Consider the following 144,179-nt stretch of genomic DNA (forward strand, 5'->3'; position numbering starts at 1 on the left):
AGATAGTCCCTCCTTTATAGGCTTCGGGCAAAAATTATGTCTTTCTGATTGGTGGGCCCTAGTGCCTAAAGAAGGAAACAGAGTCTCGAAACTTATATTAGAAATCATCCTTATAAGAAAAACTAGAAGAGCACCAGGGACAGGGAGTGGTTTTTAGAAGCAGGACTAGCCTCGGAGAAGAGGGATGGGAGGAATTTGTTTGACAGGCATTAGGACCCAGGAGGCAAGGGTCAGGATAGATAGGATGGATGGATGAGTCTCACTTGGGTGACATAACTTTGAGAGCTCTGCTCATGGCTGCAGGGTCAACCAACTTTCTGTCGGGACCCCGGAGCTGAATGTCTTTCCTCTCTGTCAAGACTTGGCTCAACCCAGAAGTGCAGGAAAACTGAAGTTGGTTCCAGGCAAACCAACGCTTCTGACTCTGAAGAGTCGGGGGTTGTTGGAGAGCCCTCTTCCAGAAAGCCTGACACCTGTGTCTTTAGTCCAGCAGCCATGCTAGTCGCTTTCAACTTGCCGACAGGTGCCCGGTGTTTAGCCCCTGAATTCTAAGGAAAAACAGAACAGAATAGCAAATGAAAGGGGTCTGATGGTACCATGTGGCGAGATCCCAGATGAGCACCCAAGATGTGTCCAGAGATGGTTCCTGCTGGTGGGTTCGTGGTCTCGCCGACTTCAAGAATGAAACCGCAGACCTTTGTGGTGAGTGTTACAGCTCTTAAAGATGGCGTGGACCCAAAGAGTGAGTGGTAGCAAGGTTTATTGTGAAGAGTGAAAGGACGAAGCTTCCACAGAGTGGAAGTGGACCCGAGCAGTGTGCCACTGCTGGCTGGGGTGGCCAGCTTTTATTCCCTTATTGCCCCCTCCCATGTTCCGTTTCTGTTCTGTCAGAGTGCCCTTTTTTCAATCCTCCTCGCAATTGGCTACTTTTAGAATCCTGCTGACTGATGTGTTTTACAGAGCACTGATTTGTGTGTTTTACAAACCTCTTGTAAGACAGGGAAGTTCCCCAAGTCCCCACTCCACCCAGGAAGTCCAGCTGGCCTCACTTCTCACTTGCAATGTCAAGATCCCTGTTTCCCTGTCTGTAAGCAAGAGCGTGGCATCTCCATTCACTCATCTACTAAGCTGGTATTTGTAGATGGCCTGCTGTGCCCCAGGCTTTGTGTTGAGTGTTGGGGATACAATGATAAACAAGACAGGCATGGAATCTGGCCACCAGGAGCAGACAGTGAAAAGTGAAAAAAGTGAAAGGAGATGGTGATTACAGAGGTCTGACTCTTCACTGCCTCCCTCAGGAGTTATTAGCAGGAATGTGGGTGGGAATGGGGAGTGTCTCACTCACCTGGCCAGCTCCAGAGTGGATGTTGCTCTTCCGTCCCCAGACTGACCCTTGTCCTCCTCCTTGTGTCTCACTTTCCTTCACCTTGTTTCCTCTCAGTGTCCTGGTGATGGGCTGATGCTCTGGAGGAAAGAGTCTGAGAAAAGAGAAAACAGCCTACACTACTGTGAGCCAGGATGGCAGGGAGGGTGGCTGTGGGAATGAGTGTAGCCATCAAGAGGCAGTTGGGACAGGGAAAGAGGAGGACAGAGTTGGAGAGGAGGAAGAGACTTGAAGAGACAGGAAGTATAGTGAGAAGGGAAGAGGGTGAGACTGCAGCCACCCATGTCAATGAGGCAGTTTGCAAAGAGAGCGAGAGAGAAGAGAGCCAGGCCCACTGGAATTGGGGGTGGAGGGGCTTCAGGGAGCTCCAAGGGGGATGGGGCTGGAGAGGTGAGGATGAGAAGAATATGCTAATGTTGAGCCATGGGCAATGACCTGAGAAAGGGAAAGCAAAAGTGTTTCACAGAGAGGAACATGAGTAGCCAAGAAGAATGAACAGCAGGGAGAATCATTAACTTTGGTGAGGACCTTAGCATCGAGTCCACTGGAGTTTTCAGCTTGTGCGGTTGTTAGGTAAAGTGGATGTGCTTTGTCTCTGGATGGAATGTGAGAATGAAGTAAATCATAGGTCTAGGATGACTCCAGGTAACTGAGTCAGGATCCCTGCAGCCTGTCCACTCAACAGCTTTCTGTAGTATTAAACAGTCAGTAGAACTTCATCAGTCACCTCAGAAGAGGGGGAAAAAAGAGTTGGGAATTATGATACCCATTTAAGAATTCTGATGTTATCTTCTAGAATTTTTGTAGTTTCAGGTCTTAGATTTAAGTCCTTGATCCATCTTTAGTTAATTTTTGTGTAAGATGAGAGATGAGGATCCAGTTTCATTCTCCTACCTGTGGCTAGCCAATTATCCCAGCACCATTTGTGAAATAGGGTGTCCTTTTCCCACTTTATGTTTTCATTTACTTTGTTGAAGGTCAATTGGATGCAAGTATTTAGTTTTATTTCTGGGTTCTCTATTCCATTCCATTAGTCTATGTGTCTACTTTTATACCAGTACCATGCTGTTTTGGTGACTACGGCCTTATAGTATAGCTCAAAGTCAGGTAATGTGAGGCCTCCAGATTTGTCCTTTTTGCTTAGTCCTGCTTCAGCTATTTGGGCTCTGTTTTGTTTCCATAGGAATTTTAGGATTCATTTTCTAGTTCTGTGAAGAATGATGGTGGTATTTTGATGGGATTTGCATTGAATTTGTAGATTGCTTTAGAGAGTATGGTCATTTTCACAATACCGAGTCTACCCATCCATGAGCATGGGATGTGTTTCCATTTGATTGTATTGTCTGTGATTTGTTTCAGCAGTGTTTTGTAGTTTTCCTTGTTGAGGTCTGCCACCTCCTTGGAAAAACCCTGCTAGACATTGGCTTAGGCGAAAACTTCGTGACCAAGAACCCCAAAGCAAATGCAACAAAAACAATGATAAATAGGTAGGACTTCATTAAGCTAAAAAGTTTCTGCACAGCAAAAGAAACCATCAGCAGAGTAAACAGACAACCCACAGAGTGGGAGAAAATTTTCACCATCTATGCATCTGACAAAGGACTAATATCCAGAATCTGCAAGGAAATCAAACAAAATATCAAGAAAAGAAAAAAATCCCATCAAAAAATGGGCTAAGGACGTGACTAGACAATTCTCAAAAGAAGATATACAAATTGCCAATGAATATATGAAAAAATGCTCAACATCACTAATGATCAGGGAAATGCAAATCAAAACCATAATTCTATACCACCTTACTCATGCAAGAATGGCCATAATCAAAAAGTCAAAAAATAACAGATGTTGGTGGGGGGGTGGTAAAAAGGGAACATACATATATACCACAGAACACTATTCAGCTGTAAGAAGGAACAACGTAATGGCATTCACAGCAACCTGAATGGAATTGGAGACCATTATTCTATGTGAATTAACTCAGGAATGGAAAAATCAAACATCGAATGTTCTTACTCATAAGTGGGAGCTAAGCTGTATGGATGCGAAGGCATAAGAATGACACAATGGACTTTGGGGACTTGGGAGAAAGGGTGGGACGGGGGGTAAAGGATAGAAGACTACAAATTGGGTACAGTGTATACTGTTTGGGTGATAGGTGCACCAAAATCTTACATATCACCACTAAAGAACTTACTCATGTAACCAAATACCCACCATTCCCCAAAAATCTATGGAAATAAAAAGAAAAATTAAAAAAAGAATTCTACATGTTTTTATTCAACTAGAAGAAATTGAGGTTTCTAACAGTAAATGAGAAGCTGAAAAATTAATGTCAAATGCAGATTACCAGACCCCCTATTTTCACAGTATTTCCCAGCTGGAATATATTTGCTCTTTGAAATGTTCTCTGCTTGTTCTCAGTAAGTTTCAACTCTGAAGAACTGGGGGATTTCATCCAAAAATCTGAAAAACAGGACTTTTTAAGAAATAAAAAACATTTCAAAACTATGGCTTGCAAACCTATTTGTAATATCAGATATTATATAACAAAATGCCAACTTCTGTATGAAAGTGATAGTGAATGAACACTCAGTAGTGAAGCAGATGCGTATTTAGACTTATTTGATTCAATAACATTTCAGTAAAGACTTCCTATGGGAAGAATATCTCCTCAAGTTTTACTCTATAAGTTGTCTACACTTCATTACAAACCTTTAAAATCACATCAGTTCTTGTACTATTAAAACAAAATGTGAAAAATAAGTGATTTTATGAGCAGCATTTTAAACTAATCCATTTAAACTAAACGTGACCTGTTTGCAACTAAGGTGGCAAAATAGGATTTTACAGATTTATCTGTGAAAGAGTGAAACAGATTTAAATGAACACGTAACTGCATGACTTTAAAAGTAACTAGAAAGTGCCAGAAACATAACCACACTGAGTAGGGGGAAGAAAAGAGCTTTGTTCAGTCTAATGACAGTAAGCTTAAAAACAAGTTATGTGGGACAGTGAAACTACTCTGTGTGATACACTACAGTGGTGGATGCATGTCAGTATGCATTTGTGCAAGCCCAGAGAACTTAAACCAAGAGTGAACTCTAACATGTACTGCAACTTTGGGTGATAATGATGTGTCAATGTGGGTTCATCCATTGTAACAAATGGACCACTCTGGTGGCTGATGTTGATATGCTGGAGGCTGATGTATGTGTCAGGGTGGAGGTATATAGGAAATCTCGGTACCTTCTTCTCAATTTTGCAATAAACTTAAAACTGCTCTAAACATAAAATTTACTAAAAAAGAATAGCAAATGAAAGATGAAGAGAGAAGGGAAAAGAAAAGAAAAAAGAAAGGAGAAAAGAGAAAAGAAAAGAAAAGGATTAGGATTCTTTGATAAAATATTACTGTGTATTCCAGAGTCAGCTAATGGATAGTTTTCAGATTGAATTTGTTCTACAGTGGGTTTTTTCTTATGGTGCTCAGTGTTTAAATTTATATTTAATTGGTTACCCCATAGAAATTCTGTGTGGTGCTCTAATGGTGGATACATGTCGGTATATATTTGTGCAACCTCTTCTGACTTCCACATGAGCATCTCTGTTTCAGTCCTCAGCCCTGCCCCTTGGCCCATGTTCTCACAGGGCAAGATCAGTGGGAGCACAGTCTCAACCTTCCTCCCCTACAGGGACTCCCAGTTCTCCACAGGCCTAAATAGTTTCCCTGATTCTTCACTGTATTAGTCTGTTCTCATGTTGCTAATAAAGATGTGCCCCAAACTGGGTAATTATAAAGGAAAGAGGTTGAATGGACTCACACTCCCACATAGCTGCGGAGGCCTCACCGTCATGGCAAAAGGCCAAGGAGGAGCAAAGTCACATCTTAAATGGTTGCAGGCAAGAAAGAGCTTGTGCAGGGGAACTCCCATGTATAAAACAATCAGATCTCATGAGACTTAGTCATTATCAGGACAACTGCATGGAAAAACCCACCCCCATGATTCAATTACCTCCCACTGGGTCCCTCCCATGACATGTGGGGATTATGGGAGCTACAATTCAAGATGAGATTTGGGTGGGGACACAAAGCCTAACCATATCACTCACCTTGCTCACTTCCTCAGGCATTGGAGTGGGCCACTCTTAAAAGGATTTTAAGTTACTTGTGCTAGTATCGGCTTTGCCCAGTTGATGCAGAATTTGCTTGCAAATAAAATGAAAGCTTGGTTGAATTTACAACAAAAAAAATATCTACAATGTGTACTTTTAGTACCTGCTAAAATGGAGTGGAAACAGAGTCAGAGGAGAAGAATACTATCAAGTTACAAGTGGAATAAGAGCCACAGGATATTTCCCTGCAGGGAAAGCCAATGATCCTACATCAGGATGGAGGACCGGAGCCTGGCCACGGTGTTGGAGGGATAGAAATTATTAAACCATCAGGAAATATGCATTTTCTAAAAGGACCAGGACTTTTTTTTTTTTTACCACCAGGAGTCTTTTCAGAAATGGTCTCACCCCTAAGGGGACTGATATTTACACAAAGTGCTGTTTTAAAACACAAGTATAAAATCATCAGGCTGATGGGCCAATTTATTCAGCAGAGTTTATCCTATGTAGGAGATATTTGTTAGACTTTGTGGCCACACAATTTTTATTTTTTTGCATTTTTTATTGAGTGAAATTTACATAACAAAATTAATCTTTTAAAGCATACCACTCAGTGGCATGAAAAACATTTACAGTGTTATGCAATCATCACCTCTATCGAGTTGTAGAATATTTTTATCATCCCCAAGGGAAACCTCTTGCTCTTTTAGAAGTCACTATTTCCTCTCATGTCCTGACAATCACTAATTTACTTTCTATGTATTTGCCTAATCTCAGCTTTTCCTATAAACAGTATCATACAATAGATGGCCTCTTGTAATGGCTTCTTTCACTGAGCAGTGTTTACAAGGTTCATCCCCATTGTGAAATGTAGCATGCTTCATTCCTTTTTGTGGCTAAATAATATTCCATTTTATGGATATGCCACTTTTCTATACCCACTCACCAATTGATGGATATTTATGCTTTTCCTTTTTTTAAAAAATTGTGAATCATGCTGCTATGCACATGCAAGTTCACTTTTTCCTGAACATCTGTTTTTATTTTTGGGGTATATACCTAGGAGTGAAACTGATGGGTCACATGATAATTCTATGTTTAACGTCCAATATATGTTAACATAGTTGTTAAGTTTGGAAAATTTCCTACTTCATGGACATTTTTGTTCTTCAAGGTATTGTCAGAAAAAGATTCCAGATTTTACTCTTAAGACAACCCGTGGAAGTCATTGATAGGGAAGATGGTGATATGAAGTGGGATGTGCTGATTGGAATCCATTTGGCAGGAGTGGGGTGAGAGATCCCTGACTTTCAGGGGCTGCAGCAGCAGCAGGTGTACTTGGGTGAGTGTCTTGTGCTCTCCGGTGGCAGTAGGAACCACCGTACCAGTGCTAATGATGGCAATAGGAGTGTCTGCCTTTCAACAGCTTGGATGTAATTTGGGTATTTTCCAGCTGTGGATCTCTACCCCTGTTTCCTTAGCCTTTGTAGAGTCTATAATGAATTCATTTTTTTAAACACATTATCATTCAGTGCCAAACACATGATGCCAGGCACTATACTAGATAAAATAGCCCACAATAGTGAATGCATAAATCAATACCTGCCACCTTGTAAGTTGCATTCTACTGTGTGTGGCAGAGGCAAACAATAAACAAAAACACAAATGAAATATCTGGCACATCATTTTTGTTCCTGAGTAGTTGCCATTGTATGCATGAACTTTTATTTTTTTTTAATCATTTATCAGTTGAAGAGTATTTGGTTTGCTTCCAGTTTGGGATGGTTATAAAGAAATATCCACACAACCATTAATGTACAGGTTTTTGTGTGAACATAAGTTTTTATTGCATTTGAATAAATACTAAAAAGTGGAATTGCTTGGTCACATGGTAAGTGCATGTTTAACACTGTAAGAAATTTTTGGACATTTTTCCAAAGTGGCTCTTTCAATTGCTGTTCCCACAGGCGTTGTATAAGTGTTCTAACTGCTCTGTTTCTTCTTCCATTCTTCGTAATGTGGGTTGTTTTAATGTGCTATCTCATTGTAGTTTTAATCAGCATTTCAATAATGGCTAGTTATGCTGAACACATTTTCTGGTGTTTACCATACATCAAAGGAATGAATGACGAATAACATATAAAAAATAGATATATCTTAAATTCATTATAATAAGTAAAAGCAGGCTCCACACCATATGTTTTCATTTCTATGGCCTTCTGGAGGGGCCATAATTATAGGAGAGGAGATTTGACCCCTGTGTAAGACCTGGGACTCAGGAGAGTGAATGACTCCCGCAGATGCAGCAGACAAAGAAGTGTGCAGTATTTCTTAGGGTAATGAGATGATTCTGTGTTTTGAGTGTAGCAGTAATTACATAACTATGTGCATCTGTCAAAACTCAGAAATGCACACTAAAAAGATAGATTTTATTGCATATACATTATGCCTCAATAAAAAAGAAATTTTTTTTTTTGAGTGGCTAAGGATAGAAATAGATAAAACATCACAAGCGTAGAGACTTATCACATGGTTAACATCCTTACTCACAGAGTGGTATTTGAGTCAGGGTGAGGATGTTGTCAAAGAGAAATTTAGGCATGTTGCCCCATTTAAAATAAATGTCTTATTTTTAAAAGGGCTAAGGTATATGTGCTTATCTCCCAATCAAGAACCTTTACTACCAGCAGTCTCAATGAGAAAGGAGAAGTACAGACAACTTCCTGCCTTTGAAACATCAGGTGTAAAGGAGGAAAAAAAAAACCTGTGATGTGATAATACAAAGGAATTGATTTAATATTGAAATAGGCATATAATGGCAGACACAGATGAAATGGGCTTTTTAAAAATAATCAACTTTTAATACATGTTATTAATGTGTTTTACAATATTTGCATCTCTTCCTTATAATAGTTAACATTTTTAATCCCAGTTTACAGAAGGAAGCTGAGGTACAGAGAGTTTGAATAAATCACCCAAGACTAAACAGCTAATGTCAGAGCTGGAATTAGAACTAAGCTGGTCTGCCTACAAAGCCCGTACTTTTAAGACCTAAGTCTGTTCCCTTTACATTTTGCCTGAAATTAAATATTCAAGTAGCCATCTTGAATCATACATTAAAATAAGATTGGCGATGTGACTAAGATCATATACCTTCGCTATGTTAATGAAGTTAGAGTTGGTTGTTGTCTTCTGCTGGAGTCCACATCATGTATGCATTTCCACACACCAGAGAAAGCCATAAGCTCTTCAGGGAGTTTGCACCAGTTATTCTGTGGCGAATTTTCTTATCAACATAAACATTTTCTCACCCGAGTAGCTGTTTATTGTGATATTTGGTGTTAAAGTATGGACAACTTCTATAAATAAGAACAAATTTTCAAAATAGTAAAAGGTAGTTTATCTAAAATGAACTTCTATAAAACAACATTGCTGTATATTTTCATGTGCAACAATGTAATTTCACTCACCAGTTAATTGATTGTCTACAGTGCTTCCCACTGTGCTGGATAAAGGTAAAATATGATCATGTGGAATGTAGGGATTGGTTGTGCTTCTTGGATTGGTGGGTTTTTAGTTTTCATTAAGTTGGAAGAGCATTTGGCCATTATTTCTTCAAATAGTTACTTTTCGTCTCTCTTCTTATACTAAGTTGCTTTAAGTTGTTCCACAGCTCACTAACGCTCTTTCCATTTTGGGTGGGTAGGGGGAGGGATTTTTTTCCTCTCAATGTTCCATTTTGGGTATTTTATATTGTTATGCATTAAAATTCAGTGATCTTTTCTTTTGCAATGTCTAATCACCATTAACCCCTTCCAGCATATGTGTGTGTGTGTGTGTGTATGTGTGTGTGTGTATGTGTGTATATGTGTCTGCATGTATATGTGTGTGTGTGTATTTTATCTCAGTATCTCAGGCACTTGGAGTTTCCATCTTGGAAAGTCCAATTTGTCTTTTTAAATATATTTCATGTCTCTATTTAACTTTTTGAACATATAGGTTTATAATATATGTTTTAATGCTCTTCCCTGCTAATCCTAACTCTGTGTCAGTTGAAGCCTGTGTTGACTGATTATTTTCCTCATGATGCATGGTGAGTTTCTGTCTTTTTTTCATGCCTAGTAGTCTTTGTTTGAATGCCAGCTGTTAAACATTTTGCTTTGCTTGAGTGCTGTTTTTATATTCTGGCACATTTTGAATATTGTTCTGGGATTCAATTAAGTTTTTTAGAAAAAATTTGATTCCTTTGGGTCTTGCCTTTATGGTTTTTTAGGTGGGACCAAAGCAATACTCAGTGATATGGTTTGGCTGTGTTCTGTTATGCCCAGACCGTTTGTTCCCCGAAAAAAAGACCACCAGAGTCCAGAGTCAAAGCCAAGCGCAAGGATCTTTAATGCAAGTTCGAACTTGGTCCCTCCGTTCCACAACATACAGGAGGGCCCAGAACAATGCGTGCGCTTGCCTTTTATAGCCTAATGTAAACAGGACTTGTAAAGTTGCAGAGGAACGAGGGAATTCTCTAGGTTACAGCATTACAATTGGTTAACATTTTAAGTTTATACATTTAGCAGTTTTTTTATTGGTTCCCGTGCTCTCACAAATGGCTGTTTTCTTATCAGGGATTTTCCAGGTGGTGTCCTTCTAAAGTTGAGATATATGGTAGTCTTGAATTGAAAGATATATGGTAGGGAGACATATGGTGGGATGAGCCCAGGAAGTTGAGGATATATGGAGGGGAGACATATGGTGGGATATGTTATACTGGGCTCAGGAAGTTGAGAGATATATGGCAAGCACTAGTAATTAGAACAGAAAAAGAACAAGACAGGGACTTTCACATTGCTTGTCTATACAACATCTGAAATCTATAGATAACATTATCGGTTAGGTCCGGCATCAACTTTTAACTAGGCTCAAGGCGCCGCCCGGGCTGTCTGCCTGTAGGGTCAACTTCTAACTAGGCTCAAGGCGCCGCCCGGGCTGCCTGCCTGTAGATTTCATTTGGTCTCTTTCATTCCTGCTCAGATCTCATCTAGAATTCCCATGTGTTGTGGGAGGGACCCAGTGGGAGGCATATGAATCATGGGCGCAGGTCTTTCCCATGCTGTTCTCACGATAGTGAATAAGTCTCATGAGATCTGATGGTGTTATAAGGGGGAGTTTCCCTACCCAATCTCCCTCTTTGCCTGCCACCTTCTATGTAAGACATGACTTGTTCCTCTTTGCCTTCTGCCATGATCGTGAGGCTTCTGCAGCCACATGGAACTGTAAGTCTAGTTAAACCTCTTTCTTTTGTAAATTGCCCAGTCTCAGGTATGTCTTTATCAGCACTATGAAAATGGACTCATACAGTAGATTGGTACCAGGAGTGAGGCACTGCTGAAAAGATACCTGAAAATGTGGAAGTGACTTTGGAACTGGGTAATAGGCAGAGGTTGGAACAATTTGAAAGGCTCAGAAGAAGACAGAAAAATGTGGGAAAATGTGAAACTCCCTAGAGAATGGCTTTAACCTAAAACTTGATAGTGATATGGACAATAAAGTCCAGGCTGAGGTGGTCTCAGATAAAGAGGAGGAACTTGTTGGGAACTGAAGCAAAGGTGACTCCTATTATGTTTTAGCCAAGAGACTGGTGGAATTTTGCCCTCACCCTAGAGATTTGTGGAACTTTGAACTTGAGAGAGATGATTTAGGGTATCTGGCGGAAGAAATTTCTAAGCAGCAAAGCATTCAAGAAGTGACTTGGGCGCTGTTAAAGGCATTCAGTTTTATAAGGGAAATAGAGCATAAAATGTGGAATATTTGCAGCCTGACAATGTGATAGAAAAGAAAAACTGCCCATTTTCTGAGGAGAAATTCAAGTCAGCTGCAGAAATTTGCATAAGTAACGAGGAGCCAAATGTTAATACCCAAGACAATGGCAAAAATGTCTCCAGGGCATGCCAGAGGTCTTCACGGTAGCCCCTCCCATCACAGGCCCAGAGGCTTAAGAGAAAATGGTTTCATGGGCCCAGGTCCTCATGCTATGTGCAGCATAGGGACTTGGTGTCCTGCATCCCAGCCACTCTAGTAATGACTGGAAGGGGCCAATGTAGAACTTGAGCTGTGGCTTCAGAGGGTGCAGGCCCCAGGCCTTAGCAGCTTCTACATGGAGTTGAGCCTACAAGTATACAGAAGTCAAGAATTGGGGTTTGGGAACCTCTGCCTAGATTTCAGAGGATGTATGGAAATGCCTGGATGTACAGGAATAAGTTTGCTGCAGGGGTGGGGCCCTCATGGAGAACCTCTGCTACGGCAGTGCATAAGGGAAATGTGGGGTCGGAGTTCTCACACAGAGTCTCTAGCGGGACATTGCCTAGTGTAATTGTGAGATGAGGGCCACCATCCTCAAGATCCCAGAGTGGTGGATCCACCCACAGCTTGCACCATTTGCCTAGAAAAGTCACAAACACTCAATGTCAGCCCATGAAAGCAGCCAGGGGGCAGGCTGTAGCCTGCAAAACCACAGGGGCAGAGCTTCCTGACTATGGAAACCTACTTCTTGCATCAGCATGACCTGGATGTGAGATATGGAGTCAAAGGAGGTCATTTTGGAACTTTAATATTTGATTGCCCCACTGGATTTCAGACTTGCATGAGGCTCTAGCCCCTTTGTTTTGACCATATTGAATGGCTGTCTTTATCCAATGCTTGTACCCCCGTTGTATCTAAGAAGTAACTAATTTGCTTTTGATTTTACAGGCCCATAGACAGAAGGGAGTTACTTTATCTCAGATGAAACTTTGGACTGTGGACTTTTGAGTTAATGCTGAAATGAGTTAAGACTTTGGAGCACTGTTGGGAAGCCATGATTGGTTTTGAAATGTGAGGACATGAGATTTCGGAGGGACCAGGGGCAGAATGATATGATTTGGCTGTGTCCCCACCCAAATCTCATCTTAAATTCTCATGTGTTGTATGAGGGACCTGATGGCAGGTCATTGAATCATGGGGGCAGGTCTTTCCCATGCTGTTCTCATGATAGCAAATAAGTCTCACGAGATCTGACGGTATTACAAGGGGGAGTTTCCCTGCCCAATCTCTCTCTTTGTCTTCTGCCATCCACATAGGATGTGACTTGCTCCTCCTGCCTTCCGCCATGATTGTGAGGCCTCCCCAGCCATGTGGAACTGTAAATGCCTAGTAAATGGCCCAGTCTTGGGTATATCTTTATCAGCAGCATGAAAACAGACTAATACACTCAGTCTAGAGCTAATTCTTTCCTACTATCGAAGCAAGACCTTCTTTAGCACTCTACTCAATGCCCCATGGATTATGAAGTTTTCTGGTCTGAGTGTTGGGAACAGGTACTGTTTTCACCCTTGAGTGAACACCAGGCACTGCTCCCCATCATCCTTTTGAATGGTTCTTTCTTCAGATACAGGAAGGTTCTCCACACACGTGCAGACCAGCAATCCACTCAACATTCCTGGAGGCCCTTTCCAGATCTTCAGGGTCCTCTCCTCGCTTCGTATCCTTCCCCATCAGCTCCAGATTCCTCACGCTTCCTCAGCCACCAGCTCTGTCTCTTCAGCTCAGAGACTTTTCCAGGTTCTACCTCAGTTTCCCCTCACATGCTGCAAACTGGGGACATTCTAAGGGCAGCAAGCTGGGGCAATCACAGGGCTCATATGCTTGTTTCCATATCTCTGGGATCACTGTTTATACCTGATGCGCAGTGTCTTTCCAGCTGTTATTTCATATTTTTTTTTAACAGTGGATCCCTCTTAGTCCATGTTGGTCAGAAGCAGAACTTCTTCATTTATTTTCAAATGATGCTGAAATGGCCAATACTCACTGAGACTAGCAGTTCCTCTTATGCATCTTTCTTTCTTACCTTACTTTATTACCTTTGGGAAGCTGACTGGTATTTGCCAACATTTATTCAACCCTGTCTTCTAATTATCATATGCTTATTTCAATGAATATATGCATTCAGTATTAACCCCATGTGTTTTTATTTTTATTTTTTCAATCAGATACTCAAACATTTATTAAATACCTGCTCCAGGACAGCCACTATGGTCATGATAAATTTTTTTAGTGGATGAAAAGTTGTATAATACAACACTCTTTCTTTCCTAGATCATGCAATGCATTTGTGAAATAAATAAGTATAAAACGACAGTAGGAAGTAGAGTAGATAAAGGAACATTTTAAAAAACACTCTCATTTATTAAAATCAGTATTTGAGATAGTGTCTAAACTTACTTGAAATCAAATTCAATCTGTACAAAAATTAAGAATTTTAATTCACTATCTCAAGATCCTAGAAGCATCTCTAATTTCATGATTGAAGACTTATGGAAGACAATTTGGATTGAGCACACCAGAATCATTATTCATTTTTTCTTTCCACTTTTCTTCTATTATAGAGGCTGAAGAGCCAAAACCAAAAACAGCATAAGCAACAACAAAATACTTCACAGGTTTTCTTGTAACTCTGAGTCACCATGTGATTCACTTTGAACCAATGATCCCCAGTGACCACAAAGTGGAAATACTTTGAAGAGATATCTGTCCTCTCTGACCCCTGCAAAACAACAACAACAACATAGCCCAAAAACCCTTTTGAGTAAAGTTTTTTTTTTGTTTTTTTTAAATATACCACCCTTCTTCTTTCTTGAGATATAGCTGTGATGCCTGGAGACAGAGGAGCCATTTTGTGGCCATGAAGACAAAACATCACATGCTGATATTGATTGAGGCTAAAGAGAGTTGAATACTGGCCTCTTGATGGCGACATTGAGCCACATCAATAGCCAGACACTGCCTCATTTGACGAGAAGATGGAACTCCTCCACATATTTATGCCACTAATGTAGAGATTGATGTTATTTTCAACCAAACACAGTACCTCATACTATTATGTATTCACTTACAAACTATTTTCTTTGTCTTAATTCTCAGTAAAGCAACTCTTAAAACTCACACTTTTTTTTCCCCCTACATACATTTCCATACATTTCACATCTTTAAGGAAATGATTCTACTTCCTACTGGTAAAAATAGAGGCAGTGGGGTATAATGGGAAAACGATGGGTTTTAGAGTCCGATAAATGCAGGGGGCTCCTGGATCAGTGACTGTTAGTTGAAGCAGAGCTTCTTCTTTGGTTTCCTTGGAGCATCTGTCAACCTCATGTGGGTTACTTCATTTTTCTTTTGATTTCTGTCTCTGAAATCACATTTGTTATGGAAATCAAGAATAATTAAAAAGCCTGGTTCACAAAACATGCAATTGTGGTCTCCAGTCCTCAGAAATTTGCATAAGAGAATCTTCATACCTTGTGATCCTCTTACGTGATTCTGCTCAGGTGAGATGAGCGTAAAGGTGAAAGAGACACATGTTCAGGTAGACTCTGTGTGTATCGTCCATTGCTGGGGCTCTTTGTTCTTGTTCTTGGAGCATGTACTGGAAATTGGAGGAAGGAGGATTCTTAGGTGGAAGCCAGTAACACTGTGCAGCTGCATGTGAAACGCTGGTATGTGGATACTGGTCACAGAGATGGTCTATGATTAAGAAGTTAAGAAAACAACCATGCAAATTGCGCTCATCTGAGCCCCAGCAAAATTATGGCTTTGCAAAATAACATTAAACTGTCATAGCCCAATCGTTCCCATGATTATGTAAAATACTTGAGTTATGTTTGTCCAAACCAGTAAGATAAACTTCTTATGCAAAAATGTATTGATTAATGAAAGACGAGCATTTTTAATTCGGCTGTCTTTGCCCATCTACATCCCAGTAACTTTTATTTTTCTTCTTCATACAAAGCATTTTTAAAATTTTAGCTTTTCAAATACAATTATGATGTAGTGCAGTCATAGATAGCTATTGAAGGGAGATGCTGATCATGTTTTTGTTCCAGTTATGATTTTCAAAAGGCATTTCATTAAAATGAGTTTTGCACCAGGGTTCGTCCAGTGAATTGAATCTTTGAGAATAGAATAATGTGCCACCTGCTCATAACATAGTTCTGTAAACTCCTTGTACATAGTATCAATTACTGTTTCTGGAAAACATCCTTGTTTTCCCAGGAATGAGAACTGGAGGTCAAGGTGGTATAAATGCAGAAACAACTTCAGCACAGAAAGTGCACATAGTTCTTTTTAAGAGCTCTTTAAACCTTCTGATTTATATTGAGAAAAATAATGAAACCCTCACCAACCCAGCAACAGCTTGGGTGAAAGAAAATGGCTTCTGAAGAACTATTGTGAGGTCTTTTGTTGAATCTTCAGTCATTTGGCCTGATGCAATGTACCAAAACAGCCATCTTCACCAGCTTCTCCTCGTGAACCTGGTGGGAGGAAGTATTGGGAAGCCCCTGGGTAGAGGGCACTGTGAGTTATGAAACAAACATTGTTTACAATGAATAAAAGTCCTTGTGGAGGCAGGTGGTTTATCTGTGGCATCTTACAATGTGCACCGTATACACTTAAATGGAGTGAGGGAGCCATAACAGAACATTCAATTTCCCTCTGGTTAAAAAATCACTTGCAGTAAATTCTTTCTATAGACTCTCTTTGACTTTATATTCCCAGTACAACATTTTATGCAAAAAGCTCAACAAACAGGTTGTACTCTTGCACACTCTTTTCTGTGGTTCACATTTGAAGTTTTCTCCCAAGTATTATTGCATCCCTGCAGCTAGCAGCCCCTGGTGAATGGAAAGTGACGACGGGAACTGCAAGATGCAGGATAGTATTGTCTTCTCTGTGTAGAGAGAATCATGGAGAAAACACACTTGTATTGCTTTTTGGAAATGCGTGGGCTGGGTTTGCAAGGGACTTACCTGTGAGCTACAGAGGGAAGTCACGACAGTGAGTTGTGTGGCTTCCTGCCTTGTAAGTGAAGTCAGATAACTTCTGCAATATTGGAGTTGCAGAACAAACTCGGGGAGGTCACAGGCTGCCAGTTAATGATCACAATGTTGAAGGTTAAGCTAGTTTCTCACGGAGCATGCATTATTTCATAAGGGATCAGATGTATTTTTTAATAGAAGGCATCTTCACAAACACTTATGGTCTCAATATTATAAGGCAGTGATCCTGCAGCTATTAAAACAAATCTTTTCATATCCAGGAAACCTCTTTGCCCTTCTCCATCAATGATATACATTAATCTCAATTTTATGATGTATATGTATGATATATACATCAGGTCAAGATTCAACTTAAATGTCATGATAGCTGGTATATAAATATTCACTAGCATACTCCTTATCTCTATACCACGATGGAAAGTATTTTCCCCGCCAAGCACTTGAGTCCACAGGACCCTTAACAAAACGATTACCTGAAGTGTCTTGCTGTTGGCTTCTGTGCTATTTTCTAGCCAACATTGAATTTAAGGAAATGGAGCAAGGCTTGTAATTTTCAGTTTTCCCAAAACTCCTTTATGGTATCACTGAACAAAATTTTATAGACGTATCTCTCTGAAAATGTCACTTTCATTTTTGCATAATGCCTGGGATTTCTTCCCTCATTGAACAGATGCCTCTGTCTTCATATTAGAGCATTGAAAACATAGATGTGTGTGTCACAAAAACCCTTTTCCCAACCAGTCCCCACCATGTGGCTCTGGTCAGTCATTAAACATCTTTAACACCTATTTTCCCATCAATAAAATTATAGTAATAACTATCTGGTAGGGTGAGAAGATTAAATAAGGAGACATGTGAAAATCCTTAGCAGAAGGCCTGGTAATTGGTCATGTTTAATATATGCAAGTTGTGTATGGAAGTTTTTGTCTTACCCTCACATTCCACAGAAAACACTTGATGGGTCAGGTGCGGTGGCTCTTGCTTGTAATGCCAATGTTTTGGGAGGCTGAGGCAAGAGAATTGCTTGAGGTCAAGAGTTCGAGACCAGCCTGGGCAACATAGGGAGATGCTGTCTCTACAAAAAATAAGAAAATAAAGAAAATTAGCTGGGTGTTGCAGCTCTACCTGGAATTCTGGCTATTTAGGGGCTGAGGCGGAATTGCCTGAGCCCAGGGGTTTGAGGCTGCAGTGAGCTATGATCCCGTGGCTGCACTCCAGCCTAAGTGACAGAATGGCACCCTGTATTTTCAAATAAAGTAAAGAAAATGCTTGACCAAGTTTAACAACCTGGATGACCTGAAGTACAGGTGCCTTGGCCTTCTCAGACACGTGGGTTGAACATAAGACAAAGGAGCTGCTTTTGAACAACCAGAAATAGATTAAATGTGACTGTTTAGATATAGATTTTTAAAAAATACTATTTCCTCTTTTAATGTGGCAAGAACACTTAAAATGAGATCTACCCTCTTCATAGATTTTAGGTGTAAAATACAGCATCGTTATCTATAGGTACAATGCTGTGTATCAGAGTCTGGGACGGATTCTTCCCACGAACTGAATTGGAACCTCAAAGAGACGCTAGCATCCCCATGTTATTGCAACCTTATTCACAGTAGGCATGATGTGGGAACAACCTGGATCCTGAATCCACAGATGAGTAGGTGTGTGTGTGTGTGTGTGTGTGTGTGTGCGTGTGTATAGCTTTCCAACTTTTGAAATGACAGACCTATTCAGGAAAATGGGTTTTCAGGGACACTCTTGAACCTGAGCTTGGTAATGAGTTGGAGCATGACTGGCGGTCACATGAACACAGTCCACTGCCGGGACAGGTCTCCTTTGCAGAGCAGTTTGAGGACAGGTGCCACAAGAACCAACTCCAACACTAGAAGGAGGCAGATGATATCCTCAGTCAAACCTGGTCCCTCGTTACCAATATCGTGAAGAGAACCTAATCTCTGCTGCTAAAACGACCTCAATTCGTACTTTGGCCTCACAACTCACTACATGTATGACTGACAAATGCATTCAGCTCTCAGCCTCTGATTCCTCATTTGTAAAATGGGTTGACCCTACCTAATCCTTAGAGGTGGTTGTGTGGACTAAACTTAACTGTCACACATTGGAGCAAGAGTTTGATCATTTTCTCTCACCCTTTGCTCTTTTAACTATCATCTCCCCCACCCCTGAGTGATCCTGTCTCTGCCTCAATTGGTCTCAAACATAGGGTGATGTTACCACCTCCTAGACTTGGGTCCTTAAAACCCAGTGACCTCCTGCTTGTCCTCATTCCAGCTCCACTCTCCTGTCCCATCCTAGTCTACGGCTGTCCTGGCCCTTGCATGTGGCTTCTTTCCCATCCACTTCCCAGCAGCAAAGCCAAGGAAGCACTGACAAATGCCAGGAACCTTAGACTCTTAATGTGAACAGACTTTAGTTTTAATTTTTTAAATTTGTCTTCTAAGCAGATTCTCCAGAAGTAACAGCTGCCCATAGGACCACAATAAATCAGATGTAAGTACAGATATTTTCACTCATTTAGATAGCTAGCTAATGAAACAATGTCTTAGGACATACATTTGACAAAAATTGGCACAAAATGTCACTCCATTACTAATTTGAATCCTCATGCACAGTAGTTTTATTCCTAAATGTGTGCTTCATTTGGAATACTCCAGGAAAGATGAATTACTGTGACCTATCTTGCTAAGTGAAAATGACTGGCCAATGAAGGTGGGTTTCTTAGAATTCTGTTCTCTTTCTTGTATCAGATAGGATGAGTTTGGCTTCCTATTAATAGACAGATTTAAAACAAAGAGTGGTTTAAATAAGATAAAGCTGTATTTGGTTCTAATATAATAAAAGTCCTGATGGATGCTACACGGGTCCGGTATGACAGCCTAAAGGACGTCAGGGATCAGACTCCTTCAGACATCCTCCCTCCCTGACACTAGGCAGAGCTCTGCCTTGCCCTGGTCCACGACAGTGGCTGGAAGTAACCATCACACCTGCTTCAGGTTAGCTAGATGAGAAAGGTAGGAGAAAGAAGGCAGAAAGGGGAGATGTCAAAGGCTTTTAAGAAAATTTCCTTGCAGCTCTCATACGTATATTTTAGTAGAAGTGGAAGGAGACATTTATTTGGTTTCCCTGAAATATATAGTTGGAATTCTTCTGGAGACACAGTGGGCAGATTTGCATGAGGACCAAGGAGCATCCAGGAGTGAAGAAATAAAAAATTTAGTCCCTTTCCTTTGGAGTTCTTGGAGGAAGTCAGACACCATGAGGGATAAGACAATCTATAGAGAGGATGGGGTAGGCAGAATAGTAGTCCCTCAAACTTGCCTGGATCTAACTCTGCAGAAAATGAATACATTGTCTTACCTGTCAAAAGGAACTCTGCAGATGTGATTAAGGTTCAGAACCTTAAGATAGGGAAATGATCCTACTTATTGAGGGGAGTGCAATCTAATCACATGAGTTTTTTGTTGTTGTTATTTGTTTGTTTTTTCTTGACGGAGTCTTGCTCTGTCACCCAGGCTTGAGTGCAATGGCGAGATCTCGATCTCTGCTCACTGCAACCTCCATCTAGTGGGTTCAAGCAATTATCCTGCCTCAGCCTCCTGAGTAGCTGCAATTACAGATGCCCACCACCATGCCCGGCTAATTTTTTGTATTTTTAGTAGAGACGGGGTTTCACCGTGTTGGCCAGGCTGATCTTAAACTCCTGACCTCGTGATCTGCCCACCTCGGCCACCCAACACCCAAAGTGATGAGTTTTTAAAGTGAAGAACATTTCAGCTGTGCATGGAGGCACTTTGAGTGCAGAAGGCCGATTTGAGAGATGGCCGCATAAGGAGCCCTCATGTTCCTTCTCCACTTCCACTGCTTCACTTGACCAGCCAAAAAAAAAAAGCAGTACTTATGTTAATTTACAGTTGCTGGCTTTGAAGATGGAGGAGGAGGGCCAGAGGCCAATGAATGTGGGTGACCTCTAGATGCTAGAAAAGGCAAGGAATTGGATTCTGTCCTAGAATCCACAAGTTAAACTGCATCCCTGCCAGCTCCTTGATTTTAGCCCAGTGGGACCTATGTTGGACTTCTAACCTACTGTGAGATAGTAAGTATGCAATATCATTTGGGATAATTTGGTATAGTAGCAATAGAAAATTATTACAGGCACTGATGCCCCTCAGAGATGTAAGCTGTCGTATGGAGTTCATATTAGTGTCCTAGGGTCATCTCAGCAAAGTGCAACCAACACGGTGGCTTAAAACAGCATAAGGTCATTCTCTTATAGTTCTGGAGACCAGAAGTCTGAAATCAGGGTATCAGCAGGGCTGTGTACCCTCTGCATGATCTAAGGCAGAATCTGTTTCATGCCCTTCTCTTAGCTTCTGGTGCTGTTGATAGTGCTTGGCATTTCTTGCCTAGTGGATGTATCACTCAAATCTCTGCCTCTGTCATCACTCGGCCTTGTCCCCATGTGTCTCCATTCACATCATTTTCCTCCTGTGCATGGTCTGTCTCTGTGTCTTCTTGTTCTCAAGAGGACACCAGACGTATTAGACCAAGGGCTCACCTTATTGCAATATAACACGTTTTAACTAATCATATCTGTAATGACCTAATGACCCTATTTCCAAATAAAGTCACATCCTCAGGTTCCAGGAGGAATGTGAATTCTTAGGGGACACTCTTCAACTCTGCCTAGGTGGGTGATATGCTTCTAAGCACATCATCATACAGCTGTCCCTTGAGAAGTTCTTGCTATGTGGACAAATTGAAAGAAACATATCACCAAAGAGCAGCAATGAACGAGTGATTTTTTTTTTCAACTACCTGATACTCTAAGAAAATCCTGCCAGGCTGGCATCTGTGGGGTATGGCTCTATCCACACAGTACTTCCTCCCGGGGACAAAGATGTGTGGGACTTCTAGGCCCACTGGTTTTAGTAGAAATACACTTGCCCGTCATGATGCTATTCAGCCAGAATTGTTACTTATCCACTCACTTTGTAGGAATTTATTTAGGAATAAAAATGTGACATTCATTTGCTGTGCATCAATGCTCATACATGTGTGAGCTAGGGGTCAGCCTACGTCTTTGGTAAAGGACCTAATAGTAAATATTGTAGGTTTGCAGGCCATGTGGTCTCTGATGCAAACGCTAAGCTTTGCTACTGCATCGCAGAGTCATAGATGATATGTAAACGAGTGTGTCTGTGTTCCAAGAAAAACTGAATTAACAAAAATAGGTAGCGGGCAAGGTTTAGCCTAGGCACTGTAATTTACTGAGCACTGAAGTAGGCTGATGACTAAACTTTGAAGCTGTCCAGATCATTCTTCAGGGAGCAAATTCTAACCCACATCCTTTGTGCCAGAGTATGGTTTTAATCCTGTTTGTCTCTTGGGAAGGCTAAAAAAGTCTATTAAACAGATGCTGCATTAAAAAGTACAGTGTTAATTAAGATACAAAAAAGGATTATTTATTTCCTTTTGATATGAAAAGAGGTTATTTCAGTCTTTTTGCCTCTTAAACCTGTCTACTTTGCTGGGTGGTTTGTTTTACTTGTACTCATATAGGTACACACAGAACCCAGGTGCTCCTTGTCCCTGTCTGGACACTCCCTGCTGTTCTGTTAGTTCCGTTTGGAAGGAAAAGGCCATTTTAACTGCAGACTCAGCACCTGCAGCAGGAAAGGGTCAAGACTGCCGTCAGCAAGAGCATGAAGGGGCTCCAACCTTTAGAAAAACCCCTGAAAAAGGACCCAGCTCTCGTCCACTCTTGCTGTATTTCACAGCCTTTGTTTCTTATAGTCTTCTCTCATCCAACATGGTTCTTCAACACTTCCAGGACAAATCTAGTGAATATTCAGATGATTCTTCTGTTTGTTTTTGTTTTTGTTTTTGAGACAGGGTCTCACTCTGTCGCCCAGGCTGGAGTGCAGTGGCGTGATCAGGGCTGACTACAGCTTTTGACTTTCTGGGCTCAAGTGATCCTCCCACCTCAGCCTCCCGAGTAGCTGGGACTACAGTTGCACAGCACTACAACACCCAGCTAATTTTTGCATTTTAAAAAAATAGAGACAGGGTCTTGCCTTGTTGCTCAGGCTGGTCTCAAACACCTGGGTTCAAGTGATTCTCCCACCTCAGCCTCCCAAAGTGCTGAGGGCTCTATTTTTTTCAGAGACTACTTTATCTTCTATATTCAAGTTTTAGGTTTAAAAAAATGAACTTCAATCCAGGGATTGATCCATAGCAACATAATATCTAAAGTTTAGGATATACCAAAGTTTCTCCACATGTCAAATAAAATTAATTGTGAGAAATTATAGAAAATTACTATGGAGTTGCATAAATAAATATAAATTCAAGCTCAGAACACATTCCAAATGATTCACTTGAAACCATAAAATTGCACAATTAACCCAAAAGAAACTAAAAGTTGATCTATATCAGCCCACACATACTCTCCTTTTATGGGTAACAGGACTGAGAATCAGAGAGGACAGTAATTGGCTTAGGGTCCCACATCCAGATAATGGCAAGATTTTCCTTTTGCTTTATTATCATGACATTGCTTTTATCACTGTAGGCTTCTAGTATATGCGAATCAGCAGGTGATGGTGAAATGGGAAGGTTCATGTAATCTAATTAAAGGAAATAGTGGAGAAGGTTGCCTATTGTCTTATTCGTCTCTATGGTAACCAATTTAGAGGCATCTGATCATGTCCAGCCCTTTAAGGACTTCAACGTTTACAGTGTTTTTTTCTTCTTTGGCAGGGATATAAGAAGAAGACTCAACTTAAATTTCTTTGGTCCTGTAGAGGTACAAATGTCAATCTACAAACTCAAGTATAGAGAAAAGATACATTTCTTTTTTTTATTTTAGTTACTTATATTACTTTTTATAAGTATCCTTGCTATTAGATACCTGAATGTTATCTTCCATCAATTCAGAAATCCCACCCACAGTGACTTCCAAAGTCAAGGCTGAGACAAACGTTACGAGGTAACCAACCCTTCCCACCAGAGTCTCAGTTTCCTTCAGGTCCTCTTTTTTTTCTATATCTTGCCTGGTCTTGAAGACAGAAAACCTTCCTCAACTTTATCCATTTTTAAATTATATGTTCTGAGTTACTTTAGAATTCAGAATTTTAATACCCAGGAGGTTTCTCTTTGGCATATCATCTCTTCTCCAATGCCATGAATGCTAGCTGAGTTGACCTCACAAGTGTGAAAAAGAGTGAAGACTAAGAAGAAATACCAAGGAAAAAATCAGTTGATGATTCAAAACACAAATTCCCCACAAATCCATTTTTCATGTCATGCTTTTATCTGGATCAGAAATACAAGTAACAGGCATAGGTGGAAAGGCATTGTTATAATCTCTTCCTCCCAGTGGAAGGAAGAAAACCTCCCAGCAGTTTTCTTCCAGTTTGCAGTGGACATCCATGTACTCAGGCCACTTAGAATGAGACTGGAGTCTCCTCTGACCCATTCACTCCTGTTAAGCTGGGCCTCAGTTTTTGCCTTTAAAAATGTGATGGCTGAAGAATGTGATTTTTAAGTAACAGGTGCTGGTGAGTTTGCAGAGACAGAAGAACGCTTACACACTGTTGGTGGGAGTGTAAATTACTTCAACCATTGTGGAAAACAGTGTGGCACCTCCTCAAAGACCTAAAAGCAGAACCACCATTCTAGCTGGCAGTCCCATTCCTGAGTAGATACCCAAAAGAATATAAATTATTCTAATCTTAAAGACACACACACGCTAATGTTCATTGCAGCACTGCTCACAACAGCAAAGACATGGAATCAACCAAGATGCCCATCGATGGTAGACTAGATAAAGAAATGTACATATATACCATGCAGTACTTTGCAGTCATAAAAAGGAGCAGGATTGTGTCCTTTGCAGGAACACGGATGGATCTGGAGGCCATTATCCTTAGCAAACTAACACAGAAACTGAAAACCAAATACAATATGTTCTCACTTATAAATGGGAGCTAAATAATGAGAACACATGGACACGTAGAGGGAAACAACAGCCGCAGGGTCCTACCAGAGGGTGGAGGGTGGAAGGAGGGAGAGGACCAGGAAGAAAAACTAATGGGTGCTAGGCTTCATACCTAGGTGAAACAGGCATACCAAATGAAATAATCTGTACAGCTAACTCCTGTGACACAGGTTTACCTATATGATAAACTTGCACATGTACCACTGAACTTAAAATAAAAGTTAAAAGTCAGAGTGAAAAAAAATTAAAAATACTTTATTTTTAGGGCCATTTTAAATTCAGAGCCCAATGAGGGAATGGACGGAAAGCTCCTGCATACCTCCTGCCCCAACCCATGCACGGATACCGCCTCCTGGACTATCAACGTCCCTATAACCATTTGTTACGATTGTGGTACATTTGCTAAAATTGATGAACCAGCATTGATACATCTTTATCACCCAACGTCGACAGCTTACGTCAGTAACCACTGGTGGTGTCCATTCTAGGGGTTTTGACAAGTATATAATGACTTGTACCCTCCATTATATTACCACACAGAGTAGTTTCACTGCTCTGAAAATCTTCTGTGCTCCATACACTTACCTCTGCATTTTCCCAGTCCCTGGAAACCACTTATCTTTTTAATTTGCCTTTTCTAGAAAGTTACATAGTTGGAATCAAATGGATTGTAGCCTTTTGTGATTGGCTTCTTTTGGTAATACACATTTAAATTTCTTTGGTAGTTTTTCAGGGTTTGATAGCTCATGTCTTTGTAAAGCTGAATAATATCCTATTGTTCAGATATATCTGTTTACTTATCCATTACTTATTGAAAGACATCCCAAATTTTGTTAATTATGAATAAAGCTGCTATAAGCATTCATGAGTAAGTTTTGGTGTGGACACAGGTTTTCAATTTCTTTGGGTAAATTCTAAGGATCGTGAATGCTAGATTGTATGGTAAGCATGTGTTTAGTTTTTTGAGACTGCAAGACTGTCTTCCAAGGTGAATGTACTATTTTGCATCCCATCAACAATGAATGAGACTTCCTGTTTCTCCACCTCCTCAGCAGCATTTGGTGTTGTCAGCATTTTGGATTTTTGCAAGGCTTATTTTTCGGTACTTTTCTTTTATGTTGCTGTTGTTTGTCTTCAAGTAGAATCTCTAGGTTGTCTTGTTTTGAGTGAAATCAAGAAACAAGAATGAGCTGGCATAGTCAATCTGGTTGGCTTGTAAAAACTGGAAAATAGGAGACTAGAAGATAGAACCCAAAATTGTGATAATAATCCTATGCACACTTTGGTTACCTATCCACCAACTGTTGTCCTGAATTATGATTTGGTTAAGACATCTACTCTTTCTACATACAGCATTTAGCCCAGGAGAATCTGAATTCGCTCCAACTTGAGGGATGGGCTAATTCTATCCTCATTTCCAGTGAGGGTGGAAAGGGTTATGTGACCCAATTTTGGCCAATGACAAGGAAGTTCTGTTTGTGGGTACCTGGGAGAGAAAGGTCCAGATTCCTAAGAAAGAGACACAGGATGAAATAGTCATTTCTTGTGCCTGCTATTATGTCTGAATGAGATACTTAGGATTGCTACAGCCATCTGCAGCCCTTGTGAGGACAAACTCATCACCAAGAATGAAGGATTGGGGAGATGGAAAGAACTTGGGGCCTTGGGTACAATATTTAGCGCTTGGATCAACTTCCCCCAAAGTCATTCCTACTTGACTTCTTGTTAGGTGAAAAAAGACGTATCTTTATGGTTAAGTTGAGTTACAGTTTTGTCATTTATATTTGCAGTTGTCTTCACTTATAAATACTAATGCTATTTTCTTTGTATGGAGAGTAAAATAATTGAGAAGACTTGAATACTTAATATGGGTCATGAGTAGCAGTGCCAGGGAGAAGTAATTGACTTTCATGGTTCTGGATTTATGTTTAGTGAAGGGCAGAGAGGAAGAAAATTAGGAGAAATATTCTTATATTGGAAGGTTGGTGATAACTAAGAATGGCATTATTTTCTGGTAACAATTAAAATTGGATTAATAACATTCTAACTTTTATTAGCTTTAACTCATTCTCTATTCCAGCTATTAGACTCACTTCAAAGACGGAAGGTACATTGAAAGATGGGATCTCATCTCTTTGTCTTTTTTATTCTTCTGATACCAGAAGTCAACTTCCACTTGTACCCAGCCTGTTCTTTCCTGACATCTCTGATAATTCACTAGTCTTAAGGGACTGAGGTCACCGAGTCCTGTACAGACACACAGATTGGATATAGGTCACAGAAGTGTATTTTATGTTGCTGTTATGACAGAGTTTAAAAAACAAGATTTTTTTTCACTCTTCCCTACATATTGAAAGATGTCACAAAAAAAGAAGCCTCTGAAGTTGTGTCCCAGGTGCCCTACATTAGGCAGAGCAGAAGCTCCCTTGTTTGCCACAGTCCTCACCACTCCCTATTGCTTTATGATCAACCCTCCAAACCCACTCACACTCCTTTCCTCAACACCTATTAACATTTGAGTTTGTTGCCTCTGTAATCATTCTAAGCTGGCATCCTGCTTGCTCCCTCATTGGAAGGATTTCCACCACCAAATGTTCTACAGGGTAATGTTCTCATTCCAGGCACATAAACATTTGTAAGAAAGAACAGAACACTGGTGACTGGAAAAATCAAACTTTAATGAGGAAACGAGCCAAAACATTCACTTTATTTTTACAACTATAAGGAAAAATTTAAAAAGAAGAAATAATCGGAGCTAATTTTTTATTTTAGAGTGGACATTTTGATTTAATTTATTTAACATTTTTAAAAAGTTGACATTTATCTCTGAGCATTTTCTCACAGTTAAATATATGATATCTGAATGGGATCAAAATGATTATAATTTTTAATCATTTTTAATTTCCTGAAAAGAATTACTCTGTATGTTGCAAACATCCATTTTTTAATAACTGAACTTGCTTATCCTAAAAGTTTGTAAAGAAAGGTTCATTTGTAATTTTTATTCTTAATATATTCATTTACAAAAGCAGTAATAAATTGATATAACATGTCAAAACCCATCAGATATAGCTAAGGCACATCCAGCTCGATCTATAACCAAATCCATACTCATGGAATACTATGCAGCCATAAAAAATAGTGAGTTTGTGTCCTTTGCAGGGACATGGGTGAAGCTGGAAGCCATCATTCTCAGCAAACTAACACAGGAACAGAATATGCAACACTGCATGTTCTCACTCATGAGTGGGAGTTGAACAATGAGAACACGTGGACACAGGGAGGGGAACATCACACACTGGGCCCTCTCAGGGGTTTGGGGGCAAGATGAGGGAGAGCATTAGGTCAAATACCTAGTGCATGTGGGGCTTAAAACCTAGGTGACGGTTTGATGGGTGCAGCAAACCATGATGGCACATGTATACCTATGTAACAAACCTGCATGTTCTACACATGTATACCAGAACTTAAAGTAAAATAAAATAACCCTGAACTTTTCCTCTGTTACATTGTAATATGGAGCTTGAATCACAAGTCATTTAAACCCTATCAACCACCATGAACGTCCACCAAAGATGCTGGAAATTTAAAATGTGTTTGGACAGAAGTATCTTCAAATCTCTCTCTTGTGATGAGTGGATATTCAATCTATGATTTGGGGGCTTGCTCCAGAATCTGCCTTAGTAATAAAGTAAACTATAGTAAACTCTTTACTAAAGAGTTAGGAGGCCGTTTGAGTGAATGGATGTGAACAGAATAATGGGTAAAGGCTAAGTATGCCTTACACATAGAAATTAAGGAAGGTTTGGAGCACATAGGATGTGCCAACTAGGCATTCCATTCAGTTGCAGGTAACATAGATCTCTTTCTTCTAAAATAGGAGTTTATTTCTCCCTCACATATCATAAAGTCCAGAGGTTAGTGGTAGAACTTGTGTAATAGAAATTTAGTTCCATCAATATCCACCTACATCCTATCTTTCTCTCTCTCCTCTGCCATCTGTAATCACTGACTTTTATTCTCATGTTTATCTCAACATCACAAGAGGGCATCTGTATACCAGCCATCCCTTCAGCATCCCAGACAGGGCAAGAAGGAAGGTGAGAAAGACAAAAGAACAATTGCCACCAGAGTCACCTCCTTATCTAAGTATTCCTTGTAGATGCCGTCCGGTAACTTCATAGCTTTTATTTCCATCTTATTGGCTGCTGTTGAGTCACATGGTGATGTCTACCTGCAAGAGAAATTGATCCATGCAGTTTTTGTGTGTGTGTGTGTGTGTGTTTAGGTATATTTATTTTTCCACTTCCAAGAAAACTACAGCACTTTTCGAAAGAAAGCTGAATACACAATAGACAGAGAGGTCCAATTTTAAGATGACAAGGGTCCTGGCACACCAGCCTGCAGGATCCCATGAATATCGCTGACCTATGCACTACTAGCAAATGTTGCCACTCCTAAGTTCTACCTATTCTGTTTCTCAATATTTATCTATAAATTGGCACACTGTTGCGTTTAAATTCATCTATTTAAAAATGAACCTTTTCTTGAACTCTAAGTGAAAAAAATGACTACATCTTGCCACAAAAATAAATATAATGAAGATGAGCAATTTCATAGAGCTCTACCTGCGTAATCATATCTCCAAAATTCTGAACATGGATTTGCTCTTTTAAATAGGAGCTCAAAAAGTGTAAAAAAAATGCTATTACAAAAAAAAGATGATCCTTTTGTATCACCAGAAGGAAAAAAGAAGATGTTAATGGGAAATTATTCCTCATAATATTATTTAACTTTTTTTTTTTTTTTGAGACAGAGTCTCACTTTGTCACCAGGCTGGAGTGCAATGGTGCGACCTCGGCTCACTGCAACCTCTGCCTCCCGGGTTCAAGCAATTCTCCTGTCTCAGCCTCCCAAGTAGCTGGAATTACAGGCGTGCTCTAATTTTTGTATTTTTAGTACAGATGAGGTTTCACCATGTTAGCCAGGAAGGTCTGGATCTCTTGACCTCGTGATCCATCCACCTCAGCCTACCAAAGTGCTGGGATTACGGGCATGAACCACTATACCCAGCCATATTATTTAACATTAATATTGATGACACCTAAAATTATCTCACATTCCAGCCAAAGCACGTGTCCTCTGTACTGACGTTGTCTAACAGTTTCATTTACAGATGAGATAATGAAACCCAAGAAGGGCATGTTTTCCTGAGATTTACTGCAGACAAGGGGCTAGGACCTCTAGTTTACGGTCGTTCTACTTCACCTCATCACCTTTTATCAACACTAGTACATTCAGGAATTCTGAAGTCCCTGGAACACAAACTTCACTGCCTCAACACTACATGGATTGGAGCACCCGTGTCTGGTATTCTGCAAAGCAATGGGTAGACACCGGTTTATAAAACAGGTGTGCTGCCTGCCCCTGGGGTGCGCAAAACTGAATGTCTGATTTGTTAGCAAAACAGATAAAAACAAAATGAATTCCAATGCAAAGCAAATGGCTGAGATTATCTTCAAATACAATAAAAGCCAACTGATTGCTAAAAATGGTTTTTTGTGGGTTTTGATTCACTGTTTTCATTCACTAAAACGACACTGGCTGGAGATCGAGACCATCCTGGCTAACACAGTGAAACCCTGTCTCTACTAAAAATAGAAAAAATAGCCAGGCATGGTAGCACTTGCCTGTAGTCCCAGCTACTCGGGAGGCTGAGGCAGGAGAATCGCTTGAACCCAGGAGGCAGAGGTTGCGGTGAGCCGAGATCACACCACCACTGCACTCCAGCCTGGGCGACAGAGTGAGACTCTGTCTCAAAAAAAAAAAAAAAAAAAAAAGACACTGGCTGTGAATTTGACTCAGTTCCTTCATCATCAGAGTGCATTTTTTCTTTTTTGTATACATGTTAGAATTTAATTTAACATAAAGTGCAAAGAAATGTTCGATTGCTTTATTTCCTCATATAGAAAAAAAAAGAGACTCATCTTTAAGTTAAGCTTGATTTTTATTCTGTTATATCATTTAACACATTTCCATGAGTCTATTTAAAGATATGGGCTAGCACATGAAATACTAGCACGTGGCCAGACTGTGAACATTTAGTCTGGACCCCAGGACTTCATTTACAAGTGTAGATTTCATTAGGTTAATGGGAACAGTGACCACGCAACAGCAAGGGAGCCTGTCTCCAGTGGGGAGGACGTCCAGAGGAACTATTACAATCACAGTTTCTTACTTTTTTTTTTCCTTCTTGAATTCATAAGTCAAAGTTAAGATTTGCTTAAAATGTCACAGAGTTGAGACATTTGTTGAGGGTGAAAATAACTCCATTGTCTTAGATAGACAATTCCTGAATGTGTGGAGATGCTCACCAGACAGGTTCTTTTTGCCCATTGCACAGACAAAACCAATTCGCTGAGACCATGGTATTGCAGTAAAGAAACAGTTTAATTGACACTAGGCCAGCCATGCAGGGAACAGAGTTATTACTCAAATCAGTCTTCCCGAAGGCTTAGAGGTTAGGATTTTTCAAAGATGCTTTGGTGAACAGGAGGCTAGAAAATGGGTGCCATTGATTGGATATGAAATCATAGAAGTGTGGAAAATGATCCTTGTGTGCTGAGTTTATCGCCACGTGGGGCCACAGGATGAGTTCAGTCATGACTCACGAGTCCAAGTGAAGTCAGTTGATTGCCAGAATGCAAAGGTCTGAAAAAGCATCTTGAGAGACCAATCTTAGGCTCTACAGTAGTGAAGTTATCCATAGGAGCAATTGGGGGAGGCTCAAATCTTGTGACCTCTGACCACATGACTCCTGAGTAGTAAGAATGATAGAAATGATGCCTACATTTTAGCAGAATTCAGACTCCTCCCATGATCCTCATCTTCAGGCCTTTCATCAGTTTTTGGTCCCTGAGCAAGGAGGAATTAGTTTTAGGAAGGCACTATTAATCATCCTTGCTCTCAGTTAAACTATAAATTCCTCCCATGTTTAGCTTGGCCTGTGCTCCGGAATGAGTGAAGATAAATGGCCTGCCAGGCTTGAGGCAAGATGGAGTCAGCCATACAAGACTTCCCTCACTGCTCTAATTTTTGCAAAGGCAGTTTCAGTGTTTTGTGTGATGTGCCTTCTACTCAACTATCCAGGTTCATTCTTCCACACTTCTAGGCTGAGACACAGGTCCACATCTTAAGTAGCAAAAGATGCTCCCGCTGGACGTGGTGGCTCACACCTGTAATCCCAGCATTCTGGGAGGCCGAGGCAGGTGGATCACAAGGTCAGGAGATTGAGACCATCCTGGCTAACACAGTGAAACCCTGTCTCTAATAAAAATACAAAAAGAATTAGCCGGGCATGTTGGCGGGTGCCTGTAGTCCCAGCTACTCAGCAGGCTTAGGCAGGAGAATGGCGTGAACCCAGGAGGCCAAACTTGCAGTGAGCCGAGATTGCACCACTGCACTCCAGCCTGGGCGACAGAGCAAGACTCTGTCTCAAGAAAAAAAAAAAAAAGATGCTCCCTCTGACCTTGAATTAGGAGGACAGTAAACATATTCAGGACCAACAACTGTCACCCCATCAGGCAGAAGTCACTGCTCACCTGGAACAATTCAATGTAGCTCAAATTCGAAATCAAGTCTAGGTTCTTAATGTGGTACTTGGAGCCTGTGCTTGCCCCCGGAGACTTGTTTCTTACCTGCTTTGCCCCTTACATGCTGGCCTGGAAAGAACTGAGGAAAAAACATCAGTTGTTTGCTGACATTTAAAAATAAAAAAATCTAAGGCCAGGTGTGAGGGCCCAAGTCTGTAACCCAGCACTTTGGAAGGCTGAAGTAAGTGGGTTGCTGAGCTCAGGAGTTCAAGACCAGCCTGGGCAACATAGTGAAATCCCCTCTCTACCCAAAATACAAAAAATTAGCCTGTCATGGTGGGGAGTGCTTGTGGTCTCAGCCACTCAGGAGGTTGAGGTGGGAACATCACTTGAACCTAGGAGGCAGAGACTGCAGTGAGCTGAGGTCCTGCCACTGCACTCCAGCCTGGTTGACAGAGTGAGACTTTGTCTCAAAATAAATAAATAAATAATAAAATATAAAAAGTAAACATTAAGAATTAAAAAAAAATTAAAAATTAAAGGATCTGACAGCAAATGACAGACTTCTGGCACTTTTTGGCAAATCTAAGGGATCTACTAACACATTTCTTCAGAGTAACAACCATGGAGCTTTTAGATGGGTGCCTTCATTTCCTGAGGCAGATGCAGCAAACGTAACAGCCTGAAACAATACAGGTTGATTCTCTCACAGTACAGAAAGCCGGAAGTTTGGCCGGCAGAGTCACACTCTCTATGAAGGCTCTAGGGGATGATCCTCCCTTGCCTGTGCTGCCTCCAGGGCTTCTTGCCTCGGCTGGTGGCAGCTGCACTCTCGTCTCCACCTCTGTCTTCACAGGCCTCCTTCCCTGTGTCTCAAATCTTCCCCTGCTTTATTTTATAAGGACACTAATATTTAGATTTAGGGCCCACCCTAAATCAAGGATGGTTTGATCTCAAGATCTTTAGCTCAATTACACCTGCAAAAATCCTAGTTCCAAAATAAGGCTCATAGGTGCCAGGGTGTCAGAAGTAATTTTGGGGGGACGCTATTCACTCATCTAGTGGGGTCTCCACCTTCCAGCATCTTCCCCATTCCATCTCGTATATGGCCAAATTCTCCTTGCCTATCTCATTCACCTATGCATTAGAGTTTCTAAACCTGATTCCAGTGTATCTTCCAGCCCATGATTTTGAACAGAACTGTCAAAACTAAATTGCACCGGGCAGAGTTGTGGAAGGCTTCGTTCAAAGCTACTGCAATACGGTAAAGAGACCAGAACTCAGTTTGAGCACAGCTCCTCTGAAGAAAGTGCATGTGTGTGTGTTTGTGTGTGTGTGTGAAGACCTGGGGTCAGGGAAATGTAGGCCATCCTTCTTGGTGAATTGGCTTTCCCCAAAGGAAAAGTGAACTTTCTCGTATCTTTTTATTTATTTATTTATTTATTTATTTATTTATTTATTTTTATTATACTTCAAGTTCTAGGGTACATGTGCATAACGTGCAGGTTTGTTACATATGTATACTTGTGCTATGTTGGTGTGCTGCACCCATCAACTCGTCAGCACCCATCAATTCATCATTTATATCATGTATAACTCCCCAGTGCAATCCCTCCCCCCTCCCCCCTCCCCATGATAGGCCCCAGTGTGTGATGTTCCCCTTCCCGAGTCCAAGTGATCTCATTGTTCAGTTCCCACCTATGAGTGAGAACATGCGGTGTTTGGTTTTCTGTTCTTGTGATAGTTTGCTAAGAATGATGGTTTCCAGCTGCATCCATGTCCCTACAAAGGACGCAAACTCATCCTTTTTTATGGCTGCATAGTATTCCATGGTGTATATGTGCCACATTTTCTTAATCCAGTCTGTCACAGATGGACATTTGGGTTGATTCCAAGTCTTTGCTATTGTGAATAGTGCCGCAATAAACATACGTGTGCATGTGTCTTTGTAGTAGAATAATTTATAATCCTTTGGGTATATACCCAGTAGTGGGATGGCTGGGTCATATGGTACATCTAGTTCTAGATCCTTGAGGAATTGCCATACTGTTTTCCATAATGGTTGAACTAGTTTACAATCCCACCAACAGTGTAAAAGTGTTCCTATTTCTCCACATCCTCTCCAATACCTGTTGTTTCCTGATTTTTTAATGATTGCCGTTCTAACTGGTGTGAGATGGTATCTCATTGTGGTTTTGATTTGCATTTCTCTGATGGCGAGTGATGATGAGCATTTTTTCATGTGTCTGTTGGCTGTATGAATGTCTTCTTTAGAGAAATGTCTGTTCATATCCTTTGCCCACTTTTTGATGGCCATCTGATCTTTGACAAACCTGAGAGAAACAAGAAATGGGGAAAGGGTTCCCTATTTAATAAATGGTGCTGGGAAAATTGGCTAGCCATAAGTAGAAAGCTGAAACTGGATCCTTTCCTTACTCCTTATACGAAGATTAATTCAAGATGGATTAGAGACTTAAATGTTAGACCTAATACCATAAAAACCCTAGAAGAAAATCTAGGTAGTACCATTCAGGACATAGGCATGGGCAAGGACTTCATGTCTAAAACACCAAAAGCAACGGCAGCAAAAGCCAAAATTGACAAATGGGATCTAATTAAACTAAAGAGCTTCTGCACAGCAAAAGAAACTTTCTCGTATCTTTACGACAAGAGGGAGTTTTAACACTTGGAGCAAGACTCCTGCTGAAGTTAGGCTCCTTCCCTCCCAACAGAGACAGAGATAGGGCAGCCCATGTTCCTGGATGACTACATTTCAAAGGAATGGCTCCCAGGTCCTTGAGAAAGATGGGCCAGGTTTTTAACTCTGGCAGGAGGATTTGGAACGGATTTGCATCTCCAAGGGGCAGAGAAAGAGCCCCAGTGGCAAGTCCTCTAAAGTAAATGCTCTAAGAATAGGGAAACCAGGGACCCGGAGGCAGCAAGAAGAGTTAAACCAAGAGGGACATTAGGGCTGTTTTGGTCTGTACCCATGCCTCTTACCTGAGTCCTTACGTTTATTCAAGCGATTGATTTTCACTTCCCAATGGCAAGCTCAAGGACTATTCTGAGTCTGTTTCTTCACCTGTCGAAGAGGAAAATAAAGTCACTGCTTTGTAGGGCTGATATGAAGAGCAAACGAGATGAAGTATTTAAAATACCACGGTGACAGGGGCATGTGGATCTGAGACTGCCTGATCCCATACGTGCAGCTCAGCTTTAGGTCACAAATGACCAGAAGACAGCCCTCAAATCTCGCCTGCATTGTTGCCAATGAAGAAAATCTTTCCCACCAAGGTCATGCCCTTTTAGGGGTGGCTCCCAGTCAATAATAGTAATAATTGTGAAACCGCCTTTGCAAAATTATGACTGAGACAGTGAAAGAGAACTTAACCGACTCCATCTTGCTTCTAACCTCCAAGCTGTCCTTGTTCATTCCTAGGCTTAGGCTGAACTAACTTTGGGAGAAACTTGGTTTACAGTTTAAACAAGGACATAGTTTTATATAGTTTAAACAAAGTTTATAGTTTAAACAAAGATAGAAACAGCCCTTTCCCAAAGCAGACCTCCTTCTTGCCTGGAGACTACATTGCCTTTGTAGGACTCACATTAGCCACAAGATTAGAAATTATGGTTTAGGAGTCATGCAACTGGAGGCTACAAGATTCGGACCCTCCCTAAGCTGCCCCTAATGTCAGTGCTCGAGACATTTTGCAGACCCTGCACCTGATAGATCAGCCGGCACCACCCAGATTGATAAACTGGCTCATCTGATCTTGTGACCTCCACCGAGGAACTGACTCAGTGCAAGAAGACAGCTCCGACTCCCTGTGATTTCATCCCTGACCAGTCAGGACTCCTGGCTCACTGGCTTCCTCCAAACCACCAAGTTGTCCTTAAAAACTCTACTCCCTAAATGCTCAGGGATACTGATTTGAGTAATAATAAAACTCAGGTCTTCCATACAGCTGGCCCTGTGTGAATTACTCTTTCTGTATTGCAATTCCCCTGTCTTGATGAATCCACTGTGTTTAGGCAGTGGGCAAGGTGGACCCCTTGGGTAGTTACCATTGCTGAGGAGTAAATACCTGACCCGATGCAGCACAGCTCCAGCTCTAACAGGCCATGTGGGCTCCTGAGCACAAACAGAATGGGCTGAGGCCTCCGGGACCACCTCCCAGCACAACATCCTGCTCTGCCAGCTTTCTCCCCCTTCTCCCATAGATGTTTATATCAAGAACACTCCCAAATAAATGTCTTGCATGCTAAACTCAATTTCAGAATCTCCTTCCCGCAAAAACACCAAACTGCAATGTGCACTCAGCACAGAACTTGGAAAGAGACACCTCTCAGTCACCCATGGTGACTTCCTCCACTGCCAGGGCTGCCGCTGCTGTCACTATTGACCTCAGCAGCCTTTCCCATGTCAGGCCCTGGGTGAAGCCATCCCCCCAGGATTGATAAGAATTGCATACAAGATTTTGGACAGAAATAGAGTTACAGCTAAGGATGCCTCAGGCTGTACTCTGGCCCCTTCCTTGTTGCTAGAAGCCCAGTAGCACCAGGTCCTCACCCGGTGCTTTCCTGTTGCTCCTCCTACAGACAGGACTTTGGACACAGGGTCATGAGACCCTTGAAGGACTGACTTGCATTCCCATTGCTCCTGTCGACAGGACCTCTGACAATCAGCTCATGGGGCTTTTGTTTAGGGATTGCTTAGGATGTTTTTCAGACCCCAAATTCTAGCAACTAGTGTGTAGACCCCCCACAGAGGAATGAGATCAGCATGAGAATACAGCTTCTTCCTCTCCCCAGGCCCGTGGCTTCGCCCTGCATTCTTCAACCAATCAACAATTTCTACCCTTCAGCCTACTCCAAATCTCTTCAAACCCTAGCCCCAAATTCCTGGCGGAGACGGATTTGAGGTTTCCTCCCATGTCCTCCTTTGGTGGCCTTATGATTGAAGCCCTTTCTGTGCTGCAACCTCATGCCTCTAGGTGTTGACTTGCTGCATGTGTTGGGTAAGGGACCTATTGTGGTTACATGGGGAGGCAGTGCCCCCACCATCCTCTTTGCACTCTGCCACTGAACAGATGCTTCCTACATGGCTGGTAATGTGGGCCCTCCCGTTTCAAGGTCCCCAGTTCAGAAGTCTCATTTGCCCAAAACGCGCTGCCATGGGGCCACGTTCTTCCCTTTGCTCTTGGAGAACAGACAAAGCCACTCAGCCCAGCTACAGCCTCAAAGTCTTGTCCTACCTCCCTCTCCAGCCTCACCTCATTCCAGGCTCCAGTTCCGTATCTCTCTCTGGCAACACTGATTTTCCTTTAGTTTCCTGCATTTGCCGCTGTTTCTCCTGCCAACAGTGTACTGGGGTGAAGCCGTAGCTTCTTTATTGACTTCATTTTTTTTATGTTTCTCATTTGCTTCAATTCGAACATCTTGTCTCAGATGGAATGCAGAAGCAGAGATGAGAATCCTGCTGTCTTCTATTAAAGAAAACATTATGCATAATTGCAAAAATAGAGTATGATGCTGCTATCCTCAGAGTAATTTTCTTTTGAAAAATGTAATTTTCATAAAAATATTTTATGTATATTCACTTTTAATAGGTTTGTTTTTGTTAGTTTTAAATGAAATACTTTGAATATATCAATGTTTAATATTGTATTAATAATGTTATATATTAGTATAATAATCATATAATATTGTTACAATAATGTATTAAATATAGATGCACCTGAGGTATAGAAACCAAACATCTTTGGGGTCCTCAATAATTTCTAGAGTGGGCCGGGCGTGGTGGCTCAAGCCTGTAATCCTAGCACTTTGGGAGGCCGAGACAGGCGGATCACAAGGTCAGGAGATCGAGACCATCCTGGCTAACATGGTGAAACCCCGTCTCTACTAAAAAGTACAAAAAACTAGCTGGGCGTGGTGGCGGGCGCCTGTAGTCCCAGCTACTCGGGAGGCTGAGGCAGGAGAATGGCGCGAACCCGGGAGGCGGAGCTTGCAGTGAGCTGAGATCCGGCCACTGCACTCCAGCTTGGGCGACAGAGCGAGACTCCATCTCAAAAAAAAAAAAAAACAAAAAACAAAAAACAAAAATTTCTAGAGTGTAAGTCACCAGTGAGAATACCTGAAATGGACAAAACATGACAGATCCTATCAAGCTCAGATGTGGGCATAGCTCTTTCCATCTCTAGTGTCCTTCACCCCTGCCTCCTGCCCCAGTGAATGTCATTCTCCAACAAGGTATTTGAAAAGGTATTTCTCTTTTAAAAAAATACGCAGATGGACAATTAGCAAAGGAAGAGATGCTCAACATCGTTAGCCATTAGGGAAATGCAAATCAAAACCACAGTAAGGTTACACTTCACAACCACTAGGGTGGCTACAATGAAAAGACAAGTAATAACTAATGTCAACCAGGATGTGGAGAAATGGAAGGCTTCATAATTCCTGGTGAGAATATAAAATAGTGCAACCACTTTGGAAAAGAGTTGGATGTTCTTCAAAAAGCTAAACACAGTTACTAAATGACCCAGCAATTCCACACCTAGGTATGCACTTAAGAAAGATGAAAAAGTGTGCACACAAAAGCTTGTACAAGAATTTTCAGAGCAATATAGTCATAATAATCATGGAATGAAAACCACCCAAACGTCTCTCCACTTGAATGCATAAACAAACTATGGTCTATCTAGACAACAGCATAACATTCATCCATTAAAAAAAATGAATTACTGATGCATCCTACAGCAAAGATGAACCTTAACAACATTATGGTAAATGAGGATCCTGTCCCAAGAGATCATCATATGTTATGTGATTCTATTTGTTTGAAATGTCAAGAACAGGCAAAACTATAGAGACGAAATTTAAATTAGTCGTTACTTAGCACCTGGAGGGTGGAGATGGAGGGTCATGGGAGTGGCTGGCAATGGGCACAGTGCTTCTTTTTGCAGGGTGAAAGTGTTCTAAAATCAGATTTTGCTGGAAGCTGTGAACCTAATAAAACCATTTAAATGTACCCTTTAAATGCACGGTTGTGTGGTCTATGAATTATATCCCAATTAATTTGTGAAGATGCATTTTCAAACATGTAACAGTGAGTTTTGTTTAAAATTGATATTTTGGGAAACTCAGATAATGTCCTGGTTAAACTTGAAGTTCTTTACCTCTACATAGCTACCCAATAATACGCTACTAATGAAAACTTAAATCCCATTTACAATTTATTCCTCCAGAGGAGAGCAACTTTATTAAACAACTTCCTTTTGGGGGGTGTGGGGGGAAATAAAAGCATGAAGTGATTCTCTGTCTTCTTCATCTTAGTGTTTTCAGTACCTAAATGTCTAAGACAAGTTCCAAAACAAAACATATAAAACCTACTGTAGATATCATAGTGTGGACGTCTTGTCAAGTGATGATGTTTAAATGAAATTAATTCCTCTTTCCTTCTCACGGTCTTTGAGTGTGCCCAGGGTGTACCATCATGGGACCATGTTCTTCCCCTTTGCTCTTGGAGAATAGACAAAGCTACTCAGCCCAGCCACAGCATCATAATCTCGTTCTACCTCCCTCTCCAGCCTCAACTGTTTCCAGGCTCCAGCTCAATGTCATACATCAGGTAGGTGGCATTCTCTAATAGCTGTCTATTTTCTCAGTCCCTTTTACTTCTCAAGCTTAAAATTGCCCGTTCTTTGTTCGGGCAGTGGTGAGGCTAACTCAAGGTGACTGACAGACTTATTCTCCTTTTGTCAGGTCATCTTTAAAGATGAGAGTGATTGTTTGACCTAAGTTAAACTCCAAGTCTGTGCATAAATCTCTGTGAGGCATTTCTTGCCAAACTTTTATGGATAATAGGAGAGATATGGCTGGCATCATCTCTTCTAGATATTTTTGTGTTGATTAGGATGTGATGGCATGAGATACAGTGATCACTTTTCAATGATAAGGAAAAAGCCGAAGGATTCCAAAACATTATCTTGATTCCTCTAAACTCCTGTACTAACTCCAGTAACCTCTAGAAATTCTGTCACGTGAAGAAAAACAATCTCTAATGTTTAAGCCATTATGATTCATTTCACGGTTATTTGCAGATAAACTCAATTCTGCTTGATAGAAAATATCATAATGGTCTTCCTATTTCCTATTTTTCCATGGATTATACCTCATGTGTACATCTGCGTCTTCTACTATATTTAAAGTTATATGGGGGTAGATTCAAATCTTATTCACCTGTATTGTCTTCAGAGTGCAAAACAGAAAATTGCTATAGCATACTTGAAGAGGCGGCCTTTAGAATACCACGAGTTATCCCCAAATTTAATGAAAACAAAACTAAACAAAACAACATCACAAGGACTCACTATGCCTGCTTCTGAGCATCAGTGAATCACAAAATACAATCTCTGCCCTCAAGAAGTTCATGATCTTCTGAGGAGAAAATGAATTTCTAATATAATTAGTTTTCTGTAAAACACGGCCATTTACAAATAAGTTGTATCTTTTCAATGTTTTCAGCTGTAGCTACAGAAAATCCTGGCTCATCAGACTTCTGCAATGAAGGGTCTTATTCTCTCTCTTAGAAAGCCCAAAGATCCAGCAGCAGGGAGTGGGGTTGCTAAGTTGGCAAAGTCAACAGTTCAGCAATGTCAACTTGTCCCAGGTTCCATTCATCTCTCTGCACAACCATCCTCCTCAGAATGGTGTCTCCCTTAGACTAGTCGTAAGGTAGCACCTGATATTTCAAGTGCCATCAAACGAGGTAGGAGGCTCCTCATAAGGAAGGCAGCAGGTAGCTTCCTACATGTCTTTTTTAGAAGAGCAAAGCTTTTTACTAGAATTCCCCTAGTAAAATTCTCCTTATATCTTGTTCATCTTAGTAAGGTCATAGGTCTATACATTCCTGAACAGTGACTGTAAGGGAACTAGAATACTCCAGGGTCAAGCAGACCTGCCCCATCCAAGGCTGTAATGGTGAGAAGTGAATCCCTGGAAAACATTATGGCTTAGCTAGGCAGGCTTGAGCAGGCAGTAGATTCTGTGTGTGTAAACAACACTTTTCATGGAAAACATAAACAATTCTAGAGTCAGTCACAAGTTAAGTGATTCATGAACATTTCAGAACATTGGAGCACACATTACACCAGATCTCTTCAAAAATTACAGAGAAATCCTTTACTTGATATGCCAGATGTGTCCAAGGCTGACCCTTTGATTCTCAGAACACATGTGCATTTGTGTGAGCTGTAATAGAAAAAAAATAGAAGAATATTTGATATTTTTTAATACATAAAGCCCTTGGAACTGAAATAGGGATCATTTCAGGAAAATTCAGCTTTCCTCTGAATGTTTACAAACCTCTTTGCACAACATTTATTCAACAGAATTTTGTTGATTTTCCAGTATATGACAAGCACATATCTTCATTTCAAAATGGCAACATGAAGATTCACATTGCTAGCCATTTCCTCTACATGGAAAATTTGAAAAATTCATGCCATCTGAAACACCACCTCATCAAATGCATAGCTATTTGCCATATTCCTATCATTTGACTTTCAGGAGCATCGACATATTTGAGAAATAGACCTCAATATGAACAAACATGAGGGGTGAAAACCGAAAATAAAACTCTAAGCCCCCAACCAACTGGAAGGGCTCCCTCTTGGCCAAGGGGATTCCGAAGAAAACTGCAAAACTACTTCAGGCCACCTGTAGTCCCAGCTACTTGCGAGGCTGAGACAGAAGAATGGCGTAAACCCGGGAGGCGGAGCTTGCAGTGAGCTGAGATGGGGCCACTGCACTCCAGCCTGGGCAACAGAGTGAGAGTCCGTCTTGAGTAGGGGGCGGTGGGTTGGACATACCTCATTATACCTTCCTCCCTTTGAAGTTCAGGTACAATTGACCAGCATTAACATTAAAACAGGTATCTCAAGACTGACAGAGCAGACTCTCTGTAACAATAAGTTACCAGATTCCAACCGGACTTTCATATATCACATGACAGATAGCAGGCTCTGAGGGAAATCAAAGTATTTTACACCAAAATGTATTTCTTTGCCATGCTTTAGAATGGCCCTGCACAGTTGTCTCTTGTGAGGGATACTTGCATTCTGTAGCAAATTCTCTTTCTTTACTAGGTATTTTCCAGAGGGTCCGGAACATTTTAAAGGTCTGGATAGGAAACATTTGCCATCTATTGCCTCAAAGCATAGCCACCTATGAGTCTTCGTCTACATAATAAGAACCTTCGTCTCCAGAACCCCTTATCTTAAGTCAGACACTCCTTTGTAATAATTCCAGGTCTTTAGATAATAACTGTTTCAAGCAGTTGCCAATCAGAAAATCTTTGAATCCACCTATGACCCTCAGGTCCCCACTTTGAGTGGTCCTGCCTTTCTGGACCAAATCGATGTAAACCATACATGTAGTGACTGATGTCTTATGTCTCCCTAAAATGTATAGTATAAAACCAAGCTATAACCCAATCACCTTGGGCACATATTCTCAGGAACTCTTGATACTATGCCTTGAGCCGGCCGTGGTCACTCATATTTGCCTCAGAATGAACCTTTTAAAATATTTTATAGAATTTGACTTTTTCCATCAATAACAGTGAACACACATTTTCCCTGTTAGAGGGAATCTTTCAAGTCAAGATGTAATGATTGAAGACCCAGTTTATGGGGAAAGTTGAGTACTTAGAATTTAGGAAATTGAGAAGTATTGATTGTACAGAGCTGGAAGGAAGGTTGAAGAAGAAGATATTTAACTGCCACCATCTCAGACAAAATTGCCAGACTATGCCATGTTCAGTTTCCAACAGAGACCTCGCCCACACCTAGCACAACTCCGGGGGGCTCCATTTACATAGAATTTATGGGAATGGACTGCTGCAGATGTGAGTGAGGCTGCCCTGGCCCTGCATCTGCACCCTTGGCAGCCCTAAGCTCACACCTCTGGGCTGGAAATCCTTTAGGTCTCGCTCATCTGGAAGCTGTCAATCACCTGATTTACTGTCTGTCCTGGTTAGACCCTGTTACAGCCATTCCAGAGAGGGTCTCCCTGACCAAGACCCCACCCTAGACTTCCTCTGCCCTCCTGTTGAAATTCTCACTCCCTAACCTGAAGTTAAGCTTTCTTTCTGCTACGTTAGAACGCTCCTGTCCTTTTGTGAGCAGATAGTGGAAATGAGCTTGGTGTTCCAGGAACAGGCACTTAGTCGGTGGCTTCAACTGCAAACTGAATTGCTGATTCTTGTTGTAGTCTGCCTCCACCTGCTCATCTCTTGAATTTAAGTAGATCCACATTTCGCTCTGTTCTAACTGAGGTCATTTCTAGAATTTTGAGAAATTTCTAGAAAATATATAGGGTTGTCTTTCATTCTGGTTTGAAAAAGTAGAGGAAAGGAAAGTCTGAACTCATTCTGTCTCACAATGCAGTCCAGTGGAAAATGCATCACTTCAGAGGTTGGGTCCCCTTGCCCTTCTCTGGGTGCCTGGAGAGAGCTCACAGTAACACAGGCAATTTCTATTCCCTCTCCTGCCAAAGAGGAACAACTCTAGGCAAGACTGCGATTGTCTCTATTTATTTTTACTAAAATATTTATACAAATTTAATTTAAATGCAAATGAGTCCCTTTCCACTTGGCTTCTGGATATCCATGAAGGCAGCATATTGTTAGCAGGACCTGGAATTTCTGGTTGGACAATGAATAATTCCAGACTTAAACAGGATCTGCCCAGAGATTTCTCCTCTCACAGGCCTGATCCATCTGATCACTTTCTCAGAACACAGTGATGCTGCATCTAGTGCACTGTTATCTTCGTGACAGCTCAGTACTCCATGTCAAGCCACCAAATCTAACATGTCTCTTTCTCATTTAACCCCTGATTGTGTCCTGTGTACTTTATACCTGGTGCTTCTGGACACACAAGGGAAAGTCATGCTTCCCTAGTTATCTATTTCAGTTAGGGCTTTCCAAATATTGGTTGTAATTTCTGTTCCTCAAGCAATAAAACAATAATATAATAAATAGTAGCAGATTCGTAGAAGCAGGCTTTCTGAGCCAGCAGTAAGGAGGGCATGGTGGCATGTTTAGATGAGCCTTTGTGTGGCTGTTGACCAGTGGATAGTGTCAGTCGTGTGCAGTAAATTGCAGCTCTTCTCAGTAACCCCCCATGCTCAGTTCCCATCCCCAGTAAATCTAGCAAGCTTCTTCATTTATTACTTAATTTTTCAAAATAATCAAGACAAAATATTTAAAAATAAATATTTGTAATAAATACAATAACATAAGCACATAGTTTAGAGATTTAAAAAATATTGTGGAATATCTGCCCATAAAAAAAATCTGATTTCCTCACTTTCTAAAACCAACAATAAAGTACTTTAAAAATGTTTCAGGCGTTTCCCAATAAGACAGCATACAGCCAAATCGCAGCCCAAAACTTACTCGCTCCTAATTTCATGAATTGCGGAGACAAACAAAAATAGTAAGTTTTTTAATATACTGAGCTTTTATTTAGTGCCAACTGATTCGCCCACATTATTTTATTGTAATCTAATTATACTGTACAATATGTTCAATGCCTCTTTTACAGATGAGGAAATGGAATATTAGGAGGTAACATGAATTGTATGGATTTGTTTATTTATTTTGAGACAGAGTCTCACTCTCTTGCCCATGCTGGAGTGCAGTGGCACAATCTCATCTTACTGCAACCTCCACCTCCCAGGTTCAAGCAATTCTAGTGCCTCAGCCACCCAAGTAGCTGGGATTGCACGTGTACACCACCATGCCCAGCTAATTTTTGTATTTTCAGTAAAGACAGGGTTTCGCCATGTTGGCCAGGCTGGTCTCAAACTCCCAGCCTCAAGTGGTTTGCCCGCCTCCGCTTCCTAAAGTCCTGGAATTACAGGCATGAGCCACCACAACCGGCTGAGTTTAGAAAGATCTTAAGTAGTACAAGAGCTGATGTTTGAACTTAGAGCACTTTGACTTCAGAGTCTGTAATCTTAGCACGCCTCTGCTAAGTCCCTAAAACAAGGTTAGCCCTTGATGAAGAAAGGACTGAGATGAGAGTTCTTTGGTGCCCTCATGAAACAAAATCTAATTCATGAGATGGGGAGTTAAAGGAGGGCAGGAGACCAATGTTTGGCTTCTTCTTCTCCTAATTAAAAGGCTTCTTGGGAGGCCGAGGTGGGTGGATCGCCTGAGGTCAGGAGTTCAAGACCAGCCTGACCAACATGGAGGAACCCCATCTTTACTAAAAATATAAAATTAACCAGATGTGGTGGTGTATGCCTGTAATCCCAGCTACTCGGGAGGCTGAGGCAGGAGAATGGCTTGAACCTGGGAGGTGGAGGTTGCAGTGAGCTGAGATCGTGCCATTGCACTCCAGCCTGGGCAACAAGAGCAAAACTCTGTCTCAAAAAAAAAAAAAAAGGCTTCTCAGTGCGGGATTGGTGAACCACTAGCATAATTGTTCTATGTATTTATTTGACAAGTGCTATAATTGTTTGCTTTTAGTGTTTATGACTAAATCATGAAACTCTCTATACTTAAATGTATTCCAGAAAAACAAACTTTCAAAATATGCTCTTAGGATATTCAATACAATATTTAAATATTAGGATATTCAATACAATATTTAAATATTCACAATATTTAGAAGAAGAATATGCACATTCTTCAGACTGCTCTGAAAGTTGATTTTCCATGTTGATCGTGACAATGAAGTGGTTTGGAGAGTCCTCTGGCTGAAGGCAATTTAGAAACTTCATCCTGTACTGCATGTTATTTGCAGATTGTTAATGAGTGGGTTGTTGTTTTGGGTTATAATTATAATTTCTGGGAGTATGGCCAAAAATGGAATGCAGTGCTGAAGGGTTGGCCTTTTCCTCCTCTGGTACCTCCTTGATAAATTGGTTTATTGGAAATATTTCTAAAGCACAATAGAGACAAAAGAGTAGGGGTATAGTATTCACAAACTAGTGAGATACATCTTGAATGACTTACATGTAAACATTGATGCATCACCTTGACGACCTCTGTAGTCTCTGGATATTCTCAAGTAGCCTTTGCAGGGAGAAAATGCAATTCTTAATACTAAGACCTGACTGCATATTTTCGCTAATTTCTCTTCTTTCCTCATTGAACGCCAGGATGGCTTTTCTATGCAGATATCTTGACACACAGTGCCCAACTTTGGTCCTGAATTCTGAGAACCACAGTCCAGAATAGATGCTAAAACGTTTCAATGTTAGCAGCCTTCCCCTATGACTTTATGAGGTGCAGCCCTACAGGAGAGCTCAGGAAGCCACATCTTCCATCTGTCACCTTCTGACTGTTGATCCTATGGGTTCACAGGCCAGGGGGATGCTGGTGAGGATGCTTTTCACTGGGACCCCCAGGAATTCCTGACAGAGGAGACAGACTTAGAGACACAAGTAGTCTGGTGAGAAAAGGGCTTAATGTCATGAAATGTTGCAGGAAGTCAGGGACCCCGAACGGAAGGACCTGCTGAAGCCGTGACAGAAGAACATAAATTGTGAAGATTTTATGGACATTTATTACTTCCCCAATCAATACTCTTATAATTTCCTATGCCTGTCTTTAATCTCTTAATCCTGTCATCTTCGTAAGCTGAGGATGAATGTCGCCTCAGGACCCTGTGATGATTGTGTTATCTGTACAGATTGTTCGTAAAGCATATGTGTTTGAACAATATGAAATCTGGGCACCTTAAGAACAGGATAACTATGATTTTCAGGGAACAAGGGAGATAACCTTAAAGTCTGGCTGCCTGTGGGTCGGGCGGAACACAGCCATATTTCTCTTATTACCGAAAATGGGTAAGAGAAGTATCGCTGAATTCTTTCCCCAGTAAGGAATATTAATAATTAACAGCCCTGGGAAAAGAATGCATTCCCATTGAGAGGGGGGCCTCTGGCCACTCTGGGAGTGTCTGACTTATGCAGTTGCAGATAAGGGATGAAACACACCCTGGCCTCCTGCAGTGCCCCCAGGCTTGCTAGGATTAGGAAATTCCAGCCTGGCAAATTCTACTCAGACCTGTTTTCTGCTCTTGAACCCTGTTGAGATGTTTATCAATGACAATGTGTGCACAGCAGAACATGGAACTTCATTAGTAATTCTAGTTTCGCCCTGACCTTGTGATCTCACCCTGACCTTCTGCCTTGTGATCTTTTGTTGCCCTTGAAGCATGTGATCTCTGTGACCCACACCCTATTCGTACAGTCCCTCCCCTTTTGAAAATTGCTAATAAAAACTTGGTGATTTTATGGCTCAGGGGCATCACAGAACCTGCCGACATGTGACGTCTCCCCCAGACACCCAGCTTTAACATTTTCTCTCTTTTGTACTCTTTCCCTTTATTTCTCAGACCAGCCAACACTTAGGGAAAGTAGAAAGGAGCCTATGTTGAAATACTGGGGTGGGTTCACCCAATAATGAAGTATTAAAAAATCTAATATATTCGAAAATTTACAAGAGAGTATTTAGGAAGGAAACTTCAAAAAATGTAGAAGACAGGGAGAAGAAAGAATCTCTGAAAGTCACCTCTTTGGGTGGAAATTTTCTCATTTCTCTATTTGTGGTCACCACTGTACACTGGTAACAAGATTTCCTGCCATAAAAATTTCTCAGATGGTGAAATTAATTATAATATGAATAAATTTATTTCTTCCTGTGTGCTTTTGTTTTTTAAACATATTTTTGAGTACTTAATGTGAGTCAGTCTTACTCTAGATTCCAGGATTGTGGAGTTGATCAAGATAGAGAGGACTCTCATCCCCTATTACTTAGTTTTTCTTTTTTTTTTTTTTTTGAGACGGAGTTTCGCTCTGTCGCCCAGGCTGGAGTGCAGTGGCCAGATCTCAGCTCACTGCAAGCTCCGCCTCCCGGGTTTACGCCATTCTCCTGCCTCAGCCTCCCGAGTAGCTGGGACTACAGGCGCCCGCCACCTCGCCCGGCTAGTTTTTTGTATTTTTTAGTAGAGATGGGGTTTCACCGTGTTAGCCAGGATAGTCTCAATCTCCTGACCTCGTGATCCACCCATCTCGGCCTCCCAAAGTGCTGGGATTACAGGCTTGAGCCACCGCGCCCGGCCTACTTAGTTTTTCAATAGGATCAAAATAAAATACTTTTAAACAAATGTTTATAATAAATATAATGACATAAACACATAGTCTGGAGATTTAAAAAATATAATAGACTATCTGCCCATAAAAAATATAACTGATTTCTCCACTGCCTAAAATCAACAATAAAGTATATCCACAATGTCTCAAGACTCTAAAAAGACTTATATTTTTGTGAAAGGAGACAGGCAGTAGATATATAGAAGATGATATAATTTTAGGTAGCGATAACTGCTATAAAAATAAAACTGGATAATAGAAGATAATTAGGGAATTAGGGCTAGCTTAGATAAGGCTCTAAGAAAAATTCATGCAGTTCATTTATTAAACACAGATATATTCCAATTTTCTCCTTGTATCAAATTCATTATATATTCTCAGTATTTTTCTTGGAATTTGACTGTTACCTGAATTTTTTTCTTTAAAAATAATACTGCTTATATTATAGATTTATTCTTTTAAATGTACATAGGATGTTTAATGATACCCTATCTTCATTGTCAATATTTGCAATTCATTCATTCTCTTACTTTCCTTCATCAGTCTTCCTAGATTCAAATCAATTTCATTAGTCTTCTCACTGAAATACCTTTTGCATTTGATGATTTTTACCATTGTATATTTTATTTCTATCTCACATATTTCTGTCCTTATTTTCTTCCTTCAATATTTTCTACTTTCAAGAGAAGTTACTTTCTGCGACTTGCTGGTTTTTGAAAATAGCATCATGGCATGAACATTTAGTTCATTGATTATGGTATCTTTCTTTTTTTCTGGATGAATATATTCATGCAAAGCTATTATTATTCCACTCTCTGTATCCACTGTGCATTTACTCCTGAGCTAGGCCCCAAGTAGAGGCTGAAGGAAATAGAATGTGACGAACTAGAACACCTTTGTTGCTCCTCAGGACCTCTTTCTCTGGCAGTGGACACAGGGCTTGTGAGTCCAGCATAATGAGATTAGATAGGATGGACTGCCCTGAAAATGAGACAGATACTTCACTCACACTTCCATGGCTCTTGAAGGAGAACTTCCAACTTGATGGATTTTATTAACTGCCCTGGATTTGACAGGTTCCCTCTTGATGGGGAATCAAAAAGGAGCATTTCCGCCTTTCCTAAGTCTCTCCATAGCCTATGGACCCTATGCTCACACAGACCCTCATAGAAACCCACCCACAGTCTGTACTCCCTGTTCCCAGCTGCACAGACAGACCAACCTGCAGAAGCAGATGCACACAATGATGCCAAACTCGGGTTCCAGCCACGTGTCAAGAAAGATGAGAAATTTTGAAATAATATGCTGAATCTGCTACGCATGGATTTTTTTAAAATACTTTTTTCACAATTATTGAAATATTTTATTTGCTTTAAGACTTTAGAAGCTTTGAGAGATGAGGAAGAAAGATTCCTGGAGGTGGATTATCTTTGAAAAATCAATTGTGCTGTTACCTCTGTTCCCTCCAAAGGGAGAGTAAATGCCCATCTTCTTATCCCAAACCCCCCAAAGGAAGAGGATCTAATAGAGCTATTTGTAGGCATTAGGATGCAACCCCTATGACTGGGGGACATGGTGGCCTAAGTATGATCTTCCGAGACAGTGAAAGGCAGATGTGCCCATAAAAGCTTAGCTCTGGGGAGCAGCCCTGAGCTTTCAGATTTTCCTAAGGCCAGAGATACAGGTATGTTTTATCTCTAAGCAAGGCAAGTGATACCATCTACAAAGAAATCGACACAAAAGTTGAAGACACTTTAACTTTTAGCATCAAAGAGTGAAATAAAACAAAGTGCAGAGCACATGAAAAGAACAGGCACCTTTTCTTTGGAAATGAAGCTGATGAGAATATCAGAAGGAGCATGCATTGCTCAGGAAGTTGTTTTCCTGCAAAGGTTCCTAATCATCTCAACAAATCATAGTTCTATTAATTTGAAATTGATGCAAAGTTGGAGGAAGAATCAGGTCTAGGAATATGTGTGTGTGTGTGTTCAGTTTTTCTCATAAATGCCTCCAGAAAGATACAGCTCAGCAGGACATCCAGGGTGATTGCTTATGTAAAAATTCTAATCCAATTTGTATTAGGCCATTCTTGCATTGCTATAAAGAAATACCCAAGATTGGGTAATTTATAAAGAAAAGAGGTTTAATTGTCTCACCCTTCTGCAGGCTGTACAGGAAGCATAGCTCTGGCATCAGCATCTGTGGAGGCCTCAGGACGCTTGCAATCGTGGCAGAAGGTGAAGTGGGAGCAGGGTTTCACATGGTGAAAGCAGAAGCAAGAGAGAGCGTTGGCAGGGGGAGGTGCCATACACTTTTTTTCTTTTCTTTTTTTTTTTTTGAGACGGAGTCTTGCTTTGTCACCCGGGCTGGAGTGCAGTGGCGCGATCTCGGCTCACTGCAAGCTCCCCCTCCCAGGTTCCCGCCATTCTCCTGCCTCAGCCTCCGGAGTAACTGGAACTACAGGCGCCCGCCACCTTGCCCGGCTAGTTTTTTGTATTTTTTAGTAGAGACGGGGTTTCACTGTGTTAGCCAGGATGGTCTCGATTTCCTGACCTCATGATCTGCCTGTCTCGGCCTCCCATAGTGCTGGGATTACAGGCTTGAGCCACCGCGCCCCGCCGTGTCATACACTTTTAAATGAACAGATCTCCTGAGAACTCACTATCATGAAAACAGCACCAAGCCATGAGGGATTCGCACCCATGACCCAGAAACCTCCTACCAGGCCCCACCTCCAGCACTGAGGATTACAATTCAACATGAGATCTGGGTGGGTACGAACATCCAAAATATCTCACAATTATATTTTGGGTCAAGTACAGTATATGAAGTTTACCAAGAGAAGTTTGGCTAAAAGTTTCAACATCTCACCAGATAAAAATCTCAGGCTTCAAGGGGTAGTGCATTGAAAAGAAAAGCTTTATTAAGATATAATTCAGTCTCGACTAAAAATACAAAAATTTGCTGGGCATGGTGGTGCACGCCTATAATCCTAGTTACTTGGGAGGCTGAGAGGCAGGAGAATCGTTTGAACCCAGGAGGCAGAGGTTGCGGTGAGCCGAGATGGTGCCACTACCCTTCAGCCTGGGTAACAGAGCCAGACTCTGTCTAAAGAAAAAAAAAAAGATGCAATTCATATAACATGCTCTTCACTCGTTTAAGGTGTACAGGCAATTGGCTTTTAGTATCCACAGAATTATGCATTTATCACATGACCAATTTTAGAATATTTTTGTTACCCTAAAATGAAACCCCACATCATTTAGCTGTTGATGCAGGATTTTTCTCAGCCCCCTTTGCCAGACTTGTGGGAGGGGTGCCCATCTACTCAATCTGCCGTGCTTAACCCCCTGCAGAAGGGAACAAGTGAGTGAGCGAGTGCAGAACCTGGCTGGCTGCTTTGGGCATCAAGAGAGGAGCAAGCTCTGAGTGGGACCTGGGGCCAGTCCAGGCATGTTGCTTTGAGGGGAATGTGGCAGCTCCCAGGTGAGGGTGCCCATGGTCCTGAAACCCCAGAGGAGGTGTTACAGAGCTCCTTTAGTTCAACTGTCCACAGCATGTTAGCAGCTTACTGGCCCCTTGCCTCATCCATGGGGTGGTTGCCTTCTGCCAGCAAAGGCAAAGGGCTAGTGTGACAGCCCACACTTTCTGGGTACCCACACTCAGTGGGTCCTGAACTCTTGTGTGACATCCAAGAAGAATGAAGTCATGCAGACAATTTAAGGATGGTGAAGGTGGAGAATTTATTGAGTGATGAAAACAGCTCTCAGTGGAGAGAGGAGATGGAGAGGGGAGCTCGAGAAGAGGCAGGAAGAACAGGTCATCTTCCCTGAAGTCAGGCCATCTCTTTCCCTGAAGTCAGGCCATATTCTCCAATACTGACTGAGTCTGGGGACTTTATAGGCACAGAATGGGGAGTGTGTGCTGATTCATTTGTGAGTATGCAAAAAAGGTTACAGTGACAACACCATCCAAAGGTTGGCATGATAGTGTAGAAAACCAACTAGGCAAGGGTAGCTATATGTAAAACAGGTGAAGAGCAGGCATGAATCAGAGGAAAGGGTGCCAAACAGGAAGACAAGTTCTCAATCCAGTCCAAGGATTTAACTTGTAGCTTGGCTTTCAGGTTTTCAACTGTCTTCAGCTTGGAGATGGGGTCACAGGGTCCCACCTCTGTCTGTCTGGGCATTTGGCTGCCTCCTGCTGCTATCACTGACCCTCCCAATATTCTCATTCACTCTTTGCTCCTGCCCTAAATAATCTACTTATTTTTTCTCTAGATTTGCCTAACCTGGATCTTTCATACAAGTGGAATCATATAATAAGTAGTTTTTGGGACCAGCTTCTTTCACTTAGTGTAATCATTTAAAGATTCTTTCCTGTAGTATAAATCAGTACTTCATTCCTTTTTATTGCTAAGTAATATTTCAGTGTGGATATACGATTTTATGTATCTTTCAGCTGATAGGCATTTGGGCTATTTCCACACTTTGGCGATCATGAACAATTCTGCTATGAATATTTATGTCCAAGGTTTTTTGTGGATATATGTTTTCATTTCTATTGGGACTTCTGGGTCATAAATAACTCTTTTAACTTCTTGAAGGACTTCCAGACTCTTCCAAAGTAACTGTGGCTCAAAAATAGGCAGGGCTTTGTTTTGGTCACTGCTGCATCCCCAGTGTCTAGAACAGAGCTTGACACATTACAAGCCTCACAACACATGAGTAAAACAAGTAAATTCCACATCTTGTATTCCTGAACACTAACATGTAATATCAACATTTTTCATGCATCCTCTAGGAAATTTAAGCAAGAATTACACAAGGGATTTTGATCTCAGCCAACTAAACACTTCATCCTCAATTTTCTCATTTTAAAATGGAAATAAATACCTACCTTCCAATAGAGTTATTACGAGGCTGAAATGTGGTTATATACATGAAAGCAACTTGAAAATTACAAAGTATTATAAAAATGCCAGTTGCTGTTACTATTTTTATTCAGTTGTTTTTGTTAGGATTATCACTCTTCCTGTTCGCAGTCCAGAACCAGACTCGAAGGCACTGAGTCACTTCCACAGTTATATTTGTTCCCTTGGTGTTTCTTGGCAATGGGGTATGCAGCTATATTGGTAATATTTGCTCAGTTTATTCATACTTATTGCATGCATAATATAGATGGCCCCAAGACCACTCTCCTTGGGGACTGATATTTGCCAATCTCCCCTCCAGATGTATTCCTAACCCTAGTGCACCCTGCACTACTCTAACCTGTAGGCTGACCTCTTCATATTGCATCACCTGGCTTCCTCTGCTCTCTGGCTTCTGGTTAGTTTTCTGACGAGACGCTGGGTTTTCAGGGTCAAAAGAAGAGAGAAGTCAAGAGATTTATCACCTTCCCTCTCTCCCTGCTCTCCACAACTTGGCGTTGTCTGTGTTCCTTTTATGGAGGCCACAGCTTACGTGGCGTCAGATGTCAAGGCCTTCTTAATGCCAAAGCTCCTGTATGATGTGGCAACTGTCCCCTCCTCTTGTTCCTTTGGTTGGGGTAGTGGTACGGAGTTAGTGTGATGGCTTCCCACTGTTGCTAGGTCCTGGGTGCAGTGCCATCTCCCATTTATTTAATGTTGTCCAATCTATTTAACTACTATCTTTATTAAATTTATTAAATTCAATCCCATTTTGAGTGTACCATGTATTTCCTGTGAGGACCCAATTCATACACTAATAATAATAACAACTAACACTTACTTTGCACTCTTTACATGCCAGGTTCTATGATGGGTGCGTTCACACACAAGCTGGTTCACTTTGTCCTCACGGTGACTGAATGAGATAGGGACTCTTTCTGTAATTGTCATTTTGCAGATGAAGAAACTGATGCTCAGAGAGCACCCCTGACTCCCGCCAGGTCACATAGTTAGTAGCTAGCAGAACCAGCATGTAAACCTCATTGGCTTGCATATAGGATCCATGCTTCAGTCTTTATGCTGTACAGCCCATCTGTGGGATTCCAAGTTCTAACGTGAGAATAGCTCAGGCTGGTGATTTCCTAAGCAAAATGTTGGCAGTGGGATCCAGGACAATATTTAGTTTTTATCATTAATTGTAAGAGTGCATGTTCAATGTCACTAGCTGAGGTCCTCAAGCTTGCACAGCGAGAGTTTCCATTAATCCACTAAAAAAGCTCTTTGTACCACAACTAATGCCTATTAATGTGTGATTACTATATAAGGCCCAGTGTTCTTTGAGACGATGTGAAACAGACCAGGAGCTGGGATGATTTAGACACAATCAGAGCGCATTACACAAGCTCATTTTCACGCTAATAGTAACAATAAAAGACTTCTCAGCCATATTTACGCCCAGGCCTTCTCATAGTTTAGAATCAAAGCAGGGTATAAAAGAAGTTGTTATATACAGCACATTTACTATTTTCCAGAGCTATCTGCAGCTTCCTGCAGTGCTGGCAGAATGGAAATGGCCCCCATAATTTAGGGATTTTTAAAATAAATGTGCAGTAAATTAGGTTGATTAATAGCTTTATTAGATTGTATAAGTCACAATTTTAGGGTTTAATAACAATGTTCACATGTTAAGAAATTGTTCTTTTCAAGGAACTGTTCTACCATATAGATATATATATATATGTGCCTTCACTGCTTCCATCCCATAATAATCTTATCATGTAGGTCATATTTTCAGCCCCATTTCACAGACAAGGAAACTGAGGCACAAAGGTGTTATTTAGCTGGGATACAGATGTACCACTAGGAGGTGAGCATAGGTTTATGAGACAGACTTCAACATCCAGGCTCCTACCCTTTAGGCAAATCTCCCATCTGGGCTTCCTCTCACTTTATAAGTAGCAGTTTTTTTTTTCAATTTGGCTGCGCAAAAGCTTCTGGACTCATAAGCCTGAAGGGTGAATTGAGCTGTGAGCTCTCTCAAATGCATAAGTGAAGTAACTCAGGAATGGAAAACCAAACATTGCATGTTCTCACTTGTAAGTGGGAGTTAAGCTATGAGGATGCAAAGGCATAAGAATGACATAAGGACTTTGGGGACTCGGGAAATGTTGGGAGGTGGAGTGAGGGATACAAAACTACATATTGGGTGCAGTGTACACTGCTCAGGTGACAGGTGCACCAAAATCTCAGAAATTACCACCGAAGAATTTACCAACGTAACCACAAGAAAAAAAAAATCTATCAGTTTTTTAGTCATAAGAGTCAGCCTCTGGTTGCAGTTTTGTTGCCTTTCTATAATTTGATATGCAATGTCATTTTTGTTAATTCCTAAATAGCTTGTTATTGAGATTTTAATTCCTACTTTAACCTGATGGTTATTTGCGTGTTTGGACATTTATTTTCCTTATCATTTCTACTTACAGTTCATGAAAATTAGAGAATGCCTGTCCTTTTAATAGTTGAATTTTTTATTCTTTCTTTGAGATAAACACTATAATGAAGTTCTCTAAATATTTTTTTTAAAAAAATCCAACACAGACATATTGTCCTGAGTGAGCATTCTCTGGCTCTCAGCATGTAGTGAACAGGCCAGGAGCACATTGGCCAGCAGATGTCAGGAGTTACTCATGGAAGCCTAGGCTCTGGGCTCCGGACTGAATTTCCTGGGAGAGTAACAATCAACAGCCTGTCGGTGAAGCCCCTTTCCTCAAGGCCAAGTTTCCCTCACATGACCCCGAGATATGATCAGGTACTTGGAGTTCTGGAAACACAACTAAGTCAAACTGGATCAAAGACAGGGCCTACAGGAGTGTTGGAAATACTAAATAGTGGTTATACTTCTGTATCTTCCATGACTTGCATCAGATGAACCCTAAATGTCTCAGGGAGGATGGCTTATAAATGCTGTGTGAGACAAATGACTCTCATGCTTTGCTTTTATGAATAAATTATAGTAAAAACAATGGGCTCTGTAGGACTCCAGTTCCTACTTTTTCCTATTTCACCATTGTTCTGTTTCAATTACAAAAATGTTAATGATGATAGTGATATGTGTGATGATGCCAGTTACCATTTATTGAGTGCTTGCTAGGGGTTAATCGCATGTCGAACAAATATGAGTAGTTTCTTATTTAATCCTATAGCAGTTCCTCATATATTTATTGTGAACAATTAAAAACACAGTGATATGGTTTGGCTCTGGGTTCTCACCTAAATGTCATCTCAAATTGTAATCCCCATGTGTCAAGGGAAGGAAGTGATTGCATCATGAGGATAGTTTCCCCCATGCTGTTCTCATGATAGTGAGTGAGTTCTCATGAGATCTGGTGGTTTGATAAATGACAGTTTTCCTGCACTCACACGTCGCTCTCCTGCCACCATGTGAAGAAAGTCCTTGCTTCCCCTTCGCCCTCCGCCATGAGTGTAAGTTTCCTGAGGTCTCCCCAGCCATGTGGAACTGTGAGTCAATTAAGCCTCTTTCCTTCATAAATCACCCAGTCTCAGGTAGTATTTTTACAGCAGTGTGAAAACAGACTAATAGACATAGATTTAAAAACATAAAGCAGAATACATATAGAAGCATACAATCAATGTCACCCAAAATAACCACCTTTTGAGGCTAAACTATTTAGGTGCAAGCACATTGAGAATCATTCTATTTTCTCAATGATTTTAAACTTTTACGAAGTCTCTTTATCTCTAGTTGTACATTTTATCTTAAAGACTAATTTGTCAGATATTTTTCTGGTCACAAAATCTTTCTTCGGTATAGCTTGCATGGTCTAATTTTTTCATTCTTTCTCTGTCTCTGTTTTAAGTGAATCTCCTATAATTTTATTTTAATCCAAAGAGATGCTTATTTCTGTTTTAATTGTTAGATTCAGTCTCCTTATACGTAATGCAATTCTTAATATATTTGGGCTGTCAGCTTAATCTGCTTTTGTTTTTCTGTTTGTCTTTCCTGTTTTGTCTTTTCTTATTCCAAATTAGAAAATGTTTATTTACATATTTTCCCTATGAATTAGGAAATTACAAATAATATTACTCTTTCTAAGTGATTATCATAAAGATTGCAATATGGATAACTGAAATATTAACGGTTGTATTAATTGTGGCTTTTCTTCTTTTCCAGGAAAAGGCACAAATCTTAGAATTGTTTAACTTCATTTATTCACTTTTTGAATTAAATGCCATTTTGCCATGCATGTTAATTCTGTTTATGTGTGCATTAAATTTCTCACGTGATAATTTGTATTTGTGTTATTGTTTTATGTGGTCATTATTCATTCTGTATATTCACCCTTTGTGATGATTTAATTCCGTCTTGGTCTTTTGTTATTGTTGTTGTTTTGGGGTGTGTGTGTGTGTGTGTGTGTATGTGTGCGTGTGCATGTGTGTGTGTTTTGGCTAAGATTTGGGATTATTTCATTCTTCCTGAATAACAACCCTTGATATTTTCTTTAATGTGGGTCTTCTGGTAACAAAGACAGTTTCTCTTTGTCTGAAAAGTCTATTTCACTATCATTCTTAAAGGATATTTTTGCTGAGATACTTTCAATGATTTTGGTTGAGAAGTCACCTGTCAGTCTACACATTTTTTCCCTCTAATTGGAAAGATAACAATGAATTTTAAAGAGCTAGACTTTAGTTCTGGAGGGACATGGCTGAGAATCCTGGCTCTGCTATAACTAGTGACTGCCTCAAGCTTTTATATCTGTGAAATGGGTATAACAATATCTCCCTTGCTGTGATTTTGTAAAGATTGGAGATAAATTATAACTATTTTTTAGACATCTGGCCTAATGGGCACTTAAAATAATAACAATATTATTATAAATGTTAATTAATTTTTAATAAATCCTTCTTGTTCAGAAAAACAAACTTCTGTATAGCCCCTGCACATAACAGCAAATGGACCAAATTTGATACTGTAAAAATGACCAGATAGGATATTTTACAAATTATTCTTACTACCAAGTTCTTTTCATTCAAGTCTCGCTAATCCCTTCTTCTTCAATCTTTATCTCTACCATGAAAGCTGTGCTCCTACTAATACATAAAGGGCAGAGTGTGGGCACCAGAGCACATGCAGGTTCACGTGAGTGTAGGAAGCTCACCAAGAAGGGGAAGTCCACACACAACCTGATTTGATTGCAAGACAAATTTTCTGTCAGAAACTCATTAATAGGCTGAGTGCGGTGGCTCACGCCTGTAATCCCAGCACTTTGGGAGGCTGAGGTGGGTGGATCATCTGAGATAAGGAGTTCGAGAGCAGCCTGGCCAACATGGTGAAACCCCATCTCTACTAAAAATACAAAAATTAGCTGGGCGTGGTGGCAGGTGCCTTTAGTCCCAGCTACTTGGGAGGCTGAGGCAGGAGAATTGCTCGAACCCGTGAGGCAGAGGTAGCAGTGAGCTGAGATCACGCCATTGCATTCCAGCCTGGGCAACAAGAGCGAAATTCTGTCTCAAAAACAAAAACAAAAATAGGAAATTCATTAATGCTGGCTCAGAAGTTCTGACAACATTACCCTTGTTTTTATAGGTTCTTACAGTAGAGATAAGTTTGCAAAGGCCAGTGTTTGCATATTTTTCTAACAATTCCTTTCCTAATATCAGATGTGATCTCAATCATTTCATAATGCCACACATTTTATTAGCTTTGTCTCTCATACAGCTGTTACTTATTTGTTTTTTTAGAAAGTCTGAACAAAACTGAAGTTTAATTCCTTCCCACACGCCCTGCAAGAGAGTCACCATTCTTATTGAAGCTGAGAAGGAAGTTCAAGAATGAGGAGGAAAACTATCTCTGATCTTCTCCAAAGACGATAATTTATCTATAGCTGTCCCTTCTCTTGTCTTTACCGTTATGATTAAACACACACACACAGCACATGCACACACGCACACGCACACGCACACATACACACACAGTTTCTTTCGATCGATCATTCAAATGGTTTTGCCGTTTCCTTGGTTTCTTTGAAGATTCCGTGTTGGTTTTACTGGTTCTTTCAATGGCTCCTGTGATTTCCTTCAAACTAATTTCTCTATTTCTAATTGCTTTCTTTACTCTACTCACTGTTACTCTTTTGTTCTATTTTCTAAAATTCTCACTTCCAGAACACATGTATGGTGATGTGTCTTCTACACATCGTTTCCGCACCTGTGCCAGGATCTGTAGACGTTGTTTTCATTGTGGTTCAACTCTAAATGTTTCTCATTTGTATTATAGTTTCCTGTTTTATATAAATCCCAAATTTATGAAGATTTGGTTTGCTTTTAATATTTTTCTGATTTAAAAATGTGTTTTCAGCACTTTGGGAGGTTTGAGGCAGGGGGTCACTTGAGCCCAGGAGTTCGAGACCAGCTTGGGCAATATACCAAAACCCCATCTCTACAAAAAATACAGAATTAGCTGCGTGTAATGACATGGCCCTGTAATCCCAGCCACTTGGGAGGCTGAGGTGGGAGGATCACCTGAGCCCAGGAGGTGGAGGCTGCAAGAGTCAATATTGCACCACTGCACTCCAGCCTGGGTGAGAGAGTGAGACCCTATCTCAAAAACAAAAAAAAACAAAATGTCTTCATAGGGGGAACAACACACTCTGGCCTACTAAAGGGTGAAGGATGGGAGGAGGGAGGGAGTCGGGAAAAACAACTAATGGCTACTAGGCTTAATACCTGTGTGATTATAAAATAGTCTATGCAACAAACGCCCATGATACAAGTTTACTTATATAATAAACCTGCATATGCACCCCTGAACTTAAAATAAAAGTTAGATAAATAAATAAATAAAAAGAATCTATATGGATGAAATCAACTGCTCAAAAAAGCGTTTGGTTTTATATTATTTGTTTAAAGATTTTGTATATCATTAGAAATGATATTTTGTGTTTAGAGGAAATGCATATTCTTTCATTTAAATAAGTCCTTTAGTTAAAATTTGCTCCTCTATTGCTCTTCCTCCTCATTCATATCTGTTTGGCACATCAGCTTCCAAGTAAGATATGATAAACCTTCTTACTCTTAAAATTATTTGTGAAATTCACCTAATATTTCTGACAGTACAGATAGCAGCTTACATTCCAATTGTGTTCTTAGTTACTTCCAATTTTAGATTTCTTACGAACTCGTAGGTTGTTTCTTATGTCATTATTTAATATTCTATTTGTATCCAGAACATTTTTGCCTAGAATACTATTTCTCTGATGTTTAATAAAACCTTACCAGGTTTTCCCTGGTTGGCATTTGTTGTACATACTTTTTCCATTAGTTTTCTTGTATTCTGTCTATATCATTGTATTTTTTTCTTCAACTTTTATTTTAAGTTCTGGGGTACATGTGCAGGATGTGCAGGTTTGTTACATGGGTAAACGTGCGCCGTGGTGCTTTGCTGCTCAGATCATCCCATCACGGAGGTATTACGCCCAGCGTCCATTAACTATTCTTCCTGATGCTCTCCTTCCCGCTACTCTCTCCCTCCAACAAGACCCGTTATGTGTTGTTAATCCTCATGTGTCTATGTGTTCTCATCATTTCAGCTCCCACATTTAAGGGAGAACATGCAGTGTCTGGTTTTCTGTTTCTGCATTAGTTTGCTGAGGATAATGGCTTCCAATTCCATCTATGTCCCTGAAAAGGACATATATAATTGTATCTTTAAGTGACTTTTGTAGTATGCTTGATTTTTTAAAAAAATCTAAGTATTAGGGCACTGTAACATAATTTCAAATTATATGTACTTAACCACCATAAACAAAATATCCAATGCCAAATTGTTAGAATTATGTATTATTATTACTTGGAATTTTAGCGTCATTTGATCTTTAATATTTTTAAATTTAATCATCATTACATTTATCATAATTTTTATTATTTTCACACACACACACACACGCACACACACACACACATATATATATATGACACAGTCTCGCTCTGTCGTCCAGGCTGGAGTGCAGTGGTGCGATCTCGGCTCACTGCAACCTCAGCATCTCGGATTCAAGCAATTCTCCTGCCTCATCCTCCCAAGTAGCTGGCACATGCCACCATGCCTGGCTAATTTTTTGTATTTTTAGTAGAGACAGGGTTTCACCATGCTGGCCAGGCTGGTCTTGAACTCCAGACCTCGTGATCACGCCTGCTGGGATTAAGGCGTGAGCCACTGCGCCTGGCCACTATTTTGTATTTTTAAAGTTTGCTTGAATTTACTCACCAAGTGCTACCTAGACACGGGCTTAGAAAAATTCTGCTTGGGGTTTTGATGTAAATTCTTGAATCTGAAGGTGCATTTCAAAAAAATGAACTTTAGATGATGCTTAGATTCAGCTCTTCAAATGCTGCTCCTCTTCATTCTTCTTCTCTCGTCTTATGGAACACCTGCCTATTTTATCCTTCATGTCTCTTAACTTCTGTAGAATATTTTTCAGGGCTTTGTCTCTCTGTGTTCTGGGCAATTTCCTCAAATCTATGTTCCAGTTTGTTAGTTCTGTTTTATCCTAAGTCCTTGCTCTTTGAAGAGGAAAAATACATCTCTATGTCTGTCTATGTATACCCCGTACCTATATCCACCTGCACCTACTCCTGCATCTAAATGTGTATAGTCACATAGAGGTACATATATGTGTATACAGTCATTCCCCCTTATCTGCAGAAGATACAGTCCAAGACCCTCAGTGTATGGGTGAAACTGCAGATAGTATAAACCTTACATATATTATGTTTTTTCTATACATATATAACTATGTTAAAGTTTAATTTATAAATTAGGAAGTTGGATATGGTGGTTTTTGTCTGTGATTCCAGTGCTTTGGGAGGCAGAGGCAAGAAGATTGCTTAAGGCCAGGAGTTCAAGACCAGCCTGGGCAACATAGTAGGACCCTATCTCTACAAAAAAATTAAAATTATAAAAGTATAAATTAAGCACAATAACAGACTAACAATAATAATTAATAGTAAAGTAGAACAATTATAACAATATACTGTAACACAAGTTTTATGAATGTGGTTTCTCTCTATCTCAAAATACCTTACTATTTTTGAACTTTGGTAATTAAAACCAGTATAAGTTAAACCCCAAATAAGGGGACACTACTGTGTACATATAGGAATAATTAAACAAGTTTAAAATAACATCATTACTAGCAATAATTACAGTGGTTAACACACAGCTCGGGACTCACACTGTCTGAGCCCTTCGATAAATGTAATAGTGGCATTATTATTATTTAAAAGTTTCTAGGGCCAATTATGTGTCTTGCACACATTGTGCAAGACACTCATTGATTTCCTTGCAAAACAATTCTGAGGGCAATGCCACTGTAGCACTTATTTTAAAAGGGAGAAAACTGAAGTGCAAAGGATCTGTAATTCAGCTCAGCTCACACAGGCAGCAAAAGACCAGGCTGAAATGTGAACTGAGCACGGGCAGAATGCACAGCCTGCCATGCCAGAGTCCTGCACCCAGTAGATCGTCAGTGGAAGCTGGCTTGATTAATGAAACAATGAATGAATCATTGCTGGTCACATCTGCCATTTCCTGGGAACCTGCAGTCAAGAACTTGCAGGACTTCAGGGGAGCCATCAAATACTCACAATACTGATAGGCAGGTCGGATCGTCCTGTCTTATGAAGATAAAAAAATGGAGGCCTTGGAGGGGTGGAAAGACCTTGGCCACAGCCAGGTATCAGTAGAAGCAGATTTTGCAGCCCAGATTTTCCTGAAGGAGGCAGAAGAGAGAAACCATTTCTGTGATTGTCACCCTTCTTGGCCACACCCCAATTGAGTTGCTTCTGGAATATATAGGAAGAGCAAGGTCTATGGAAATGTAACTCTGGGGAGGGGGGGCAGGCTGTGTCCACAGCAGCGACATCATGAGAGGGATGCACCAACAGCAACAGCACAGAACACAGGGGTGTGTGGAGGAGACAATCACCTGTGAGCAGACCTCAATGGAATGTGCTCAAAACAGGCTTAGAGTGTTAAGCCATTTTTATGTTACTAAAAAGGAATATCTGAGACTGGATAATTTATAACGAAAAGATGTTTATTTGCCTCACAGTTTTGCAGGCTGTACACAAAGCATAGTGCCCGCATTTGCTTCTGGTGAGGGCCTCAGGAAGCTTACAATCACGGTGGAAGGCTAAGGGGAGCCAGTGCATCACACGGGGAGGGTGGGAGCAAGAGAGAGAAGGAGCGAGACAGTGAGAGAGTGAGAGGAGACCAGGCTTTTTTCAACAATCCGCTCTTCTGTGAACTCACTCATCTCCAAAGGAATGGTGCCAAGCTATTCATGAGGGATCTGCCGTCATGATTCAAACACCTCCCTCCAGACCCCACCTCCAACATTGGGGATCACATTTCAACATGAGACTTGGGGGGAAAATGTTCAAACTATAATTACCCAGGAGTGCATAGGCTATGCCTTCCTTGCCAGGGTTCAGGTGTCAAAGAGGAAACAGGGAAAACACAGGCAGTGCTGTCCAATGGCTAGGTCTACAGTGTGTTTGTGCAGGGGGAATGGACAAGCGTGGGCAAGAGGGGCAAGATGTAGGGAAACAGATGCAGAAAAGCCCTTTCTCCCATCAGAACCTCTCTGGGAAAAAAAAATGTATTGATCCTGAGATTCCCATTTCTGTGCTTTATGTGTGTGTGTGTGTGTGTGTGTGTGTGTGTGGTCTTCTCATATCGCCTTTGATTTCTCTTTGCAGAGGAAAACTGAAGTCCAATGGTGCAAACACACTGGGCTTTGCAGAGTTTTAAAGAATAATGATGTTGATGATTCTCTTGTTAGTCCAACATTATCTTCGTTCAGATTTCAAGTCATGAGGCGCTTATCCCAGGGGCCCAACCCAAACAAAAGAAAAGCTTCACAATTAAAGTCTTATTAAGAGAAATCAAAATAGGCCAATGAGTTTTTTTTTCTTTAGACCCTTGAAAGCGAAAGCCTGACAATGCACTCTGAAACCGTGCTCTCTCTGCTTGCATAATTTTCAAAAGCATAGTCACCGCATCTGCAATGATACTTAATCTGCAAACCGTTAAGTATGTATCTCATTTTGTTCCATAATAAGAAACCAAAGACATACTCAAAGTTGCTTGGAAATAAGGATAAGTACTTCAGGAGCCCTAAGTGGACAGAGATAAATAGAGTTGATATTTCTCACACTTCTTGCCAAAGAAGAATAAAGAATGCATACCATATCAAAGACAACCATTGATATAGCAGTTCTTCAAGGGCTAAAAAGCATTACTTTAATCCATATATAATGAGTCTTTTCTCTGTGTCAAGTGCTGTTTTAAGGTCTGAGATACAGAGGGGGCACAGTCTCAGTCCCCTTTAAGACTAGTGTCACACAGCAGACATACACCCTCTGCACAATGGGGGCCCAGCGGATGAGTCTGTGTTTGATGGAACGGAGTATTTCTTTCTCGTTGAACTGATGCCTGTATTAGCTCCTTTTGCTGCTGCAACAAATGACCACTAGCATAGTCTTACAGCAGCACTCATGTATTATCCTCCAGTTCAGAAATCTAAAATGGGTCTTACTGGGTTTGCAGGTGCAGTGTCATTACAGATGGGGTGACTATGCTTTTGAAAATTATGCAAGCAGAGAGAGCACCGTTTCAGAGTGCATTGTCAGGCTGTTCAATTTCAAGGGTCTAAAGAAAAATCCTCAATGGCCTACTCTGATTTCTCTTAATAAGACTTTAATTGTGAAGCTTTTCTTTTGTCTAGGTTGGGCCCCTGGGACATGTGCCTCATTATTTGAAATCTGAACAAAGGTAATTTTGGACTAGCAAGAGAATCATCAACATCATTATCCCCTGAAGGTGTCTTCAAGGCTCAGTTTCTTCTGAGGCTCTCCGGTATAATCCATCTCCTGACTGTTTTCCATTTCCGGAAGCTTCCAGTGTTCCTTTGCTCATGGCCACATCACTCCTATCTCTGCTGCCTTCATCACAGCTCCTTTCACTCTGACCCTCCTGCCTCCTTCTAATAAGGACATGTGTGATTCCCGTGGGTCCGCCAGAATAGTCCAGGACAAGCTCCCAGTCTCTCCATTAGATTAACCCTTATCTCAGTCACATCTTCACAGTCTCTTTTGCCATGTAAGGTAGGCTATTCATAGGTTCCAAAGATTAGAACGTCTTCGAAATGTTTGGAGAGCAATTATTCTGCCTATGTATTTGGGGCATCTTTGAGGGAATCAATTATTCTGCCTATCACAGTGATCAATATTTAAATACCAGAACATTTACCATTTTTACTTTTGGTTAAAATATGGGCTTCAGTTAATAATAATAACTACACCATACTAATAATATACCATACTAACATATAATAATTATTGCTAATACTAATACCAATGTATAATACTATACATATGTATAATATATATTATCAATATGTATTGTTATACATACTAATGTATAATAATTATTAGTAGCACTAACAGTAATGAATAATGTATATCACAGATACTATGCATATGTATAACACTATACTAATGTATAACACTACACTAATATATAATACTATACTAATATATAATAATTAATAATAATATACCATCCTAATGTAAGATGTCAGTCATAGGGGCACTGGGTATCCCCATTGGATTTTCAGGAACTTTGTACTATCTTTGCAGTAATTCTGTAAAGCCAAAAATAAAAGTATTAAAAATGACATTTCCTGCTGCCTTGAACATGTGGGAAATCAATTAACAGTGGGGTATGCCAGCATGGAAACAGTTGACTGTATGAGTCTTTATTGAGACACACCCCCTTTCCGTTAACTGAAGTCCCTGAAATGAACTGCTTCATTCACTGATGCCATTTCTCTGGTGGCTTATGCAATTTGAGATTGTGACTCTTGAATAAAGTAATTGAACAGACAATTATGTAATTACCTCTGTGCTCTGCACCATGGAGAAAGAGGTCCGTAAGTTCCCGGTGTGTCCGTGAAGGGGAATCTTGCCTCTTCTCAGGCTCAGGTCGGTCCCTCAGAGTCCCTCCAAATCAAATGGAGAATCAATGACTGATGTGCAGGCAGGTGAAACTTCTTCTTCTCACTGTACTTTACAGATTATAGTAGTTTCAAGCTCTATTAAATGAGGATGCATCTTTGCTGGTTGATGTCCCTATTTTTCTGGTTAAGTGCGTTTGTTTCCAGGAGCTGATGTGCTAAGTGAATTTTTGCCTAAGATCTAGACAAGTCATCCCAGTTATTGTGTGGGAGGGAAGGGGAAAAGGAGGTGGGTTGTTAAAAGCTGGTGAAAAATATGCCTGTGGCTAAGAATAATGTAAAACCTGGTATTATAACTTTAAACCAGGTGCTGAGCCATTACAGTATTCAATTATTTTGATGCTTCAAGGCAAATGTTTCCAGGTCTGAAATTCTAGTCTACTTGACATTCAACAAATGATGTTGTGCTTTCATGGAAAGATGCCCATTTATGAAGGGAAGATTCATGTCATTCAGCCTGTTCCCTGCCTGCCATCAGCACCCCCATTAATACACCTGTTACTAATATAAGGTAGTCACATTTAATGTTTTATAAAGGAGAAAGGGTCTACAGCCTTCTTTGGAGATATTGCGAGGTCAGGGAAGGCCACATCAGGAGAAAATTAGCCTTTCTTCCTATTCTGTTTTGAACTAGGAATCTTGGAACTGTAATCAAATTCTGTCATTTTGCTTGCATTTATTCTTGCACATAGTTACTTCTTAGCTAAGTTAACCTTGTCTCTTAACCTTCCTTGATGAAAATTAAGAAGCAAGGACAGAGGGTCTGATGATTGGAAAGTCGTATGTAATTTTCTAGGTTACATATAAAGTATCTGCCTTATAATAATAACTGTCATTCGCTAAACACCTTTCACGGGCAAGATACTGTACCACATACTTTTCATATAGTATGCCAATGACTTCTCATCAAAATCCTTTGATGATATTAACCCTCATGTGTCTTGTGAAGGAGTCAGCAAACCACAGTCCTGAGGTCAAGTCTGACCCACTGCTTGTTTTTGTAAATGAAGGCTTATTGTAACACAACTGTGCTCATTAATTTCTGTATTTTGTATGGCTATTTTCCCACGAAAAGAAAAGAATTCAGTAATTCAGTGGCTGCAGTTCTGTCCTGGTAGCCAGGAATGTTGAAAATATTTCAAAGTCTGACCTTTTACAGAAAAGAGCTCGCCAACTCCGATCTAGTACCATGTCTTAAGAAATACATGAAGACCAATTCGTTTAATCCTCCCTCATAACTTGGCAAGCACATATTACTCTTTTCCCAGCCTTGCAGATAAGAAAATGAAAGATACAAGGAGTTAACTTGCACAAAGTCAAAGAGCTTACAAATAGTAGAGACAGCAATCAAATCCAGCCCTCTACTCCATAGCTGGTTATCTTTATACCACAGAATGTGACAATCACCTGCACTCAACGGCACAATCTATTTTACTACTACCAACCTTCTTTATCAAATGTATGTGTTTATTTTTTCCAAAAGAGATCTAATGTGCGTGCAAAACCATCAGTCCATAGGAATTCAATAGATTTGGGCCTATATCAGCCTACGGACACATGCTTTGTAACATGAGGACATTATAACCTTAAAACTTCTGTTTCTGTCATTTTTAATCCTCTGAATAGTTTCTTTCCTAATTTGTTTCCCACACTTACTCATTTAATAAACTTTGAAATCAACTCATTAATACTCTTGCTTAATGAGAATAGCACAGGTTCCCCCAGGCTCCAAAGAGTTACATTAGTTAGTTTCCTTTTAAAGACGTATTTCCAATAATTTTATTCTAGAGCGCAGTAGGATGTGTTTCCAATAGAATAAAGCTTCTGGCTATCTGGAAGTGTCACACGTGAGCTATGTGTTGTGGTACTTAAAAGCAGGGTTGGGGCTCGGCTGCTGAGGTTTGAATTCATGCTTCATTACTTAATGACCCTGTGATTTAAGAAAGTTAGTCAATTTCTCTGAGCCTCATTTTCTTTGTCTGAAATGAGCACCATCAAATGCTAGACAACAATGCCTGTTACATATTAAGAACCATGTATGAGCCCGCTAATATGTGTGAGAGATAGGACTGTGCTTAAACATATTATTGCATCCGTTGACTCCATAAACTACAAGGATTATCAGTCTCCTCAGGGCACCTGAACATCGTAATTATGAACATGTTTCTTGATTTGTAGATAAACATAAGACCTGCTTATGTTTGTAAGTGTGTGGTGTGTGTGGTGGTGAAATTTGTAGATAAACATAAGACCTGCTGCAGTCCATAGAGCTATTTGCTCCTACATTTAATGGCCCAAACGGAGATGTTCTTGGAGGTCCCATGTCTGCTGTGTTTGTGTTATTTTCCAGAGTTTCCTCATTGCCCATTGTTATTTCATGTATAGTTTGCTCTGTTTCATTTTGTAACTTGCTATTTCTGATCCGCTGTGGGTTTGTAAACCAGAAAACCAAACTCAGAAGATTCATGTGCAGAACAAGTTGTTAGTTTCTCATGGATGAGCTTTGCACGAAGTATTTTCATTTCGAATTTTCCTCCATTGTCCTGGATAGTTCGGGACCACAGGTTTCCTGGGCTGGTAAAGACATTTAGCACCCCCCAAAACCTGGGCAGCCAAAACAGAACACTGACTCATTTGACCCTGAATCTCCAGGTGATGGCGAACATTCTTCATGCTCGCATCTTTTCACGGTAGTGCACTCAGGCTCCTCCAGAGTGTATGGGCCCATCGCTGTCCAGGAAAACCCACGACTGCCAGCCCTCATCCCAGCCAGGGAAATTGTGCTGGATTCTTTGTGAACCAGCACATTTCATTTACGACACCCAGTGATTAATCTCACCACCTCACTATGAGTACCATCACTGCCAAATTACAGCATACTTGGAGTCCTAATTATATTCATTGATTCAATTTTAGTGTGACTGAGTTATTGACATGGATGTGAATTAACTTATTTGTCTGCAGCCAAAGGCCAGTAATAGAATTTAGAGAGAAATTATGTCTAGATAACACTCAGCATGGGTAAGAGTGTCTGATTTCAGAGACTTAACACAACAAGGAGAGGTTTCCCGGGGCTTGCCAGTGGGCAGAGGTTCTCTGGCAAATTATCCTGAGCTATCATCAGCCCCTTGGATGCACTAAAAATCAGGGTAGTAGAAAACTGCAGAAGAAGTAAGAAACAAAGCATTTGAATTTTTTTTGCATGGGTAGAACTACTTAGAATTCTAGGAAAGGAATCTATTTTATATCAACAAAATCAAACACTTGCTTTATTCCTCTGGCCAAGGTTCCATATATTAAATATGATAAAATACAACTGGTTCAAACATCATACTAAGTGAAATACGCCAGTCACAAAAGACAAATATTGTATAATTCTTCTTATATGAGGTACCTATAATGGTCAAATCCATAGAGACAAAAAGGAGAATGGTGCTTGCTGGGGGAAGGGGAGATAGGAACAGTGTTTGGTTTTGCAAGATGAAAATAGTTCTGGAGATCAATTGCACAACAGTGTGAATGCACCGTACACTTACCAATGATTAAGAGAGTAAATTTTTGGCTGGCACGGTGGCTCACTTCTGTAATCCCAGCAGTTTTGGAGGCCGAGGCGGGTGGATCATGAGGTCAGGAGATCAAGACCATCCGGGCTAACATGGTGAAACCCCGTCTCTAATAAAAATATAAAAAATTAACTAGACATGGTGGCAGGTGCCTGTAGTCCCAGCTACTTAGGAGGCTGAGGCAGGAGAATGGCATGAACCCAGGAGGTGGAGCTTGCAGTGAGCCGAGATCGCGCCGCTGCACTCCAGCCTGGGCGACAAAGCGAGATTCCGTCTCAAAAAAAAAAAAGAGTAAATTTTTATGTTATGTATATTTTACCACAATTTAAGAAATCCCAGAAAGCTTAGTGGCTTAAAAGACAAAACCAACCAACCGAATATGAAAACACTAACTGATTCAGACAAAAAATCTGAAGTCATTAGATGTTTTTAGCAGGGATTATTTCATGTAGAGAATTAAAGGTTGACTCAACAAGGGAAGGACTGAGCAGGCAGTCAGAAAGGCTGATGGAAATCTTGCAAATTATGTTCGCACCCAAGTGACTGATGCCCAGGAGGAAGTCAGGAAACTGTGGCACCGCCTCATGCTCACCATCCACCAATGCCCACATGCACTTCTGCACCTGCCACTGGAGACCAATGCCTTCCCTGCTTTTTACCTTTTAAACCTCATGCATCTGACTTTCACTTGCAGACACAAATTAGAACTCTACTAGCAAGGCAGCCTAGATCATCTTTATATAGAGTTTTAGAAGCACAATCTCCACTGTATTTTTTTCTTTTTTTTAAGAGACAGAGTTTTGCTCTTTTGCCCAGGCTGGCATGCAATAGCTTGGTCTCAGTTCACTGCAACTTCTGCCTCCCAGGTTCAAGGGATACTCCTGTCTCAGTCTCCCTAGTAGCTGGGATTACATGCGCTCACCACCGTGCCTGACTAGTTTTTGTATTTTTAGTAGAGACGGGGTTTCACCATGTTGGCCAGGCTGGTCTCGAACTCCTGGCCTCAGGTGATCCACCCACCTCAGCCTCCCAAAGTGTTGGGATTACAGGAGTAAGCCACCGCATCTGGCCTTCCACTGGAATATTAAGAAGTCAAAATTAAGAAACAAACCCACGTTTTTTGAAATTACCACCATATTTGGAGAAAATATAGCAGGTGAGGTAAGAGAGGAAGGAAAATGAGATGGAGACAGGCACTACACTATGGACATTAAGCTCTGACCATGTTCCATAAAGAACATCAAACTGGTAATGCAAAGATGATTTTTAGGAAATAGAGTAGACTATGAAAAAATAAGAATTTATTTCAATGAGTGTTGAAGATCATACAATTAGCACAGAAAGCTGTGATTTCAGAGATGTTATTGATGATGGCTGCTAAATTTGGTAGTAATGAGTTCATGTATCTTTCACAGACAACAAGGTATTTTTATTCCAGGGCCCAAGAAGGAAACAAATAAGCTTCATCTCCCACCAGCAAAAGAAATATAAAAGAAGGGCCGGGCGCGGTGGCTCAAGCCTGTAATCCCAGCACTTTGGGAGGCCGAGACGGGCGGATCACGAGGTCAGGAGATCGAGACCATCCTGGCTAACATGGTGAAACCCCGTCTCTACTAAAAAAAATACAAAAAAAAACTAGCCGGGCGACATGGCGGGCGCCTGTAGTCCCAGCTGCTTGGAGGCTGAGGCAGGAGAATGGCGTAAACCCAGGAGGCGGAGCTTGCAGTGAGCTGAGACCCGGCCACTGCACTCCAGCCTGGGCGGCAGAGCGAGACTCCGTCTCAAAAAAAAAAAAAAAAAAAAAAAAAAAAAAAAAAAAGAAATATAAAAGAAGATTTCCAAAGTTTGGGGAACCACAACATTGGTGACTCACAGCTATTTGCATATACTTTTCTATTACATCTTGTTTGTTAACAGAAAAAGTGGCAAATAAATTGTGGACAAATATTTTTTAACAGCTTTATTGAATTATGATTAACATACAATAAGCTGTGCACATTGAAAGTGTGCAATTTCATAAGTTTTGCTATATGTATGCACCTGTGAAAAACTCCCTTCAATCAAGACAATGAGCCCATCCATCTTCTCAGAAAGAATTTTTTTTTTTTTTTTGAGATGGAGTTTTTCTCTTGTTGCCCAGGCTGGGGTGCAATGGTGCAATTTTGGCTCACTGCAACCTCCGCCTCCTGGGTTCAAGCGATTCTCCTGCCTCTGTCTCCCTAGCAGCTGAGATTACAGGCATGCACCACTACATCTGTCTAATTTTTGTAATTTTAGTAGAGACGGGTGAGAAAGATTTTTCACCTTGATTTGTAATCCCTCCCTCACATCCTTCTATACCACCCTCCTCAGACAACTCCTCCTCTGCCTCCTGTGACTATAAATGAGGTTGTATTTTTCTCAAACATCATTTAAAGAAATAATAGAATCTGTACAATTTTTTTGGTCTGGATTTTTCTTTTTTTTTTTTTAGACAGGATCTTGCTGTGCTGCCCAGGCTGGAGTGCAGTGGTGCAATCATAGCTCACTGCAATCTTGAACTCCTGGGCTCAAGTGATCCACCCACCTCAGCCTCCCAAGTAGCTAGGACTGCAGGTATGTGCCACCACAGCTGTCCAATTTTAATTTTTATTTATTTATTTTTTGTGGAGACAGGGTCTCACTATGCTGCTGAGGCTGATCTCAAACTCTTAGCCTCAAGCCATCCTCCTGCCTTGACTTCCCAAAGCACTGGGACTACAGGGGTCAACCACTGCACCCAGCCTGGATTCTTTTACTCAGCATGGCTATTTTACACTTCAGCCATTTTGTAATATTTAATAATATTTTCTTTTTATTGTTGATTAGTATTCATTGTATGAAGATACCACTCTCTGTACATCCATTAACCTGTTAAAGGACACTTGGTTGGCTTCCAATTTGGGGCTATTCACAAATAAGGCTTCAGTGAAGATCCATGTGCCAACTTCTATGCACATGTCTTTTCATTTATTTTGGGTGAATACCTAGGATGGTTGCATCATATGATAGGCATGTGTTTAACTCAAAGAAATTGCCGAAGTGCTTGTATTCCAAAGTCGTTGTGGAGTATTTCTTTCACATTCCTGCCATTCGTTTTTTATTTTTATTTTTATTTTTTTGAAATGGAGTCTCACTCTGTGGCCCAGGGTGAAGTACAGTGGCATGATCTGGGCTCACTGCAACTTCCAGCTCCAGGATTCAAGTGATTCTCCTGCCTCAACTTCCTGAGTAGCTGAGATTGCAGGTGCTCTGCACAATGCCCGGCTAATTTCTATATGTTTAGTAGAGACAGGGTTTCACCATGTTGGCCAGGATGGTCTTGAACTCCTGACCTTAGGTGATCCACCCGCCTGGGCCTCCCAAACTGTTGGGATTACAGGCGTGAGCCACCGTGCCCGGCCCCATTCGTCTTTTTAATTTTAGCTATTTAAATAGATGTGTAGTAATCTCTCTCTGTGGTTCTAATTTTCATTTTTCTAATGGCTAATGGTGCGGAATACCTATTTGTGTGCCCGCTTTCCATATATCTATGTTGGTGAAGCACCTGTTCAAATCTTCCTCCCGTTTTTCATTCATGTCATTTTTTTCTTCTTGAATTTTGAGAGTTCTTAATATTCTAGATACAAACTTCTTGTCAAATTTATGATATGCTTGCAAATGTTTTCACCCAGTCTGTGGCTTGCATTTTTATTCTCTTTAGTTGTGATTTATACAAAAAGCGTGTTATGATTTTGATTAGTACTAATTTTGTTCTTTTTTTTCAATATTGTTGTGGCTATGCTAGGTCTTTTGCCTTTCCATATAAATTTTAAAATCAGTTTGTCAATGTCTATTTAAAACGTCTTCATGGATTTTGATTGGGACTTCACTGAATCATAAATTGATTTGGGAAAAACCAACATGTTAACAATATTGAGAGTTCTCACCTATGAACATGATGTATCTCTTTCTTTATAATTTTCCCAGCAAAGTCTTAGCGTTTTCAGTGTAGGTCTTTCCCATTTTTATTATTTATCCCTAAGTGTTTTATATTTTTTATGCATTATACATGGAATTTCAATTTGGATGTCTGATTGTTCTTTGAAAGTATGTAGTATCTTTGAATTTCAATGTGGATATGTGACTGTTCTTTGAAAGGATTTTTGTGGTTTGATTTTGCTGAATCTTGTGCTTGGACCCTACAAGTGTTCTAAGCAGTTCCAGTCGGTTTACGATACAGTTGATTGGATTTCCTACACCGACTTTTTCCACTCTCTATATGGTGTATAAAGAAAGGCAGTTTTCGGCCGGGCGCGGTGGCTCAAGCCTGTAATCCCAGCACTTTGGGAGGCCGAGACGGGCGGATCACGAGGTCAGGAGATCGAGACCATCCTGGCTAACACGGTGAAACCCCGTCTCTACTAAAAAATACAAAAAACTAGCCGGGCGAGGTGGTGGGCGCCTGTAGTCCCAGCTGCTCGGGAGGCTGAGGCAGGAGAATGGCGTGAGCCCGGGAGGCGGAGCTTGCAGTGAGCTGAGATCCGGCCACTGCACTCCAGTCCGGGCGACAGAGCGAGACTCCATCTTAAAAAAAAAAAAAAAGAACTTCCAGTACAATGTTGAATACAAGTGATCTAAGCAGGCATTTTTGTCTTGTTCTTGATTTCATAGGGAAAGCATTCAAACTTTACCAGTAAGAACATGCCAACTGCTGGTTTTCAGTAGACGCCTCTTACAGATTGCAATGATTTTCCTTAATGATTAGTTTGGTTAGAAGTTTATTTATTTATATTTTAATCAAGAATGAATGCTGAATTTTGCCAAATGCTTTTTAACATCTAGTGAGATAATCTTATGGCTTTGCATTTTAAGTTTGTTGATATGAAGTAAATAATTGATGAATATATAAATTTTAAAACAACTAGACAATCCTAAGATGAACAACACTGGATCTGGAGGTATTATGATTTTTTACACTGTTAGATTCAATTTGCTAAAAATTTTGTTTAGAATTGTTATATTTATGTTCATGAGGATATCGGTCCTTAAGTTTCTTTTCTTGGAAGGTTTTGTCTGGTTTTTGTATCCTGGCCATGTTGGCCTCATAGTTTCTTTTTTCAATGTTTTGAAGTATATTTATAAAATTAGTGTTGTGTCTTTCTTAACTACTTGGTAGAATTCAACGGTAAAACCATTTGGAACTGGAATTTTCTTTAAAAAACTTTTTAAACGAATAATGCAAATTTCCTTATTAGATATAGGGCTGTTTAAGATAGCTCTTCGTTCTTCACTTGAGCTTCAGTAGTTTTGTTTTTCAAGATTTTTTTCTATATATGTTTTCAAATTTACTGCTACATAACTGTTCGTAATATTGTTATTAGCATTTTAGCGTCTTTAGAATGTGTCGTGATGCCATCTCTCTGCTCCCTGGTATTATGAATTTGTGTGCCTTTTTTTCTTGATCAGTGTGAAAGGTATTTATCAATAGTTTTTATATCCTTTAAAAACAAGCTTTCAGATTAATTTCCCTCTTCTTTCACTATTTTCCATTTCATTGACATCTACTCTGAGCTCTTTTAAAAAGCATATTCTTTCTTCTGCCTACTTTGAGCTTTATCTGTTTTTTCTGGTTGCTTAAGACGGAAGCTGAAGTCATCAAGGGGCTTTTCTTCTTTTCTGATACAGGTATTTAAACATCCCCTCCCAAATTCTGGGTCATTGACATCCTGCAGTCTTTGATATTGTGTTAAGATTTTCATTCATTTCAAAATTCTTCCTAATTTTCCTTTTAATGTCTTCTTTGACCCATAGAAATCTAAAACTTTAATTTTAATATTTAATTTCTGAAAAATTTGAAAATTTTCCTGAAATCTGTTATTGATTACAATTTTAATTCCTGTGTTGTCACAACATGTATTTTGTATTACTGAAATGCTTTTATACTGACTGAAACTTGTTTTATTGCACAGGATGTGGTTTAACTTGGTGATTTTTCAATGTGCAGTTGAAAAAACTGTATTCTACTCTTCTTTGGTGGGTTATTCTATGAAGGTCAATTAGGTCAGGTTCATTATTAGTATTGTTCAAGTATATCATATTCTCACAGATTTTTCCATTAGACCTATCAATTTTGGGGAGGAATACTGACATCTCTGATTATAATTGCAGGTTTGTCTGCTTCTAGCAGTTCTATCAGTTTTTGCTTCGTATATTTTCAAGTTCTGTTAATAGGAGTGTAAATATTGAAGATTATTATAGCCTTTCAATACATTGACTATTTTATTATTGTGAAATCAACTTTTTAATCTATGATGATATTCTTTGCTCTAAAATTTACTTCATGAGATATTAATGCGTCGATTTTACTTTTGCTTTGTTCAGTGTTAGCATGATTTTTCCCATTATTTTAATGTTAACCTATATGTTTCTTTGAACTTCATAGTTGAGCTTTGCTTTTATATTTAAAAAAATCTGCCTTCTTAATTGGAGTATTTATACATTTACGTGTAATATAGTTACTGATATGTTTAGAATTAAATTTATCATCTTACTATTTATATTATAGTTTCCTCAAAGGTTCTTTCTTCCTCTTTTCCTCTTCTCCTGCCTTCTTTTGGATTAATTGAATATTTTATTATTCCATTTTATATTCTTATGTTTGCTGATTAAATGTTTGTTTTGTTATTATGATTCATTCTTCAGAGTTTACATTAAACAACTGTAACTTATCACCGTATAGTTTTTTTCAATAGATTTAAGGGGTATAAGTGCAGTTTTGTTACATAGATATATTGCACAGTGGTGAAGTGTGGGCTTTTAGTGTAGCCATCACTTGAATAGTATACATTATATCCATTAAGTAATTTCTCATCCCTCATTCCCCTACCAGCCTCCCTTCCCTTTGGATTCTCTGGTGTCCATTTTTCCACTCTGTATGTCCATGTGCACACATTTTTTAGTTCCCACCTGGAAGTGAGAACATGCTGTATTTGACTCTCTGTTTCTGAGTTATTTCATTTAATGTGATGATCTACAGTGATATCCATGGCGTGGCAAAGGCAATCACAGCATACTTTAAAGTGATTTATACTACTTTGCCTAAGTATAAGAAACTAAAACAGTGTACTTCCATTTCTTCTCCTAAACCTTTGGCAATTGTTGCCATGCTTTTACATAACACTCGCATTACATTGTTTTTGTATTTGTTTCAATAGTCAATTATCTTTTAAAGAGTTTTATAACAAGAAATGAGAAAAAAATCTTATGCACTTATCCATGCAATTATCATTTCTAGAATTGTTTATTTCTTTGTGGACATCCATCTCTCCTTATGAAATCCTTGTATTTTTGCCTAAAGGAGTTCTATTAAAATTCCTTGTAGTGTGGGTCTGTCACTGATAAATTCTTTTATCGATTTTTTGTGTAAAAAAATCTTTATTTTGCCTTTTCTTTTAAAATATTTTTCTGGGGATAGACAATTGTCCAATAGATGAACCATTTTTTTTTTTTTCAGTTTTTAAAACATGCTATCCAACTCTCCGCTTACTTAGCTTGTTTCTGACAAGAAATGGTTCTCATCATTATTTTGTTACTCTGTATCAAATGCTTCTTTTCTCTGACTGCTCTTAAGATTTTATCCCTGGGTTTGGCGGATTTGATTATGACGTGCTTTTGTGTATTTTTCTTCGTGCTTCTTGGGGTTTGGGTTGGGTTCATGGAGCCTGTTGGATCTCTAGTTTTGATAAAACTAGGTGAAAAAAAATTAGTCACTATATCCTCAAATCTGTTTTTTTCTGTCACCCCCTCTTCATCTTCTCCTTTTGGAACTTCAATTACTCAAATATTAGGTGACTGGGATTGTTTTGCTGCTCACTGATGCTCTTCTTATTTCTCTGTTTTCTCTTTTTTTTTTTCTTTGTTTCATTTTGGATAAAGTCATTCTACTGTTACAGTTTTGTGTTCACGGTTCTTATTCTGTGATGCTTAGTCTGTTGTTATGCCTACCCAGGGTATTTTCCATCTCCGACATTATGGTTTTTATCTCTAGAAGTTTTAATTGGGAGAGATAGGATTTTCTACATGTTAAAACATTTGTGTCTATTCATCACATATGTAGATATGTATATTTCAACATATATGCATGTAAGTATACATAAATGCATGTACATATACAGACAGTTTTGGACTTACAATGTTTCAACTTAGGATTTTTTTTTTTTTTAACTGAACTCTGGTGCAAAAGCAATATTTATGCAGTAGAAGTCATACTTTGAATACTCATACAACAATACAGTTTTCCACTTTCAGTGTGGTATTCAGTAAAGTACATGAGCTATTGAACACTATATTATAAAATAGGCTTTGTGTGAGATAACCTTGCCCAACTGAAGGCTAAAGTAAGTGTCATGAGTATGTATGAAGTAGACTAAGCTAAGCTATGATGTTGCATAGGCTGGGTGCATTAAATGCATTTTTTGCTTATGACTCATGTTGAGTTTATCTGGACACAACTCTGTTGTAAGATGAGGAGCATTTCTGTCTGTATGTGTGTGAGCGTGTCAGTGTTTATGTGGGGGAGAGAGGTAAAGAAAGGGGATAGCCTTCTTTACGTCTTGGAACATATGAAATGCAGTTATAATAACTTCATTCATGGATTTGTCTAATAATTCTAGCGTCTGTGTCAGTTCTCTTTTGTTTGTTTCTGACTGATTGTTTTATTCCTTATCATGAGGCATATCTGTGTGCTTATTTCCATGCCTTAACACATTTGGATCAGATGCGAGACACTACCGTTTACCTAGTTGGGTGAGGTTATTTTTGTTTTTTGGCATTACTAGAAATAATCCTGGCTTTTGTTCTGGGATGCCATTATATTTTATGAAAATAGTTTGTCAGTTTTAGAACTTAGTTTACAACGTTTTGTAAATTCTTTCAAGTATTTCTTTCCTCTGGCTTCAGGGGGTTCCTCACATTCCTCTGCTGACCGGAATTCTGTTTCATGTTAACTGAGGTTCCTCTGAAGAATGTGGGAGTTCTTTCTCTCTCTCAGAGAGTGCTGCTCTCTCTTCTTCAGTCTGATGTCCTCTTGATTCTGGTCTGCTGGTCTCTCAGAGTCCTCAAATCAAAGAGCTTTCTTTTTCCCTGTACCACAGCAAGAATACTCTCTTGAGGCCGTAAACTGGAAGCATTGTAATATCCATCTAGTTTGTCTTCCATCCCTCAGGGATTAGCGTCCCTTGTTGGCCAAAGTTCAATGTCTTACAATCTATTGTTTGAAATATTTTTACTTCTAGGTTTTTTTTGGTCTGTGTCAGGTGGATGGGTGAAAGCAGCTCTCGTTACTCCATATTGGTTGGAAGTGGAAGTGTTCCTACTCTTTTTTAAAGTAAAATTTAAGTAAATAATTTTAAATGAAATTACATATACAGTTGATATAAAGAAAAAGGCACAAAGCATAGGTGTAGAACTCTGCAAGGTTTTAAAGTTAACATGCTTGTATAACTAACATCAAAACTAAGAAATACTATACTACTGGCCCCCTAAAAAGACCCCTTTTCCACCCTGTAAGACACCGCCACACCCAGAATTAACTAACTGCTATGCTGACTTTCAGTGATCATTTGGATGTGTTTTTTATTTCTTTGTATGAAATGCTTGTTCCAAAATTTCCCAGCATTTCTATTGAATCTCCTCTTTTAACAAAATATGTTTATGGTGTTTCTACAGCTTGCCTTTTCCTACCAGTGTTTTTATTTCAACAGTTATATTGAGGTATTATCAACAAACAAAAACTGGTATATTTTATGTGTGCAGCGTGATATTTTGATATACACGTGCATTGTGAAATGACCATAGTCAAGCTAATTATTGGTGTTTGCTTGTTAAGTAAGACTCTCCAATTTAATGTAGCTAAATCGATTTTTTCCTTGAAGTTTTTTACTTTCCATGAACTAATTAGAAAATATTCACCTGACCCAATGTCACAAAGAGATTCTCCTATCCTCCTTTCTAGAAGGATTATCATTTTATCTGTAACTTCTAGAAGGGCAGACAATTTAGAGTTTTGTGTATAACTTTTAGATAAGTCTCAAGATTCATTTTTTGTCTGTATGAATATTCATTTGATCCAGCACCATACATCCAAAGAATGATTCTTTCCGCCACTGTACTATGGTGTCACTCTTGTCATAAATCAAGACAACCATTAACTGTAATTTTCATCTCCCCGAAACTATGAGACTACTGAAAGCTATGTTTAGCTTTTCAGTCTTTTAATGATGTTTCTCTGCAGGTTCTTTGCTTCTTTCACTGTGAAAATAAGGCATTCTCAAATGCCTTGAGTTGAGAAGAGTCTCTGAGTTCATTTCTGTTTTTCCCATTTCTTTTAGATCTTAGCCTTTGAAGTTCAAGCTACCTTGATGACCATGAACTCCAATTTTTTTATTTCCTTGTCCTTGTGAGGCTGCTGAGAATGCTACCTGGCTTCTGTTTTATGCTAGGATTTCTGCTGAGATTCCCAGTCCCCATCCCCATCACACTGAAGCTAGTAAGTGCCTAAATGGATAAAGGTTGTGCAGAACAGCAGCTGACACCAACCAGGCTCCTTTATACTGAGGTCTTTGTCGCTCATAGCCTCCTCCCCTTAGGGCTCTCCAATGTCTTGAAAAAGGTAGCTTAGGCCAGGTGCGGTGGCTCACACCTGTAATCCCAGCACTTTGGGAGGTTGAGGCAGGCGAATCACGAGGTCAGGAGATAGAGACCATTCTGGCCAACATGGTGAAACCCCATCTCTACTAAAAATACAAAAACTAGCTGGGTGTGGTGGTGTGTGCCTGTAGTCCCAGCTACTGGAGAGGCTGAGGCAGGAGAATCGCCTGAACCCAGGAGGCAGAGGTTGCAGTGAGTCGAAATTGCATGACTGCACCCCAGCCTGGGCAACAGAGTGAGACTCTGTCAGAAAAAAAAGAAAAAAAAAAGCTTAAAAATATTTTGTCTGTGTGCTTTTAGTTTCTCTTGTTGGGAGATGTGGCTGGCTGCAATCTTGAAGGCATACCCTGGAGAGATTCACTTTTCATATTTTCCATTACGTAATCTTTTACTCATTTTTATTTCACATGACATACTGCCACTATTTTTGGCTTAGACACAGTCACGAACCTCTGAATCTCCCCGAATGTAATCATGGAGCAGTGGTCTACACAACTCATCTCAGACAATGCATTTGAAGATTGAAACCAAACTCACATTTATCTGAGCACAGCTATAGAATGAGTAGCATTAGGATATGCATCATGTCTTCCAGCATTCCCTTGGAGGTGTAGACGGTGAAACCCAATGAGTACATTTGTCAGTTACCAGAGAAGAGTTCTTATGATTATCTGAAAGAAATCTTTGATTGGCACAGAAAATAAGCTTTAAACAAGGGCTGATTGGAAGGCAGGGAATGGGGAATTCAATAGTGATTAACACAATCAAAATATTTCCTGTGATGAAATTTCTGGGGTCTAGGGAGATGCCATTTCAGTTCTCAAGAGTTTATTTCTGCCAGCTTTCAAATGGCATATAAGCCACAGTATGAAAATTGTAGAATTATATATCATGGTGCCCACATCCCATTAAAGAGTCACCTTTGAGGATCTGTGCACATGACCTCACATGTTAACGGGAGAGCAGCAATGACAGGTCCGCTTCTCTGGAGGGTGAGCAGCCCTCCATTAGGATTTGCCTGTGCCTCCCATGCCGAGTCATCAGTGTTTGCCAACCACATTACACGCAGGCATCTGTTACATTTTTTACAGTGTCATTGTGTTTAAACTATGGGTCTTTTTCTTTTTACATATGTCCCTTGTAGATAGGCAGAAAGAAGTAACAAAAAGATCACTCATAAACCCATTATATTTTTGAATATTTGAAGTATTCCTTTCCAACATTTATTTCCATCCATGAATGATAATGCACGTTTTGCATGCATGTAATATATTTTTCTTTACTTATTCTTCACTGATATATTCTCATGAAAATAAGCAAACATAAATCATGCTTCCTTACTGAGGTGGAAAGGAACCAGGAAGACTACTCCTTCCTTACCTCCACCTCAGTTCTATCTCGTACTGTTTTCCTGTTACTCACGACATGCCAGCTGCACAGGAACTGGTTGGTTCCCTGAGCGCACGAGGACATGCTTGTGCTATGCATGGCTGGTTCCTCCTTTTTTTAAGTCTCAGAGTCAATGCCTCCTCTGAGAGACCTTCCCTGATTACCCCATAGAAAATAGGCTTCATCTTTTCTACTTCTTATCACAGCTCCCTTTTCTTTATAGAGTTACTATAGTTTGTAATTATTTAGCTTATTAATTCATTTATTATTCACCTTTTTCACTGGAAAGCAAGTATCAGTTACTCAGAGGCGAGGTAGACATTTTTTTAAACCATTGTCTCCCAGGGCCAGCTTGGGAATCTGGGAACAGGGCACAAAAAATATTTGTTAAGTGAGTGCATTAAATGAACTTGGTTTTAATAACTGTATGATAAACTATTGGATGTGCCGGGAGCGGTGGCTCATGCCTGTAATCCCAGCACTTTGAGAGACTGAGGCGGGTGGATCACTTGAGGTCAGGAGTTCGAGACCAGCCTGGCCAACATGGTGAAATTCCATCTCTACTAAAAATACGAAGTTAACCAGGCATGGTGGTGTATGCCTGTAATCCCAGCTGCTCGGGAGGCTGAGGCAGGAGAATCGCTTGAAATCGAAAGGCAGAGGTTGCAGTGAGCTGAGATCGTGCCACTGCACTACTGCCTGGGCAACAAGAGCAAAACTCCACCTCAAAAAAAAAAAATTCTTATTAAATCTATTGTTGGCCATTTATGCTGATGCTATTTTCTATCACTGTAAATGTAAACAGATTTCCTGGCTGGATATGAGCTGAGCCTTATATCGGTTATGTTACAGATTTGGTAACACACACTCACTTCGCAGATTCACAGGGAGGTGGACTTAGGGGGATATTGTGAAATGCTGGCCCAAGGCATAAAGGGGCTGTTGATCCCCTGGATCTACAGAAAAACTGGACCTAGGATGTAAAATCTCAAGACGTCTCAGAGAAATGTAAGGTGATTAAGGTGATACCCGTAAGTCCCTCTAGGGATTCTGGGAAATGTATGGGTGGACCAACCTATACTAGACTAAACTTCTTGCTCATTAAATGCGTGGCATCTAAGAGCATCTCTCTGTAACAGTGACCCCATTTGTAGGAGGCCTTTCTTTTTAGTTCAGCTAAAAGCCAGGTTCTTCTCACACGGCCGTGAAAGATTAGGCTTGCAGACACCTTGAAAGGTGAGAAAAATAAAATTGATTGAGCGAAAAGAAAAAATAAAAAAGGAAAACAGGAACTCTCAGCAAAGTGAGAGTTCTGCTAGCCGGTTGCCTGCCTCACAGACGGAATCCCCAGTTTCACCCCAGAACAGGAGAGGCCAGGCTCCTCCCTCCTGCAAATGACGCGAACTTCCCGAGGCCGCACCCCAGCGCGCAGCCTCCCAGTGTTCAGGCCAGACCGAGGTTCTTTCGGGGAGCCCTTTCTACTTGGCTGTCTCACGTTCATCCTCACCAGCTAGCGAAATACAAAATACACACAATACAGAGCAAACTGTGAGACGAGTATCAGTGAATAAATCCCTGTGCAGACATCTCTTGTATTAGAAATGTTCATTTGTTATGAACCCAATTCAAGCTGGCTTAAGCCAGAAAACACACACACACCCACACAACAAGAACGTGTTAAATGTCGTAACTGGAAAGGAGTACATTGGCTTTAGGAATGGCTTCATTGAGGTACTCAAGGGCCCTCATCAGGATTTTGTTCCCCAAAGTCTTTATCCCACAATTTATGAGCATCTCCCAAATGACATTCTTGGTAGCAGAGATACAGCAGTGCACATAGAAGGTCTGTCTTCCTCAAGCCAAGTTTCTAACTGATGGTGAGAGAGGCCAGGAGTCCATTCTAGGTTCACATGCTCAGCCCTACGGTTTTTTGCGACAGATACCATCTTGGTTAGGTTCTCTCCGTGTGGTGGTACCCTACCTTTTCAAGCTCATATCCTTCCAGCAATACATGTGATTAACAAGAGACCTTCTTATTTCCACAGTTCTATTAATGTTCTGGGACATGCCTGGCCTAGAATTTAACTGATTCTTATTCTCAGCTTTGAACAGATTACAGTGCCAAACAATGAAATTCACTAATTCCTTAGACCTGACATTGGGACTGCTCTCCAAGCAGAGGAAGGCACTAGCCCCACCTAAACGCATGGGTGGAGAGTGGGCACGAGAGACATTCCCAAAGGGAATTTGGGTGCCAGTAGTAGAAGGAACCACCTTTCCAGGGCAGGCAGAAGCAATAGTTAACTGCAGCATTGAAATTACTTCCTTAGGATGTATTCTTTGCAGTGAAACATGAATTCATAGTGTAAATATATTTTAAGACTTCTGATAAAATTGCGAATGGTCTTCTATGATGTGTCTGTTTGTTTTTACACTCACCCCATGCGTGTGCCTGTGTGGTTTAAGTGGTGTAAGATGTTAAAAGTACTTAGAGTGTATTAAGTTGATTTCTGATCACTGAAGACTCTCTGTTTCTCTATAGTTGATAGACTATTAGTCCATTAGTTTACGTTTCAATTACAGATAAAATGAGATCCTGGTGTTAGCTTTCAGGCAGATACACACACACACACACACACACACACACCAGAGAGAGAGAGAGATCAGCTTTGAAGAAGACTGAATTCTCTCCCCGCACAAATGAAGGCTCAATTGTTCCATCCTATGCTGCAATAGCATTAATAACTCTCAGGTAACATGGCCGTACTCTTCTGTTCTCCTTGGTAAGATGATCAATACCAAATATTTGTCTTTTTTGGAAAAAAAAAAAAAGCCTTCTCAGGATTAATAGTAAAGCCAAAAAGAAGGGAATTAAAATGAGAAAGAAACAGCAAAAATTCAAGATGATTGCTTCGATGTCAAAACGACCACCAGAAGAAATGACACAATGCATCTGTTATCCAAGTGGTAAACTCCTTCTGAATTTCCAAACCACATTTCCACCCAGCCTGCACTGCCTGTGCTTTGACGTATCTCTGACTGTGATGACCATGATCTCTTGGAAGGGATTTTGCAGCCAGCTCTCTCATGAAGGTGTTTTCTTGAGTATGGAGAAGAAGGGAAAACAAGCCGCTCCTCCTGACTGTGGTTTAGGATATTGACACAGAAGTTGATAGATCAGTAATTCCCCTGCTCCAGGAGGGGGATCTCCGAGGGCAAACTCCAAAGTGTGATGAATGTGATGTTCCGCCCTTGCAGAACCTTGCTTGTTAGTGTTGCCTCTGCAGTCTCATTTACTGCCTGTCTTTTCCCTTGCCCTGACCTTGAAACTTCTGCACAGCCACTGAATTTGCATGCATGTATCACCTGGTCTCCATGGCAACTGCAGAAAATCAGAGCAGAGACAAGGGATGCAGTGTCCACTTGTTAACAGTGCTTTCTACCTAAATCAGGGCATTTCAGCCTTTGATATATTGACATTGTAAGTCAGATGATTCCTTGTCGTAGGGTCTTTCTTGTGCACTGTAGGACTTTTAGCAACATCCTGGCTTCTGCTGGCTAGATGTCAGTACCATTCTCTAATTGGGATAACCTCAGTAGTCCCCATACATTACCACATGTCTTCTGTGGGAAGAAATCATTCCCAGCTGAGAAAAACTTAACTAGGTCATTGGAACGTAGAACCAAATTGGATGGGGTGTCGTATAATGTATAATTTCTTTACATTTTAAAAATGACCTTATTCTGAAATTGGTTCTGGTTGCCACAGAGAAACGAGCAAATATCTTCTTAGCAGGCACATCATGAAGACCTAGAAGGAATTCCAAACTGCGACCTCAAATGTGTTATTAACTGAGACAATACTTACACAATTTATAAAGTATTTTAATATTTTTCGTTTATGTGCCTCTCATAAATTACTTTAAAAAATCTTTGAAATGTACAAAGTGACTCATGTCTATAATCCCAGCAACCTTAGGAGGCCGAGGTGGAAGGATTGCTTGAACCCAGGAGTTTGCGACCAGCCTGGGCAACATACTGAGACTTCATCTCTAAAAAAAAATAAAATTAGCCAGGTGTGGTGGCATGAGCCTGTGGCTCCCAGCTACTTGGGAGGCTGAAGTGAGAGGATCACCTGAGCCTCGGAGGTGGAGGCTGCAGCCTGGGTCACACCACTGCACTGCAGCCTGCTTGACAGAGCAACACTCTATTTCAAAATAAATCATTTTTTTTAAAAGTCCAATACAAAAGACACTTGCTTCTCTACAAATTCTTCTAGCATGCTCATACCTATGCTTCTGAGCTTTTTGTACAATTTAAGATTATATATAGAAGGCCGAAAAGCTTAGGACAGGCCTTGTCTATTCCTTGAGTAAGCCAAGGAAGTGGCATGTTCCTCTGCTATTTCTTCTGCCTCAAATGCTCTTTCTGCAGCTATCTGTGGGCTCACTCTCTCCAATGAGAATACAATTATTCTGTACCAGTAAATATCCCTTCTTCAGAGATGGCTTCCCTGATACCTTAGTGGGTCACTGCCTACATCTGTGCCATCTCTTTCTTTGCACTGCTTTTCTTTCCTTCTTAGTATCCAAAGTGACTACCTAAAATGGTGTGTGTATTCAAGTATTCATTTTATTATCTATCTTTATTGTCTTTCCTGCATGGGAAAGTTCATTTGTCTTTTTTGTTCACTTCTGTTTCTTCAGGAACTAGAACCTAGGCCTAGGCCACAGTGCTTCAGAGAAACACTGCAGGACACTTACTTGGTGGCATGTGTGCCATTATCTCATTCTGTGCCCATGGCAGACATTGCTAATCGCTCAACACACTTCTCCACTAGACTCACAAACAATATCAGAGTTCTTACTGATGCTGCCACAATTTTGGAGCTAGCTGCTGCTCAATTTAAACATGATGTCACCCTCCTTACTCCAAGACTAACTGCCTATCACTTAAGAAATAAATTGGCTTTATGCAAATAGGATTATGAACCAAATTCCCATTCACCTCTCTTCTCCAGATGACCAGGTAAGAAATGCCAATAGATTAGGGAAACAAAGGCTGCCTGTTGGTGTCTGAATTCTGGCTCCAGTTCTTCCTAAATGTGCAACCTTCAGGAAATTACTTTACCTTTCTGTGATTCAGTTTCCCCATTTGAAAAATGAGGGTAAGAATAATGTCGATTCCAAGGGGATAGGTGGTGATTCACTGAGATAGTGAAGAATAAGTCTGTAGTAAGGCACACTAAGAATGTGACCTGGGAGATAGTAATTATATGTACATGAGTGTGAGTTTTGTGTGTTACTATGATTATCTTTTTTTAAATTAAAGCTGAAACCTATAGATGAGTGTTTCTTTTAAATTAACATCACTATATTACCCATACAAGGCTGTTCTCTGCGTTTAGGTGTAAGTACTAGCCATTTCATAGTATAAGTTGTAGAAAAGTGAACTTCACTTTTTTAGTACAACCCACAGCAAGAATTACATTTTCTGTTAATGACGTAGTATGTGATCATACACATTCAAAACCCAAAGAGAAGTTTCATAAATTTGTATACACCCTTACTACCTACAATGTGCTCTGACATTTCTTACTCTATTCTCTATTCTGTTCTGTTTCAGCCTATTCTGTTTTTTAATACCTGGTTCCAATCCATTAAGCTGATTTTGTGCCACTGACACAGAGTGAGCAGTAGTTTGAAAGCCAGGGCCCTCAGGAAGGCAGACCCCGCTCTGGGGAAACATTGCCTGTTTTGCATATGCATTACTGAAAACAGACACTGCTGGCTTAGGAGTAGGAGACTGGCCTTTCAAAGTTGTCCAGATGTGCTCCCATTTAAGAACAATGCTAATTGCATTGGCCAGTTTCAGAACTGAAATAAGCCAATGAACAAAATAAAATGCAGTGCATGAAATTTGCCATAAGCTCACTCTGAAAAAATTTCTGAAATAATCTCGGTTGTAATCATAAAATTGCAAAGGCCATAAGACAACGTCTTGGCCCAGCAGAGGACTCAACAGTGGTTTTACTGAATTGAAGGATGAGACAGCCATCCCTAAACAGGCAAGAAAAGAGCGCCTCTGCTGGCTGGGGGTGGAAATTACCACATTACCAAAAGGAGATTGGGTTCGTGTTTAGTACACAGAGCAAGGAGGACTCACTGGAACCCAGTGATTTATTGATCCTGATGTCTCCTGGTGCTTCCGTGCTCAGTAGTAAAGACGGACAGATCAGAGCAAGGATCCTGGGAGGGAGCTAGGGAGGTATTGTTCAAAGGATACAAAATTTCAGTTAGGCAGGAGGAATAAGTGAATGATGTCCATTGCACATGACAATGAGAATTAATCATGTATTGTATTCTTGAAAAATGCTAAGAGAGTAAAGTGTTTTTACCATAAAAATAAGGACTATGAGAGCTAATGAATATGCGAATTAGCTGGATTGAGCCATTCCACAATGTATATATACTTTAGAGCATCACAGTGTACGAAGAAAATACAAACCATTTTATCTGTCAATGTAAAAATGAAAATCATTATATTAAGTTTTAGTGAAAATCAAAGCAACAATCAAAAGTAGGACTATTGAAGATTCAGATTCTTTAGAAATGAAGGCTTGAGTTACTCTACCGATAAGGAATCTTGACTAATTAATTTTTTTGGCTGACAGCAAGAGAAGTATGGAAATATGGAATGGATCCTAAGGAAAGAATGGCACATGTATACATAAGCAGAAATGAGCGTTCTATGCTTTTGCATATTTTCTCTTTCCTTGTTATGTGTGTTTGTTTTTTATAAATAATAATTTTTATTGTCTTTTTCTCCTTCCTTTTATTACTTTACATACAAATTATAAGCTATTGTTATACAATTGAGCTTTCAGGTAACAGAATAGTCAGTGGGACCCTGACTAAATTTGAGGAGTAACTAATGCAACTGTTATTATGATGCAATGACTTGAGGCCTGTTTTTCCTCATGTTAGGGAAGGGGCAGGGCTGCATATCACGTATAAAGGATGCATGTAAAAGAAGGTCATGTACTAAGAAGGGTAAAAAGCAATCTGAAGGATATGGCAGTCACAGACGTGGGGAGCAGGCACTACCTCTGGGACTGAAGGGGGCATGCCAAAGACAGAAGAGACTTGGGAAAGGGCCATCTCCAAGTTTGAGATCAGACTCTTTGAAAGGGATGTGGCTCTGAACCCAGGTGGAGAGGTGTGGTGAGTACAACAGGCTGGGCCTGGCCAGCAAGAAACCACCCACTGGGGCACGAGCAAAACTGATTGGACAGATGTACTGTTGAAGCCCCCACGCATTGTGGCAAAGAAGCTGCCCATTGGAAGAGAGTTTCCTGGCAACTACTTCCTTATGGGAATAAGAAGGAGAGTATTGGGATCAGGAGAAGAAGCACAATCCTTTTGTAAATTGTTCCGGCTAACAAATGTGCAGCGTTTACAAAGTTCAGCCCCAGTGTTACAGAGGAAATCAAAACGGATGGGTTTGGAACTGAAAGTCAAGAACTCGATAACTGGTCCAGCCTCACCTGTGGTAAAGCAGCTTCCCACACACACATCTACACATATTTCGACTTTTTTAAAACCACGACAAAATGACTCTATGCTTCCCTCTACTGATCAATCAGAACATAATTGGAGGGAAGATGACTTGCTATTATCTGCCTCCTGAGATAATGAAATAAAAGAAGTGCAAGCCCACTTCTAATCTACTCCTCCCTTCAATAAAACTGAGCCTCAATATTTAAAAAATCCAGTTTACAGAAAACACGGGGATGTAAGGATGTGTTAGAGATGCCATGATAACATAATCGACTTCTGTTGAGGGCCTTCAAGACCACCCTCCATCTGGAGTTTTCCTAGAAAGTTTCATAGGGCCAGCATACAGTTGTGTTCATGACTAAGATTTGTAACAGGGATGTGATAAGAATACACACTGGATCCCAGAGGTCAAAGACACTGGCAGGGCCTACAGAATCTGCATGTCAGCTTCCGGTGCTCTCTCCCTCTTATAAGGCTCTCAGAATCCATTCGTCCCCCAATTTTGAAAATATAGCAACAGGTAGGCCGTGTTTCTGCCCAGGGAAGCCCATTAGAGACTCAGCACCCAAGGTTTTCTGGGAGCTGGTCACATAAAGATCTTTTGCCAGGCACATACCAAAATGCCAGACTCCCGAAAGAAAAGCAGGTGTTCAGAATAAATCATATTGTTTGAACAGTCCAGGCATAGTGAGCTAGTCTTACCATGGAATGGCAGGCACATTCCCAAAATCCAAATTCCTAGACATTAACCAAGGGCCGACTTGCAAGAACACCTTTCTGTGGAGAGTAGTCTCCATCCTGCTATGCTAACTCATTTCTGCATGCAGCCCAATGTAGAAGGGGCTGAAAAATCGATTGGAAAATCATTTTTATATGAAAACACATAAAGAGGAAAAGTACAAGAAACTGGAAAAACTTAGAAAAGATTTATGGAACACACCTACCAAAGAAAACATCTGCATCTTGCTTTGTTTGGACCTTAATTTAAATGAACTCTAGGCAAACATTTTTAAGGTAGCAGAGAATTGTGAAGATAGATTGGTATTGAATAATATGAAATGAATATTGCTGACTATGATTGCATTATGTACGATCATGTATCTTAGTTACTTAAAAAGAGTCTCTATTAGCAATACATACCACCATATTTACAGATAAAATTACTTGAGGTCTGGGAACTTAAAAAATAATAATCTTGCTTTGTTGGTGATAATAATGACAAGTATTAGTGGAGATAAAACAAATGAAACAAAATATTGATAATTGTGGAAAATTTTTTTTTTTTTTTTTTTTTTTGAGATGGAGTCTTGTTCTATCTTCCAGTCTGGAGCACAGTGGCCTGACCTCAACTCACTACAACTTCCACCTCCTGGGTTCAAGTGTTTCTCCTGCCTCAGCCTTCTGAGTAGCTAGGAATACAGGCATGTGCCGCCATGCCTAGCTAATCTTTGTAATTTTAATAGAGACGGGGTTTCGCCATGTTGGCCAGGCTGGTCTGAAACTTCTGACCTCAGGTGATCTGCCTGCCTGGGCCTCCCAAAGTGCTGGGATTACAGGCGTGAGCCACTGCACCCAGCCTAACTGTGGAAAATCTTCAAGAAGTACAGGGAGAGTAGTCATATCATTCTTTCTATCTTCATGCATGTTTGAAAAGTTCCATATTTAAAAAGACTAATATAAGTAAAGATATATTTTGTTTCTTTATATGTGTAGCCCAGATAACCCACAATTAACCAAAAATGTGAAAGCAAGAATAACAGGGTGACAAGAAAAATTAGCTTTTCATTAAGAAGTTACCTGTAGATTACAAGGTAGAGTAAATGTAGTCTGTCTCCTGGCATTCGCAGGCATATTTTTGGCAGGAGCGAGAAATCTGATCTTTACAAATGATGTCGTTTTACCACCCCTTCGCTTTGTACTAGCTTCCTGGTAAAGGTTAATTGGTTTACCTTTTCAAGAATTTCCTTCCATACACACGCCTCTGTATCTTCTTTTTTAAAAAAAGAACAATATACAGAAAAGTGAAAACTAGTTGTGACTTGAAGATAATAATTCAGATTTTTGTGGGTCTGTGTGTTTTCATCTGAACTCACTTAACTTAGGCTTTTGGTTGGAGTGTTGTTTAGAATAGGATCAAGAACATACGGGCAATTAGGTTAGGTGTGGTGGCTCACGCTTGTAATCCCAGCACTTTGGGAGACTGAGGCGGGCAGATCACTTAAGATCAACAATTCGAGACCAGCCTGGCCGATAGGGCGAAACCCTGTCTCCACTAAAAGCACAAAATTAACTGAGCATGGCAGCACATGCCTGCAATCCCAGCTACTCAGGAGGCTGAGGCAGGAGAATTGCTTAAACCTGGGAGGCAGAAGTTGCAGTGAGCCAAGATCGTGCCACTGCACTCCAGCCTGGGTGACAGAGTGAAATGCTGTCTCAAAAACCAACCAACCAAACAAACCAAACCAAACCAAACAAAAGAAAACAAAAACAAAAAGAAAACATGGGCAATTGATCTGGGACAGCTCTCCCTCACTTACCTCCCTAATTAGTGTTCACTTGCTGCTTTACCAACTAATTAAAGTGCAACGCCCATTCAATAATATTTGGTTCCTTCTCATGTCCAGCGCAGACATCAGCACTGGGTCTTAAAGGTTATCAGGCAGTCAGATGCTCAAAGACATCCCAGCTTATGGAAAGAGGAATCTTCAAATAAACAGCACTAGCAATGTACTGTTGGGTTCTTCTCATAAAGCTGACTGGAGAGAATGGAATAGGAGATAAAGAGAAGGATGGCTAAGTTCTATGAGAAGGAAAGAAGCAAAGAGAATCAAGAATGTAGAGAAGGGAAAGGTTGAGTGCAATTTTTCTTTGAAACAAATTTGGTTATCTTACCCCAGAATAGAATTCTATTGAAAGAAAAATAATATTGATTACAGCATCAAAGGTAAAGAGAAAAAGCAGGCTTTGGGAAACACAGAAACTGAATAGGAGCTAAGAGGATGTATTTGTTGCCACAGCAACAAATGGATAAAGCAGCTCCAACTGTTTTCAGCCTTTCCAACTCAAGATTTACATTTCTAAGGAGAGTATGTGCATGGCCCAGATTGCTCCCTTACCCCTTTGCCAAGAGAGCATTGGGCATGTTGATTGACAGCCCCAGGAAGTTAGTACATCAGACAGGGTAGGGGTGGAGGAGAGGATGGATGCTGAGCAGGTAAATGTGACACATGTCAACACAGATGATTACGCAGGGATGAAGATGGAAAGTGGCAGCCCAGGCAGCCAGAGCTGTATACACCATGACAGAGACATGAGGGACTGATGGCCTATAAATGGAACAAGCTCCATGGAACAGGCTGGGAAGTGTACTCAGTTTTGGATTGCTTCGTGATTACCTCATCCTCAAACATTGCTCTGAGAGATCTGGCCTGGATCACAGATACATATCTGAAGCCATTATTGAGGGTGTGTATTTTTTCTTGGCTTCAGAAAGGTCATGGACAGAGAGCCACAGAGTTAGCCCCACTGGAAAGACGTAGACTGGGAGGAAAAAGTTCATCTTCAGAGGAAAGCTGGGGGTTCTTATCGGAAGGAGAAATTGAACCCAGATAGGAAGAAACAAACAGGACATCATAATTCTCCCACTGGTTCTCAAGATACTCTCTTCCTAGGACATAGGAGGAGAAAACACACCCCTCCTTAATTAAGAGATGAGGAAATTGAGGTGAGCACGAACGGACATTCCTGCATTCCCACAGCTACCACGAGGTGGAGCTCAGACTAAACCTTCAATCTCAGGACTTCTGGGCTGGTGTAGCCTCTATTGATCTCTCTGTGGAAGAGTATTTGTGTAGTCAGTCCTCTGAGACGTTTCAGAGGCAACCCCAAAATCTACCTAATGCCGCTCTACCCGCAAGCCTCCCAAAAAGAAATAGAAATTGCACATTCCTCTGGGTCCTAAAATGAGACCCCCAACTCTCTGACAGAAACAGGAGCTGCCTAAGTAACAAGGAGGAAAAAACCAACTGATCTGAGGAAGCACCTGTTCCATTAAGAACGTCACTTCTGTCGGCTTGTTCAGGCAAGAGAGAAGGTCAGTCTCTGGAAATCCAGCTGCACTTTGGATGCTCCACCTGCTTTGCCATGCGCCTAAATCTAGGCAGGGCTCCACGTTGTTATTCTGGTCATGAATCCAAACACAGAAAAAACTGGAAAACTCCAATCACCCAATCCTGTCTCTAACACGTGTGAGCCATTGGCCCTTGGGCTCATTAAATACGTTCTTTAGGCCTCGGTGACCTCATTTGCCCATGGGGATGACAATAGAAACTGTCTCAGCTGTTATTGAGAAATCCATGCAATAATGCACATGAAACCCTGAACACAGTGGCTGACATAGGCAAATGCTCCATAATGTTGGTTATTACTATTACTGCTATGTATAATAGTAATGATCAGAAACCATCCCAAGATGTCAAACTAAGACCCTGCTTAATTATGGCAAGTCTACAGATGAAATATTTGCAACATCATGAATGTGTTTATAAAGAATCTGGAATAATAAGACAAAAAATGTTTATACTTAATACTGACCAAAAGGAGCAGAATTCAAATCTATATGCCAACATGAATAGGATACAATTAAAATGTACGGGGGGAAATTAAGGGAATGGACTAATGTTCACTGTCAGTAGATTTAGTTGAGTCCTTTTTCTACCTTCTGCTTTTACTGTGTCTTTAAGTGTTTCTATCACAAAATTTACTTTCATGACAATAAAAGGTTTTAGTATTTTACAAAAGATGTACATTCTCTTAAATTTCAATTGCAAATTCATTATGCATTGGAAAAAATGCATCCCACTTTGGGAAGACTTCCCTCCCTCATCTGTAAAGAAAGAGGAGGAAACTCAGTGGTTGAAATGGCTCTTTGCAAGCTCTTTCTCCTAGCATTCCAAGCCAAGTGATAAGGCAGCTACTTAGGATTCAGGAGTACAAGCATGAGCTATTTCCCCAGAGAACCAGCGACAACATTTCTATATCAATTTCCAGTCCATGAATCTAAGATTCCATAACTATGCCTATGAAAGGGTTTTTTGGGGGAAAGTACATCAATATAATATTTGAAGTAAGCATTTGCAGCTGAAAAGGGGGAAAATGTTATTCAGGGATTGGAAAAGCATAGGGTGGGGAAAGCTAACCCCACTCTAATTCCTACTAGCATGTTCTCCCCCTGGTGTGGCTGCATCTTTGTGCCAACACAGATGTATAATAAATAGAAAAATAAATAGTAAATGCAAGGCTATAATGTCAGGGAGACACACAGAAGGAGACTTCTCTCATCATAGATTTTCTTAAATGAGCCAGTTCCCACCAGTCCTGAAACTATAAAATTCTCTGCAGTTTTAACTTGCAAGTAAGTATAGCTTGAAAACCTACATAACACATATGTCTCTTCCAGGGAATTACTAAGGAGTGCACATCATGAATACATAAAAACCAGTGCCAACTGGACCTGTGTTCCACTGGACTTTAAACAAACCCCAGATCTGAGCAAATACAAATTAATGTGCTCCCGAGAGTAGTTTTGCTCACAAGCCAGTCTCAGTTAAATAAAGGCTGTTTTTCTTGAGGTGAATGAAGGGTATCGGCAGCTAGGACTGAACGAAGGAAGCAGCTGCCATTTCTAGGAGCTCACTGGGTTTGGCTCATGATCTAAAGATTTAACCTGCATCACTGACGAGATCCTCACAAAAGCCTGATGTGTGTAGGTGAGCGCATGCTTTTGTGTGCGGGGAGCATTATCATCCCTGTTTCACAGACAAAATACTGAATATAGAGAGGTAAATTCAGTAACTGGATATAACAATAGAAACCAGACTATAACTGAAGCTAACCCTCTCCAAACTCTATGCTACTCAACCCTGTAGGGATAGTATCATGCATTCTCCAAATTCCATTTATTCCACCAAGATTCCATTTTACACGTGCTGACAAAAATATAAGCAATATTTTTTACATTCATTTGCTTTGAGATTCTCCCACGAAACAGCATCCCTGGGGATAGACTGTATTCTTTCAGAGCAAAGGCAGTGAGTGAACTGGTGGTTATCTGGCCCGATGCTGTTTGCAAACACACTGCGTTTGCCTTGCAGAATGTTTCAAAATTTAAAATTAATATCCAACATGTAAACATAAAATATTTTACAAAAAATTGTAATATCTAGCTTTCTGTGAAACGTTAGAAGATTTGTGAATACTGGAAATGCATTCCCATTTGGCAAAGATAACCCAGCCCCTTTAAAGCCTCTCTTCCTACCTGCACCCCCGACATGAGCACAGGGTGAAGTTTCCTAAGACCAGGACCCAGGTGGGAAGCTGCTCACCCTCTGAGTCCCCTGACTGCAGGAAAAACTGTCATCCAATTCCTCCATCCAAGGACATCTGAGAACCTTCACTAAAGCCCATTGTTTCCCATAGGAATATTCAACATTTACTCAACAGTAACTGTGTGCCAATACTATTTCATAGAATCTTCACAAAACCCCCATGAGATGGTCAATATTATGATCTATTTAAATGAGAAATAGTAGTGATTTTTCCTCCATGACACTGGAAAGGATCCACTTAAATGATGCATTATTTTTTGCTCCAGAATTTTTTCTCAACTTTGATTCTACAAGAACTCAGCATTCCAGTGTCTCTAATTTTGCACCAACTGAGCTACGCTTTGTTATTGTTGTTATCTTCTTGAGCAGGTATCAGCACTCGTGGCTTTAGGAAGAGGGAAAATGAGGAGGAAATCTAATCTACCTGAGTCTAAACGATAAGCATCCATGAATAGGGACACTGCATTTGACAAGACGGAAAAGGCAAATAAATTTACTCCGGTTATAAAAATGTGATTATTTGATTTTACTTTAAAATGACTCTTCAGATCATTCAATGTAAAACAAAAAGGCTTTCTCTTTAATGGTTTCTGTCAGAGACAATATGGTATGAGGTACAAATGATGAACTCGTCCCAGGATATCAACCAAATGGATACTCATCAGGTAGGGAGGCAGAGTCCTGGTGATACACTATGTGGAAGAATGGGGAAAATTGATGGAGGACATGGTTGGAATCAGTGGGTTTAAATTTTATCTCAATTCCCCCACATCTTATAGTCCTAGACATGTATATTCTTTATTTTATTCAAAAGATACCAACTTTATATCAACTAACCAATTAATTTACAGGGAAAGGTTCTATTTAACCTCCTAAAGATGAGTCCCATACAATGAGTGCCTCCTCTTTCCCAGCCCCTGTTCTAAGTACTTACAACATATTATGTTATGTGAGTCTCAAATGCCCAATGGACTGAGGACTCCTAGTATGACATGCAAAGTAAAATCATACAGGTTTTCATTCTGGTACCTGCTATTTGCTTTCTATATGTTCTCTCATTTGATTCTTTTTTGTTTTGTTTTCAAGACGGAGTCTTACTGTGTTGCCCAGGCTGGAGTGTAGCGGTGCGATCTCCGCTCACTGCAACCTCTGCATACCAGGTTCAAGCGATTCTCCTGTCTCAGCCTCCTGAGTAGCTGGGATTACAGGTGCCCACCACCACACTTGGTTAATTTTTGTATTTTTAGTAGAGATGGGGTTTTATCATATTGGCCAGACTGGTTTCGAACTCCTGACCTCAGATGGTCCACCTGCCTCAGCCTCCCAAAGTGTTGGGATTATACGAGTGAGCCACTAAGGCTGGCCATTTGATTCTTATAACACCTTTGAAAGCAAGCATGGCAAATATTATAATCACAATGTTACATAATATTATACTAGTTTTAGAAAGAAGGAAACTGAGGCTCCTCAGGGTACTTAGAAGTTTTGCCACTGAAGTTCAGGTGCATTTATTTGCTTCTATTATGTCTTTGTTACCATCTGAACAAACATACAGTTGGCTGCAATGTTGAAAATGTGCCGTCATGCACCTACACTGCCACAGACAACATGGTGCACCTTGACCTGAGCTCAGAATTGCAGGTATATTAAATGTTAGTCTTCACCATTTAAAGGCAACTATATTTCCTATGGAAGAGACTACTCGTTTTCTCCCTATGCATTTCCCCCATAAGAATAGAATTTGTGTTTTTTGACTTCATAGGTAGCTGTCCAGAATAAAGTATACACTACCCAGCACACCTTGGGTCAAGGGAATGTCAGGTGACTAACTAAATTCTAGATGAAAGTGGAAGTGTCATATGACAACTGCCAAAGCATAGCAAGGACATGCTCCTCCTATGGACGGTAACCTAGGTTTTTTATTTGTCTTCTCCTATATGCTTTAATGTAGACATGGTGTCTGCAGCTGATGCTGCCATCTTGCTAACGAGATAAAGAGGAATGGAGATCAAGAGCAGAGCAACAATCTGGAAGAAGCCCAGGTTCCTGATGACCTTTAGGTCCAAACCACCATTCCAGCCTCAGACCCCTTTCTTAAGATGTTTTCATGAGACGGAAACAAACTTCTCTGTCATCTAAGCAGCTACATTTTAGCCTGTAATTCAAAGGAACACTATTCTTAACTAATAAAATTTTCAGACAAAACGTTGAGACCCACCAACTAAATACTGCATGTTTTCAATGTGAGGATGAACAAAACATGTCTGTGCCATTAGCATGACACCACACACCTTAATGAGGTTCTCTGTCTTAATATACTTTAAAAAACCGTATTTAGGCCGGGCGTGGTGGCTCAAGCTTGTAATTCCAGCACTTTGGGAGGCCGAGACGGGCAGATCACGAGGTCAGGCGATCGAGACCATCCTGGCTAACACGGTGAAACCCCGTCTCTACTAAAAAAAAATACAAAAAACTAGCCGGGCGAGGTGGCGGGCGCCTGTAGTCCCAGCTACTCGGGAGGCTGAGGCAGGAGAATGGCGTAAACCTGGGAGGCGGAGCTTGCAGTGAGCTGAGATCCGGCCACTGCACTCCAGCCTGGGCGACAGAGAAAGACTCTGTCTCAAAAAAAAAAAAAAACAAACCATATTTAGCCAACAGCCCACCCTTTTAATATAATGTTACTGTTCATTTTTGGATTTTAGGAGGGCAACAGTTAACCCTACCTCATTCCTCTCTGAGTTTGGAACCAACTGAAACAAAAAAGAGGCATATTTATATTAAAATATGACAAACAGAGCAAATTTATTGCTCCTATTGCTGGTTTGGTAGACATGGTTGGGCCTTTAGTAAAATTATCCTCTACATTGTACTCGATAAGTACAGATTTTCTTTGGACCCGTTGGTATAGAGGACCAGGGCCACCTCTCACCTGGCCAAACACAGAGAATCCAGGAACCTTCCCAGTAAGTCACACATGACCACAATGTTCACATATTAACCTTGCTAGTTAGAAAAAGGAGAATAAATACTGCAAGCATCCTGCCAGCTCCACAGTTCTTCACCCTCCCTCTGGGTTGAACAAGTAAAGCGGGGAAGGGGTTCAGTTTTATTCCAGCAATCCCAGAAAGTGAGAGGCTTTTATGTCATGGTCTCCAGCTGGAACAAGTGGAAAGAAAGAAAAGAGATCTCCCGCTGCTCAAGATAAAGAAGGAATATGGCAGCTAAGGATGGGCAACAGAGGGAAGTGATGGTTTCTAACCTGACACAAGGTGGAGAGAAGTAATAAACTAGATGATAAGGGAAGTAATTAAAGTAAAACAAATCTATGACATGAGGTTTCCTTAAACACACACACAAGGAATATGGGACTTGATTGCAAGCTTCTTGTTCTTTCATGTTATTATTGAACTCATTATCATGATTGCTGTAATTGTAGTGGTGACCCACTTTATTCATTCATTGTAAGACATTCCTGAAACCAAAGCAGCAATAGGCACTATTCTAAGGCAATATTTACCTGTCATTGTTCTACAGTACCTGTCCCTCTTTTGATGTGGTGTCAATGTCTGTTTAGGTTATATGGTGCCTATATCCCCTGTCATCAGCACCCTCCCATGCTCAGTTCTTCTCATCTACATGCACAAGTATTTCTCTGGGGAAAGGACTGTAGATAAGACAAAAGGAATGTCTACCAGAGAAACAAATGAGCTTAGCTAATGAAGGAAATGAAAATTGGAGCCATAATGTGCTACTGTATCATAAATGAGCATAAATTATTTTGTCAGTGCTATTTACAATTTTACATGGTGCAGAGCTGTGCAATTACGTCTATTCAATTATGCCATTTAAGGGATCTTTCAATAAGGATTCTTCTTTGTGGCCAAACAACACATTTGGAAGCTTCCGTTGTACATAGGATTCAAATCTAGACATGAAAGAGTCCATTGCTGTAGATTCAGAAGAAAACTCTTGGCTAAATGTCAAAATACTAGCAAATTCTTGAAGGAGAAATTTTCAATCGTTTAGGAATAAAGCATTATGAATATGACCTCTCTCTACGATTGTGGAAATTCTGAGTTGAATTCCAAATATCATGGTGGTTAGGTCGGTGTATTACCAACAATGACAACAACAAACAATACAAACAGAACAAAATTTGGAAACAAAACATGATCGGAAGACTTTACAAAGGTTAAAAAAGCCCCACTGAGAGGTATTTTTCATAGATATGTAAATTTTTTTATGCATGTTAAAAACAGGAGGACTCTTAAAATATGACTGTAATACTATAATCATTCACAAATGGAATTAAAAATATAAATATCATCAAATATCTAGTCAATGTTCAAATTTCCTTGCATGTCTGAGCCTTTTTTAAACCTCTAATATATCATTTGTACATGTTTCATTTTTTTCTTTCCATAGATAAACATGGCAGCCTTCCAACCCACTTTCTTTTCACCAAACTTATCAAATCCCATAATTACATTCATCCACGTTGTACTATTCACAGCTGCACATCCCATCATGAAAGAGCTTGGTTTTCTATAGGAGTCAAGCTAAATAACGCAATTGTTAAGACAAAACCAGACTTAGCTTGGCTTAAAAATTGAATTGTGTTACCAACCTGGTGGAAAGTTCCATTATTGGATGGGAAGAAACACTATCACCTTTTCAAAGAATGAAAGTGAATATTAAGCTTCTAGTTACAGTAGTAGAGGTGAGAACCGCAGCCACTGAGGCAAGAAAGTGAATGTTAGCATCTACTTACCCTATACAACTTCCAAGGCAATGTTGGGCTTGTTTTACATCTGACTCCTACCCCAGATGTGGATACATTAAGCCTTTGGTCTTAAATACAGCTAGTGTATACTGACTCATGATTTCAGATGGTTTCAGGAAAGACTGTCAAGCAAAAGTTGTACTTGGGGGAATTCCTGGCAGAATAACAGATGTAGAAATGCCTAACTGCTTTTGTGATATAAATTGATCTTCCTATGGCATCAGTGAATCTTCACGCATTCCTTACATTGATCAGGTAAAACTTACTAGAAATAAAAATAACACACACAAAAACACCTTCAAATACTGTGTATATTCATTGATTATTTTTGAACTTACATGCTTCAAACCTGACCTATAAACTTTTTGAAATGTGTTCAGGCAGCAAATACACATACCATCTACCTATGTCCATTTTGTTTCTGAAATTAACTAAGCTTATTCCTGCCTCAGGACTTTCCCTTACTCGGTCCTCTGCCTGCAGCTCCTGCTCTTGGCCTGTCTGCTTTGCACCTTCCCTCCTTAGAGGACTGCACCCCCAGGTCTTCATCTGGGGAGCCCTCCCTGACTCGTCTCGGGTAGCTCCGTCACTCCCATTCCAGTCTCCCTCCATTAAATCGCCCATTTATTATCTTCATAGAATTGTATCATAACCAAAAATCATGTTTGTTTGTTTTCTTGCACACTGTCCGAATCCTTCATTGTATGTGACCATGATGAGGGCAGGGAAGTGATTCACATTCACCATGGGATCCCCAGGTCTTAGAACAAAGCCTGGCACATGGTAGGTGCTTGTGAATGAATAAATGAAGGGGTGGATGGATGGATGGATGGATAAATAGGTAGGTAGGTGGATGGGTGGGTGGATGAGTGGGTGCGTGGATGGATGGGTGGATAGATGCATGGATAGAAGGATGGATGGATAGATGGGTAGGTGGATGGATGGGTAGATGGGTGGACATGTGGATGGATGAGTGGATAGGTGGATGGAATAATGATTGAATGAGTGGGTGGATGGATGGATGATGGATGGATGGATGGATGGATTGTGTAAGTATAGATGGACGGATTGGATGGATGGATGGATGCATTAGTGAGTGAATGAAGGAAGCACCTACAGAGAAAGTTCAGGAGATTTTACTCATAGTGAATTTTATTTAGTACAACCAATATCATGAAGAATTTATGATAAATTTGTTTAAAAAGGGTTAGATTTTTACCAATGAATGGCCCAGAATAGTGGGCGATGACTCTAGATCTTTGATTTTCAAATGAGATTACTCTAAAACTAACAATGACTTTAATTGGAAAGTAAGCCAGGGAAAGTTTAAAATATGCTTGATGTATATCAAGAGAACCCAAGGATTGAGTTATATAAAAACGATACGGAATGAAGCCTCCTCCTCACCTCCCCTGATATGTCAGTTGCATGTTTGTTCTCACTTTGCTTGTAGCAGCCAGGATGCTAAGACTCTGGAAAATCATAGTTGAACCACTGCAGCAATCTGGTTACATTTGCTTGCAGCAGAGATAAGTGATTTGAGTATTCTAGCATTCTTGAGACTTGAGCTCATTCACCAGGTCTCCTCCAAATCTGTTGTGCTGCTTTGGACAATTATTCTCAGCCTTTAAAAACTCCCCTGCCATCAAGGTCACTGCAGGACAACCTCCTATAGACTATCTGTTATTGTGTGCTGTTTCCAGTGAAGATGGGTAAAACCTAACTGATATTATTGGAAATACGATACTGACCACAAAATGAACCACTTTCCTTTGGTGATGACTCTGATTCAATTCAGATGATTACATTTGCATCATCTTAAGCTTGGACATATCACTGATTCCTCCATCAAAGTCTATTCTTTGACAAGCTATTTTAGAAGTAAAAAGACTTTATGGGCCTCTTTCAAACACTTTGGTTCAGGGAAATTGGCACTGACTGAGCAAAAAACACCAAAGGTCATTGTTACATCATTCCAGAGGACAGAAGGTCTCAAGTAAACTTCTCTTGCCCCTCCCATGAGGATATCAATGCATTCTCTCCTCACCTTGCTCTTTCTCCTTCTTTTTCTTTTCTTTTTCTTTTTCTTTTTTTTTTGATGGAGTCTCACTCTGTCACCAGGCTGGAGTGCAGTGGCACAATCTCGGCTCACTGCAACTTCCACTTCCCAGGTTCAAGTGATTCTCCTGCCTCAGCCTCCCGAGTAACTGGGACTACAGGTGTGTACCACCACACCCAGCTAATGTTTTGTATTTTCAGTAAAGACAGGGTTCTCCATGGTGGCCAGGATGGTCTCCATTTCTTGACCTCGTGATCCGCCCACCTCAGCCTCCCAAAGTGCTGGGATAACAGGCGTGAGCCACCACGCCTGGCCTTCTCTTTCTAACTCACAGAACGGTGTGTGGGAATGGAACCTCACAAGCCGTTGCTCCTTGCTCTGTGACTGCAGGCACTTGGGAGTTGAACACAGGGTTGGGAAGAGGGATGGCTGGTGTTACATGTCCTGCCTGGTCTCGGAGCCTGGAAACCAGTGGAATACAGACTGGCTAGCCTCATGCCTATTGTGCTAAGGTGCTACCTCTTTCTCTCCACCTCTCTTACCTCTCTGCATTTGACTTCACAAGACCTGGCTTGCCTTGTTCTCCAACATCGGCTGCTTTCGACTGCATGGAATGGAGTCTGACTCAAACAGAGTGTGGGGGCTGGCCTCGGATTTCTAGGGTGGGGCTAACCACAGGACAACAAGCTGGGGAAACTCAAGGAAATCAAGCCGACTCGTGATGTACTAAGGGCTCTTGTGTTCTCATTGGACTATTATAACTCAGATTACTAGTTAGCATAACAAAGTCTTTACCAAAAAGAGAGACAGAAGCTATCTACAATCTTACCTTCCATGATGGATCAGGCACCACAGGACATGTAGGTCTTCCCTGTTGGCTCAGTATTATACTGAGTGCAGAAACATATCCCAGAAACAGTGAGTACTACGTCTACCACAACACCCTAAGGTATGGGTCGAAATACAACTGACAGCAACATTCACAATAACAAAATTTACTAGAAAAACTAAAACAAAAACAAAATCTACAGGTAACCTAATTTCAGTCATATAACTTTGGTAATGGAGAACATTTGGGTATTTTAAATACCTCGGCGACATTCCTACAACTATAACAAATATATAAGGATATTCTTTGAGTTGACTCATCATTTTGGTAGAAATGAAAGGTTTACTTAGTCACCACTGTATGTGCCTTTATCTGCTTCTAGCTTCAACTACTGAAATTACTTCAAGGGATTACTTTTTGGTTTTTGATGCAAATACTTGGTTATTTTGGCTTGTTGCTCTCCTGGGCTTCCCTAGGTTTGCAGGTGGTGACCGTGGCAGCCTGTAAGATGGTGATCACTGACCCCTGTCTCAGGGTGTCCACTCCCTGTGGAATCTCTTTTCCTTTAGCATGAGCTAAATTGAAGAACTCTCTTCCAATGAACAGAACAGGCCAAATCTCAGAGGTATCTGCTCTGAGATTAGGTTATTTAAAAAAAAAACAAAACCAAAAAACCTGTGGCTTTCATTGGGGGTGTCACTTCTTATTTTTTCTGGAGGAAAGCAGCTGTCACAAGGTAGCTCTCTTTGAGATGGCAAATGCCTCAAGTCTGCAACTATCATATGAGCCAGTTTTAGGTGATTTTGAGAGGACTACAGCCCTGGCTGACATCTTAACGGCAACCTCAGAAGCTTTCTTGACCCAGAACCACCCAACACCATTTATTAAGAGGAAATAGGAAAGGAAGAGGATGGAAGAGAAAAAAAGATAATGATTGAGAAGAAAATAAGAAAATGAAAAGGCCAAGATGAAGAGGAGGAGAAGGAAGATAAAAAAATTATAGCAATAACAATATTTAACAAAGATTTAGTAGCTATTTTTAGGGCTACGAATTTAAAACTGTGAGCATTAAACATTACAAGGCATCCAAAGAACTCTTTAATAAAACAATATTGAAGTTATTTTGTTGTGATTATGTGTACTCACTCGACAAAGAAAAGAATAAACATCCTAAGGTTAAGCAAATAGGCGCTGGTGGTCTGAGATAAAATTTCTAGGCAAAACATAAAACATAAATACATATAGCTTGTGTTCTATCTCAAGCAACTTGACAAATGTGCTCTGGAAAACTGCATTAGACAGGTGTTTCAAGAATGAAAAGTATATTGATGTCAAAGATACATATGATATACATACCATGTGTTTAAGTAAACTGCTTTAGGAAATATGAGAATGAGTAAAAGCAACACTTTTAACTATATAATACAATGTTAGAATAGGTTTAACTAAATGAGTAAATGTAACTATGTGCCTAAAAATTTACACATTTAGGTTTTTCTTTTCTCATTGGGGAAATGTCGAGACACATAAAACCGTTTTTTTTTTTGCGGGACTACAGATCTCGGCTAACAGAGACTTGGAGACTCAATGGCTACTGCTGATGAGGAAATGAGCTACACAGTCGAGAAATACTGTTGAAGCTAAAGGTCCCCTTGAAAGACGATGAGATTATGTCAGTGCAGTAGGATCTTGGACTGAGCAAACTGTTACTCTCCATCAGCAAGGAGACACCATAATGCAGTATCAGGAAGAAATCAGGAATTTAATGACTTTGCGTATTTGCTATGGTCCATAGTAATTATGGGCATCCAGTGAAAAAAGTTGATAAATCAGATAATCGCAAGATGAGAACAAATAATTTTGTGTAGCCCTGAAGGAACACCAGTGTGCCTGGATATTTAAAATAAAATTGACAAATGGAATCTAATTAAACTGAAGAGCTTCTACACAGCAAAAGAAACTATCAACAGAGTAAACGGACAACCTACGAAATGGGAGGAAAATTTTTGCAATCCATGCATCTCACAAAGGTCTAATATCCAGCATCTATAAGGAACTTAAACAAATGTATAAGAAGAAAACAAACAAACCTGCTAAAAAGTGGCAAAGGGCATGAAAAGACACTTCTCAAAAGACATACATGGGGCCAAAAATCATGAAAAAAAGCTCAACATCACTGGGCATTAGAGAAACGCAAATGAGATACCATCTCACACCATTCAGAATTGTTATAACTAAAAATTCAAAAAATAACAGATGCTGACAAGGTTGTGGAGAAAAAGAAATGCTTTTACACTGGTGGTGGGAGTATACATTAGTTCAACCATTGCGGAAGATGGTGTGGTGATTCCTCAAAGAGCTAAAGGCAGAACTACCATTAAACCCAGCAATCCCATTACTGAGTATATGCCCAAAGGAATATCAGTCATTCTACTATAAAGATACATGCACATGTATGTTAATTGCAGCACTATTCACAATGACAAAGACGTGGAATCAACCTAAATGCCCATCAATAATAGAACTGCATGAAGAAAATGTGGTACATATACACTGTGGAATACTATGTAGCCATAAAGAAGAATGAGATCATGTCCTTTGCAGGGACATAGAGAGAGCTAGAGGCCATTATCCTTAACAAACTAACTCAGGAACAGAAAACCAAAAACTGCATGCTCCCTTTTACAGGTGGGAGCTAAATGATGAGAACACATGGGCACATAGAGGTGAACAGCACACACCGGGGCCTACCAGAGGGAGGAGGATGGAAGGAGAAGGAAAAGTAACTAATGGATACGAGGCTTAATACCTGGGTGATGAAATAATCTGTGTACCATACATTTACGTATGTAACAAACTTGCCCATCCTGCACATGTTCCCCTGAATTTAAAAGTTAAAAAGAAAGAAAGCATTACAAGAAGTAAAAAATGCACACTATTACTATTTCAGACAGCTGAAAATCTTATAAGGAGATTGTTGGTATTTTCACGTATGGGCCTAAACGTTTTTATATTCAAGTCTTTTTTCCTCCTAATCACATTGCAACATATTCACTCAGAAATATTTCTTTTGGATCTACAGATCTCTGCTCTCAGAGACCTTGAGACTTAATTGCTAGAGCTAATTGGAAAATGAGTTCAGGAATCATTTCAGATAATTGATATGGTAGTAGTATGAAGACAGGCTTGGAATTTGGTGAACAGCAGGTTGCAGGAAACATGGGTAAATTTGCTGTCTTGAACAAGAAAGCAAAGGATTGAGAGACAGAGATCCTGCAAATAACACAAGGATCTTTCCTGAACCTTAGACAGAATGGTGAATCAGAAAGGACACCTTGGTGAGCATTAGTGACCACGAGTGACCTGAGCAATTGGAAAAGCTGAAGAACTTTGGAGTCTTTTAGTTTTTGTTTTGTGTTTTTTTAACCTAGACCCACAGAGCCACTACAATTGGCCCATGGAATCTTGACTTGAGTAACTCAAAATCCCAAATCTCTATCCACTTGAATTTTATGTCTATTTTTTACATTAAATAAAGCACAATGGCAATGCTATTTGGAAGGGACAGTCTCAGTAATGAGCATAGCCTTTATTCTCAAAAATCACGCCAGGCACAGTGGCCCATGCCTGTAATCCCAGCACTTGGGGAGGCCAAGGCGGGCAGATCACGTGAGATCATGAGTTCAAGACCAGCTTGGCCAACGTGGTAAAACTCCGTCTCTACAAAAACACAAAAGTTAACTGGGTGTGGTGGCACATGCTTATAATCCCAGCTACTCAGGAGGCTGAAGTGACAGGATTGCTTGAACCTGGGAGGTGGAGGTTACAGTGAGCCCAGATCGTGCCACTGTACTCCAGCCTGGGTAACAGAGAGACACTTTCTCAAAAAAAAAAAAAAAAAAAAAAAAAAAAAAAAAAAAAAGACAAACAACAAAACCTTCTGGGAATTTATGTTTTCCCGTGAAGAAAAAGGTCACTTTTCCCTGTAATCTCAGAGAAGAAGAAACTTTTCTCCTCCCAATCTGTGTCCAAGTGAGTGAGTGTTGGGTAGGAAATGACATTTGAATATGGCATAGTGCAGCCAATAAATCACCAGTCTGAGAACATAAAAAGCCTTTGCGACCTCATAGTTTATCTCCTAGATATCAATGAGAACATGCCACATTTGGTTTTCCATTCCTGAGTTACCTTACTTAGAATAATATCTCCGGTCTCATCCAGGTCACTGCAAATACTGTTAATTAATTCCTTTTTATGACTGAGTAGTATTCTATTGTATACTTATACCAGTTTCATTATCCACTCATTGATTGATGGGCATTTGGGTTGGTTCCATGAGTTTGCAATTGCAAATTGTGCTGCTATAAACATGCATGTGCAAGCATCTTTTTCGTATAATGACTTATTTTCCTCTGAATAGATACCCAGTAGCGGATTGCTGGATCAAATGGTAGATCTGCTTTTAGTTCTTTAAAGAATCCCCACACTGTTTTCCATAGTGGTGATACTAGCTTACAGTCCCACCAGCAGTGTAGAAGTGTTCCCGGATCACCGCATCCATGCCAACATGTACTGTTTTTTGATTTTTTTATTATGGCCATTCTTGCAGGAGTAGGGTGGTATCGCATTGTGGTTTTGATTTGCATTTCCCTGATCATTAATGATGTTGAGCATTTTTTCGTATGTTTGTTGACCATCTGTATATCTTCTTTTGAGAATTGTCTATTCATATCCTTCACCCATTTTTTGATGGGATTGTTTGTTTTTTTCTTACTGATTTGTTTGATTTCCTTGTAGATTCTGGATATTATTCCTTTGTCAGATGTGTAGATTGTGAAGATTTTCTCCCACTCTGTGGGTTGTCTGCTTACTCTGCTGACTGTTAACTTCTGCCGTGCAAAAGCTCTTTAGTTTAATTAAGTCTCAGCTATTTAACCTTGTTTATATTGCATTTGCTTTTGGGTTCTTGGTCATGAAATCCATACCTAAGCCAATATCTAGAAGGATTTATCAATGTTTTCTTCTAGAATTTTTATAATTTCAGGTCTTAGATTTAAGTCCTTAATCCATTTTGAGTTGACTTTTGTATAAGGTGAGAAATTAGGGTCCAGTTGCATTCTCCTACATGTGGCTAGCCAATTGTCCCAGCACCATTTGTTGAAAAGGGTGTCCTTTCCCAACTTTATGTGTTTGTTTGCCTTTTCAAAGATCAGTTGGCTGTAAATATTTGGTTTTATTTCTCTATTCTCTTCTGTTGGTCTACATGTCTATTTTTATACCAGTACCATGCTGTTTTGGTGACTATGGCCTTATAGTATAGTTTGAAATCAGGTAATTTGATGCCTCCAGATTTGTTCTTTTTGTATCAGATTTGTTATTTTTGCTTAGTCTTGCTTTGACTATGCGGGCTCTTCTTTGGTTCTATATGAATTTTAGAATTTTTTTCTAATTCTGTGAAGAATGATGGTAGTATTTTGGTGGGGATTGCATTGAATTTGTAGATTGCTTTTGGCAGGATGATCATTTTCACAATATTGATTCTACCTATTCATGAGCATGGGATGTGTTTCCATTTTTTTGTGTCGTCTATGATTTCTTTCTGCAGTGTTTTGTAGTTTTCCTTGTACAGGTCTTTCCTTTGCTACGTATATTCCTAAGTACTGTATTTTTTTTTTTTTTCAGCTATTGTAAAAGGGGTTGAGTTCTTGATTTGGTTCTCCTCTTGATCATCGTTGGTGCAGTATAGAAGAGGCACTTTATTTGTGTACATTAATCTTGTATCCAGAAATTTGCTGAATTCTTTCATTAGCTCTAGGGGCTTTCTGGAGGAGTCTTCAGGGTTTTTGAGGTAAATGATCATATTGTCAACAAATAGTGACAGTTTGACTTCCTCTTTACCAATTTGGATGCCCTTTCTTTCTCTTGTCTGATTGCTGTGTCTAGGACTTCCAGTACTATGTTGAAGAGGAGTGGTGAGAGTAGGCATCCTTGTCTTGTTCCAGTTCTCAGAGGGAATACTTTCAACTTTTCCCCGTTCTGTATTATGTTGGCTGTGGGTTTGTCATAGATGGTTTTTGTTACATTGAGGTATGTCCCTTGTATCCCGATTTTGCTGAGAGTCTTAATCATAAAGGGATCCTGGCTTTTGCTTTTTTGCATCTATTACCATGATCATGTGATTTTGTTTTTAATTCTGTTTATGTGGTGTATCACCTTTATTGACTTGTGTATGTTAACTCATCCCTGAATCCCTAGTATGGAAACCATTTGATCACGGTGGATTATCTTTTTGGTTAGCTAGTATTGTGTTAAAGATTTTAGCATCTTTGTTCATCAGGGATATCAGTCTGTAGTTTTCTTTTTTGATTATGTCCTTTCCTGGTTTTGGTATGAGGGTGATGCTGGCTTCACAGAATGAATTAGAGAGGGTTTCCTCTTTCCCTATCTTGTGGAATAGTGTCAAAAAGATTTCTACCAATTCTTCTTTGAATGTCTGGTAGAATTCTGGTGTGAATCGGTCTGGTCCTGTACTTTTTTTTGTGGTTGGTAATTTATAGTTCCTATATTGTTTTTAAGAAGTTCACTGAATTCTTGCCCTGAAATGGTCTAGGAATTTGTGTTCCTAATTTCCTTAGACTTTTTTTTTAATGCAACCAATAAACCTATAGGATTAGGTTTGAGAAACCTACAGGATTGAGAAAAACAACACATTTGTTGGTTCTGCTACCAGATCAAGATTGAATATTTAATATGTACAAAATAGTTATTTTTCACTCTTCAGATAATAGAATAGGCCAGTTTAGCAGGTAAGGAAGTCCAGATGCCTTTAATAGGGTCACATTTTTTGATCCCACATACCTCTGCACCCTGGATTTCAAGAGTGTGGAAACATCAGCTCGTCTCACACAGTTGTGGAATGGGATGCTGCAGGACAAGAAGGGAATCATCACCTCTGACTCCCTGGCCACACAGGTGAGATGACCTTTGTATTAAGTGCACATTTTTAAAATTGATGTTTGGGATGGGCACATTCGCTCACACCTGTAATCCCAGCACTTTGGGAGGTCAAGGGAGGTAGGTTGCTTGAGTCCAGGAGTTTGAGACCAGGCTGGGCAATGTGGCAAAACCCTGTCTCTACAAAAAGTACAAAAATTAGCCAAGTGTGGTGGCATGCACTTATAGTCCAAGCTACTCAGGAGTCTGAGGCAGGAGGATTGCTTGAGCCTGGGAGGCAGAGGTTGCAGTGAGCTGTCATCGTACCACTGCACTCCAGCCTGGGTGACAGAGCCAGACTCTGTTTCAAAAAAATCAAAAACAAAAAATTAAACACTTAAAAAAGGTAAAATGAAGTTTCTATTTGCTGAAAATTAGGATTTCACGACCAAGAATCCAAAAACAAATGCTTTGATATCCGGGATCTTGCTGACAAAGGAATGATGGCTCCTCCCAGGATTAGGTAATTCCTCGAGGCAGCAAAAGACTGCACTCCTTTCACATATAAAATACCACTCTGGAGCCTAGACCCCAACAGCCTTCTTGGTGAGTATCTTATACTCAGGGATCCGATATACCAGCCCTAATTACCCCAGGGCCAGGTACCAGAAAACTAGAGAATACACCTACACCAAAGGACTGGCTGACATTATTCCAACCAATCGATCCTATTACTGTTTACCCTGCCTCCCCTGTTATTTGCCATAGAAACCACAGTGAAAGCTCTTACCTGCACCATCCCGTCACTTCCTCTGCCTTTTGACTTAGCCCGGTGCTTCAACGGTTGCCCCGTGCTGCAAGCCCTACCTCTTGAGAACTGTAACAACCCATGTGTTTAATGGTAGGTGATCTGTTAGTCTCACCCTCCCTGAATCACAATAAAAGCTGCATTTTAAAACACTCTTTGAATAGAAACCTCAAATTAGGTAAGATGGTTATATAATTGTCTGCTTATTCTCCTTAATGGGTGGTGGTGGAGAGGGGGAAGCATTGAGTTCTGGGCATAAAACTCAACACTTTAATGACTGATCATGACGTTCAATATTTTTTCTTTGCCTTTGACTCTGTAGGTCAGAACTGCAGGTGTGATAAATTAATTTATTTTTCACCAGCCCTGCTGACAATGTTGCTGACCAGCAAGCCCTCAGCCTACAAGGTCTCCATCCAGGTGCCTTTTGATGAGGTTCCAGCTTTCAGAAAAAAAAATGACCTTGGAGACCAGGATGACAGGAACCAACTCCAAAGCTAATGGATGACACTTGAGTGCTCCACTGGCCAGAGAAAGGGACTCTCAGAGCCTTAATTTAATAGCTCCAGCTTGCATTCATTAAAGCCTCAAGCAGCTACAACAGATGTCTCAAGAGTTCCAAAAAGAGCTGTTGGTAAATGTGATCTATCCACTGATGTGATTATGCTCATTCTAGCAAAGAAAAACATATATTTGTTTCAAAGAACGTCCATTAGGGAGTGTGCAGCACAATAAACTGTGAAAAATCTCTGTATCTTTTGTGGTTAAAATAAACTAAAATATTGAGTGTCAGTTGCAAGAGGAGAATCAAGACATATTTCTCCATGTGATCTGTTGGGGAAAAATTGGTTTCTGGACGATACAATAAATCCAGACTGGCCTCTGAATTCCAGGACGAACATGAACACATTTCTTAGAAATCTCATCTCCACAATTCCATCAGAAAATGACTTTTGCTTCACCTGCCAGCCAGAAAATTATAGGGTTCAAAACACTCTCATTTCTGCAATAATTTGTAACAACTATGTTTTATTTATTTATTTATTTTTATTATACTTTAAGTTCTAGGGTACATGTGCATAACGTGCAGGTTTGTTACATATGTATACTTGTGCCATGTTGGTGTGCTGCACCCATCAACTCGTCAGCACCCATCAATTCATCATTTATATCATGTATGACTCCCAATGCAATCCCTCCCCCCTCCCCCCTCCCCATGATAGGCCCCAGTGTGTGATGTTCCCCTTCCCGAGTCCAAGTGATCCTATTGTTCAGTTCCCACCTATGAGTGAGAACATGCGGTGTTTGGTTTTCTCTTCTTGTGATAGTTTGCTAAGAATGATGGTTTCCAGCTGCATCCATGTCCCTACAAAGGACGCAAACTCATCCTTTTTTATGGCTGCATAGTATTCCATGGTGTATATGTGCCACATTTTCTTAATCCAGTCTCTCACAGATGGACATTTGGGTTGATTCCAAGTCTTTGCTATTGTGAATAGTGCCGCAATAAACATACGTGTGCATGTGTCTTTGTAGTAGAATAATTTATAATCCTTTGGGTATATACCCAGTAGTGGGATGGCTGGGTCATATGGTACATCTAGTTCTAGATCCTTGAGGAATTGCCATATTGTTTTCCATAATGGTTGAACTAGTTTACAATCCCACCAACAGTGTAAAAGTGTTCCTATTTCTCCACATCCTCTCCAACACCTGTTGTTTCCTGATTTTTTAATGATTGCCGTTCTAACTGGTGTGAGATGGTATCTCATTGTGGTTTTGATTTGCATTTCTCTGATGGTGAGTGATGATGAGCATTTTTTCATGTGTCTGTTGGCTGTATGAATGTCTTCTTTTGAGAAATGCCTGTTCATATCCTTTGCCCACTTTTTGATGGGGTTGTTTGTTTTTTTCTTGTATATTTGTTTGAGTTCTTTGTAGATTCTGGATATTAGCCCTTTGTCAGATGAGTAGATTGCAAAAATTTTCTCCCATTCTGTAGGTTGCCTGTTCACTCTGATGGTAGTTTCTTTTGCTGTGCAGAAGCTCTTTAGTTTAATTAGATCCAATTTGTCAATTTTGGCTTTTGCTGCCGTTGCTTTTGGTGTTTTAGACATGAAGTCCTTGCCCATGCCTATGTCCTGAATGGTACTACCTAGATTTTCTTCTAGGGTTTTTATGGTATTAGGTAACAACTATGTTAAGTTGCTTTAACTTGTGTCTTACTTAGTCAAATCATAGTTAAGTTAAAATCATATTTATCCCAAGCAAAACTGAAATATAATTTCAATGGAAATATAATTAATATGGAGTAAAGACTTGTCCAGTTATTTCATAGAATCATTTCTTGGAAACAGGATTACTGAGTGGAAGATTTTCACAGCCTTTAAGGCTTTTAACCTGTTTTGACCATTTTTCTCATGAAGGCTGTACCCATTTCCCATCCAGGTGTGTACCTGGGCCTGTTTCTCTACACCCTTAGACAGATACCTGGGCAGATGCCTCTCTGTATGCATAGCTGCCTCCTTGATTTCAGATTAGCACAAGTTATAATCCCAGAGGCTCCTAACTCCAACAGTGGCCAACTCAAGTATCCTCCGTGAGGAGGAGGTTCCAGCACATGCACTGGTCCAAAGTCAGCCCTCAGCTGCAGGCAGGGAGGCCGGAGTTCCTCCCAGAGTGGAAAAGACTTGATCCAACCCATCCTCCAGGAGCGCTTGAGAACAGGGGAAAAAAAATTAATCCCAGTTTCTTTCATTTCAATAAAGTTCTTGCTTTTTACTCTCCCCTGCCAGTTCCATTTAATGAAAAGGAAAATTGTAATGCCAAGAGGTTAATGTATGTACCACAGCAAGAAAACTACTTTTTTAAGGGAGAACATTAACAATAAATACAACATAGACTTTTTTTGATATCACAGATGTGCCAGGAAGGCAAAAAAGAAATAAAATATGAAACATTTAAAGACAGGTAATATTGAAGAAGTTCAAATCATTTAACCCTCTAAAATATTCTAATTAAAGTGCCATGTACATGTAGAAGCACGCCTGTATCATCACCGCCCACCTGGTGAGTCTTCACAATTGAACACGCCTCTGTCACTCAAACTGTGCTGAAGAGATGGAATACACTCGGGGTCTACCTGACTGCCCATAGGCAGCAACTCCCAACACAAAGATACATTTTGCTTGTTTGTACTTTATGTAAATGGATTTATACAGTATATATAGGAGGTATACATTCTTCTGGCTCTGGCTTTGTTCACTCCACGTTGTATCTATTCATGTCATTCATATTTTTACACGAAACTTTATTTTATCATTATTTTTGAGATGGAGTCTCACTCTGTCTCCCAGACTGGAGTGCAGTGGTGAGATCTCAGCTTACTGCAACCTCTGCCTCCTGGGTTCAAGTGATTCTCCTGCCTTGGCCTCCCAAGTAGCCAGGATTACAGGCACCCACCACCACGTATGGCTGATTTTTGTATTTTTAGTAGAGACAGGGTTTTACTATATTGGCCAGGCTGGTATCAAACTCCTGACCTCAAGTGATCCACCCGCCTCAGCCTCCCAAAGCGCTGGGATTACAGGCGTGAGCCTAAATTACGTGCAATTTTAGATTACCCACACTCATTGTTGAAAAATCTAATTATATAAGCTATATGTATATAATACTATATATCATTTTATGTATATATACACATATACCACAAACTACCATTTGGAAATTTGGGTAGTTTCTGGCTTCTGGGTGTTAAAATACTGGTTTCTCAAACATTCTAGTACATGAATTTTTGGCAAAATTATGCACAAAATTGTGTTGATAATAGATTACGGGATGGGGCTGATGGGTAACAGAGTATGTATATGTTTAGCTTCGGTAGGTGCTAACTTTAATAGAGAGTACTGAATAATTTTACAAAGGGGTGGTATTAATTTCATTTTTAAAATAATATTGAAAATTTTATTTTACCAATTATTTGCTTGAGTAAACTTATTGCTTATTAGATTTTATTATCTTACCTTGTCCCAGGTATGTGAATTTTCTGAAATCCATATACACACACTTAATACCACTGCGCACTAAACTCTGTTCCTAGAGTAAACGTAATGTCTTTTATGATATATTTCTCTGGAGCTAGATCCTGGCTCTGACTCTCACCAGCTGTGTGATGTTGGGCAAGATATTTAATCTCATTGAGCCAGAGTTCTCATCACTGAAGTTGAGATAATGATGCTTTTATCGCAGGTTGTTGCAATGATGAGGTGAGTTGCTGTGTGTGACACTGTTGGAAGAGTGCACGGTGTCTCACTTTGGCTTTATGCACTTGCTTCTGTTATTTCTTAAAGAAGGAGTTGAATGGAGTTCTTCTAAATAGCAAAGGTGATGCAATGTTCTATGCATTTTTATGGTAGAAAAATGTGAAAATAACATATTTTTTAAAACTTTGACAATGCCCTTTGAAAATACTATTTATACAGGCCAAGAGAAAACACAGTGTTACGGAAAGAACCTGAGTCAGGAGTGAAGGATGTCATGGCCAACTCACCTCCGCCACTGTTCGGGTGACCCCTCCTGCAGTCTCCTTGGTTTCATGTGTGATATGAACATAAGAAGCCACCGGGGTGTAGGGAGGTGGGGCTGATACCTGCTTGGGTTCTCTTTGGACATGAGGATGCAACAGTCCTCGTTCTTACCATTTTGCCCCAAGTTGCAGATACAGTCAGTGACCTCACCAAAAGTCTTCCCCCCTTCTTCTTGTCTCTGGTCAGGTGTTAGGATGAATGCCCTCATCTCCAAGAAGGTAGCCCCAGTCTGTAGGAGATGAATTTGGATTGGATGAAGTCATTTGCTTCAGCCCCTTTTCCTTTGCCACTGGCATAGCAGTGGGCATGTGGCCTCCAGTGAGGCATAAGAGGAAGTCAGTTGGCAGGTTCCAGGAAAGGCCTGGTCTTTCACAGAAGAAAGGACTACCTGAGGAGAGGTCACCACTTCTGTCCTTCTGTCTTTTGGGCTTTGGAAGCTGTCATGTGTGGGCCTTTGGTCAATGAATAGTGAATGATACTGAGGCTGTCTTATGCATTCTGGGATTCCTGTGTGTTTTCCCCCTTCATCTCATCTAAGTCCCAGGAACTCGTGATGTTCTGGGCAAAAGGGATGTGGGATAGAGGGGAAGCTCCTTCCTTTCCATTCTTGATCTGTCTCTGAGGACGTTTGCTGTTTTTTTTTCTTTCCCACTTCCCAGGCAGATGCTTCTGTGTCTTCTCTTTCGTCTATTGGAGGGTTGCCTTTGCATCTCTCGGCCTCTATTTCTACCCTACTATCTTTCTTAGTAACATAGAAAGTATTCTACTATTCTCACAAGATGCTGGTTTCCAGAAAACCCAATGGACTAGGCTGGGACAAAAGATGCTCTGTCACGCTGTCTCAGGTTCATCTGCAAAGACACACCTAGGACCCAGCCACCTCTATCCCTGGATTACGTCACCGAAGTCCATTTCAGCTCCACTTGCGATCTACCCAGGAAAGGAAATACCTACATTGTCTGCACTTAGATTTCCTGAACTTATCTCTCCTTCTTCCTTTGGAGGTAGGTCAAAGAAGTCAGACCAAGATAGATTTTTAGGGTTTAAAACCAGGCTGGCCTGTGGTGAGCCATGATCACACCACTGCACACCAGCTTGGGCAATGGAGCAAGACCCCGTCTCAAAACAAAATGAAACAAAGCAAATCAAAACAAAGCAAACAAACTGGAAAAGAAAGGTTCTTGATTGTATGGAGCTTTGCAGCAGCTGCTGGAGAGAAGAAAAAGAAAAAGGAAAAACTGTGTAGAGATCAGTTATTCTGATAAACATTCCATATCTGGAATCTGCCAATCTCCTTGTGAATTATTTATATCTTGGTCTGATTTTGCAGCTCGTTTGAAATGTTTGCTTAATTTTCCCAGTGATAAGAACATAAAACATCTCCCTGGGGAAACTCTAAGAGTTGGCTTGGAAATCAAGGATGTCTGTGTAGGGGTCCACATTGGTGTTTGGATGCATAGTCTTAAATATTTATGAAAGTATTAATACATTAATCTTTCTTTGCTACTGGTATTAGATGGTAAGACCAGACTTCTAGCACAGACTTTCCTTTGGCCTTAATCACCTGAAAGAAAAATTGTATTTCCTGTTTCCTCTGTGGAACAAGAAGCAAAATTCTAAAGAGGAAAAATAATTGCCCTCTTGACTCCAGACTTTCCACTCAAGGAATCTCCTCCCGATTAAGTTTTTAAAGAATAGTTACTGTAGCCATTCTGGGTGTCTTCCTTTTAATTTCCTCCCTCCTTGTGTTTTCCTGGCATTCTAATTTGCGAGCTGTCTGCTTCCAAGCAATCGATTCCCCTAGAAGCCCCACGACATGCATCACTCCCTGCCAGAGTTCCCAGATAACATACAGAATGGGCAGTGAGATCTGAATTTCAGATCAACCATGAATCCATTTTTAGTACAAGTATATCCCAAATATTTCATGGGGACGTACTTACACTAAGGAAAAAAAAAAATCATTGAATCTGTCAGTAGTAAGCCCTGAATTTGGGGAAAACAGAGCATAGAGTTGACGTGGCCTTGAGGAAGCACGTTTGCTGGAAAAAGAGAAGGAGAGCAAGGGGTTAGGTGGGCATTTTGGATTGGACAGATTGAGTGATTTCATCCATCTCTGTTCACTGCCTAATTAATACATGAGGGAAACAGAGAAAAGAAGGAGGTTTGCTCAGTTTGCTGTGTCCATCTTTCATGCTTTTCCCTGGTTCCTCTACCTAATACCATTCATTTGCTAAAACAGATGACAGCCAGAGGCAATATTTAGAGTATCTGGGTAGCTGCCTCCGTGGAAAGAGTGATCACTCTCTCGTTTCTGCTCTCTAGCTGAGCCTTGTTTGTGGACCCAAAGTAGGTGATGTCTCAGATTCATATATTTTTCATTTACTAAAATGTTACTAAAGTGTGCTTTTCTTCTGCCCCTTAAGGCTTACTTCTCTCCACTCTCTTATGGTGCTGGATCTTTTCACAAGCACACATGTGATTTTTGTGCACCCGACGGTTTGACTCACCTGTGAATGAGAAAATAACTAGCCAGGGCTGGTATGTTGCTACCAACAGGTCTAAAGAATCTACTTGGGTGAGCTGGTCATTGTGTATTCACACAGACCCGGTGGTCTGGGGGTGGAGAAGGGTGTGGGTGGACAGTGGTTCCTCTGCTTGGCGGCTCTGCTGCGGTCAGCTCAGCTCTCTGCATCTGGCTCGGATGCAGTCTCCTCCCCAGGGTGGTAGACCACATGGTCATGCCAAGACCCTTCTGCTATGTCACGGGGAGCACTGGCCACACGGTGTCTGCCTCCGCATGGTCTCCTGGCTACACTTGCCTGGAAGTGTCCATCAGTTCCTGCTTCACCAGCTACTGATTTGCTAAAGAAGTGGACTCCCCAGAAACAAGTGCCCGCTCCCTTGAGTGTCTGCTCCTTTCTCATGCTCTGCTATAGATTAGATGCCCCCTCCAAATCTCATGTTGAATTGCAGTCCCCAGTGTTGGAGGTAGGCCTGGTAGGAGGTGATTGGATTATGGGGGCAGATCCGTCATGACTTGGTGCTGTTTTCACAATAGTGAGTTCGTTCTCGCACTATCTGGTCATTAAAAACTGTGGGCCTGCTCACACTCTTGCTCCCATTCTTGCCATGAGAGACACCTGTTCTCCCTTCTTCTTCTGCCATGAGTAAAAGCCCCTCAAGGCCTCCCCAGAAGCTGAGCAGATGCCAGCACCATGATTTCTTGTACAGCCTGCAGAACTGTGAGCCAATTAAACATCTCTTCTGTATAGATTACTCAGTCTTTCAGGTATTTTTTATAGCAGTGCAAGAACAGCCTAAACATGCCCCTTCCCCTCCAAAGTGGGGCAGGACCATGGGCTCTGCCCTGATAGCTGCTCTGGCAATACCCTTCTAAATGCACACACCCGAAATATTTATCCAAACTGGCTGAAAAAAAAAATCATTTTGTATAATGTATTTTGCTGGTACCTATAGAAGAATAAAATGTTGCCTCTGATAACGGCTGTCCTACTCCCTGGGAAACACTTTTGTTCAGATCAACCTGCATCACAGTCCTATTGCGGAACCCATGCCTGCTGGGGAGAGGGGTGGAGTTGCATTTCTCGGCTATCCCTGTGCGGTGTACCTCCTTTTTGGCAGTGTTTTCTCCCCCTCTCCTCTCTGCTTCCCCTTCTTCTCTCTATCAAGGTCCCAAAATCACCTTTAGATAAAATCAGACTTGCTCCAATTCAGCACCAGGAAGATTCTGTCCAACGATTTCCCTGCCTCAGCTCCTCCTGAGCTCCAGTTATGATCATGTCAACTAAATGATACCCTCCCTTCTTCTTTTTTTTTTTTTTTTTTTTTTTTTTTGAGACGGAGTCTCACTCTGTCGCCCGGGCTGGAGTGCAGTGGCCGGATCTCAGCTCACTGCAAGCTCCGCCTCCCGGGTTCACGCCATTCTCCTGCCTCAGCCTCCCCAGTAGCTGGGACTACAGGCGCCCGCCACCTCGCCTGGCTAGTTTTTTGTATTTTTTTAGTAGAGACGGGGTTTCACCATGTTAGCCAGGATGGTCTCGATCTCCTGACCTCGTGATCCGCCCGTCTCGGCCTCCCAAAGTGCTGGGATTACAGGCTTGAGCCACCGCGCCTGGCCCCTCCCTTCTTCTTCTGCACTAGAGCTGAACCTGTGTTTGTTCCAGGTGCCACTGTGTTTGAAATAGTGCCAGCGTATTTTTAATAACAACCCTTAAAATTGTTTCTGTGTGAGATATCCTCTCTTATCAATAACATGACAGGCTGCCTGTGGAAATGCTTAGATTTTTCACATATTTTTGGTGAATTTTCCCTTGTTGCTCTAACGGACACTCTCAGATCGCAGTGTTATTTCAGTTGTTTGAGGCACCGCCACACTGTTCTCCATAATGACTGTACCAATGTCCATTCCCATTAACCACAGACGGAGTCCCTTTCCTCTACCTCCTCGCCAGCACCTCGCTCTTGTCTTTTGGAGAATAACTATCCTAACAGGTGAGAAGTGGAATATCACTGTGTGCCAAGAATATGCAATGGAGAAAGGAAAGTCTCTTCAATAAACGGTTTGCAGTAAATCGGTTATGCCCATGCAAGTAAATGAAATCCGATCCTCATCTTACACCATATAAAAATTAACTAGAAATGAATTAAAGATGCACATGTAGACTCTAAAACCGTAAAATGCCTAGGAGAACACGTAGGAAAAAAAGCTCTTTATAGTGGCCTTGGCAATGATTTTTTTCTCCCTTTGGACTCCAAACAAAGGCAACATAACATGAAAAGCATAGACCATAAAATAATAAACAAGTGAGACCACATCAAACTGAGAAGCTGCTGCACAGCAAAGGGAACAACCAGCACAATTCATAAAATCAGGGGTCCAGTCCTTCAACCTCTCTTTTCGTTTTCTCATGGATAAAGTGGCTCTCAATATCCCAGTCCTGGAGGTCTCAAACATGGCGATCGGTGTGAGCGTTTCGCAAAGGGAAGTCCAAGTATTTGCTGTGGTGGCAAAGGTGATGTGAAAACGCTAATGATCATCTGGTGACCTTGGATGCTTCTGTGCTTGGTTGGTTGCTCTCCATGTGCCCGCACTGCAATCGCTCCCTCTATGAGTGCACACCACATGAACGACATCTCCTTGTTCAACAGAAAGTGTAGTCTTAGGACTTCTGGTCTGAGAAGTTGTTTCTAAAAACCTGGCATTGGGATTCTTCAGATTTCACACCCTTTATCAACTACATTGTTGTAGTCAAAATAATTTGGGTTATGTTCTGGTGACTCTCTATCTCCAACATCCCGGAGACATACAGCCTCACCACAAAGGTTGATTTCTCCTTTATGCTGTGTACCCACTGGCTATAGGCCCTGAGTTCTCTGTGCCACGTTGGCCCCACCCCAGGACCCTGGCTATGGCAGCAGCTGTGTTGGAAAACACAGGTGTTCACAGCAGAATGAAAGAGGAAAGATAGCAAAGAATGCATGGGACACTTTTGTGCTCACTTCCTTGGCCGATGCAAGTCATGCAACTATCCTTAATTTCAAGAGGATTGGGAAGGGCATTCCTACCATGTGCCTGGGGGAGACAGCCAGACAGAATGTGTCCCAAAGACAATCACACTCAAAACAATTGCCCCTAACAAAGGGTGCGGCTTGGAGCTGACTTTCTCCATCCCACTCTTCACCTGAGCTGGACAGCAAGTTTGTCATGGATAAATGATATCTCAGGAGGGTTCAGCTGCCTTGGCGAAGTGAAAAGTAAGACAGATGACATCCTGAGTTTGTTTTCCGTATCCTAGATCTCTCCCCTCTGTGCAGCTGCAATGGGCACACATAGTCGCACTGACCTTGTATCTAATGAGGGCACCCAAAATAGTATCCCAAGCAGGACTCCTCAAAAGCTGCAGCTGCATAGGCCAGAAGAAAAGGTTGCCATGGAGTTGGGGTTAGAGAAAGGAGTCAAGGCCATCATGCTGAGGAATGTAGATTGGGGACCTTCATTGTGTGATTTTGAAATAGTAACTAGAAAGAGCTTGCCCCATCTGTGAGTTTTTGCAAGCAAACATGTGAGATGCATTTGACAAAGGAATAAAACAATGGAAGTTTCTGCTAAATTACATAATCTCCCTTGAAATCACTGTAATTGTGGCTTCAAGATCCCCAAATGACCTTCTGTGGTTGTCACCTGCCTCTGATTAATCTGCAGTAAACAATGGCTAGCTTTGATAAATCAGGCCAGATATGCTGCCCTAAAATTAAATAGAAAACAAAAGAACTTGGAGATGTGATCATTGTGCCAGTGGGGATGAAAGATACGCCTTATTGCCCGCAACCGGGGCATGGTTCTTGAAGCTGCCTGTGGCCTTAAGGAAGTCTAATATGGTTAGGGTTTGTGTCCCCACCCAAATCTCATCTTGAATGATAATCCCATGTGTTGAGGGAGGAACCTGGTGGAAAATGATTGGATCGTGGGGGCAGTTTTAAAACCCTGTGCTGTTCTAATAATAGTGACTGAGTTCTCACAAGATTTGATGGTTTTAAAAGTTTGGCAAGTTCCTCCTTGGCTCACTCTTCTCTCTCCTGCCACCATGTGAAGAAGGTCCTTGCTTCCCCTTCGCCTTCCACCATGATTGTAAGTTTCCTGAGGCCTCCCTAGCCATGCTGAAGTGTGAGTCCATGAAACCTCTTTTCTTTATAAATTACGCAGTGTCAGGTATTTGTTCATAGCAGTGTGAGAAGGGACTAATACCTAGTCCTTCTTTTCTTCTATGTGGTTCTGAAACTAAATTCAATGCACTCTTACTAAATCCACATTAAAATGATGCTTGGCCCAGTGGGTCGACATCATGCTATAAATCCTCTAGGGAAAAGTGTTTGACTGGAATACACAGTTTTCCTCACTGGCAACAATGTGCTTTAAACCTTTGAGGCATTCCTTTCTTGTTTTCCAAAAATGTCCATTCACTCTGTGTCACATTTGTCTTCTTTGGTAAACCAGCTGTTTGTCCATTACATCATTTGCATCAGTAAACTCCTTGGACTGGTCACTTCCATCTTTAATTTCACATCATTTTAAACACTTTGTAGCACACTGGACGTTGCTATAAGTTGAATTTCTTCTGTCAGAGAAAATGACGTAAAGTCATAGAGGTAATTTCAATGTATAAAATCAAAGTTGGAGTCTAAGTAAGTCAGAATTTTTATTTACAAAAAAAGGAGAAAGTACTGTTTAGCATGGTTGCCCTTTTTTAGTGACACGCTCTTGAGTTCTGAAGCAGTCTTTCTGAGAAAAAGGAATTTCTCTTCTTTTCTGTAAGAACTACTGTCACAACTTGTACACATAACACAGAAAAAGTCAAATGAATCAGTCCATTCTTTTCTAAGCTCCTTATATCCTCTTCAAAGATCAAACGGTTTTAGAAAAACCCACATAGGTTCTTGTTTCAAAATTATACTTTTCTGTATCCTCATTCTCAATGTATTTACAGACTAGAGAAGGATGTTCTTCTTGCCTTGCACTTTGGACACGTATTATGGCAGGCTGACATCTTAATATCATTTTGTGGAATTTTTTGGGTACATGTGTAAGAAGGCTATCTTCTTTCATTTTTATTAAGTTAAAAAAAAAAAGAAAGAAAAGCAAAAACATAGAAAGTACTTCTGCAAATGTTGAGGAAACCAAAAATTGACTAAACATTTTTAGGATTAAAGCCTTTATGTCATAGGTAAGTAAATAATAGTAAGTAATATTTCTTTATTTCTTTCTTTCTTTCCTTTTTTTTTTTTTTTTTTTTTGAGACAGAGTCTCGCTCTGTTGCCTAGGCTGGAGTGCAGTAGTACAATCTCGGTTCACTGCAATCTCCACCTCCCAGGTTCATGCCAATCTTATTCTCCTGCCTCAGCCTCTTGAATAGCTGGGACTACAGGCCCCTGCCACCAGGCCCGGCTAATGTTTTGTTTTTTTTTTTTTTTTAATTAGAGACAGGGTTTCACCGTCTTAGCCAGGATGGTCGCGATCTCCTGACCTCATGATCCACATGCCTCGGCCTCCCAAAATGCTGGGATTACAGGCATGAGCCACCACGCCCAGTCAGTAAATAATATTTCTTTTTAGCAGTATTGTGTACAAAATGTTCAAGACTTTAGCAGATAATAACTATTTTTTTTTTGCTAAGAATTTACAGACTGAGTGAAATTTGTCAACATTTATATTTGCACACTGGCTGAATCTGTAGATAAATGAGGAAAATCTAGTTGGTATTTTGACAAGATGCAAAAATAAATCTGTTCTCTTATGATTTCTATGGCTTTATTAAAATCTTCACATTGCACAAACTCAACCTATACTATAGGGATATACAGTAACCAAAATAGCATGGTACTGGTGTGGAAACAGACACATAGACCAATGGCACACAAGAGAGGGCCCAGAAATAATGCCACACACCTACAACCATCTGCTTTTCAACGGAGCTGATAGAAACAAGCAGTGGAGAAAGGACTTCCTTCAGTAAGTGGTGCTGGGATAACTGGCCAGCCATATACAGAAGATTGAAACTGGACCCTTTCTCTAAACGACACACAAAAATCAGCTCAAGATAAATTAAAGACTTAAATGTAAAACATAAAACTATAAAAACCCAGGAAGATAACCTAGGAAATACCAGTCTGGACAGATGAATTAACAAAGATTTTACGACAAAGATGCTGAAAGCTATCGTAACAAAAGCAAAAATTGACAAATAGAATCTAATCAAACTAAAGAGCTTCTGCACAGCTAAAGAAACTATCAACAGTGTAAACAACCTACAGAATGGGAGAATATTTTGGCAAACTGCATTTGACAAAGGTCTAATATCCAGCATCTATAAGGAACTTAAACAAATTTACAAGAAATAACAACCCCAATAAAAAGTGGGCAAAGGACATGAACAGACACTTTTCAAAAGAAGAAATGCATGCAGTTAACAAACATATGAAACAATGATCAGTATCACTAATTATTAAAGAATGCAAATTAAAACCGCAGTTAGATATTATCTCACACCAGTCAGAATAGCTTTCATTAATAAGTCAAAAAATAACAGACGCTCGCGAAGTTGCAGAGAAAAGGGAACACTTATATATTGTTGGTAGAAGTGTAAATTAGTTCTACCATTGTGGAAAGCAGTATGGCGATTCCTCAAAGAGCTCAAAACAGAACTACCATTCGACACAGCAATCCTATTACTGAGTATATACCCAAGGAATAGAAATCACACCTCCATAAAGATACACACACACGTTTTTACTGCAGCACTGTTTACGATAGCAAAGACACGGAATCAACCTAAATGCCCATCAGTGATAGACTGGATAAAGAAAGTGTGTACATGTATAACATGAAATACTATGCAGCTGTAAAAAAAGATGTCCTTTGCAGGAACATGGATGGATCTGGAGGCCACTGTCCTTAGCAAATTAATTATCCTTAGCAAATTAACAGAGGAACAGAAAACCAAATACCGTATGTTCTCATTTATAAGTGGGAGCTAAATAATGAGAGCCAATGACACAAAGAGGGGAACAAGAGACACGGTCCACTTGAGGGAGAAGGTTGAGAGGAGGGAGAGGATGAGGAAAAATAAGTGTCAGGTACTAGGCTTCGTACCTGGGTGACAAAATCGTTTGTATACCAATCCCCTGTGACATAAGTTTGCCTGTATTAACAAACCTGCACATGTATCCCTGAACCTAAAATAAAAGTTGAAAAATATCTTCAATAAAACCAGGAAAACAATTTGAAACTATTTTTTAAAGCAAACTGCAGGGCCAGGCAAGGTGGCTCATGTCTGTAATCCCAGCACTTTGGGATGCCGAGGTGCTTGGATCATTTGAGGTCAGGAGTTCAAGACCAGCCTGGCCAACATGGCGAAACCCCATCTCTACTAAAAATACAAAAAGTCACTGGAAAGTAGTGGTGCACACCTGTAGTCCCAGCTATTCCAGAGGCTGAGGCAGGAGAATTGCTTGAACCCGGAGGTAGAGGTTGTGGTGAGCAGAGATTGCACCATGGCACTCCAGTCTGCTGACAGAGTAAGACCCTGTCTCAAAATAAATAAATAAAATAAAGCAAACTGCATCAGAGCTGGGGGAACATTTTTCTGTTGTGATTTTAACACATCATTTGATACACTGCAGAAAGCATGATAAAATCAGTTCTACAGACAAAGGGCCAATATATCTGGTATTGACATTTTGTTATTTGTCTAAAGGACATGTTAGTTGCAATCTCTGAAATAGAAACTGTAGCTTTCTTCAGTCCTAGTACAATTATGGGGATGGTATGTTGATATATGTATGCTTGTGTGGTTTGCCAAGAGAATTCAGTGGCCACTATTTTCACTTGAGCGTTGGTGGCTCCTGAAAGACAAAAATACTTTTGATTGATGTGGACGTACTTGCCTGGCTCATCTTGGACTTGGGAGATGGAATTTCCATATGCATTCTGATGTCCTCTTCTCTACCATGCCCAATCCCAAATCCTTTTCTGCATATTGTGCAGTACGCTTTTTGCTAATAATTTACCTGCTAATCCACCTTTTCTTGGTGATGTCTTGTCATATGGTGTTCGTACTGCAATTGTTATTCTTATCATCTAAACTCTTGAAAAAACTAGTCATAATTTTCACACTGTTAAAGAATGAATACTAAACTATAGTTACCTTGACACAAAGAACAGCAGTTACTCTACAGGCAAAGTCAAAGACGGGCTGGTAACATCATGAGGACAACACACTTCCAGTTGCACACTTCAGTCTCATCACTCAGAGTGATGTGAAGATGCTGCTTGGAGTCCTAATTTTTCAGAGCAGACTTGGGGTTTTGTACTTTTCTCCTAACCTTATGTACTTATTGCCAAAAATCAGGACATTTTCTGTCCTGTGGGAGAGATTTTCTGGGATGTGGGACTTTTACTGCTTATACTGGGACAACCCTGCACAGATAGGGATGGTTCGTCACCCCAGGAACTGCACAGTGGAAGAGAGCTGTCTTGCTCACATCAGACCTAACTGAGAAATAAACCTTAACTGTGTCAAGCTACTGATTATTCAGGGTTTGTCTGCTGAGAAAGAGGATATCTCACCTTTACTATTGCCAAACACCTCTTTCTTTCTACTACCTTTCTCCAAGTCCAAGCAACCCATGTAGACATGGCCATTATTCAGACATCAAAATACAAGGATAGCACCTGTGAGCTTAAGCCAAAGGGTGTTATCAAGTAAGAGAAATTTAAGTTTCCAAACTCTAAAATAGGCAATGTGCCTTCTAAATGCCATTTCTCCCAGTCCCAAGGAGAAATGAAGCTACCTGGGCTAGATGTGATGAATTATACTCACATAGGATAAGCAGGTTTAATAAATCATAAGGAACTTTTACCAATGGTGGCTGTACTTTGAATTAAACTAGAGCCAGCAGACTGACATTTCATACACCTTAAATTAAGAATAATGGGTTCTTCTGGCCGGGCGCGGTGGCTCAAGCCTGTAATCCCAGCACTTTGGGAGGCCGAGGCGGGCAGATCACAAGGTCAGGAGATCGAGATCATCCTGGCTAACATGGTGAAACCCCGTCTCTACTAAAAAATACAAAAAACTAGCCAGGCGAGGTGGCAGGCGCCTGTAGTCCCAGCTACTCGGGAGGCTGAGGCAGGAGAATGGCGTGAACCCGGGAGACAGAGCTTGCAGTGAGCTGAGATCTGGCCAGTGCACTCCAGCTTGGGTGACAGAGCGAGACTCCGTCTCAAAAAAAAAAAAAAAAAAAAGAATAATGGGTTCTTCTTTAGCCAGCTACATAGTAGATAATATACAATATCAGACCCCAGATGGATTTTATAAATAATTGATTTTTAATTCCTGTAATTTACTTCAAACATTTCTTGAGTGGCTTCTGTGTTTGAGAGACTGAGATAAACCATGGTGACTTAGAAGTAAATGATGCACTCTCCTTTTTCTCTCTGCCTCTATTTTTTCTCTCTCTCTAATATGAATATGCATGAGACATAATATAATAACATATATTTCTTTATACATATAATATATATGCATATATAAACACATGTGTGCACATTTAAGGTAAAATTCGCATTATATAAAATTGACCATTAACCATTTTCAAGGGAAGAATTACGCAGCATTTTGTACACTCACAATGTCATACAACCATGTCCTCTGTAGAACTCTAAGACATGTTTATCATTCCAGAATAAAACCCTGTTCCTCTCAAGCAATCATTCCACATTCTCCTCTCCTTCCAGCCCCTCCCAACCACTCATCTACTTTCTGCTCCTAGGAATTTACCTATTGTGGACGTTTCAAATAATGGAATCACACACTATGTGTCCTTTTGTGTCTGACTTCCATCATTTGCATAATCCGTGTCAGGTTCATCCATGTTCCACCAGGTATTCAAGCAAAAACTTGTACATGAATGTTCCTTGTAGCACTATTAATGCTATAGCCAAAGCAGCCCAAATGTCCACCAGCTGATCAATAACTAAACAGAATGGACTATAATCACACAATGAAATATTATTCAAGTAACTTATTTTTTAAGTGAAAGACCAATGCATGAAAAGATGATTTAGATAAATTTGAATATTGCTATCATTAAACATGGGGTTCTGTGGTAAGCTGGAGGAGGAATACTAAACACAGCCACGGGATTCTGAGGTAATTTATATCCTTACAGTGATTTCAGTGGGAGGGACACATAATTGTGCCAAGACAGAAGGCAAGTTTTAATCTTATTTTTTCCCACAGTGTTTTATTTTAATGTTTTTAATCTTCTTTTACTGTTGAAATATTATATGTTCCCATTTCTCAAGTATCAAATGCAGTTCTAATCGAAGAATGGAACAATGATCAAATAGTATACTTCTCCTTTGAAATATGGTTTCATAGATTTCAAATTTGGAATGTTTATAGGGCACAAAAAATGTGAAGATGATTAGGTTAATATGGATAATATTAAATCTGTGTTAAAATGATGCAGAATCTAAACCTTTGTTAACATTATTAATATATAAAGAGCTTTAGCAAATCAAAACCAACATATATACACACACAGAACACAGACAAACATTTCATCCAAGAAGAAACATACATAAGAAATAAACAGATGTGAAAATAAACCCTACCACTACCAAAGACAAAAACATTATAAAGATAGATATTATCTACATGATAGGTTTTTAAAACGAAAAACAAGTTTGTGTTAGGAAAATTGTCAGGGGACATGCTTTCATAAGCTGTTGGTAATCTTGTCAATTAGTACAATTTTACAAAGCGTTTTTGCAATATGTATCAACAATTTTAAAATTGCAAATAAATGTGGTTACTTTGTTAGTATCAATGCCGAGAAGTGGTAATGAAGATCAAAGATAATAAATTTTTAAATTGTTGATGTGTATAAGTGTTTTTTACACTTCTGCACTGTTTATAACAATGAAAAATTGGTTACCATGTAATCTATGCAAAATAAGTTAATCAGAATTTGCAAAATGGTAGTCCTTGAAGGATATCTAGCATGCAAACTTGATTTCTATGGCCACATCAGTGATTTAACACGAACAGATAGCCTAGATTAATTCATCTTTTTTCTCACATGAAGTTACAGAATTTTGGTGCCTCTTGGAAGATTAGAATATCTAGTATCGCTGCATTTAGACATGTAAAAAAAACAAAATAAAAACCTATGGCCCTGCTCAGTGACTCACGCTTGTAATCCTAGCATCTTGGGAGGCTGAGATGAGAGGAAGGATCACTTGAGCCCAGAAGTTTGAGACTCTCCTGGGCAACATAACAAAACTCCGTATCAATAAAAAACACCAAAATTAGCCCAGCGTGGTGGTGTTCACCTGTGGTCGCCAGATACTTGGGAGGCTGAGGTGGGAGGATCACTTCAGCCTGGGAGGTGGAGGCTGCAGTGAGCCCTGAACACAGCACTGCACTCCAGCCTGGGTGATCAAGTGAGGGCCTATTTCAAAATTAAAAAAAAAAAAAATTAAAACTTTAAAAAATTCTACTTCTAAGTGGCAACTGCCCACCCTCCACTCAGTATCAATCCCTTGGTTCTCCATAGCACCCACTGTTTCCTACTGGACTTGATCCAGGTTCTTCAACCTTGCCCTTTATCTGCCTAAGTTCTGAAGGTGTTTGAATTCATGACTTTTGGATCAAATAAAGACTCCAATAATTAAATTCTACTCACCTATTATAAATGATCAATCACAAAATCTTTAGCAACATTAAAAGATGTGCATAATGCAGTAATAGGTGGCAAAGAGTTTCAAGCTGTTATGTATAATTAATCCTATTTTGCCCTCAAATTATATTTATTTAAAAAATGACTGAAGGCTGGGCACAGTAACTCACGCCTATAATCCCAGCACTTTAGGAAGCTGAGGCTCAGCAGATCACCTGAAGCCGAGAGTTTGAGACCAATCCGGTCAACATGGTGAAACCCCATATCTACCAAAAATGCAAACATTAGCCGGGCCTGCTGGTGCACCCATAATCCCAGCCACTCAGGAGGCTGAGGCAGAAGAATTGCTAGAATCTGGGAGGTGGAGGTTGCAGTGAGCTGAGATCTCACCATTGCACTCCAGTCTGGATAACAGAATGAGACTGTCTCAAAAAAAATTAATTAATTAAAAAGTAAAATTAAAAAATAAATCACTGAAAATATTACATCCAAATTTTTACAGAGCTTACCTCTGACTCAAAAGAGTTGTTGATTTTAATGATTTTGTGGGGGAGTTTAATTTGTGTTTTCCAAAATTTCTAGAATAAAAATGTATAAATTTCATAGCAACACAAATAAAACTTCCAAAAACTCTAAACCACTGAATTCGAGTTACATACAATAGAAAATGAATGATCTTTTGAAATAAGGTCACCAGGCAGCTTCTAAAGAGGCCTGTTTTGCAAAGAAATTTACAGACACGTTATCTGACCTGTTGCTGATTGGAGAAGGCACAGCGCTGGCCGATAGTAACTTCCGTGACCATGGAAATGTTTTACGCCAGTGCTGTCCAGTGAATGAGCCACTAGCCACAGGTGGCTACTGAGCACTGAGTTTCAGTTTTATTTAATTTAAATTCATTTGATATGGTTTGGATCTGTGTTCCCATCCAAATCTCATGTTCAATTGTAATCCGCAGTGTTGGAGGTGGGGCCTGGTGGGAGGTGATTGGATCCTTCAGGGATGGTTTAGCACCATCCACTCAGTGGTGCTGGCTCATCACGACGAGTGAGTTCTCGAGAGCTCTGGTTGTTTAAACGTCGATAGCACTGGCCTAGAAGCTCATTAGTCTCTAAGGTTACGTTCCCAGCCGCCCTTCATGTTTTGTGAATCAAAGGAAGCCACAGCAAACAGTATCCTATCAAACACAGCCAGGTTTCAGAGTATAATTTTAATAGGAAACATGTTGAAAGAGAGACCATGTTTTAGGACTTCTTTTAAATGGGAAGGCTATATAATAAAATTGATTGAAAGCTAGCATTAACATTTCACAAAACAACAGTCTGAAAAAACGGCAACCTTAACACTAGGCTGCGGACTCAGAAACCTGGGACCAAAAGGTGTACGCCGGCTTTACTCATTAGGGGAGACTTTCTGTTTATAGAACGCGGACTGAAGACATGGTAGAAAATAATGCTTGAGTGATTAAAAGCCACTTTCCAAGGGATTTTTCAGTCCCTACGAAGACGAGCGAACCCATGTACTCTCAGGGTAGGTTTAACTTCATACTCTGGACTCGAGTCCCACCAGATTATATAGAAAATGTGACCATGACTAGCATGAAGTATCGCCGCTAATTATGGGGCAAAGAATGGTACCCCCGTGTCTGGAAAATGCAGTGAGCTCGTGATGCTGTGTTGTCAACACAGGAATACAACAAACAACTTTTTGTCACAAAGTTTCTTACTTGTTTGCTTTATATGTGTGTGTGTGTGTGTGTGTGTGTGTGTGTGTGTATTTTATTTATTTATTTTTTTTTTGAGACAGAGTCTCACCCTGTCGCCCAGGCTGGAGTGCAGTGGCGTGACCTTGGCTCACTGTAACCTCCACCTCCTGGGTTCAAGTGATTCTCCTGCCTTAGCCTCCCGAGTAGCTGGGACTACAGACATGCACCACCATGCCCATGCCCAGTTAATTTTTGTAATTTTAGTAGAGATGGAGTTTCACCATGTTGACTAGGCTAGTCTCGATCTCTCAGTCTAGTGATCCACTGGCCTCGGCCTCCCAAAGAACAGGGATTATAGGCGTGAGCCGCCATGCCCGGCCCCTTCTTACTTGTTTTCATACTCTGATGAGTCTCTGCACTGGAAAAGGGGATATTTTGTAAAATCCTCTCTACATATTGCTCTAAAAAATAGTGAATATACTTCAGACAGTGAGGGAAAAATAAAATGGAGAAAACATACTTATCTGTAGCGGAAATTCTTTCATATCCTTGGAGTTTCTCTTTTCATCACAAAGATAGACTCAAGCCTAATTGACAAGACGAGGTCCTGGTGCCGCGGCTCACTCCTGCAGTCCGAGCTCCTCAGGAGGCTGATGCAAGAGGATCATTTGAGCCCAGAAGTTCAAGACTGCAGTGAGCTATGATCCTGCCACTGCACTCCAGCCTGGGTGACAGACTGAGACCCAGCAGAAAGAAAGAAAGAGAGAGAGAGAGAGAGAGAGAGAGAGAGACAGAGAGACAGAGAGACAGAGAGAAAGAAAAAAGAAAGAAAGAAAAAGAAAAAAAGAAAGAAAGAAGGAAGGAAGGAAAGGGAGGGAGGGAGGGAGGGAAGGAAGGAAGGAAGGAAGGAAGGAAGGAAGGAAGGAAGGAAGGAAGGAAGGAGGGAAGGAAGGAAGGAGAGAAAGAAGAAAAAGATGGATCAAGGACAATAGTGATGTCAGTAGCACATGACTCCTCCTGGGTGCTAAAGTGGTCACTGCTACCCACAGGGACCTTCCCCTCCTTCTGTGTCCCCGGCTGAACTTCTGGGCATGTGCCCTGTTTGTTGGAGATGCCACAGCCACTGTTCGTGCTAATTTGTGTAACCTGCAAATGGGTCTCTGCTTATTGTGTCCTTGCTACCTGCCAACAACAAAAATAAAGGTGGCATTATAGTCCTGTTGTTAGCTTTTTGAGTCTTGGACGCAGAGCGGACTGGGTGCAATCCTTTGTGTGAGAGGCGGGATGGGGAGGATTTAGGTACAGTCCTGAGACCTGTGTTTCTTTTAGATCCCTGTCCCAATCGCAGACACATTCACCTCCCTCCCTGGAGATGACCCAGACGGTGTCCAGCTTCCTTAGGAGGAACTCAGGCCCCTTGACGATGCTCTAGTGAGCTCATGGTGGATTTGGAGATCTCATTGGAGGAGGCTTGAAAAGTCTGAAATTGTCCTTGGTTCTTAAACAATGCTTACTAAGCCACACCCCCCAATCTGAAATTCTTGAGTGAGCTTTTTATCTTCTAAGACAGCGCTTGTCCTTGAAGTTTTGTCATGTTTCTAACAATAAGACAGAAGAGCAAGCAACTTTCTTTTATGTTTAGTAAGTGATTGTGTTGCCAAACTTCTCCAAGAATTATATTTTATTTAAACATTTTAGTTGTGCGTTACAGCATATGGCTATTTATATGTTAATTACATATTGCTATATGACATTTTTTCCCAGCAGAATTGAAAAAGTTGTAAGTTTGCTTTTTCCACGTATTCCATAAGACTTCAGCTGAAAAAGGGAAATCATCTGTAAAGCAAGGAATAATTCATTGTAATAGAATTCATTTCCAACCATCATCTTCTCTCCATTCAACAACCTTTTTTACTAACTAATGGATTCTAATGAAAATATTCAACTGTTGGGAAATATGCTTGTGTATTATCTCTGTTTAACAGTAAAGGAGAACCTCGTGGTTAATCTCCTAAAATCTGGGTTTATCGTGTTCAGTGAGAAATGATGGTCACTTCAAAGCTCCATTTAAAAAACCCAAGCCGAGGCCAAGCGCGGTGGCTCACACCTGTAATCCCAGCACTTTGGGAGGCTGAGGCGGGCAGATCACTTGAGGTCAGGAGTTGGAGACCAGCCCAGCCAACATAGTGGAACACTGTCTCTGCTAAAAATATAAAAATTATCCGGGCATGGTGGTGCTCACCTGTAATCATAGCTACTCAGGAGGCTGAGGCAGGAGAATCGCTTGAACCCAGGAGGTGGAGGTTGCAGTGAGCCAAGATGGTGCCACTGCACTCCAGCCTGGGCAGCAGAGCAAGATTCTGTCTAAAAATAAAACCAAAACCAAACAAACAAAAATAAAAATAAAACAAAAATCCACCAAGCCCAGTGGAAAACAGGGTGTGATCTTTTTTTTTTTTTTTTTTTAAATTTTAACTTTTATTTTACATTGAGGAGTACATGTGCAGGTTTGTTATATAGGTAAACCCATGTCATGGGGGTTTGTGGGTTTGTTGTAAAGATTATTTTGTCACCAAGTTATTCAGTCTAGTACTCTATAGTTATTTTTCTGCTTCTCTCCCTCCTCCCAGCCTCCACCCTCAAGTAGCTCCCACTGTCTGTTGTTCCCCTCGATGTGTGTATGAGTTCTCATCATTGAGCTCCCACATATAACTCAGAACATGCAGTATTTTGTTTCTGTTCCAGCATTTGTTTCTTAAAGATAGTGGCCTCCAGGTCCACCCATGTTGCTGCAAAGGACATGAGCTCATTCTTTTTATGGCTGCATAGTATTCCATGGTGTATATGTGCCACGTTTTCTTTATCCGGTGTACCATTGATGGCCATTTAGGTTGATTCCATGTCCTTGCTATTGTGAGTAGTGCTGCAATGAACATTTGTGAACATGTGTCTTTAGGGTGGAATGATTTATATTCCTTTGGTTATATACCAAGTGATGGGATTGCTGGGTCGAATGGTGGTTCTGTTTTTAGCTCTTTTAGGAATTGCCACACTGGGCTCTACAATGGTTGAACTGATTTATACTCCCACCGACAGTGTGTGAGAGCGTTCCCCTTTTCTCAAATCTTGCTAGCTTCTATTTAGGATTTCCTTAAGCAAAACTTCAGCGGCCCCAAAAATCTCAAGACATGTGCATATGTAGGAAGTTGAGTTCAGGGTAGGCTTTTTCTGCTTCAAACCTCCAATCCTCTAAGTGGGGCCAGACATTAATATGTATTAATCCATTCTATTAATATCTATGATGCACATCTACTGGCTGCCTTGTGTGGACCAGGCCTTATATGGGGCTCTAGGGGCACAGGGTGAGTTAGCCCAGACCCTCAGAGAAGATGTGACCCAGTGAAGGGAGCAGAGACATGAAAAGTAAAGAGTGGCATGTCCTTTGCCCCTGTGGGGCGGTGCAGGTATGTTGACATGGGGATGATAAGAGTATGTCCTTCAAAGGCTCATTGACTCTCATAGTGAGCCTTTGAAGCATGCATTATTACCTCCATTTTACAGGTTAAAAAAATAGTGAGACACAGAGGGGCTACGAAACTTTACAACTTCACAGAGCTAGTGACAAACTGAAACTTCGTGCCTATGTGGTACAGTTGCCGAGTCTGAACTCTTAGCACCACCGACATCCAGGTGGGCTGGTGGTTCTGACACCACTCTGTGGTCCAGCACGGCATGGGGAATAGCAGGCTGGGCTTGTGCAGCAGGCAGTGGTCACCCATGAGATTCGGGTCTCATCCAGAGGAGGCACCACTAGAATTCTCTCATTTTCTCAAGCATGCTAAGCACCTGTTCATAACTCGCCCCCTGGAACGAGCTGCACCACCTTCTCCCAGCAAACTTCAGAGCAGACTTCTCCTCTCCCGGTGTCTTGAGACCCTTTGTTCCTACAGTGGGCATGTATGGCAGGTGCCTGGAACTGACTCCAATTCTACTTTATGTGTTCCGGTCCAAGAGCCAGCGAGTTTAATTATCTGGACAACTTTGTGCATACCATCTCACTTAATGAGCAGGAGCCCTGGTGGGCAGGAGATGGGAGCTGCATCTCTGATGCTCCTTCAACTTCCTCAGTCCTCAAATAACCTGGCCCTGTGAATATTTTGTCCAATTGTGTGTAATCCCAACAATGCTGTACATAGTCCTTTCTTCACCCCTCAAATACAACCAAATCATTGTCTGCTACTCATAGGGAATCATTAAACTCTTTCAACCCTGGAGGATAGCACAGCAGCTGTGTTGCACTCCTCAAAGGCATCTGCAGCCATCCTAAGGGAGTTTCAAGAGTACTTTTGGCCAAATGCATTCTCATACTGGTGTTAGAATCTTACTCCCACCTCAGAGACTTCTCCATGCACCACACACATGTGAAACACCACGTGGTATAAAGTGGAGTAACAGTCGGGGTTCCACCGGAAACAGAAGCAACATATCATCTAGAAATTAAATATCTAGAAATTATATTTATATATGTGTATACATAATACCCATCTATCTGTCTAGACAAGGAGAGGAGATTGAGAGAGCAAGAGAGAGGGAGGGGAAATAGGTTTGTTTCAAGAACTGGCTTGCACATTCGTGGGCTGGCAAGTTGGAAATTTGTAGTGTGAGTGAGCAGGCTTGGAAACCCTTGGGAAACGCAGCGGCTGTGGTGTCCACAAGTGGGATTTTTTCTTCCTCAGAGAAATCTGTTTCTCTTTTTAAAGACTTTCAGCTGATTGGATCAGGCTCACTAAGATTATCCAGCATAATCTACTTTCTTTAAAGTCAACTGAGTACAGTCGCCACCCTCTGCCTTCTCTTCAGGGAGTACTTTCCAAGGTCCCCAGTAGATGCCTGAAACTGCAGGTAGCACCAAACTTCATAGATACTATGTTTTTTTATCTTAAACTCTGGAAGGCCACTAAATGGCTTATGATTGGGTGATGCATGCAGTGCAGATACGCTGGACAAAGGGATGATTCGTGTCCCAGATGGGACGGGACCTAGCACCACAAGAATTTATGTTACTTAGAACAGTGTACAACTCACATTTTATGAATTGTTTATTTCTGGAATTTCTTACTAAATATTTCCAGACCATGGTTTCAGTGAGTAACTGAAATCATGAAAAGCAAGCCACAGATAAGGGAGGGCCACTGTATAGATGTGAGCCACATTGATGAGATATCGTCATAGCAACCTCTGGATCGGCGTTTGTTTGACTTGCTGGGTACACTGGCCTACTCAAGTTGGTGCAAAAAACTGACTATCACATATGGAAAAATCGTATTGATACAGGAGCTAGAAAGAGATTACTTAGGCAGATAGTGAGGGTAAAGGAGTCCTCAGCAAGGTTTCCCTTTTAACAAAAAGCAGTCCCCAAATCATTTCTTTTCTAACAGAGAGCAGCCTGAAAAATAGAGCTGCAGTGTTCTCACTCATAAGTGGGAGTTGAACAATGAGAACACATGGACACAGGGAGGGGAATACCACACACTGGGGCCTGTCAGGAGGTGGGGGGAAGGGGAGGGAGAGCGTTATGACAAAAACCTTGTGCATGCAGGGTTTAAAACCTAAATGAGGGGTTGACAGGTACAGCAAACCACCATGGCACATGTATACCTATGTAACAAACCTGCATGTTTCTCGCATGTATCCCAGAATTTAAAGGAAAATAAAAAAGATCCGGCCGGGCGTGGTGGCTCAAGCCTGTAATCCCAGCACTTTGGGAGGCCGAGGCGGGCGGATCACGAGGTCAGGAGATCGAGACCATCCTGGCTAACACGGTGAAACCCCGTCTCTACTAAAAATGCAAAAACTTAGCCGGGCGAGGTGGCGGGCGCCTGTAGTCCCAGCTACTCCGGAGGCTGAGGCAGGAGAATGGCATGAACCCGGGAGGCGGAGCTTGCAGTGAGCTGAGATCCGGCCACTGCACTCCAGCCTGGGCGACAGAGCGAGACTCCGTCTCAAAAAAAAACAAAAAAGAAAAAGAAAAGAAAAAGATCGAGCTGCAGACATAGATAAGTAAGCTGGAAGCTTGCACGGAGGAATGCTGGCAGCTGTGCCAACAGAAAGGGGCTATTGGGGGCCAAATATATTCAATATACAGGCGCCATCTTCTCTTTTGTCACCGCGTGTACAGTAAAGAAACAGGCAACAAGGAGCCAGCCGAGTAGAGACCCCGTCTGCATAACACAAGATTGGGGTGGGGTGGCCAGCTTTTTCTCACCTATGCAAACAGTACACTGACTCCTAACCAGTTCTTTGCATGCTATGCAAATAGCACACCTGGTCCGACCAATCTTTCCTGCCCTATGTAAACAAGACGCCGCCTCCTCAAGTTCATCTACAGAACCTCCTGCACTTCACCGCGGACTGGAAGACCTGCTCAGGACCCCTCTCTCTGCAGAAGAGAGCTTTTGGCTTTCCTTTGCCTATTAAACCTCTGCTCTGAACCTCACTTGTTGTGTATTTGCATCCTTGATTTCTCTGGCATGGGACAGTGAACCTCAGGTATCACCCTAGATGAACGATGCCACTTCATGATGGGAAAGAAAAAAGTTCATCCCAGATAAATGGCTGCCCTCTACCAGCAATGTGTGTGCTTTCCATAAAGGAGCAAAGGAAACAAAAAAAGCGGGGGAGGGGGAACATCCAAACAGGAAATTAGGAAACCATAGCTACCTGAGAACCAAAATCTATGATGATTTCTGCTACTAAAGTGCAGTCAGAATGACCTCTTTTTCTACAGTTTACTATTGTCCTTTGGAATAGGATTTTTTTTTGCCATACAGGCCTGTCCCATGCATTGCAGGGATGGCAAGATCCAATAAAGCCCTTTAGTTCCCTTCAGACGTTGTGACAAAACAAACAAACAAACAAAAAACTAACACTCAACCGTTTAATAGTATTCGCAGCAACCTGGATGGAACTGGAGGCTATTATTCTAAGTGAAGTAATTCAGGAACGGAAAACCAAACATCATTTGTTCTCACTCATAAGGGGGAGCTTAGCTATGAAGATGCAAAGGCCTAAGAATGACACAATGGACTTTGGGGACTCTAGAGGAAATGCTGGGAAGGAGGTGAGGGATAAAAGACTACAAATTGGGTTCGGTGTATATTGCCCAGGCGATGGGTGCACCAAAATCTCACAAATCACCACTGAAGAACTAACTTATGTAACCAAATACCACCTGTTCTCCAAGAACCTATGGAAATAAAAAATAAATAAAAATAAAAACTCTAGGAGTATGAAAAAACAAACAAAAACCACAACTATCTAACAGACTTCCTAATGCCCTGGGGGTGGAGCATTCCCTATGCAAAACATAACTCCTGGTTAGATCAAAGCAAGTGGCCCAGGACTGAATTTAATTTTTTCTTGAGAAAGTCAGGAGTGCAGTATTTTGAGAAGAAAATGGGAGAATCTCTGCCCAGCCTCAGTGGTTGTCCTGATTTGGGAGGGGATGAGATACAGGGGAGAGGAAGAGTTCTCGCTTGCTGCACTGGACAACTCCATGTAAAAGTCACCGTCTGGGAGGTGTAAAGGCAAGGATTATAAATGAGTTGAGGACAGGGCCTCTCCTAAATACAGAGCGCCCTCCCTGAGGCAGGGAGAGGGCGGGAACCATGGTACAAAACCAGTCTGCCCCGAACACATGGAAAGTATGGTGTGGATGCTCTACTGAAAAAAATAAACCATCATAGGAAATGAGGCCTCTGGTAAAAGAGCTTCAACCAATATGTGGAAAATGCATAGAGACATGAAGTTCCTTTGCTGGAATAGATACCGTCCTTATCTCTTCCCCAGTATAATGACAAAACAACCAATAAGCAAACAATGAAAATAAAACAATAATCAGAAAACACAAAAGATTCCACTACCTGGTAATAGATCCTGAAGTGACGTACAGAACCTGCATAAATGAAACTATAAAACTGTACTGAAGACAATAAAAGGAGACTTGAATCAATAGCAAAGCATATTGTAATCCTGGATCATAAGATCAATATAGTAAAGGATAAATCCCATCATAAGATCAATGTAGTAAAGGTATAAATCCCACCTAAAGCATTTCTTAAAATCAAGATTATGACAAGAAATTTCCAAAAGGGCAAGAATTCCAAGAAGATACTGATATTGAGAAGGAAGTTATTGTCAGCAAGAATGTAGTTATTGGGCAAGAGTGTAGCCCAATCCTAAAACATTTTACAAGATTCCAGCAATTACCCAAAAACATCCAATGCCTATGGTAAAACAGAGACTAGGTAATGTATAGAATGAAATGCCCGGAGAGGACAGACCCAGAATTTATTAGAATGTCATTGGAATTTGATACATGATAAATGTGCCATTTTAAATTACTGGTAAATCAGTCTCTCTCTCTCTCTCATACACATACACACAGACACACGCAAACACACACTTCTAAATGACAAATAGCTGGCTTATAAATCTATTTGGAATTAATTTTTAAAAATGGCACATCTTTACATTGTATTATACTTTCACAGAAATTCACTGGATAAAGGAGTAAAATATATACACACACACACACACACAATCATAAATTAACTTCATGAATACAAAGCTTGACCCCTACATTCAGATGTACAGGAAATGCCTCCTTATTCTTCTATGTATTGCTTCACTTTTATTTGTAATCTTCCTGGCGTAGCGTGGCAGGGATGTAATCCACTTCCAGTTAGGGTTTTCTTAGTCAGCCCGGGGCCCAGGGATGTTGGCGGGTCCTCCAGGGTCTTAAGAGAGCCCCAGGAATTGGGGGCGAGGCCCAGGTCCTTGGCGCTGCTGGCTTTCCCTTGAGCCTCTCTCCACCACTGCTGCGGCCTCGCGGCCAGGGCATCTCCTGAGCTCTCTCATCATCTTTTCTTCATGCACTGCGGGCGTAGGAGCCATTCAGAGGCTTCCTCCAGCGCATGGATGGGAGGAAAGTGTGGGCGCCACCTCAGCATCTGCAGCCCCGGACCTGAAGGGGTCAGGGAAGCATCTCTACTGCCCCGCCTCAGGCTGGGCTGGGAGCTGGACGCACTGGGAAGCGTGACATCCCCCAGATCCCCTGAGAAACAGGGCGCCGACATCCTCACGTTTCTGTCCCGCCTCACTCCCTGCCCCGCAGTCCTCAGGGTCAGCCGGGTGAGAAGTGCTGGGGGAGGCAGGACGCAGAGGGCAGTGCTTCCCCCAGGACACTGACAGCGGCTTCTGAGCCTCCACCATCTCTCCAGGTCCACCAGCCTGCTCTTTCAGAGTGTCTCCTGGCGTGGCTGAAATAGAAGAACCACACGATGGCCTAGAAAAAGATGACCAGGGACACACAAAAATTCATCAAGTACTACATCGCTGTGCAAACCCACTGTAATAAACACAAAAAATAAAGGGTGCATATTTATCTGATATATAAATAGGAAAGGTTTTTCTATCCTAAAAGAAAATTAATAAACCATAAAGGAAAACTTGTATAGGCCACTGTACAACAGTTTAAAACTTTAGATTATTAAAATTCGTTATAAATAAACTAAAAGGCAAATGAAACCTGGGGAAATAATTGTGATACAGAAGACAAGCCATTTGCATCCTTAGTATCCAAAGAACATTTATAAATCAACCAATATAAATACAAACTCTTTAATAAAAAATAGGTTAAGGTCATGAATAAGCAAGTGAGAAATGAAAATAATATAATGTAGGGAATATATATTTTAGAAAAATATTGCACGTCATACCAAAAAATACACTAGAAAGGGTGTGGTGACTCATGCCTGTAATCCCAGCACTTTGAGGCTGAGGCAGGAGGAGTTCCAGACCAGCTTAGGCAACATAAGTGAGACCCTGTCTCTAAAAATATAAAATCAATTTTAAAAAGCACTAAACAAAACTTCAACATGATATGTTTTACTCCTCAGCCTGACAAATGCTTTTTAGGGATAATTTCCTCTGTTGGTAAAATATGTTAAAATGGCACTTGCATAGTGAGAGTGTCTTAAAGAACACTTTTGCACTAAGGATTTAGGTCGAATGGAGCATCATATTCGTCCTCCTAATTTCACTTCTTAGTATTTATTTCAAGCAAGTAATCAAGGTGGGAATTATGATAGAGGTGTTTTTGTGAGGTAAAGAGTCCCCGATTTTAGAAAAGCTTTAAGCAATATGGGATTAACTATTAGACAAAGTAATAACATTTTTACATATGGGATGGGTTACACTAGATGGGCTAAAGATTACTCCTAGTCAGAAACTTTATTATTCAACCAGTCTGTCATCAAAACAGAATTAGTGCAGAACTATAAATGTTTCCTAAGCCTGAATGGAATAGTGATTATGAGGATGGATGACGATGATAGTGGTGATGGTGGTGATGGTTATGGTGATGGTGATGAAGACAATGAGGATGACGGTGGTAGTGGTGATGGTGGTGATGATGGTGATGATAGTGTTGAAGAAAATTATGATAATGATGGTGATGATGGTGATGATAAATGAAAAAAATACATAGTTGACTACACAAAATGTAATGATGATGCCAATAGTGATGGTAGTGACGATGGCGAGGATAATGATAGTGATTGCTAACATTCACTGAACAGTTTTGCTAGACATCAATCTTATAAGCATTTTGTTTGGATTAGACCTAATTTTATCTTCATAGCAACCTGGTTAGTGGGGATTATTATTTGACTCGCTCTATCCATGAGAAAAGTGAGGCACCGAAGATTCAAGTATCTCTGCACAGGAATCCCTAAAGACAGAAACCTGGGTGCCCAATGAAGCTGTGGGCCACGCTACAGGCCTTGGACTGCTGAGCCCTGTACCTATTTCACATCAAAAACGATAGGCTTCTATGATATTTCGGCTCATATTGTTTTGAGTCTCCATAATTTCTGCTTAATCTAATATTTTATCATGGAGATTTAAAATATGGCAAAATAATGAACTGTGAACTTAAGTGAGGATCCCTGTAAGACATCAAGTTCCCTGGGCCATCTCCACTCAAGGGACCACAGCCTCCTTCCTGTGCTAGGGAGCTTGGGTCAACGTTCTGGGGCTTTGGGGCAGTGTGGTATGTGGCTCTCCCTCAGTCTTCAGGGTAAAACAGATACTGTAATTGAGCTCTCCCTATCGCCTTGTGAGTTTGGATACGTGATTTAACCTCTTACTTTCCTCATCTGTAAAGTGAAGATGATGACAGTACTTGATGATGGTGTTAGGCAAGGAAAAATACACACAGTTTGGATCGTATGTGGGTTGAGTGCACAGTGCCTGTTATCAATTCTGACTTTCCCACTTATTCCCAAGGTCGACTCTTTACCTCTACTGTTTTTGGAGAAATAGACAATCTCATCATCTTCCAGTTACATATTCAACATGCAGTGCTCTGACTCATTTGTAATCCAGCCTCCATACAGAGTATATTCAAAGAAATACCAAGCCAGTCCCTCACATCTTGAACAACCAGTATAGCTCTTTGGTGGAAGTTTACGAAAAAAAGATGTCATGAGAACTTTGCACCTGTTATCACACAACAAAACTCACTAAAAATATTCTTTGATGATCTCCAATCTCCTTCTCCTGACAGCTATTATTAAGACTGTCTCCAAACAGTCCCTTCACCTTGCCAGAGTCTGTAGGTGTCTATGTTATCATGATTCTCAACATAATTCTTCTCCATCGATCATATATTTCCCTATATATCACCTCATGCCTAAATCATGCATTCCTCTCCCTCATGCTTATATCTGAAACCAGCTCTCCTAAGTGTATTGATCTGAGTGTGTGGAGACAAGGGTCTTGAAGAAACCATTGGGTCAAGAATGGGTGAATTCCAAGGACAGGGTACATAGGAGGGTTTCCAAGCACTCTGCAGTGCCGCATGTGGTCCTGTGCACCTGGATCCAGAGAGTCCAACCCTGGCTGCCTAGGAGAACTAACTGGAAAATTTTAAAGAAATACCAATGCCTGAGACTTATCCCGGAAAAACTAAACCAGAACCTTGCAGGACCCATAAGCACATTAGTTTTTAGCTAGCTCCCCTTTGCTTCTAACGTGGGGCCAGGACTAAAAGACTGTGCATTTGTTTGATGTTCTCTGCTAGCAGCTCCCAGAGGTCCACATGCCCTGCAGGGTGGCAGCAGGAATCCATGGAGGCCCCATAGCCTCCCTGTGCATTCTTCTCTATGTCTGTGTTTCCTCTAGACTTGGGGGTAATTCTTATTGCTTTAGGTTTTTGCTCAGAGAATTTCGTTTTTATCCCAAATATTCCTTATACAGGGATGACACTTTTGGAAGCATAAGTCCGCAAGTCCAACAGACCGCGTGTGCTTTCTTTCAGTGTGTGTGGGAGAAGGGGAGTGGAATCCAGGGAGCATTTCAAAATTCTTCTGTCACTTTTGAATGGAAAAAAAAACAC

The 144,179-nt window shown here is 40.6% G+C and overlaps 3 long non-coding RNA genes across 3 annotated transcripts; 1 reads left to right on the top strand and 2 right to left on the bottom strand.

Annotated features, from left to right (window-relative positions):
• Positions 1-27,033: 27,033 nt before the first annotated feature.
• Positions 27,034-66,242, bottom strand: LOC117090940. The gene is made up of 4 exons (XR_004440158.1): positions 66,032-66,242; positions 45,998-46,057; positions 34,969-35,050; positions 27,034-28,610 (listed from the first exon to the last, which is right to left on the bottom strand). It is a non-coding gene; the product is annotated as an uncharacterized LOC117090940 (long non-coding RNA).
• Positions 66,243-83,398: 17,156 nt separating this feature from the next.
• On the bottom strand, positions 83,399-100,637 carry LOC117090941. Its single transcript, XR_004440159.1, has 3 exons — positions 100,523-100,637; positions 87,972-88,065; positions 83,399-85,188 (listed from the first exon to the last, which is right to left on the bottom strand). It is a non-coding gene; the product is annotated as an uncharacterized LOC117090941 (long non-coding RNA).
• A 2,216-nt stretch (positions 100,638-102,853) lies between these two features.
• Positions 102,854-111,886, top strand: LOC117090942. The gene is made up of 3 exons (XR_004440160.1): positions 102,854-103,511; positions 110,302-110,394; positions 111,486-111,886. It is a non-coding gene; the product is annotated as an uncharacterized LOC117090942 (long non-coding RNA).
• The last annotated feature ends 32,293 nt before the right edge of the window (positions 111,887-144,179 follow it).

Source organism: Trachypithecus francoisi, unplaced genomic scaffold, assembly GCF_009764315.1.
Source record: "Trachypithecus francoisi isolate TF-2019V2 unplaced genomic scaffold, Tfra_2.0 Lachesis_group11, whole genome shotgun sequence".
NCBI lineage: Eukaryota > Metazoa > Chordata > Mammalia > Primates > Cercopithecidae > Trachypithecus > Trachypithecus francoisi.